The sequence below is a fragment of the Thunnus thynnus genome, chromosome 23, assembly GCF_963924715.1.
Source record: "Thunnus thynnus chromosome 23, fThuThy2.1, whole genome shotgun sequence".
In the NCBI taxonomy this organism is placed as follows: domain Eukaryota; kingdom Metazoa; phylum Chordata; class Actinopteri; order Scombriformes; family Scombridae; genus Thunnus; species Thunnus thynnus.
Genome location: NC_089539.1, coordinates 17,587,730 through 17,709,625, shown reverse-complemented (window position 1 = coordinate 17,709,625; position 121,896 = coordinate 17,587,730). Strand labels below are relative to the sequence as shown.

At 39.9% G+C, this 121,896-nt stretch overlaps 10 protein-coding genes across 19 annotated transcripts; 8 read left to right on the top strand and 2 right to left on the bottom strand.

Annotated features, from left to right (window-relative positions):
* Positions 1–1,855: 1,855 nt before the first annotated feature.
* Positions 1,856–4,194, top strand: spic (Spi-C transcription factor (Spi-1/PU.1 related)). The gene is made up of 5 exons (XM_067581783.1): positions 1,856–1,900; positions 2,110–2,197; positions 2,415–2,536; positions 2,649–2,751; positions 2,836–4,194. The coding sequence occupies exons 1-5, from the start codon at positions 1,862–1,864 to the stop codon at positions 3,318–3,320; spliced, it is 837 nt and encodes a 278-aa protein (XP_067437884.1). The 5' UTR covers positions 1,856–1,861; the 3' UTR covers positions 3,321–4,194.
* Positions 4,195–4,953: 759 nt separating this feature from the next.
* spi2 (Spi-2 proto-oncogene) lies at positions 4,954–6,557 on the top strand (the record flags this gene model as incomplete). Its single annotated transcript, XM_067582502.1, has 3 exons — positions 4,954–5,077; positions 5,136–5,218; positions 5,875–6,557. Coding segments are annotated over 3 exons (534 nt in total), but the record flags the coding sequence as incomplete, so codon positions are not given.
* A 3,131-nt stretch (positions 6,558–9,688) lies between these two features.
* Positions 9,689–43,775, top strand: mybpc1 (myosin binding protein C1). Of its 7 annotated transcripts, XM_067581656.1 has the most exons (33): positions 9,689–9,965; positions 15,167–15,193; positions 17,193–17,264; positions 18,388–18,606; positions 19,759–19,806; positions 22,947–22,988; positions 23,496–23,531; positions 24,339–24,449; positions 25,564–25,712; positions 25,820–25,937; positions 26,040–26,088; positions 26,817–26,873; positions 29,167–29,333; positions 29,484–29,616; positions 31,707–31,715; positions 31,999–32,123; positions 32,226–32,331; positions 32,800–32,966; positions 33,082–33,247; positions 33,327–33,433; positions 33,536–33,672; positions 34,272–34,431; positions 34,525–34,629; positions 34,723–34,911; positions 35,503–35,637; positions 36,484–36,651; positions 36,768–36,856; positions 36,943–37,138; positions 37,270–37,409; positions 37,524–37,683; positions 38,215–38,351; positions 38,969–39,155; positions 42,908–43,775. In XM_067581656.1, the coding sequence occupies exons 1-33, from the start codon at positions 9,944–9,946 to the stop codon at positions 43,003–43,005; spliced, it is 3,831 nt and encodes a 1,276-aa protein (XP_067437757.1). In that variant the 5' UTR covers positions 9,689–9,943; the 3' UTR covers positions 43,006–43,775. The 7 variants fall into 7 exon arrangements, with proteins under 7 accessions (XP_067437757.1, XP_067437758.1, XP_067437760.1 ...); XM_067581657.1 differs by lacking the exon at positions 31,707–31,715; XM_067581659.1 differs by lacking the exon at positions 18,388–18,606 and having other exon boundaries at positions 9,690–9,965; positions 22,950–22,988.
* Positions 43,776–46,174: 2,399 nt separating this feature from the next.
* On the top strand, positions 46,175–57,006 carry chpt1 (choline phosphotransferase 1). Its single transcript, XM_067581667.1, has 8 exons — positions 46,175–46,625; positions 49,723–49,870; positions 49,971–50,112; positions 50,203–50,287; positions 50,751–50,882; positions 50,964–51,122; positions 51,270–51,395; positions 55,281–57,006. The coding sequence occupies exons 1-8, from the start codon at positions 46,386–46,388 to the stop codon at positions 55,395–55,397; spliced, it is 1,149 nt and encodes a 382-aa protein (XP_067437768.1). The 5' UTR covers positions 46,175–46,385; the 3' UTR covers positions 55,398–57,006.
* Positions 57,007–57,776: 770 nt separating this feature from the next.
* gnptab (N-acetylglucosamine-1-phosphate transferase subunits alpha and beta) lies at positions 57,777–86,191 on the bottom strand. Of its 4 annotated transcripts, none has more exons than XM_067582121.1 (21): positions 86,173–86,191; positions 79,698–79,783; positions 79,141–79,260; positions 78,684–78,734; positions 77,491–77,693; positions 75,456–75,520; positions 75,189–75,323; positions 66,196–66,357; positions 65,907–66,086; positions 65,434–65,604; positions 65,130–65,253; positions 64,822–65,037; positions 63,630–64,702; positions 63,343–63,542; positions 63,041–63,260; positions 62,791–62,904; positions 62,571–62,656; positions 62,376–62,474; positions 62,079–62,246; positions 60,474–60,564; positions 57,777–59,415 (listed from the first exon to the last, which is right to left on the bottom strand). In XM_067582121.1, the coding sequence occupies exons 3-21, from the start codon at positions 79,245–79,247 to the stop codon at positions 59,344–59,346; spliced, it is 3,537 nt and encodes a 1,178-aa protein (XP_067438222.1). In that variant the 5' UTR covers positions 79,248–79,260; positions 79,698–79,783; positions 86,173–86,191; the 3' UTR covers positions 57,777–59,343. The 4 variants fall into 4 exon arrangements, with proteins under 4 accessions (XP_067438222.1, XP_067438221.1, XP_067438224.1 ...); XM_067582120.1 differs by lacking the exon at positions 86,173–86,191 and adding an exon at positions 80,341–80,718; XM_067582123.1 differs by lacking the exons at positions 77,491–77,693; positions 79,698–79,783; positions 86,173–86,191 and having other exon boundaries at positions 79,141–79,264.
* Positions 85,384–90,865, top strand: dram1 (DNA-damage regulated autophagy modulator 1). The gene is made up of 7 exons (XM_067582127.1): positions 85,384–85,862; positions 86,237–86,304; positions 86,529–86,671; positions 86,762–86,951; positions 87,151–87,209; positions 88,000–88,092; positions 88,177–90,865. The coding sequence occupies exons 1-7, from the start codon at positions 85,732–85,734 to the stop codon at positions 88,219–88,221; spliced, it is 729 nt and encodes a 242-aa protein (XP_067438228.1). The 5' UTR covers positions 85,384–85,731; the 3' UTR covers positions 88,222–90,865.
* Positions 90,866–91,114: 249 nt separating this feature from the next.
* washc3 (WASH complex subunit 3) lies at positions 91,115–96,271 on the bottom strand. Its single transcript, XM_067582128.1, has 7 exons — positions 96,060–96,271; positions 93,592–93,690; positions 93,434–93,499; positions 93,184–93,321; positions 92,671–92,787; positions 92,514–92,578; positions 91,115–92,425 (listed from the first exon to the last, which is right to left on the bottom strand). The coding sequence occupies exons 1-7, from the start codon at positions 96,108–96,110 to the stop codon at positions 92,326–92,328; spliced, it is 636 nt and encodes a 211-aa protein (XP_067438229.1). The 5' UTR covers positions 96,111–96,271; the 3' UTR covers positions 91,115–92,325.
* A 192-nt stretch (positions 96,272–96,463) lies between these two features.
* On the top strand, positions 96,464–102,476 carry si:zfos-932h1.3 (zinc finger protein 184). Its single transcript, XM_067582124.1, has 9 exons — positions 96,464–96,621; positions 97,149–97,351; positions 97,459–97,560; positions 97,647–97,742; positions 97,835–97,945; positions 98,050–98,167; positions 98,689–99,496; positions 100,341–100,399; positions 100,488–102,476. Exons 1-9 carry the CDS (start codon positions 96,588–96,590, stop codon positions 102,056–102,058), a joined length of 3,102 nt encoding a protein of 1,033 aa, XP_067438225.1. The 5' UTR covers positions 96,464–96,587; the 3' UTR covers positions 102,059–102,476.
* Positions 102,477–104,289: 1,813 nt separating this feature from the next.
* Positions 104,290–107,029, top strand: LOC137176071 (tetraspanin-7-like). The gene has a single exon (XM_067582126.1). It carries the CDS (start codon positions 105,849–105,851, stop codon positions 106,935–106,937), a length of 1,089 nt encoding a protein of 362 aa, XP_067438227.1. The 5' UTR covers positions 104,290–105,848; the 3' UTR covers positions 106,938–107,029.
* Positions 107,030–111,078: 4,049 nt separating this feature from the next.
* Positions 111,079–120,904, top strand: def6c (DEF6 guanine nucleotide exchange factor c). The gene is made up of 12 exons (XM_067581784.1): positions 111,079–111,588; positions 112,361–112,501; positions 113,811–113,993; positions 115,357–115,587; positions 115,677–115,823; positions 116,298–116,406; positions 117,501–117,721; positions 118,028–118,135; positions 118,383–118,549; positions 118,639–118,840; positions 118,936–119,026; positions 120,469–120,904. Exons 1-12 carry the CDS (start codon positions 111,493–111,495, stop codon positions 120,678–120,680), a joined length of 1,908 nt encoding a protein of 635 aa, XP_067437885.1. The 5' UTR covers positions 111,079–111,492; the 3' UTR covers positions 120,681–120,904.
* The last annotated feature ends 992 nt before the right edge of the window (positions 120,905–121,896 follow it).

Genomic DNA, 121,896 nt, shown 5'->3' with positions numbered 1-121,896 from the left:
TAAAAGACCAACATAATGGAGCATGAGAGACAAAAACTCTGCATCCCACACAGCACCAAACACCAGCACACAGCTGTCAGGCTTCAGCTGCGGCCCAACAGGTTGCGGTCTTTAATTTATGAAGTTGATTTGACAGAAATTTCACCCTGAATGGGAAGAGGGAAAGACGGAGTGGGAGAAAGGACGAGGTTTGTGGTTCTTTGTTTTTATCAGCGTGCTGCACAGGCAGGAAACACACACAAACACTCTTATGCGCCTCACACACTCACAAACATTTGCATGCTTGCACACACACACACACACACACACACACAGAGAAACTCCTTCCTCCCCTCCTACACGCACAGACACACATGTGCACACAACATGTTAATTTACTGTGAGAAAGTGTTTTTCTTAACCGATGGAAAAACAATAAAATGAGTCAAATCAGACACAAATCAGATCACATCACATCAAGATGCATTAAACTGACTGAACCAGTTACCTAATCATATCTATCTTTGGCTTAGATATAACCTGTGCATCTCCATTTCTTTGTTTCCATGATGTTTCCAGCTCAGCGTTCAGGCCTGACTGCCACCACACTTAACTGGGCTGAAAGGGGAACTTCAGGACCAAGTCAGTTGATATTTAAAACTGCACGCCTGAGATAAATGAACTTCTCAAAAAGCTGGTGTTTATTTGAAGAGGGGGTTGGCTTTGTGGAATAAAAGCGCCGGCTGAGTTTAACAGTGATCACCACATTATTAACCATTAACCTTTACAATCACATTTATCTGAAACTGTGTTTATGGTATTCTGGTTAATTGGAAATTCAAATAGCCACAACAACTTATTTTAATTTATCTTCAGTTCCACAATAAGCCCACATACACCTGTGGCTTACAGTATATTGAGGTTGTTTTAAGTGATATGAGGATTTAATGAAACACTCTCATTAAAAGAATTTAAGTGTAGGTGCAAAAAAACAACAGCTTTTAAAACTGTAACAGAAGCTCATTTGATTTCTGCAGCAAATTTTAATGACTGCACAATTAACTTTTCTTAAAATTTAAGCAAAATTAAAGAAGCGTCAACGCCAACAAATGTCCTTGTGTCTCTTTAATGATCATGAGCGACATAAATGTGCTGCAACAAATAAAAAATGTGAGAAGAAGAGGAACCAAGTTTGTTATTTTGTTGTTGACCAGATCAGAGCGTTTGTGTTGTTTTTATCAGTTATTAGATTTCAGGAGGCAAATATGCAATTATAACTTTTTAATATTCCAAATAAAATAAAATAAAAATAATGCTGAATTTGAAAACAATGATTTTATGAGATAATTTTGCTATTTTAGTTTTTAAATTGAAGTTAAAGAAATATTTATAATAATTGAATCCTTTTGATTTGTTGTGGCTCATATTTGTATGCAAATGTTCATCACTTTACTATGTTGACAGAAAACAAAGTAGCACAGAGGAAAATTTCCCGTAACTCTACAGAAAAGTGCATTACTGAAGAGCACCGATAAAAGACATGTATTTGAGATAGATATCTCTCCTGTATGCAAATTCTCAGGTCACTGGGAATTGGTGCTTTCCTGGGTTGAGCGTGCAATAAAAGAGTTTTTTTTTGTTGTTCGTAGATTACGATCTCCACTATGAGAGAGTGTGATGCTTAGATCTGATCTATGCTTCCAAAAAAGAGAAGTGTGCGGCTGCAGTCCATCATGACGTTAACACATTTAAATTGACCGGCCTCTACCTATTCATGTGGCTGAACAGTGAACAGGTATTGGAGGTCTGCAAGATATATATATACCTGTCCAAATAGTGTACACCTGCACAAGTGCAGCGGCGTTCACCTATTAGGACGGAAATGGCCTCAACTGAGGGCAGCACTCAGTCATACAAGATGGTGAGTTGTGAGGATGCTGCCTTTGATTTTCATTTTAATTACAGAAATATGGAAGATTAAAATTAACTTTTGAGTCTCCTATAATTTAATAGTGTCTTGCTCCTAATTTTCATATTTATTTAAGGGAAACTTTACCTGTAAAATGTAATTATGTTATAGATTATTAAGTGTGAAATTAAGGATTCTGTTCCTGCATCTTCCTATTCTAGGGTTCCTTTGACAACGACATCAATCAACATTTCCAGGATGCAATTGATGTGATTCAACAGCATTCAAATCATTCATATTATGAATCAGGTACAGCAAACATCTTTTAGACAACCTGCTCTGCACTTTACTGCACAAAATTATTAATGTAAACATAACATTTCTGTTGCATTTCTTTCTTTTTGTCATTAAAATCCACAGTTTTCTTCCTTTTTTTATCAAAGTCAAAGACATTTTGAGTGATTATGTGATTGTATTTTGACATTTGATGTATTAATATCTTAATTTAACACTTTTTTCTTTTCAGAGTATACATACTATGAGACTCTGGGTCCCCAGCAGCCATCTCTGCAGTGTCAGATCTCCTGCTGCCTCGTCACACACCCTTCTGATGTCCCAACTTCCACATATGACTGGAATGACACAGCTGTAAGTAGCACAAAATAAAATCTGCATTTGTGTGTCTAATAAACAGATACATTTTTTAGATTAGATTTAGAAACATGGGAAGCCTTGCTGACTTTAAATATCTGTTTTACAGCAGCAGGCCTGGCCTCAGGTTATCCCTGATGTCTCCTTGAATCACTCACAAACTGAATCTCCTCATTTCTACTCCATCTTGCCACCACAGAGGAATAGTAAAGGTAATTATGTTTAGATTTTCAGTACATTTTACATGTTGCTTCAGAGCTTTCACCACTAACATGAGGATAAATTAATCTCCTCAGGTCGCAAGAAGCTCAGACTTTATGAATACCTCCATGAAGCTCTGAATGACCCCAACATGGGCGACTCAATCCAGTGGACAGACAGCGGAAGCGGCACCTTCCACTTCATCTCCAAGAACAAAGAGAAGCTGGCTGAGTGCTGGGGCCAACGCAAGGGCAACCGCAAGACCATGACCTATCAGAAGATGGCACGAGCCCTGAGAAACTACAGCCGCACCGGTGAGATCATCAAGGTGCGCCGCAAACTCACCTACCAGTTCAACCCAGACATCCTGCACAGGCTCGGCTCTGCACAGGTGCCCATGCACCTGCCCTGCCACCCCGCACAGGAGGAAGTCCACATCCAGCAGCAGCAAAACCTGGCTGAACAGAGCTACTGTGGCTCTGCAGCGCCGGACTGGCACAGCTGGTACGGACACTACCAGCTGCAGGAAGATTATGACCTGGCTGCCAGCTTCACTTCACACAACGCAGCCAAGCTCTGAGATGAAAGACTGTTTGAGAAATCTCTTAAACCCTTAAAGTTTGAAAAGGTTTCCAGAGACTTAACTTTTTTTTTTACTGTCAAACTTCCTGGGTTCATTTTCATTCACTGCATGTTTTTATACGTCAAAGTGGGACTGTTACTGTCACAAAGAGTAACACTCAAGGGATTTTTACACAGCCAGTCAAAAGTGTTTAAATACCTATATAGTTTTGCATTTTTGGTTACTTTAAATTCATTGTAAATACTTTGAAACTACAAAACTGCATGTAAAAAGAATATATCAAAACAAAAACAGTGATCTGCATTCAATAAAGCACTAATTAAGAGCCACATTAAGATCTGAGAGCCAGTTAAATGCGATCTTAAATACAAAGATTTAGTTCTTTGGTAGCAGTGCTCATGAGAGAGGAAACGTCAGGTCAGACTAAAGAGAGGACAAGCTATTATTATCTGAGGGTGAAATATAATCTGACAGAGAACCTGTAAAAATTTAAGTATCTCAGAATGGTGGCTTAAACTGTGATATTATATCTAAAAGACATCTGGTAAGGCTGTTCATCACGTGTTTTTTCTGCTACAAGTGTCTATTTTGAACAGTACAAAAAAATCACAAATATTTTCCAGTTCACTTGTAACTATCTCTTTTATATATTTAGAGCATTTGCTTATGGTTTGACTCAAAATGTTAAAATATAGGATGTTCAGACACGTTTCATTTGCAGTGTACGTAGCCTTTCTTGGCTCTTTGGTTTTATGAGGCTGTATAAGAGATAATTGTGATTATATTGTACAATAATAATAACAATTAATATTTTCTTTAGCTCCTGTTGTAACAGCAAACAACCAGTAATAAGCATGTTCTATGTAATGAAATGTAAGTGTTTGTATATTTTATTTATTGTGTATCAATAAATGTTGGTTTTTCACAACATAACAATTCATTTTTATTCGAATTTTAATTTTTGCATAATTTGTTGGACTCTTTTGAATACGACCAATAAATAAATCTGGGTACTCTATTACTTGTTTTTACTGACTTCATAGAAACAAACTGCAGCCTCTCAACTCTCATTGTTTGTCCCAAAAAGAAAACACATACACTGTTGGACAAGAATATAAAGACTGCGTTCAAATCAAACATTTTGGCACCATCTCCACTGTAGTGAAATATTACAACAGGCACACTAAAAAATATGAAATTAAGACACATCCTGTGAGGAAAAATGTGGCAGCAAGTGTGTTTTTCCTGAAAAGAGAGCATTGTGTAGAGCCTGCCTCCAGGCCAGGTCTTATCTTGTTCAGCGGGGAGGATGTGGTCAGTGCTGGGAGGCTTTGTTGATGGGTTGACTGGTGCTGGTGTTGGGCTTTGTGGGATGGTGGTCATTGTTCCTGTGAGCCCGGGGTAGAAGACGTCTGGTGTTATGCAGAAAAGCCCGCTCCTGCGGGGGGTATAATAAGAGTCCGGGTACCTCAACGTCTCTGTGCATTTTGTCTCAAACTCAGTTTTGTGAAATTCAAACTGCAGGGACTTTGCTGCATTAGAAACAACCACATCAGTGATGGTAAAGAGCAGACACTTACTGCAAGGATGACATTAGAATTACATAAATAATTAAACACTGAATGCTAATTTTGAATGCTTTAACCTCCAGGAGACCCAATCAGATTTGGAGGTGATCTTGGAATTCCTAGAGGAGTACTACAGACAAAACACTGGAGAAAATGGTAAGGAGAAAGGCTGGAAAATGAAATTATAATGCTTCATATGATTTAATTTAAGTGCAATCTTTGAGCAACTTTTTTTCCCCCCCAGCAGACAAGGTGTACTGGGCTGCAGGTGTGCCAGGTGTGGATGATTCATCATGTGAGCAGCGTGGGATGTCCTATGAGTCACCTGTAAGCATCAAAATGTTTGTTTTAGTCATTTTTTCCCCACATGACACACACATAGAAAAATATCCACATGTAACAAAACCTTTAAAGCTGTCCAGTGCTCTGCAATCTAATGCTCTGCTATTGTTGTTATTTCGGTTTCTCCAAAAACAACATCAAACCTGTACTTCAGCCCTTGCTGGCACACGATGCCCCACCGGCTCTTGGCCAAAACACGTCAACATTGTCTGATGGTGGGTCACTGCCAAACTTTGTATCAACAAGACAATCAACCACACACCAGGCCACAGCAGCGGGGAGTGGTGAGTTCTCCTTTTTTTGGTCACTAGATACTGTTATTGCCCTGGTTGCTAGTAGCCTGAGGGAAACAATACCAAGAGAGCAAATAAGAGATGTTCCCTTTACTGTAGAAAAACAATGGAGCTGTGCATGGCTTAGCTCAATAGCTGTTTTTACATATCTATCAGATAACCTCAGTGTTTACAGCTTTATCCTCACTACTTAAACCCATCATTGAAGAAATTTTCTGGGAATATCTTTATGTGAGGAAATGATTAACCGTAACCAGCACTAACTGTTTTAGTGTGGCACAGCTGTTGGCGATATTCCCTAAATCCTCTTTCCTGTAAAGTCAGTGCTAACTGTACATGCCACTTACTGTTTCCTCACTGGTTGCAGGTAGAAAGGTGCGCCTGTTTCACTTCCTGTTTGAAATGTTGGAGGATCCAACCATGGCCCACTGTGTGTCCTGGGTCCCAGCAGCCACTGGCGTTTTCCGCTTTTCCTCCAGAAACAAGGACCAGTTAGCGGCCCTCTGGGGGCAGAGAAAGGGCAACAAGAGGCCGATGACTTACCAAAAGATGTCCCGGGCCCTCAGGAACTACGCCCGGTCCGGAGAGATTTTCAAGGTGAAGAAGAAGCTCACCTACCAGTTCAGCCCAAACACCCTGATGTCACTGCAGAAGTGTCATCGAGGAGATTTGTAATGTAAACTAGATTTTTGTGTAGCTCATTATCACCTCATATAAGACTAAATTATGCTCTTCTTTCCTGTTTTTAATGTGTAGAACCCTTATAACCTTTCATTTGTCATGTTATATCTTTACATTTGCATAAACTGAGTTTGTTGTATAAATAATAAAAGACTTTTTCTTACTGTTGCAGTTTGTGCTGTCATTAGAGTTAGTTAAAAAAAAAAAAATACAAATATGAAAAATAAATCTGCTATGTTGTCACATAATCTCAGGATATCAAGACTAAAGCTTTTCTGACACTAGTTGCACCTTTCATTAAACCTCTTCAGCCCCTTAAAAGATGAGAAGGCCATAATTAGCACATAATTCAGTCAGTAAGTACTGTATATGGAAACTGACTGATTAACCATTGTTTGGCTCAACTTCAGTACATCAATTTTGATATGAAACAATGATTAACAAGTTGAAGAACCTGCTTTCAGCTTTAAAGGTGTGTGTTTTCATCCATATCGAGAGATAACTGTAGAAATCATCGCCCTTTATAAACAACCCCAACCCTCACCCTCCCCCACAGCCCAACAGTGCAGTATACTGTGGAACAACAAATTGGCTGCAGTACAATTCCCAAGACCTACAATAACAGATGGAAATTAGCACTTAAACCTCATTGTTTTTAGTGTGAACACCTTTACAGAGGGGCCACACACGCACGCATAATAAAAACAAACAAAAAAACGTGACTACTATAGTGATTTAAGTGTGTTACAAGCAGAAGTAGGGAATATAGTTTATGCATCTATCTGGCTGATATCTGATATGTTCATGTATGTGTTGATATGTGATTTGTGGGTAAGTGCATGGATGTTAAAAACAATAAGTTAGTATATAACTAAAATAAAAAGAGTCATGATTGGTTCGTTTGGTGCCCTGAGGCCTAGACCACATGGCACAGATGAGGAAGCACACACTGAGTACATTTACATGTGCACAAGTATCCTGGATCGGGTTTTTTGAGTATTCCAGTTATGTTTTGCCTATGTAAACAACATCATATCATGGTTTAGAGAATGCCTATGCTCTCTGGAGATATAGTATAAACTGGGATAATGTGGCATATGAATAACCCAGTTTAACCATCTCCTGAATATGACCAAAACCAGAAAGGATACTAATGCCCATGTACACATACAGAGAGGCAGGGACAGGTAGGGCTGCCTGTCTCCAAATCTTGTTGTTTCCTCTTTACATTGTTTAATTTCAGACCCAATTAATGTGCTTTAGTTCAAAACTAAAACAATAGAAAATTTTCCACTGAGTAGATTTCCAGAGCAATGTCAAGCAGCCCTAAAAGTTTCTGCTGTAATATCAAAAATACTACCCCCCCCCCCCCCCCCCCCCCCCCGAGAGAAAAGAATCACACAGCAGCGTAATCTGCCTCTCGACCTGTTGACAGGTGTGCATGTGCATGTGTCTTCCTCTTAGTAGCACTTTTTATGGCCCTTATGAACCAGTGGGTGTCAGTGTAGTCCATCTCAATGCCCGCAGCATCTTCTCTTTTTTCTCCCAGTCTGGTGTGACCTCATGGCTAAATCGCCTCTGTGATGTGAACTTTCGCCCGTCTCAGGCAATACCAAATGGTTTTGTGCTCTTTGTAGCAGACCCACATGATACTTCCCTAAGCCTAGTATTTACTGCTGGAGCCCACTCCAAGTTATAAATGGGCTAACCGAGCTATGAGAGTCTGTTAACCGAGAAAGGCCACATACTTAAAACTGAATTATTAAAAAAACAGTTGTCTTGAAGGCAGGAGAGGGTTCTTGATTAAAAACATCCAGATGCAGTATTGCTCCTGTTTTGTAGCATTGGTGACTCATTTGAGGATCTTCCCGTAATCAGTGATGACAAATTTCTGACAGCAGGATATAAGCTGCATTCCTGTGCACAAACAAATCTCCATGTGGCCCAGAAATAGAGCTGTGCCTTGCCTCGACTGTCCTGTCTGAAGAATGAATTGTGCATGTTTTAAGTAAACTTCCACGTTGAGGTCATTAACATGCTCAAGCGGTTATGATATTGTTAGATCCTTCAATGTGTTGGTTTAAAAAGCTCCTGCCTTGTTGCTGCTCGTAAATCCAGCAGCTTTAAGCCTCGTTTTTTAATCTTCAAGGCCTTATCAGAGACCTCACCTGATTTATCACTTGCGGTTGACATGCTAAAAAGATTAATTAGGACCAAAGCAGCCACATCAGTGACATAATTCACCATCAAACCCTCTTTTCATGTCAGATACACATGTCAAATGTCAAGGTTCATGACAGCTTTCTAAGTATAGGCCATATAACCACCGCCCAGGCATCTCCCCAGTATTTATTTGCCAGGTCAGAAAGCCTGCTGTTCTTGGACAGCATTCCCCCTGGATTAAACTGATATCTGGCATCTGACATCAAATCCCTGCATGTCATTTCAAACTTTTCTTTTATAATAAATCCACGGATTCTCTGAATATGATGTGTATCATGTGAGCACAGGACTGGATTGTCAGCGGAGTGTTACATCAGCCTCAGACCTGTGACAATGACGACACCTCTCCCTTTTATATCGCACCTCCTGATTTGTTAGTCTCCTCCGTTTTCACCTTTTTTTCTCTAGCACTTAAAGGATACTCACATCTGACACCCCATCTGACAGCCTTCACCCTGCTACTGAGGAGGAAATCTTAAAGTAATGAAGACATGTCCTGTCAAGATCAAACAGGCCTCTCTAACTGAATTCACAAAGGTTAACCAGCTATAGTGATGTTGACATTTTGTGGATCTGCAGAACCTGAAGTAGTATTGCTCCAAACGTGACACTAATATGCCTTATTTTGCACTGGGTGATACGTTTATTTAATTATGATGAACATGGGTGCTGTAGTTTATTCTGAGTTGATCCCACATACATCTCGCAGCTATAAATAATCGCTAGCTCACCAAATCCACAGCTGAAAATAGTCCCCGACAAATCACTATTTGAGTAACATTTGATAAAACAGTTGATAAAAAGCTACAGTTCCAAGGTTTTTAAGGAGATTAGTTAGTCTTTATTAAAAATTAAATTGTGTGTTTGTGACCTGTTTTTAAAGATTTAAATCTTCAGTAGATGCTAAAGATCTTCAGGCTGAGGACCACAGACAGGCTGAGGAAGCTGGACTCCTATACCTAGTTTGATCTTTTCATGGGATTTATTGACAATAACAAAAATACAGAATATCTTTTGACTGATCCTAAAAACATCAAAGTCTAGTAAATGTCACTTCTGTGCAGCAGCGTAGCATGAAACTTCACATTTACTTGCTGCTGCCTTTTATCCAACGACCTGGCACAGCAGCCAGTGAGTTGGGGACAGTGATGCTCCAGTGTAGGACAGACAGACCTGCACTGTCCACTACAGAGAGGAGGAGCATGTCCCCTCTCTATATAAGGCCTGAAAGCCTGTCCCTCCTTGATCTGTTACTGTTCCTCCTCCTTGCCCCAACCACCCCCCCACCCCCACTGAGATTTCCAAACCGTATCCTTGTGCCCTCCTCGTCTCCCATCACTCTGGTCCGAGGGGTCCCAGAGGTTTTTTCTGCCACTGCCACTATCATCATCATCTCTCTCCCTGCTGGACTCAGGGCTCCCAAGCCTCACCTGACCTCCCGTGCAGTCACACTGTTCTGAAAACCGGCACCTTTTTTTGACTCCTTGACGCTTTTCTTGGGACGCGGCGCAAGATGCCAGAGCCCACAAAGAAAGGTAGGAGTGTTGTCAGTGAGGGTGAGATTAGCATGTTGCCTCAGAAAATGACATCCACACATGTTTTAACACATTTTAAGGCAGAAATGCTGAGTTTTAATGCTTGTGAAGCCACTTAACTGTGTTGTACTTCTATCAACGCTGCTTTTTTTTCATGTTTGCCTGTGTATTGTTTTTGATTGAGGGGAGCAGAGTCAGTTTTTACTCGCTGCAGGGAACTCCATCACTTTATGGCAAGTCTGCCAGCTTGTTCATAGGAATCTTCAAAGTGACTTTGACAGTGGTATTGTATTACTGATGCATGCGTGCTTCTACTATCCCGGGGGCAAGAGAAGATTTGAGGTTTATGAACAGATACTATTGTTGAAGGGGGTTGGCATACTGGAGTCTTCTGAGTGAAAGATATGATGATGAAGCACAGTGAAGGAATGTTGATGAGCACTGAGCTGGACACAAGCAAAGACCCTTGATGGATGATGCAATGTGGATGAACTTGCCTTAGGATAAATAATACAGCTTATCCTGATTGTGGTTGTCTTCCTGATGATTGATGGAAGCCAAATAGGACCCCTCAGACCTGCCCTCTGCCCATAATCCAAGTCCATATTCAACCACGCACAACATCTTAACCCATCCCCTGTACTGCTCTCACTTTGGATCTTCCCTCCACACCATAACGTCAGTCATCTGTACCACCATGTCCATCAACATTCCCTTTTAATCCGCTCTTGTCTGTCATTACGATATGGTATTACTCCCACCCTCCCCGCCCCCCATTAGCTCAGCTCTTTGGGTGTCTGCTGTCAACCCAGACATGCCCATGTAGAGGAAATGGAACATTTTGTTGGGATCTTGGAAGCCTTCCTGATGAGAGCTGATACACGTTTTTAATAAACCCGTGATCCTCCAGAGGTTGATCTGTCTGTAGCAGTTCTTGACACGTCAGGCATGATTTGCACATCGACACTAACACGTGTCTTTGTACACATGATATCTGTTGCATGTCTGTCCATCCTGGAAGAAGGATTTTTTCCTATTATGTTCTTCCCGATGCCTCTTACTTTTTTCCACATTGAAGTTTTTTACGGAGAACTTGGGGTGTTGACTTTGAGGCCAATTTGTGTGGGTGAATGAATGGTATGAATAAAATTGACTTGATTTGACTAGATGGAGATTTTTTATACAGGGTTCGTGGAGGCTCTTTCATGGGCACTGACATATTCACGGACATGATGAATTCCCAAAATGTTTTCTGATCTGACACTTTTTCAAAATCCAAAATCCCATTCCTCAGCATCCAGATTTCAGTCTAGTCTCTTGTTGGATTATTAAGTGGGATTAATAAAGTAGGAGTTTGCAACAGCCAGAGGAAGCCAAAGGTATTGAAGTGATGTAAAGCTCAATGCCAGCTTGTCCTCAGTCATTATGTACCTTTGTACAATAGATTGCGTACAGCTTGGTTGCCCTCGCAGTGTCCATCCACTGCCATAAACATCCCTGATCCCCTCGGAGACAAAGCTGTGGGGAAATAGAGGCAGCAGATTCCAGTCTGCCACAAACACTATCCATAAATAGCAGCATCGCCCTGAGGAGCAGATAAATGAGGGTAGAAAAGTATTGTTCTTTAAATGAGTCTGAACAGCTGAAGTGGAGGAGGCCGGTGCTGTTGTTTTAAACACCCCACTCTCAAGCCTTTAAAAAGTCGGAACGAGATGACGGACTGGCTGAGTCGCCCTCAGATCTCTTGGGGCTGGGATTCTTGTCCCTGGAATAGTTCAGAATGAGTGCACTTTTAATCCCCATCCCTTGTTCCCTGCCATCTCCCTCCGCTGCCACCCGACCCCCCCTCCTCCTCCTCCTCCTCCTCTCCTGTGCCACACACCAAAACAGACATCTCCCTGCCACTCTCCGTCTAGGATGGATCACTCAGAGATTGGCCACCTACCGTCAACCCTTTGACCTGGTGCCCAGAAGCCTTCCAGCACAGTCCTCGCTGCGGTTTCCTTTGCACTAGGTTTTGGGTGTCAGCTGTGGTGAAGCCCATGTCTCCACCTCATGATATTTATTGTCACTAAGTTCCATCACTCTCCCCGAGCTCGGTCCCCTGACACTGTTGCTTTGTGTTACACAACAACACCTCATAAATCAAACCCATGGTTGAATGCAGGAGGAAAGCCTGTCAGCAGCTAATTGCCGCCCAAATACACCTTTCAACTACTTTCAGACATTTAAAGTCTTAAAAAAAAAAGATCCTTGCTGGAGAGCTTGTCAAACCAGATTTAATAGAAATAAAAAGTAAAATAAAGTGAAATAAAGCACTACAGCAGGGGCAATTAGTAGTTCATTTAAGCTCATCGTTATTAATGCAATAAAGGTCTATATTAGGAAAAAATAAAGCTGCCGGCAGTTTGGCTCATGTCGGAGCCTGTATGAGCCCTTCTGTCTGCACGCCAGCAGGGGCAACAGCTGAAAATACCTGCAGCCTTGTCAGCTGCACTGGGAGTCCTCAGAGGTAAAACAAAACCTTTCTCCACTCTCATTATCTCAGGGGTGATGAGACAGAGAGCGAGCGAGTCTCATTCTCGGGTGCATGATGTGACCCTGCAGGATTGTGGCCCAGTGGCCAGCGACACATTGTTTTGAAGTGAGGTGGCAGTGAGGGCTAATTTTGAGCTGGAATGTTCAGAGGGAATGATTACAAATGGAGGGATATCAGAGGCTAAGACGCGATAGGGGAAAATGGTTGTTGAAAACGGTGCATTGTCGGTGGACATAGATGGAATTATGGTTGCGGTATTCATAGACAACAGCTGGCTGTGAGAAAGCCTCTTTGAGGGCAAGAAAGGTTTCTCTGAAAGAGACGCTGAAAGAGGAGCCTCACGTCTCACAACATTAGATGTGTTATGTGAAAGGAACAAACATCGGATTATTGGCCATTTATATTCAGCATTTTGGGGAGAGAGTCAGACGTTTAATGTCAAGGATACTGGGTTTGAGTATTTAAATTTATGCTCTTCAACTACTGAAAGACAAGTTTGAAAAATACTGGATTAAATTTGACTTTTATTGTTAGGAAACAAACACTGTTTAATGGTCTTTTTTTTTTAGCATTTTCCTTATTTCTTCCTTCTGTTTCTGCAACTGCTCTTAATCCCTGTTGTGACAATCTCATTCTCTCCTTTAAATTAAAAAAAAAAGCTAAATTAGCTAATAATAAAATGTAATAAAAAAATAAAAGTTGAGGAAAGATTGTTTCCAAGAGAATCAACAATGAGTCATACACAGGAAACCTTTAAGAATTCACAGATTGGTGTTGACGGTGCTCCTCATGGAGGGCTTTGTGAAACTGACAGGTTCGAACACGTGATGGCAACAGAGCTGTCAACTGTCATCACTGCAAATATGTACCGCTAATCCCTCTGCCCACTTCTTTCTGCCCATTCCCCTTCTTCTCACACATGCAGACCCCCAAATGAATGGTTGACTGAAGTATTGACACCGGATGACAAGCTATTTCACGCTAATGGTTATCAAAATTGGTCTCAAAAATCCATCCTGCATGCACATGAGACATTTGATTTATTTCAGTGATTTAATGTGAGCAATGTAACTTTGATCACCATGATAGATACTTTATTTATCATTTAAAGCTGGATTTATTCTTGACACGAGTGGTTAACAGTTGTCCCAGCATAGATACCTGTGGCATGAGTTTTGATTTATAGTTCAGCCTTTCACCACCACAACACCAGATGCAAGTGTCATACATGATCTGGCCGGAGACTGTCCCCCCAAGACAAATGACAGCATGCAATTGTTTCAGCACATGACCCTAAACAGCATACGTTTGCCATAACAATGGACTCTAACACAGGAAGCCACTGCTCGCTTTCTGTTTCCTACAAATAGTCAATGTGGGTTTTCTTTTAACCATGACCACATTGGTTTCCTACACACTCACACAGGTGATTTCACTTATTCTGTATGATTAGACGTCTTCTCAGATGTCTGTGTGTGTGTACAGACTGTTTGATCGACATCTTTCTAACTTTAGTTCAATTAATCTGGTGACCCCAAGTACCTCCCAGCATATGTTTTAGCTGAAAAGACTTCTGCTCATGTTGAAAGTGAGCAAAATTCACCTTCATCTTGTGCAGAGGTCTATTCAGCCAAAATAACAGCAAACACTTGTGGGGTCGTGTAGGGCATTTAACCAAGAAGTTACTTTAACCAAAAACATGATCTTTCCCAAACCAAGTCGTTTTTGTGCCTGACCATGGACCAAACCTTATCCATAACAGTGTCAGATCAGAAGACAGTTTTAATTTTGCAATTTTCCTGACAGCATCAGCATCAGAAAACGCCATGAGGGCAAATGCAAAAAAGTATATTGCTGTTTAGATGACTTGTTGTCGGAATGGGATTTGGACTTTGATTAAATGCCCCACAGTAACTGTTTGCAGTCTTTCATTCACAGTGGAGAACAATGGCTCTGCTAGACGTGAGTTACCGAAAAGCAGCAGATTACTTTTTCCAACTTCACTATCAACAATCTCCACCAGCATTGGAAACTTGTAGCAGAAAAAAACAAGCAGCAAAATCTGACCAATTACAGTTCTTGTGGTCCCCTTGACTACAGCAGCTTCATGTGTCCCCCTTAAGACTTCGTTGTGCACTTTTGAAAGCTGTTACAAACAATCTGAGCAAGGATAATAAAAGAAAATTTGCTCCAGATGTTGCAAAACTCCCATGACTACTAGGCAACCTCCCATGGCTCTCTGCTCCACTAACCCATTAATAACAAAAGAGGTTAATTTTCTAATCCATTGCATGCCAAAGGCTGCATGGATGCTTTGATCAGCTGGAGCCCTGCATTGAGTCCTGTTACTCCAAATATGTTTCTGTTGCTGCCCCCACAACATTAGTTTCATAAGTCTAGACAAGGCAGAGGGCAAACAAATGGTGTGTCATGAGGGCCTCCTTCATAATCAGTTAAGACTACATGGTGTCTAAGCATGAGGAGCCAGTCATCTAACACAAAGATGATATGGCTTAGTGGTGAATGTATATCAATAAATTAGGTCAATGTGTACAAACAGAAAGACAATTTTAGGTGATTATGCTGATTGCCTTTAAAGACATACAACAAGATATCTCGATGTCCTGTTTGACACTGATATCTTTTGTTTTTCTTTCTTTAGATCAGACGCCAAATGGCCAGCCAGAAGGTGAGTGATAGACATCTAATCTCCCCCTGTCACCTCACAGTCTAGGAGATTATGACAGAAGAATGTATGCACAAGACCAGACATACAATCATCAATACTTTGCTTAAAAATTAGGGGAAGTTGTGAAGGAAGGACAACAGGAGTTTAGGAAGACAATAAGTCTGTCAAAGTGTATACATCAAACACCAACCCTTGTTTGCCTTAAGGGATAAACTGAGCACATCTACACATGTAATATGACGATCACAACCCTGAACTTGGCGTGAATGTGCAAACACAGCCACATAGGAGTGTAAATGTGGAGCCAATAGTCGGCAGTATGGACGTGCTGCTGTGCTCCAGAGTGATCTGTAGAGACGACCAAGCTGTCAGCATCTCTGAAATTCCTCTTGCCAGCCAGCTGATCCCTCTCTGTTGATTCAGCTGACGCCCCGACCGTCCCATGTGAGCAAGGTGCTGGCATGCAACTGGCTTGTTGCCGGCGCTGAGATTTGACCTTGGTGCTGCAGCATCTTGAGGCTCCGACATGGTCAGAGGGAGAGCTCGGTACTCCTAAAGTCTACCTAAAAATGTCCCCGATTTGTCAGATAAATAATTTCTTTAGACTTATTCAAGTATGCCAGTCAGATCTTAGTTGTAGCTTAGAACAGTGGTGCACTGGTTCGTGATTTCCAGTATCATCACCAGTGTTGGGCAAGTAAATTGAGCAATGTAATCAACTACTCATTGACAAAGTAATTACATTACTGCACCTCCAAAGCCTTCATACCCACATGTTATATATCTACTTTATTTACAGTATTAACCATCCACAGCTAGCTTAATGTTATTCTCAGTGACAACATGCAGCTGCACTTCATGATTCCCGTCCTCACAGTGAAGCTTCAGGCTTCACAAAAACTACAACTCTGAACTAAACCAGGTGAATCCTGAATGTGGGTTAATGTTAGCTAGGAAGAGACAATGTGAGACAGCAACTGGAAGGCACATTTCTCCTCTTTTAGTGGAGGCTAACTGCTTCCCAAAATGTCAAAGCAGGAGTACCCCCATAGTTTAAAGCACTGAACATGACCCCGGTTCGAGTCCGGCTGGATATCAACACTCCACTGTCAGTAATAAAGGCTTAAAATTCCCTCCAAAATAAGTAGAAGTAGTGAAGATTGTGACGGGGATTAGTAACTGTAGTGTAATTGCTGAATTTTAAATTGTAATCCTTTATTCTACACATTACTGAAAAACTATTCACGTTGCCGTAACATGTTAATAAGTGATGCATTACTGCCCAACACAGATCATAACATGTGGAACAACACATGGATAAACAGTTCAGGGGTAACTTGCATTTCATGATCCAGTAAAGCCATTTTCAGTGGAATCTTTCTCGTCGCCAACACTAACACACCTTAGTACAAAGTGAGAGAGTCTAACATGATTACTTTAGATATATGATGAATGCACAACACTGCCTGACAATGCACGACATTTCCACCGAGTGTTGCAGTGGTGCTATATACATATAAAAAAAACAAAAACAGAACTGGTAAATCTTAGCAGCAAAACCACTGCAACACCTTGACGGAAGTATAAAGTATGATTCAGCCTCTTGGTAGAATTTTAACTTAGTGTTTATTGATGTGAATTTCAACTGTGAACCTAAATGACATTTTCAAAATCCTAATCTTGACACATTAACAGCACATTTTGTACATTTTTAAGCAGGGTACAGTACGTTATTCCTGTGAATGTCTGTATGTTATTTCAAATGTGAGAATGGTCTGCAAAAATATGACTTATTGTGATAAAGTGTGTATGCCTACGTGGAGGCAGGTGGGTGGGTGTAGAAGTGTGTGTTTTGTACAAGTTTGTCTGTTTGAGTGTGATTGTGTCTGTTTGGTGCGTACATGTGAGTGTGAGACTGAGAGAGGCATTGCAGATGCTGAAGCTTTGTGCTTATTAAAAGCAGCTGTTCCATCCACCACTATATTTGTCACATGCTCAGAAAGTGTTGCCCCAGACAGTAACGGTGCCCCGCCCCTACCTGAGATTTCCCTGGAGGTCTCTCCACCCCCAGGTGGGTAACGCTGATGCCCCTCTCCTGCCCTGCCAACCCCTTCACTTTTCTTTTGCACATCACACTCACATCACGTGTTTGTTTTGGTGTGTGCCATCACATTTTTTTTTTTTAATTCACTTTGAGAGGCCTGCAACTGCACTTTTCTTGTGGAGGTATGATTGCTCAACACACACAAATAGTTAATGAGGTTAGCTATAGGTAAGCCACCCCACTTACTGCGCACATATCCACATGCCCGCACTGCTCTATCTGCACTTGTCTTGAGGCTTAGCGCTTGCACTAACTCAAGCTGTGGCTGTCTTTCTATTTGTGCAACTGTATTGAGTGATCACACAGGAGGTACTGTATAGAGGGATTGGGGAAGTTGGTTTTTTTTGCTGACTCTATTAACCTCAGTCAACCATCTTTATAATATGAAGTCCCGAAACAAAAAAAAGGCACTAAAATGTTATCATACAGGTCATAAATATGATTTAATACATCATAAATAATACAGTTTGTTATTTAGTTAGTTCATTAAAATGGGGCCTAAAAAATATGAAGCTTTATATTTTTCCTTTAACCTCCAAATCACTTGGTTAAAAAATTATTTTACTGATTGGAATATTGAACCTATATGACTGGAGGTTAAAGGAAACGTATCAAGATTTATATATTGTTTTATGTTCCATTTTCATGATCTAACCAACTGTTCTATTTATTGATGCATTCAGTTGTATTTTTGACTTATCTGGCAACCTTTTACTGACTTTAGTCTGTGTTGGGGCTCCATATTCTAAATTTAATGGCACATGCAATCAGGTTATTTTATTTAAACTGTGCGAGTCAGTAAAAACCCTGCCTCCTTGATCACTCGACAGTATACAGTATATATGCTATGACCAGATAGATGTTTCAGTGGTGTTCCTGATCACAAAACAAAATACGATGTGGCATACTACTTTTTTGCTTTAATAATAAATTAACATTATTTTGGATGAGTCATTTTTACATTTTGTGGTCATTATCTGGTCATTAGCTATTTATAAACACCTCTTTTGAGCAAGCATCGTCTTGCAAGGCTGCCGGTGTTTGTGCTCGATGCTTGCTGCTCCAGCCTGGCGCTTTGTCTGCTGTACAGAGGCGGTAGCTGAGGGGAAAGAGCCAGTAGAGACTGATGGGAAGAAACCAGAGCCCCCAGAGCCTGAGCCATTACAGGCTGTGGTGGCCAAGGAGCCGCCAAGCCCCACTGAGAACGGCTCAAACCAGCCACAGCCTGGTGGGGTTGGGGTGAAAGAGCAAGCAGAGTCCGCTAACTCTACTGTAAAGGAAGAGGGACCTTGCTCTCCCCCACCACCTGGTAAGTATACCTGTTCAATATGAATCAGTCTCTCTTAGCCGAATGCATGTTTTTACCCCTCCAGCTCTTCTACTCAAATGCTGCTGAAACAAGCCCTGAAAGTCTTACTAGTTGTGCACCTCTGTTGCACACTACATAGCTCAGCAGCATTGCAAAAACTTTTTATCTAAAACTTGGATTTACTCTTTTGGAAGCTAATACTGTAGATTAGTTTTACTTCCCTTCTAACAAAGCTGTAGACTTCACTCACTTCTACTGATTGGAGATATGCATTAATTTATAATTAGCTTTTCAAGCAGTTGTCTCATTCCAATATGACTTTAATGGCATGCAAACGTCAAAGACATGATAAAATTATACTTGCACCTGAAAACTTCATTATGCAGTGTTACAGTAACACTTGGTGCAGTGTTGTAAGTTTTCAGATGTCTAAGAAAAGACTAATATAGACTAATTAATTAAAAAACCAATAGAAGAAGTACTCAATAAATCCTGAAATGGCAAACTGAAGGAGATGCAATTTATATGCAAGGTGAGTCACCAAATTAAATTCTTTGTGAGCTTTATTCTGTAATCCAGAAACATTAATGAAAATGCAGAATGACATCTAGATGTAGTGTTGAAGAGCTGGATTCTTTGCCTCAGTTTTATTTACATAGTATCCTCAGTTGAGCTGGAAGGAATTGATTTCGATAATTGGAAACAGAAAGGAGATACAACTCAGATAAAAAGCAGAGATTCATTGCAGTTAAACAGAATTTCGAGCTTTCTTTGGCTTGGTCATGAGCATTTTTGCAAACTTGTGTTGCAGCTGCTGCTTAAACGCTGATTTTTTTTATTTGGTGCAAAAGAGCATTCGCTTGTGCTACGGCAGCTTGAGAAGCTTGCAGCAATGAGCACAGAGCCCTGATCTTACCCACATTTATGATCTCACATTATTTCATCTCTCAGACATAGTGAGGGTCTCACAGGGCACAAGTCAATCAACTTGGCGGATATTTTGGTCTCAATCATCCTGTCCAAGAGCTGCATGTCATATTCCATTCAAAGTCTTGTCTCGCATGTCTGATCGATGGCTTTGTTGGCCTGCCAATGATGGACTTGGAGCTTTTTGATAGGTGGGTCTATTTGTCAATGACACCTTTATTACAGATGATGATGCTGCTGCCACCACATGCCCATCGCCAACACCCCCAACAGGTTGGTACCTACAACAAACCTTATACGACTTCCTAATTTTTTCTTCCAAACTTGTGAGGACGGCTGCCATGAAGCACTTATATTGAATCGAGCTCAGATCACCTTTCAGATCACTAAAGTACTCTGAAGTTACAATCTGCGAGTATACGCTAGCAGCGTGGTGCAAAGAATGGCAATGTCAGTCATTTGGTTATATTTTGGGTTCATATTTTTTTGCTCCACTAATGACAGGAATGTAAGGATCTTTTTTTGTTTTTTTTTTGTTTAGTGATTTTAGTCTTGGTAAGTTTAAGAAAAGACAAGTTCAAATGGGATATGTTTTGGTATAAATGTTCATGTCAGGTATGTAAATATTCTTATGTATGTCTGTGCACTGACATACATGTAGAAAAATGTGTGATTTCTACATGCGTAATACTACAGCATAATTCCTACAAGCACACCAACCTTTATTTAATGATCTCAAATAAAGGTATGGATGTGACAATGATATTTTACATGTATATATTATGCATAAAAAATAAATACATGGATGCTTATGATGTATATGTAAATGAATTTTAATATACACATGCACATTACTGTTGTTAAAACCTTTTTAACTGTATCTATTAAAAGGGAATGCAGCTAAATTTAAGCTTTTGAATATTCTATTTTGATATTATATTGCATGAGTTCCCTCAGGCAAATAAGCTCCAGCCTTCAGAAATAAACAGAGAGCCGAAGTCGTGACGCTACATCCATGATAACCTCTGTTCCACTAGCCTCCATAACTCAATGCAAGTCCTCATTCAGTATTTTCTTTCATCAGTGTTTCTGAAAAATAAAGCATGTTCTTGGTGTCTACTTTCCGTATTCTGAGCTAATTTGGCTTTCACTATAGCACTTACTTAGATACGTGATTTTAACAAAGTTAAACAACAATATTGTGAGCATATAAAGAACTACAGCAGCCAAGAAAAGCACAGCAATGCTGGTACTTATGTTATTGTAACTTGTCTATATCAATAAAATTCAGCACCACTCTCTTCTAATGTAATTTTAACATTCATTCATTTTAGCGGTTATCTCTGCTGTGTAAAAACATCCACACAGCTGTTATTACTGTTGAGGTTATGTTCCAAGCCTGGATTTTTAATTATTTCCATTATTACAAAAGTCAGTGCGATTTTGCAAACACTATAATTAATGCAACTAAATCTACAGATCACTTGTGATTTGGACCAATTGTCACATTTTACGTAATGGTTACTTACATCATGAAAACATGCATTCAGCAAGGATCTAGACGCGCATTCAGGTGGAAGATGAACAAATCTCACCTGCCGACAAAAATTACTGCCATTGACCGTGCAAAACAATTCCCATATGTTCCCAAAGGAGGTTTGCATTCAGTCAGTCAGAAGAACATAAGTTGATGTGTAGTTCAGACAGCAAAGATGGACATAATCCACCTCAAACATAAAAATGAGGAAATATTTTTATGTTAATTAATTTATTCTAATAGCATTTTTGACTGATTTTATTTGGTGCTAATGTTAAGATAAAAGTTTATTTAATAAAGGCTCATAAATGGAACTTAAGTACATAATTATATAACTTTGAGCCCATGGTTCTCATATTCACAGAAAAAAAAAAATTAAAATTAGCACTGAAATATAGTTGTCCCTGTGCTATGTAGTATGCTTTTTATCAAAGGAAGTGATTACGGCACATATAACTCTTCATTGGTAGTAGTTTTTAAAAAATCACGTTTTTTTCCTCTGCTTGCAATTTTTCCAAATTTCGCAATTTTACTGTGATAAGATCACATAGAAGCATTTTTGGCCACAATAACCGCAAAAAAACTCAGCAAAATCCTTGAAGGACTGACTCTGGAACAAAACTCAGAAGTTCCTGTTTCACTTCGGCTCTCTATTAATCTTACATCAGTGAATTTTGTTCTGATTTCTGGCTATAGTAAGAGAACAGATCATGCTAACGAATAGCTAGTTAAACATCTCTTCTGTGCCATGAGATAAGCATAGTATTGATTCCCTTTTATGTTGGTACACTTAATCTATTTATTTTTTGTGAAATACTGTGACATTTTGTAAATTCACTTAATTGTTTTCAAAGTATCAACATCAGTTTCCTCTCTTTGTGTCCAAACCTACCTCTGTGATATATTTAGCCTAGCTTACCCCGACTAGCTTAACTTCCAACGACTCCAAAATGGTCTTAGTTAGTGTTACGTTTTATCTTGTTAGCTAGCAAGCTAGTTGCCAATGTATCCAAGTGTCAGATAGGTTTTGTTCAGAGCTGATAAAAAGGTTTAAGGTCAGCAACTTCACTAAAATTTTTGGGCCTAATAGTTGTTGGTCAGAAATATCTCCCTATATGTGAGGTAACTAGCTAAACTGCGATGCCTCATTTTCTATTTCTACACATTATATACATGCAAAGAATATGTAAATAACAGTTTTGGTTGTTGGAAGGTGCCTTTGACAGAACTAAGCTAACTTCCCTGCAATATTCTTCATGCTATGTACTGAGCATACGTAATTTGATGTTGTTCTTCTCATCTTACTAGCAAGGTAGCAAATAAGTGAATTTACCAAAATGTCAGACCATTCAAAATTATCTTGCTTACATGTTCATTTCACTTTGTTAGAGATATGTCACCATTTGGGACTGCATGAGGGACAATCCTGGATGCTTCTCATTAAAAAGCTTAATAAAGCAGCTGTCTGCGGGGGTTAACCAGATTTTCTTCTTGAGGCGTTTTGCCTTGTAAAACCAAAACATACTCGAAAAACGTCTGATAAAGCATAAATTTCTCTTGTGTGTAGCTTGTCCGCATATGTTTTTGAAAATGTGCTATACGAGCCACACAGTGGTGATATTTATTTTTAATTGTAGGTGGTTTCAAGCATTTTGGTTTTACAAGAAAAAAGGCTTCATGGAAGTCATGGTTAACATGGTTTTCCAGTAAAGAGCAGCTCACAGTCGCTTGCCTAAACATTTTAATGGTAGGCAACAGGGTCAAATCCATGCTCACCCAATTATCACACTGGTGTAGACACAATATTCATCAAACAATCCCAAGTAGTTGAGTTTATCCTGATTAATTTCAATGATAACTGTGCTTTTTTTCACAGAAGATGCCAATTCACTCAAGAAACTCTCAATTGAGCTGCCTAGTAAGATCCCTCTGTTAAATCCTACCACCATTTCAATACCTCTGACCAAACTGGTAGCTCTAAATGACAATGACCAACTGTCTGAATGTAGGAAACATGTTGGAGACATGTTTACTCTAGATGCTTTGGCGTGTTTGGAAGTATTAACATACACCTGTTAATGCACTTTTTATTCTTAATTAGACTTTTAGGATGTAACTATGATCTTTTTTCGTTTTCTGAGCAAATAAATTGCCATTTATGTGAATACGTTTGGAATTCTGATCATGACGCAGCTGTATATTACATAAAACATTCAATCAGCAGCCCCTATTCAATCAGTATTCAAAATATAGGTTTTTTTTTGTCAGTTTGGAGTTAAAAGACTGTTCAGAATTCCTAAAGTCAATGCTTGCAAGTCATTAATTGCTTGTTGGTTTTAATTTCCATGAGTGTGTGCTTGCCTCAGTGGACTTTACAGTACTATTCCTTACAATATGCTGTAAATTTCTCTTTGTTTTTGTTTAGATGATAGCGTGCCAGCCATGGGGAGAAAAGACTCAGGTAATTAAGTGGTAGTAAAAAAAAAGACTTTTATGGTTAGTACAGTGTACCAATGATGTTTTAATTCACTTCAAGAGGAAACCAATACTGAGAAGATCAGAATGTGGCTCAACCAGTTTGATTCTTTTCCTAAATAGTTGCTCAGTTGGAGCCATTCCAGTAGCTTTGCATAATCCAGGATCATTTGGTCAAAGGCTACGTGCAATATGAGAAATGCTCATTTTGTCATCCTTGCAGCTTGTTGGACATTATGGGGCTATTGGTAAATTTGATCTTTTTCGTTTGCGCTCGGAGAAAGTCAATAAAAAGTCAATTTTGTTAATAGTGAACTTGCATCAAGTGTCGAGAAAGATCTCCGTCCAGGAACCAACACAGACCATAACAACTTTTACAACATCTGGATAACAACTATGTGATTTATCAATGTTCAGACCTGCATCAGGAAAATAAAGAATTTAGAAAGCCAATTAATGTGCATTTCATAATGCTTATCATTTGCTGAAATGTTTTTACCTGTGGCTTTTAAAGGAAATTAGATGCCTTTTGCTCTGTTTTTCATATTGTCTGTTCCATGCTTTCCATGTTGCAAAGAGCTTAATTACTGCTGCTGTATGAGATATGATGGTTGAAAGTGAGGAAATGTGAGAACTGTATGTCTGTCTGTCTGTGTAACTCCTCTGGTAAGCCTAAAATGTTCAGATGAAAAATGGAAGGTGGGTGCTTGAATTCCCGTAACTGTATTGATTTATTATTCCTTCCAAAATGGCATTCGGAGCTCTGTGTTATGTGTCTCTCCTAAATGACCAGTGTGGTCTCTGGGAGAGGGCCAGGCCCCAGAGGAACTGGAAAAGCCTGTTGACAACCCACCACTGTCCATCCTGCTGATAGAGAAACCCCAAAGTGGCACTGTTCAACTGGGTGAGTGACAGCTTAATAAAAAAGAAGTTAAAGAGGAGTTGAACATGGAAATTTTAGATATTGGTAACAGTATTTACATGAGGATGGTGGACAGCCAAACCATCCGTATTTGTACTTCTTCTGATAAGCCTTAAAACGAAAATACTGTGATTAACTTTTGCTGAACAGCGACCACTGTAGGCCTTAAGATCAGCAACTTACTCAGCAATATTTATATAAAGTTTGCTAACTATAGCCACCATAAGCTACTGGTCATACCAGACCAAGTAAGGCCGAAGCAGTGAAACCCTGAGTGTATTGAATTGAGCAAAGGTTTTATTTCTTATGAATTTAACTCTTCATTTGTAAGAGGAAGATTATGTCATTCTTCTTTCAAACGTTAAATAATGATACTTTTTGTGAGTTTCTCTTATTTTTATACTGTTATGATGTCGGATTTCTATCTTAAACATGGTCAAGGTTCCAAAACTTGTTTTGTCAAACATATGTAGAAATGTTCCCTGCAAGTCGAAAGTCAGGGCTTCAGCCTACTATGAACGCTCCGTTTGCAATGTTACCCCTACTTCCTCCTTGTGGTGACATCAGATTGTTCGCACATGCCCACAAATGGCCATCCGTCGGAAGCCTTTGTTGTTCACGTTGTCCACTCATATTTTGAAAGGGATTTGGGCTCGAACATGTACAGATGTATTTGAGAAGATTCCATTTTGAGTAAGGAGTGAGAAAAAGAAGTGAAGTCCCACTACTATTGTGTGTTAACGTGGCATCTGGAGCCGCTGGAAGTTTGCTAAGGGGCAGCTCAGGAAGCTGGCCAATCAGAGCAGAGTGGGCTCATTGGGAAGGGGGTCTTAAAGAGGCAGGGGCTAAAACTGCCTGTTTCAGACAGAGGCTGAACTGAGGGGCTGCATAAAGAGCCAGTAGAAGATAAATAAGGAACTTGAGCTGTAAATACAGACCTGCATTTTATGTCCTCTTTAAAGAGGCATTTTGAGAGTATAGTACTTCTATAATATGTAGTATCATTTATTAATTCAGCGTTCATTGTGAGTTTAATGGCTTATAGATTGGGTGCACAGCTCTCTGTGGTCATATTGCATTTTCTGCATATCCAAAGGTGGAGACATCACCTTTGTTGCCAAAGTGGAGGCCAAAGATCTTCTCCGCAAACCCACTGTCAAGTGGTTTAAAGGAAAATGGATGGATCTGGCCAGCAAGACAGGGAAGCACTTACAGCTGAAAGAGACCTTTGACCGTGTAACCAAGGTACACCAAAGCAACTACCCACCGCCCACTGCCACCAATGTGAGCACCACCGTACATGCTAATGGTGCTGCTATACCAATTCTTGCTGTGTGTATCACCTTTGGCAGATCCACACATTTGAGATGCACATCATTAAGGCCAAAGAGAATTATGCTGGAAATTACAGGTGCGAGGTCAACTACAAGGACAAGTTTGACAGCTGCTCCTTTGACTTGGAAGTTAAAGGTTTGTCGAAGCGCATGCTGTTCATTTTTGTATGTCCATTAGAAGGATCACAAAATGCAGACAAGCATAAAAATATAATTTTGTGTCATTACTGTCTTACAGCTGAACAGAGCTCACAGACTCTTGATATTCGATCAGCTTTCAAAAGAAGGTAATGAAAGTAGAGTGATGCAACTACAAGACATGTTGATATTGTGAAGGAGTCAACAGCAACCATAATAAATTGCAAAAATATTTCCTTTTTTTCTTTTCACATGAACAAACCAAAGTATTTATTTCAGGGAACAGGATCTCTGGAAAATTATTAATACTCATAAATGCTCCTGAAATGTGAAGAAAAGAAGAAGCACCGTTACATGAGATACAATTATGAACATTTCACCTTTAAGTAATATTATTGTATTACATGTAAGTGTGACTAGATGGTTGTAATAATGTCATTAACCTTTCTCAAAGGTAATTACAAATCAACCAGCCGTCTCGATGTGTTTACGTAGTTAAAGGCCAACTCTTGCATTTTAAGTCTCCCTCCAAACAATGTGCCTGGAAAGCAATACAAAGCATCCCAGTTTGATTGCATTATCACAATGTTACTGCTCAGTAATGTTGCTTCAACATTGCAGCAACACTGTGGCAATATTACCTGGGACAGGTCTTGATGTGTCTTACACAAACCACCTTATTTCAAGCCTTTATCTGAAAAAGACCCCAAAAAAAGGGGGGTTTTGTGTAAGCACCAATCGTGTGTTAGCTCAGATCTAATACATCGATTGAAGTCAGAGCATTTGCTTTGTGTTGCTCTTTTAGCATTGTTTTCTAGTGCCTGTAACTGTTTCATCTCTAATTAAATCTTTATTAATCTCTCCTTGTTAACAACAGCAGTGAAGGACAAGAAGATGCAGGGGAGCTTGACTTTAGTGGTCTCCTTAAACGTAGGTGAGAATCACATCCCGACCCTGAGTGGATTCTGTCCCTTTTCAGTATTTTTAAGCCCTTTTTTTTTTGGATGTGCTTCTTTTCTCTTTCTTTTAAATCTGTCATAAATTTGTATTAGGCTGCTGTATGAGTGGCTACAGATGATATATTATGCTATACCAAAACTACTGTGGTGGCTCAAAATAAACACCATGATGGCAGTGACACAGTTCACCGGCGAAATTATACATTTATTTTGGGCTTGTCTCTTCTTCTCCCCTACATATTCAGAGATCAAAGGTTAGTAGAGAGAAAACCATAGGTATTAAAACGATTAGACCTTACTGCGGGTGAGTACTGTAATCCTGTAGAGTCCCCAGCATGACATGTAGCTCTAGGAATTGGACAAGCAAGAGTGTTGGCCTACTGTAGTACGGTAACACTTCATTTGAAGGCAGCATTCCTAACTGCTCTGTCAGCAATCTGTAATGATGGAAATGGGCCTTGCATCATAAACACTCTGGGTGACTGCTCTTCATCAAGTCATGAAGTCAAAGTCCACCTATATGAGGCAAAGAGCACCATTTTGGATCATTAATGATGTGCTAGTGGGCCATGGAGAAATGATGCTGTAAAATAGTGTTATCGCTACATTGTCATTTTATTTCAATTTAGAAATTGCCTGAAAATAAACTGCGCCTGAAAATAAACAGATGAGAAACTCAAGCAAAGAATGGAATAATATTTTCTGCTATTCACCTCCAACCTTTCGGACATTTGGGAAAATGTCAAAGAAAGAAAGGGCTGATTGAATGTTCTTTATTCAAACTAATGTATACACTCATGGCCAGGGAGAAGTGTTTATTAACTTGGATCTCACAAATTTAACCATCTCCGATACATATGTCTATCGTCTAACAATGTCGGAGCATCTCTGAAGTGATCACTCAAAGAAACACCAAACAAAGGGATGGGCCAGTTCATGAGAGCAAAATGAAAGATGTGCTCATTAAGAAAAATCTTTTTTGCAGGTTTTCCCTAAATCCTTGCTGCATGCTGCATATAAACATTACCACACAAAAAAAGCATTAGTGTGTTGAATGACACAGCTTTTAGTCCCACAAAAACGAAAATATATTGATCTGTTTCTGCTCCTGTGTACTACTTTAATCCTATAACATTCTTGTTGCATCTCCCGCACTTACTCTCAATTCTTGTACAGTAACAGTGTCCAGACTAAAAGAACCAAACCCAAACTTCCTCATTAATTGAATTCCCCTTTAATATTTCCTCATTCATCTCCAGATGCACGCTACTAACCTTAAAGAGCCGTTTTACCCATATTCTTATGGATTCCATGGCAACCATGCATGTTCAAGAAATAAAACAGTAAAGTAAATTATTCGTACTCATTGTACTCAAAATTTCTCACATTTATAGTAATTTTCAAAACAATAGCTCAAACCTTTACCTTCACTTTTAATTAACAAAGCATTTGAGCCTTGTTAATTAATTGGTTTTTGTGTTGTTTGTAGTTCTTCTTCTTGTCAGTTTTTTGACATACTTCATGTACCAAGCATGTATGTCAATGCATCAAGTGAGAGGTATAAATTGTGAAAAATATTGTTAATTTGTAAATCAATGCAAACAATATAATTTGTCATCAAAACTTAGAAAACCACTAGAAAACCACAAGCTATCTGTTTTTGGATATTGGATAGATAAATCTATTTTGTACTATGGCAGACTAGATGTGGAGGAATTATCTGTATAACTATAACGATCCCATTTTATGACATTTCCTTGATCAGTCTTTCTTATTCTTGTTCAATGGATCTGTCTTGAACATTTCAGTTAAATCCTGATAAACACATAAAACATGCAGGTACAATTAACCCATCTCAACGTCTGAGCAAATTAGAGAACATCTCTGTGTTTTGTGTTAATAGTTCTGCCTCCAAATCACACTTAACATTTGACTCCAGGGCCGATGTCAACAGAGATGTAGACAGCTCACTATGCCCATCCCTTTGTGTGACATGTCCTGAGGAATACTCTGTGAGGCAATAGATTACGCAAACCAAAAAAGCCAGAGCAGGAAAGAAAACTTTAATCCAAGTAAAATAAACTGTCATTGTACAGTATATGTTTGACTTTCTGAGACCCAAAGGGAGATCTCCTACTCATGCCATTGCCTCTAGGCTCCCTATCCTATCCTTTCCTTGAGGTTAATGAGTAGTTCCTCAGGACACGTTGCGAACACTAGCCTATGACTTCTACCCTCACACCCTCCCCTCGTATCTGGCACCACTAGGGAGCCTAAACAGCAGGAAGAGACCCCAGAGGTGGATGTGTGGGAGATCCTGAAGAATGCCCGACCTGACGAATACGAGACGATTGCCTTTAAATATGGCATCACAGATCTGAGGGGCCTGCTGAGGAGGATGAAGAAGATTCCTAAGGAGATAAAGAAGAGCGAAGGTAAGTCGCTGTTTTCCAAATGTTAGATGTGCACCTTTGGTATAGGTGCATTGTAACAATACTCAATAGGTGATGTCAATCTTTATGTCTGGCCACAAGGGAAACTTGATCAGTGACCTCTGACGTAACCTTTTTCTTGTCTTTTCAAAGCTTTTGCAAAGAAGCTGGAACCTGCATATCAGGTTGATAAGGGTGGAAAGATCCGCTTGGTGGTGGATCTGGCCGACCCCACAGTTGAACTGAAGTGGTACAAGAACGGACAGGAAATCAGGCCCAGTCCCAAGTATGTAATGACATTTTTCTTTGGTGTATCTTCTACGACTGTCCCCCCTTCAACTCTGCACAAATGAAAATGCATTTTATAAAAGAAAATGTACTTCATTTGTTTGCTTTACCAGTCGTCTGGTATTACATGTTTTCATTTTGTCACTTCTCTAAAGCACAATGGTTCACATAGTTTAAAGCACACACAGATAAATTTGGTTTTTGTAGTCTTTTCACTAATTTACTTTAAGCTCAAAAGCACATCATATACCACATCAACCTAGAATAGAAATATACTAAAACATAATATTGGCTTTACAAGAAACACTGTTCTCTATATCATGTACAACCAGCCCTTACCATTGTACTGTGAACCATTGCAAGCTGATGTCCAGTGAACAAATAACGTACTCCCGACTTGAATGTGGCTCATATTATTTTCCACAGATCACACACACATATTAGGAATATTATGAATTTGTAGGGGTATATATGTAAATGGCCCCAGAGCTACATTTGGGTGTAAATGATGAATGAATTGTTGTGTTTAATTGCCATGAACTACTGTACATGTCCTTCTTTGTACAAGAAAAAGGTGGTACCTCCTTCACAGGTCTTTAACCAAGTCTGGCTTTGAATTAGACAAATAGCATCAAAAAGATCTTTAGCAAGAGAGAGAGTGCAACCTCCCCATAAAACAAAACAATTATTATATAGGCTTCATGATTATGTTTAACAGCACTAAAATGTCTAACATGACGGTAAAAAATGTCCCATTTAATGGCACTAAAATGCCTGACGTGATGGTAAAAATTGTCCGGTTAGTGGTCTACAAGAGGTCCGGCAATAAATTCCAGAAACCCATTCGGTACCGATAGAACAAACTATTATTGGCACGGAAAAACAGTCTGGACCAGCAGCCTGTGGACCACTGGCACAGAATCCTGTTCCGTATCAGTAGTCGGTAAATTATTGCACCAGTTCCGTAGCCGGTGCTTTTTTCTTAATGCTAAAACTGTAAAGCTGTCATAATTCATATTTTTATATCAACAATGGATGAAGTGGCTCATATAAAATATGTTGCTCTAAGTGACAAACCCAACTCGCATTTTAGTGTCTTTCAGCTTTTTTGGTTCACTCTCACCGTCATTTCCAGAAGCAGGAAGTTGTTTTTGGCAAAAAAAACCAAACTCTGATAAACCCACTGTAAACTACCTGCTCAGCACCAAACAGCAGAGAGACAAAGTTAGCGACTAGCTGGTGAACATAGTGAGAGATTTAGCTAATAAGGAGACAGCTATTTCTCCCAGCAGTTGGTGGAGAGCAAAAAAAAAAAAAGAAACATGACTCCAAATAAATGCTTACGTTGCTCTGTATCAGCTGGGTGTGTAAATAAGCACCTGTTAGCTTATAAGTTTGCCTATTAACTAGAAAGATTATGTCACTGTTTGAGGCTCGTTTCCACTCCTGTAAGTGGCCAAGAAATGAATTAAGGCAATTTTAACTGAACGACTCAAGGTAAATAAAACATTTCCCTCATCTTATATGTCTAAAAATTGATAAAACTTTTTATATCTCGTGATAGGGTACCTTATTGGTCTTTGCTTATAAGGCTAATAATAGCAGCTCTCTGCAATAGCATCGTCAGCATTCTGCACTGTATACACTATAGTAATACCAGATTGAGAGTCAATGATTCAGCAATAAAACAGGTTTGTTTATACAATCCTAAAATAGACATTAGCATGATTCCAGACTTGCAGTGTTGTAAACTAGATATGCTTGATCTTAAATTAGCTGAAGATCCTGTTCAAAGCCATGCAAAGTTAAAGCCATCTGGGAGGTTATTGCTGTTTTCTGGTTTGGTCTCCTGTGGCTTTTTTTCTCCAGGGCCCCCCGTTTCGAAGACACTGTCGCTCTCTTTTGATCGTCTGCTTTGTTGTAACACTATTGCCGGCCACATACTGTACCCCTTCAGGCATGACGTCTCTCTGTCTATGTCTGTTTGTCTGTTTGTTTATCTGTCTGTCATATCATGATGCTCCTTCCTGTCTGCCTTAATTACTTCCTGTGCTCCGGCCCCATTCTGGCTCAACTGCTGACCTTAAGTCAAAGGAAGTAAGTCCATCCGTCCAGTCGGTTTTCCCTTCTCCATGTCACTGTTGGTGTGAAACCATCACTTTGTCTAGTACAGTATGACCTCTGGGTTTGAACTTAATGTGTGTTGAGTTTGGCTTTTGAATGATGAATAATCCGTCTCTTTCTTTCATTTAACATCTTGGAATAATATTGTTTTCTATTAGAATACTATATTTGCTATTATTGATATAGTCTAAGTGATCATTCATAGCTGCAATTTCTTTTGCTAACCAGTGATGTAACTACTGGACTTCCTGTTTAGGTATATTTTTGAGCATAAGGGCACACAAAGGATTATGGTCATCAACAACTGTTCCATGAATGATGATGCAGCCTACTCTGTAGCTGCAGGAGACGAGAAGTGCAGCACGGAGTTGTTTGTCAAAGGTATCTCTATAAACTGTTAACTTTGATACAACTTCTAAGGACATAAGATGTCCATTCAGTCCCTCTTCAGCTTCTGTTACCTTCTTGTCTTCTTGTCTGCAGAGTTGCCAGTTAAGATAGTTAAAGGTATTGAGCCTGTGAAGACCACAGTGAATGAGAGGATTGAGCTGGAGTGCGAGGTGTCAGAGGAGGGTGCTCAAGTCAAATGGTAAGATTATAAAAAGATCCATTTATAGGTGCCATGAATATAAGTAGTATTAAGTATTACATATAATCTGTCAGCACATGAGGCTACACTGAAACAAATTTAGAGCCTCTATCAATCTTCACAGTTCATTTTATGTTGTGTGTCACCAAGTCATATTTGACAGATGATTTATGCTGCAATAAAAGAAGAAGCTACTGGTTTACCAACACAAAACAGATAGGATGCCCTGGGGATTGTGGGAAATGTAGTCCTAGTTTTAAGGAATACTGGCACTAACTATGACACCAAGCTTAAGTAAAAGCTACAAATTATCTTGACAGTAGTCTCATTTGTTCCCTATACCGTACTATGCTGATGCAACAATGATACATTTATGTTTGTGAACATGATGTTTAGCACTTTTAAGTTGTTTGCTGCTCATTTACCAAAGAGGAGTGTGAGTGTTTTAAATGCTTCTTAATCCTTTAGGATGAAGAACGGTGTTGAGGTTCCAACAGGAGTGCGTTCCCGATACCGAGTGAAGTGTGAGGGAACCAAACACTTCTTGGTGATTGATGACGCCTCACGGGAGGACACTGGGACATACTCCATCATGGCTACTGGTGGAACATCTGAGGCTCACGTACAGGTTGACTGTATGTAGCATCTCAGCCTTTTTCATGATTTTTGCATTAATCACATGCTTTTCAAAGTGATTAGTAATGATAATTTGCTCTATTCGATTCTACACCATTTTCAACTTTTAATTAGTGAAACCACTGAAGATCTACCAGGACCTTCAGGATATGACGGTGTTGCTGGGTCAACCCCTCAAGCTGCACTGTGAGATCTACCCAGGCAATGTCCCAGGCCGTTGGTACAGGAATGGACAGCTGATCCAGCCCAATGACCGCATCAATATCATACACAGAAATAAGTATGTCTTCTCTTGATTGAAACTCTTCAGTCAAAACCAATTCACACAACTGCTAACTAGCACCATTTTGGTTTTTCAGGGTTCACCGACTTGAAATTGAGGCCTGCTCCCTTCATGATTCAGGAGATTACACTTTTGTACCAGAGGGATATTCACAGACCCTGTGTGCCAAAGTTCATGTCATTGGTATGCAAACTATATTTCACTGGAATGGAGCTTTTTCTTAACATCATGCTGAGAAAACAACATAATTTAATATTTTTCATGATGTAATTTAATTTTCTGCAGATCCTCCAAGGCTGCACTTGGACAGCTTGAACTTCCCAGACAACACCGTGACAATTGTAGCAGGAAATAAACTTCGCTTGGAAATCCCCATCACTGGAGAACCAACACCCAGGGTGGTGTGGATGAAGGGGGAAAGGGTGAGCTTCTATTTTATTTCCTGCAATTTGTGTAAATGTCACTGATTGGTCAGCAAACCTCACACTACGACACACTAGCTCATCTAGAGATGGAATGAAACCACTTTGGTCTAGACTGAAAAATCTCAATAATAATTGGATGGATTGCCGCTGATTTTTTATACATTCATGGTTCCTAGATGATGTATCCTGACTTGGCTTTGGTGATCCCCTAACTTTTCTTTTGACACCACCTGTCCTAAACTTTAGTTTATGATAAAATATCTGAGAAACTAATGACATTCATATCATCCCCTGTACTTTGTTTTTAATGCTAATTAGAAAATCTTAGCATGCTAACATGGTAAACTATAATGATAGACATACCTACTAAACATCAGCATGTTAGCAGTGTCCCCAGGAAGCATGTTAGCATGCTGATGCAAGCATTTAGCGCAACACACCCTTGCACCTAAGTACAGCCTCACAGAGCTGCTAGCGTGGCTGTAAACTCTTAGTCTTTATCATTTGTTATTCACAAAGCATCTTATTTTTATTTTCTCTTGACATTACTCTTGAATATACCACATATGTAAAATTCTCTCTATTTTTTGGCTCAGGTCATTCTTGACTCAGGTAATCGTGTCCGAGCTGAAACGTATGGTGACCAGACCAGTCTGACGATTGACGTAACAGAGCGGGAGGACACAGGGAACTATAAGATTGTCCTGCAAAATGAGGCTGGTGAGGCCACAGCCAGCGTCAAAATAAAGGTTGTAGGTAAGAGATCCCAAAACTCTTCAATCAAAACACCACATGGGGAATTGCATATTTGTTTCTTTAATCCTTAACATGCCCTTGTTTTATCTGCAGACATCCCTGATCCTCCAGAAGCTCCCTTGGTCCCATCAGTGGGTGGTGATTGGTGCACTATGACATGGGATCCCCCAAAATATGATGGAGGTTCAGCAATATTAGGTAAACATCTCATCTTACCTTGAACAATGATCAGTGATCACAGATTATTTGTGTGCAATGATGATTAACAGGTTTTCTGAACATCCTCTGAAGGCTACTTTGTCGAGAGAAAAAAGAAACAGAGCTCTAGATGGATGAGACTCAACTTTGACCTGATAAAAGAAACATCATTCGAACCCAAGAAGATGATTGAAGGTGTGCCTTATGAAGTGCGGATCTTTGCAGTCAATGCCATTGGTGTATCCAAGCCCAGTGAACCATCCAAAGCTTTTACTCCCCTCGGTGAGTAGTCCAAATGGCTTCTTGAACATCCACTTAGTAGTCTAAGCACTGGCCTTTGAGCTGTTATTGTCAATAATCCGTCCAGGAAAGTATTACATATAAGGAAAGCTTAATCTAACAACCATTTCATAATAATGAACGAAATTTCAAAGAGTGAGGCTGCGATAGTGCAAGTATGTGATCTGCCCTTGGTTCCCCGGCGACGCAGCTGTTCCTCCTCATACCCCACTATCCCAAGCATTCTGACTGTGACCTCCACTGGACACGCAGGAGCTTTAGAGGATATTAAATATGTCTTTATAATGGTTGCCAAACCATCTGTGGATTAGAGGTTTAGGAGATCAGGTCTGTCAGAGGGTTCAATAGGAGTTAAATATGATTCAGAATACAAGAATAGACGGCAAGAGCAGGGACTAATGAGATCTGGCAGGAAGATTGGTAGCATACCAGCCAGAGAGAAAGGCGCCTTGCTCATGTGGTCATGGCTTGCCAAAATGGCTTTTGCTATCTCGTTAATATCCATTGTTGGAAGACAAATGAGGAATGGTAGCTATGACCTGTTTGATCGTTCAAACGTTCTTCTCCTCTTAGCTGTGACCAGTGAGCCCACCATGCTGGTTGTGGATGATGTGACCGACACCACGGTGACCGTGAAGTGGCGTCCTCCTGAAACCATCGGAGCTGCTGGTCTGGACGGATACTTAGTGGAGTACTGCATCGAAGGAAGTGAGAGAGCCTTAATTCTTATAAACGCCCCTACAGACTGTGTGAATTTGAGCAGATGAATGTTGACAGTTGTGAGAGAAACAAGGTGAAATCTTTTGGTCGTCAATCCAAAATGTATGGTGGTCCTGTATTACACTGTAAGACATGTCCGCCAACAGCCAATTAAGAGTTTTTGCAACAAAACATAGCCTGTATTGAAATTCTGTCAGATGACATTCAGAAATTTAAGACGGGGGTATGCTTGAAATGAACTGGTAGTTGGTACAAGGTGTTGTCTGATCACGTCTGAAGGCAAAAGTATTTTTAGCTGTTAGTTGCTTCACACTCAAAGCCAAGTTGAAAAGCATACCATCATAGAGAGAGTGTGAGACACAATAATATTTCAAAAAGGGATAACAGCACACACTAGAAGTACAGAAGTAAATTTGTAAAGAAGAAAAAAGACAGCTTGAAAGAGAAGTTCAAACTCTTATCTGCTTTCTTACCCCCACACACCTTGCCTATCACTGTGTGAAGTGGGCATGCGTCTGATTATCTGTAGCGTAAAGTTACAGAAACGCCAGATGCAAACCTCCTCCAATTCCGATGTCTGGTTTCAGATCCTGTTCCACCATCCGTCAAGCATTTTGGTTTGAGTATAGTGGCGCCTTACATGCCTGTTTGCCTCAAAATTTATATTGTTCACTGATATAAACTGCTACCAAGATTTTAGTAGACTCATCTCACCAGTTTATTGAGGCCTCAACTTGTTTGTAGAGTTTTTAGAGCGGAGGTTGACATGAAACAGAAATTTGAATGCATTTAACAAATTCATCTTTTCCAAACTGGACTGTTCTTTTCCTACAGGTGATGATTGGGTAGTATCTAACAAGGAGCTGACAGAGAAGACCAGGTACACAATCACGGGGCTGCCTCCAGGGGCTAAAATCTTAGTTCGTGTGAAGGCCATCAATGCTGCTGGAGCCAGCGCTCCAAGGACTCTTCAGCACTCCATCCTTGTCAAAGAGGTTATTGGTGAGCTCTGAAAACTGCTCTTGAAAACTTGAAAGTTGTGCATTTTACAGGAAACAAACATAAAGATGTGAGAATCATTCCTAAATCTCATATCCTGTGGTCTATCTCCTCTTCAGAACCACCTAAGATCCGCGTACCCCGACACTTGAAGCAGACATATACTCGCAGAGTTGGAGAAGCAGTCAACCTTGTGGTGCCATTTATGGTAAGGCAATCTCCCAGCTCAGTCGATGTTCGCTGCATCTATGAGCAGAATACTAAGCTCATGTCACCCTGTGATGATGTCTTTAGGGCAAACCCAGGCCGAAGGTCAACTGGCTGAAGGAGGGTAAGCCTATAGACCCTGCCCATGTCAGCATCCGCAACACAGACTGCGACAGCATCATCTTCATCCGTAAAGCAGAACGCAGCCACTCTGGGAATTACGTAATGTCAGTACAGGTTGAAAACCATGACGACACAGCCGTAATTGACATACAAATTGTAGGTAAGCGTTATACTACCATTATCGACACTACCACTTCTACATCATAACATTGTCTTAAAGGTATTTTTCTGGAATTTTGTCATTTTTCAAGACCAAACTGCCTGCTCATTAATCTTTTTACTAATTGTTAGACCTACCTGGGCCTCCCCAGTGTGTGACAATTGAAGATGTATGGGGAGGAAATGTGGCTCTGGCCTGGACCCCCCCAAAAGACAACGGCAATGCCCCAATAACAGGCTACACCATTCAAAAGGCAGACAAGAAGACAATGGTAGAAGACTGATTTTACAAAATACACTAAACTGAAATTGCACATAATAAACATGCTAAATAAACAGTACTTCAAAGCAGTATTTATATTTGCATGTTTTGATCTGCTGTATAGGAATGGTACACATGCATTGAGCACTACCATCGCAACTGCATCGCCATCACAGAGCTGGTGGTTGGGAACGAGTACTTCTTCAGGGTCTTCTCGGAGAACATGTGTGGTCTGAGCGAAGCCGCCACCCAAACCAAAAAGAGTGCCCTCATCGTCAAAGAAGGTACAACTGACTGTGATATTAGCAAGTGAACGTGTACGTAAGTGTGTGTGGAGGGGTGCGATTTGAGGAAGCAGTGTTCTTGTCTGTTACTGTGAATTGATGGATGTTTTTACCCTTCAGGAGCCAAAACCCAAAACTTGATAAAACTAATAAAAATCTGATGAGGGAAAACACTTCCATGGTCATAACTCTGGGACAAGTCACAGTGATGTTACATGGAAGTTTTTTATTTAATCATTTTTCCTCATATTCAATAATATGGAAAAGCTGTTGATTTATTTGCTTTTTTTCCACAGCTGTTATCTGAAAGGTACTGTCAGTGATATTTTCCACCCTTTTACATATAACAGGGGTCATGGGTATGACTGACAGGCCCTTAAACAGTGGTGTTACAGTCTCAGCTGATGATAAATAAAGAAACATTGTCTTCCCCTTATCACAAAGGGAATTCCCCATTCCCGTACCACACACATGATACCGCTCAGCGACAGTATCATGCACAACCCCGTTCCTTTACCCTTACCCCCACAGGCATGCAAGTGAAACAGCCCGAGTACAACGATCATGACTTCAAAGAGGCGCCGAAGTTCACGCAGCCATTGATCAACACTTTTGCCATTGCCGGCTACAATGCTACTCTCAACTGTAGTGTCCGTGCCAACCCAAGGGTAGGTGGTACAACTGCAGGTAATCATGCTGTATGTAGACTGCGCATTATACTCAGGTAAATATACAAGTTGATCATGTTGTATTATGGAACTGATTCTCCATCTTGTGCGTAAAAACAATTTAAAGACAGAACTGCATCAACCTTTAAAGGGAAACTCTGGTTTATTACAATGTGGATCCTATTTTTGTACTTCTTGCAATCATTCCTCATGGTAATATTAACAATGTACATGCCAAATTAGGCAGTGTTCAGACTGACAAAACAAAGCCCCCTCATGCATTTGAATGAGGCCAGTCCGTCGTCATAGTGGCAATTGATACCAGCAAAGAAATGCAGTGAAAAAAGCTGAACCAGGCTCAACTTTTGCCGCAACATCATCTGACAAGACATACGAACGTACATTCCAGGTGGATTACTTTGTGACGTGAACGCTGTATTTCTACTGTTTACCTCACAATAACTGATGGCCAAAAGTTGTAATAAACCAGAATTATATGGAGCAAACTCGAAATCCGATTCCAATATAAAATCTAAGGGGTCAAGTCAGGACACCTGAGCCAATCTGCCTGTTGAATTAACATCATCATGCTGCTGACATTTCTGTATCTGCCACAGCCCAAAGTGATCTGGATGAAGAATAAGATAGCCATCATCGATGACCCACGCTACCGCATGTTTAGCAGCCAAGGGGTCTGTACTCTTGAGATCAGGAAGCCCAGTCCTTATGATGGCGGCTTATACAGCTGCAAGGCCATCAACGACTTGGGAGAGGCCCAAGTGGAATGCAAGCTGGAGGTCAAAGGTCAGTATTGACCAGGACATGACAGCTGAGTACATGTATGTATCTGGGTCTGGTTTCCCAAAGTTTTTATTTCTTAATTTATTTCTTAATGAGGAAATTTTAAGTATCTCATCTTTGCTTCTTCACGGAAAAATTAGAAATCATCAATCCGTTAAGAGTGTAAAGGGGCAAAGGTGACTTTGGGAAACCAACTCCATTGGAGTACAGCAATGTTTGAACTGTCTCAAAGTATACCAAAGGGCTGACCATGTAGGTGGTGGACATGTAAGTATCTCAATTGGGTTGCAGCAGCTATTTGTAAATTCAGTACTAAGTTTGTGAGTAAAGGTAGCTAGTTTCAAAATAGTGAGTTACTAAATTGGGTTGCCACTTAAAAACTTAAGAAAGCTAGTGGAATTATTAGTTATATTAAAATAATGACGATAAAAAAATGTAAAACAGTTAGAAGGAAACATTAGTAACTCACTGTAGCATTTCGAGCTGTAAAATAACTTCCACAAGCAACAGTTTTAGGCGGTCCAACAATATATATTAAGCTATCGTATTAAGCTAACGTAACTGACGTCATTTGGTCATTCAGTCTAACGTTACTAGCGTAACGTTTTATCATTTGAGGTATGTTTTTTTGTTTTTGTGAAATGTAATTTAAAATCTCCTCATTTTACTTCATTATTAAACAGCATTTAAATCAAGTGTCAGGTCAAATGTGTTGACCATGTTGCCTATTTTACTCTTTCATTGATTCACTGGATGTGAATATTTAATATCAACTTATCTCAAGGTAAGAACTAGTTTGTGTGGTGCAACCTTTTTTAAATGAATGTTTAAATCTCCACTTAGTAAACACTTATTGTTGTTATAACTTTGCTAAGTTTGAATTTATGAACAGCTGGTGCAACTGGCTCCTGAACACCATTTTTAAAACAGACACAAATAATGACACAATAATAATCTTTTCATGTGTGTGCAGTTCACATAATATCTGGTCACACTTTTCCATCACCACAACATGTAGAGGTTTATCCCCCCCTCTGTGTTCTCACACAACTCTATCCAGTCCGGTCCATCCAGTCATCATGTTCATCTTCACAACACACCACCTCTACACACAGGCTTTCACCAGTCACACCTCACTAAGCATAACATATAGAGCTGTGATGCTTTTGTGTTGTGGGTGAATTATTTAATGTCTCCATCTCCAACTATTCTCCACAGATTCCAGCGTCTGCTTTATACCTCTCGGTTAACTCCTCATATAAAAAGAGTTCAGTAATAACTAAACGGTATTCCCTGGTGCACACATATAACTCCATGTAAACATTTTGTTAACCCCTATTCTCTTCTCTCTCCCCCAGTCCAAACTCAAGAATTGTGAATGTATGTTCTCATATAAGGTAAGCTTTCATATGGTTTTGGCATATGAAGCTTATATCATTCATTATGCATCTTCAAGCCAGCTTGTTACCTCGCTTTTCTCAGTTGGTAGGACTTTTACTTCCCCTCCGAAAGCAGGACCCAGAGAAAGAACTTGTGAAATCAGCCATTAATAAAACAGGATTTGCATGAGCGCCCCAGATCCCCTTAGCTGGCTGACTTTAACAATATTTTGAATATTTTAATCGGTTGCCATAGTTGGTGTGAAATTGTGTGAATTCCACGACTACCTCTCATGTATTTTGTGCCATGTAAAAGGTGAGTAAACTGTTGCAAACTTTCTAACCTTTGCTTAGAAATCAACTGCTGCAGCATCAGTGGAGACTGAGGCTGAGTTTTATGCCATGTAGACTTGACATCTGCGTATCCTTTTTTTTTCTCGGCTGCTGTTGAATGAAGTCATAAAGGATCGGAATAAAGCTACTAACACTGAAATTTTTACCATGATGTGTTTGACCCTGACTGATTAGTGTTGTATGCATAATAGAGGACAGCACATTTCGTTTTGTAGCCCTTTGCTTGTTGCAAATGAGTAGAAACTGTATTAATTAATATGAGTTTTTTGCAAAGCTCTTGGAAATGCATTGTATTTCAGTGGAATCAACCTTGTCTTTGCTCCTAGTTCTGCAAGCCTGAGCAGATGTAAGCTGTGTCCCAGTTCCATACTACGTACAAAAAAATACAGTAAAAAAGTAGGCTATATTCTAAAAATTAAAAAAAAAACACTTAATTCTGTGTGCCACACTGCATTTAACTGGAAATCTTAAACCAAATAGGCCTTTTTGACAGAATTCATTTTGACTTGTCATAGTAAGAAAAGCACAGGTGTTACTAATCCCATTAACGATGGCTCTGTTCCATTAAAGCGTCCCAGTAAGCCATGATAGTGTGACAGTGAACAAGCATGCACAATACCAGGACCCTGAAACTGAAGCAGCTACATGGAATTAAGCCATGATTAATCTAATTGTATTATTTACAGCTGTTCTTTTCCTTCTGTGACGTGTGAAAAAAGGCCAATTGTTGAAAATATATATATTAAATCTTAGACAAAATAATTAGCTTTCAATTTGTGAAATTTAATTGACTTTCTGAGGTTGCAGTTTAAATAACAAGCACTGGCACACGTATTGTATTATCAAGTATGCTGAAGTATCTCAAAAACTATTGGCTAGATTGCTATGAAATGTTGTACAAACATCCATGGTCTCTAGAGGTTGAAGTCTACTGACTTTAGTGATCCATTCCTTTGTAAGCCACCTGCAGATCAAATTTTTCTCTTCCAGTGAAATATCTCAACTTCTAGTAGATGGATTTGGACAAAATTTTGTACAGACATTCATGGTTCCCGGACGATAAATCCTATTGACTTTGGAGATCCCCTGTGTTTTTCAGAAAAAAAAATTAAATTCTCTGATCCCAGCTTCTCAAATATGAATATTTTCTTGTTTATTTAGTCTTCTATGATAGTAAATTAAATATCTTTGGGTTGTGGTTGCACTTTGGGAAACAGTGATTAACATTTTCACCGTTTTCATAGACCAAACGACTAATTGATTAATCGAGAAAATAGTCAACAAACAGACTCAGGGCCGGCCCTGACCATGTTGGTGCCCCAGGCAAGATTTAAATTGGAGCCCTGAAAAGTGCAACTATAGTTCCTCCAGTCCAATAACTCACACTGAAATGAAATGTAACAATGATACCTCCAGCCCAGACAAATCCTCCCTGTTCTCCGGACAAAAGGCAAGTGGGGGTCAAGGTGCCATTCAATGAGTGTTTGGTAGCTGACCAACCAGTGAGGCTTTGAAAATCAAACCAGATAAAACCCATGTGACTGCGTATTTCCCAAAGCTGTATAAAGGCAAGCATACCTGTCAGTAACTCATTTGGTAACCCCTCCCTTATTTGATGCCCTGGGCGACTGCCTATGTGGCCTATGCCACAGGCTGGCCCTGAACAGAATAATTGAAAAAGAGAATAATCATTAGTTGCTGCCCTACAGCTAAGCAAGTTTCGAGTACAGACTTACTATTTAGCACATAATTAGTATGTAGTATTGAACTGGGACACACTGTTTGATTTACAAACTGAATGTACATTGCATACATGAGCTATTTCTGACCACCTCTCTTCTCTTCTCTTTTCTCACTCCTCATCCAGTGTTGTGAGCTCCTGGCCTCTTCGTTGCATTCTGTTTGTTTTGCTCAATCAGCCTGTTCCTCTTCCTCTTCTTTACCTTTCTGTTCCTCACTCTCCACATTTACATCTGTCCCTCCCGACATCATCATGAGAGTGTCTCTCCTCTTTTCTCCCAGGAGGGTTCACCTTCTACGAACTCCTGCAACGCGGAGTGCCCCTACACCTGATTGACAAGTACATGAACGAGACGAAGATTGTCGAGCAAGAGAAGTAAAATCGGACAGAGTGCAAAGAGGCACTTTAGCTTTGCAGACATCTGCTGCCACTAGTGATCCTCTTCTCTCACCTACTGAGGTCAGCAGCCTGAAGGCGGATGGAGGGATGATGGAGGGATGGAGGGCGAGACGGATGGAAGGGTGTGGGGGAAGGTCTACTGGTCTGTGGTGTGGCATGCTGTGTGCAAGTTTGGAGCTAGTTGCCATAGAGAAAAAAAAAAAAAGCCAGTTCATCTTCTTTGTCACCCTCTTGTGTTTGAAAGACTGTGTCAGCTCAGATGCATGTCGGCAGTGTTTTGGTTCTAGCTTTGATAAGTAGTGTGTAAAAAAAAAGCAAACAAAAAAAAAGCAAAGTACACGTAGCACAAGCAGTGACACACACCTACAGTTTTAACATGTTGATTTTTGTTGGGAGTGCTTGTTGAAGGAGATAATTTATCACAGGGGTCTGACAGAAGGGAAAAGGGAATGTATAAATAGTTTGGTGTTTGTATGGAGTCATATGGCAAGAAAAATGAAAAATACACCGGAGTAATGTTGGATAAATGAATGTGTTGACCCTTCTATGATAATTCACATTAATATTTGTTCATTTCATGTTTTCCCTCTGGATAAGTGAGAAAATGTAGAGGTTTGTTTACACATTGCATGACACATTATGCTTTTTTGGATTCAAATCCGACTTGAGGCTTGATTGAGGCTCAGTCATGTGCGCATGCCTTTACCTTTGTAATTATGACCCATGGATTACAATAAAAAATAAATAAAATTCTGCTGTTTCTTGTTATGAATGCTCTTTTAGTGTTTGCCTATTTATTTAAAAAAGAGTTTATGCTTACACTTGCCAAAGACTCATTCTTGGGGGATCTGACAGATTAACTAAATCTAAATTAATAATAATAATAAATAACTTAAATTTAAAATGTATGCTTAATTGGTGTAATTTTGTGCACTGGTTCCCAAATAGCTTTTTGTAATTTCAAGAGTTCCTCTCTACATGTCCTTCATAATGGACTGACACAAGTGTGGGAGATGTTGGCATGAAAAATGTTCATCTTTGGACTAAACTCACTGTGCCCACCAATAATTGGCAATAGTGGCGATATTTAAATGTCTGTAATATTGCATTCAACTCCACTTGATTTATCATGCATGCAGGGGCGTAGTTACAAATGTTGAAAAAAAAATCCTACTGGCATTTTAACTGCAGGCCCATATTCATCTCCATCTTTTACTGATAAGTATGCATGGAGGGACTAACTGACTGCTAAAACCTCAAGACAACTGCTCTCATTGATAGGACATAACTAATGATTAAACAAATGTTATTGTATTTATACAGCATATTTACATTTACATTTAAAGTATGTCCAGTATAAATATATAGTGAGGACACTGAAGTATATATTTCTTGTGGGAGCTGAAAGGAGTTTACATTTCGCAATTAAATATTTACACATTCTGGGTATTTTATTGGCTGGTTCCTGTACTTTTAGACCCAGTATATTTAAATTTGACTACTTCTAGGCTAATAAATAGGCTAATTTTAAAAAAGGGTTCAATCAGGTTCCAGGCAGAGTGGAGAGTTTTTCAGCAGCATTTACACTTTTATGAAAATTTACAGAAAATATACTAGTTAACTTAATGGAATGAACTAAGATAAATAAAATTTGCAAAATGAAATAACACATGAAAAATCTAAATTTAGACCAATGACCTTTTTCTTAAAACTCCCGCTGCAGGCCCGGACATAAACTGTCAAACTACATTTTGTGAGTTAAATTACTTCTTCTATCTAGATTGAAAGCACTTCTGTATATTAAGATTCAACCTAATATAACACTACAAACCAGGATGGAGTGACATTCAAACATGTATAATGTATAATGTATATTACTCAAGTACTGAAGTACAATTTTGAGGTTCTTGTACTTTACTTGAATATTTCCAATTGATGCTAGTTTTTACTTCCACGCCGCTAAAAATTGAGAGGGAAATATTATACTTTCTAATCCACTACATTTATTTGACAGCTGTAGTTACTTTTCAGATTAAGAATTACATTAAATAATATATGATGAGCTTATAAATTACAAAAATAAGTTAAAGATTAAACATGTAGTTTAATAGTTCCCAAACATTTTTTGGCTCATAACTCCTGTGTGTATTTGTGGCTCCTTGTCGTGTTAGCAGTTCCACCAAATAATAATTGTTTGTGGTCCAAAGAGGTAAAACTTTCAAAAATGCAAAGTTTAGAGGAAACTGAAAAATCAGTCAAACTTTGTGTGGCAGACCTTTTTTTTTCTTTCCTACACCAGCCTGGTTTAATAGATCAGTCACAGGGGCTAATTTTCTGCAAATGATTCTTTTACTTGTGATACATTGAATTTAGCTGATAATACTTGTGTACTTTTACTTACGTAGTATTTTAAATGCAGGAATTTTACTTGTATTTTTATAGTGTGGTATTTCTACTTTCACTCAAAGGACCAGTGTGTAGAATTTAGTGGCATCTAACAGAATAGACTTGGCAGAAATGGAATATAATATTCATAAGTATGTTTTAATTGGTGTATAATCACCTTAAAATAAGAATTGTTGTGTTTTCGTTACCTTAGAATGAGTCCTTTATATCTACAGAGGGAGCAGGTCCTCTTCCATGGAGGCTGCCATGTTGTGCTGCCATGTTCCTACAGTAGCCCAGAACGGACAAACCAAACACTGGCTCTAGAGAGGGCCTTGCGTGGCCACCGAAGGTTCTCCTGCACACTCTCTATGTAGATATAAAGGGCTCATTCTATGGTAACAAAAAACACAATCATTCTTATTTTCAGGTGATTATACACTAATTAAAACATACTTATGAATATTATATTCCATTTCTGCCAATTTGGTTCAGCTAGATGACACTAAATTCTGCACACTGCACCTTTAAATTGTTTAATTACTAGTTATGTTAATTTGAGAAGGACCTATTTTTTCTTTTTTTTTTTTTAATCATTATTTATGTATTTATATTTCAGTTTTATTACTTTCTGTCATTTTTGTATATGTTTTTTAATGTTTGTTTGTGTGTGTTTTCTCTTTACTTTAAAAAGGAAAAAAAAACACATTATAATTTAAACTTCCCGGTAGACACAGGCATATTATTCCCTTCCGGATCCTCGCTTCCTGCCGAGACGCAACTCAATCAGAAACGTACAGACGTCTCATGGTTCCGCTGTGGAAATGGCCTAGTCTGGTCCGGTACGGTCACCTCGCTATAAATGCCAAATGAGCTGCTATTTGTCGGAGTCGGCCGAGAGAAGATAGCCCTGTCTGAGCCGCTACCTAGGACTTTGAGTAGGTAATTTGAGGAGTGACGAGGCAGAAAAAAACAATGCCACATTTCCTGTGGCCGGAGCCGCTGTCACCGGCACAACTCAAGCGGCTGGAGGAGCATAAATACAACGCGTCCGGTCGATCCCTGTTCGAGCCTCCGTGCCAAATCTACTGGAACTGGCTCGTCCAGAAAATACCGACATGGATCGCACCAAACACCCTGACTATTGTCGGATTGGTGGTCAATATCCTCACCACCGTGGTCCTTGTGTATTATTGTCCCACAGCAACAGAGGAGGTGAGTAAAGCGACCTTGGCCAAAGTTTTTGTCTCCCAAATTACGCATTGGAAAAAAAAAACGCGAAACCTCCTTTCAAACATTGCGCAATTTAGCCACAAAGTGTCCAATGACAAACTTAAAATGTACTAAAAGTCATTATTGAAGATAATGTTTGAATCAGAAGAGCCTAAATGTTAATACGACATACATTTGAGCCTCAAGGCAGCTCTTATTTACATTTATTTACACTTCAACTTAGTGTTGGGCAACATATCGATATGATATCAATATGAGACTAAATTAGGGCCCGACTGATACTGGACTTTTGGGGCTGATATTAAAGAGTAAAAAAAATCCAATATCAATATATCAGACAATAAACTTAGAGCCTATATTCAGAATATATACATAAACACACATTTTTTTGCAATGATCCCTCAAATGTGGTTATAAAACACTTGTGACAAACATATGTAATGGAGGGCAGGATATTTTACACTTTCAGAATAAACTTTCTTGTAGAAAATGTCATCAGTGTACTGAAGCAGTAAACGTCACTGGGAATTTAATAATTATAACTAATTATAAATTTAAAAAAACATAGAAAACACGTATATATTAAACTTGAATTGAGAAAAAGGATCAAATATACATATAATGCTGCCTGTACAACTTTAAAAATATCGGGGCGTATCAGACAACATATACACTGATACAAATGGCTAATAATATCAGCTGACCAATATATCAGTCGAGCTCTAGACTGGATGTCGTTGTATGTCATTGGTGTTGTCTTTTCCTGGTTTTAAGGGCTGCGTTACATTTAAGTTATGCAATTTTCTGAACTTATCAGACTGTCGTAGCTGTTGTATTATTTGCCTTTAACCACTTAGTCATTATATCCGCATTACTAATGATTGATTATCAAATTGTGTAAATATTTTGTGAAAGCACCAATGGTCATCCCAACAGTACGGACGTGATATCTATATCGAGGTATTGGCTAAAAACATTGCGATATTTGATTTTGTCCATATCGCCCAGCCCTACTACAACTATATCAATAGGGTCACAGTGCGTAATGTATGGCAGTGTAAGTGAAGCCGAATCTAAAACTGTCAGTTGATTCAGGAAACATCTTATACCTCAAGCTGTTTCCTTTATAACACCTCATACAAGCTTGCACGCAAGATTTTTAATCTAATATCTCTGATAATGCTTTCCCCAGCAGGAGATCTGTATCTGGAATAAAGACAACCATCACGTGGTGTGTCTCTGTCTTCTACGGTCTTGGAAAGTTGACAGCTTTGACGTGTTGTTGTCCGCTCATGCTCATGTGACGCTCAGTGTTTGTTGACGGCAATTTGGAGGAAAATGCTGCTGTTGTTGTTTGTTGTTGTTCAGACCAACATTATAGAGGAGGTTAACTGTTTAGCCACACTGTTGGGCTAATAGAATAAGCAAAATCTAATGGACAAGTGCAGATGTACCACTAAAAACAAATTGCTATTCAGATTATGCCCCATCACATTTACTCTAAGTATAATAATAGGTCTTGCGACAGACAGCTGAACTGACAGTTAACCTTTGCTCCACTTAACTTAGGTCCTTCAGTTCACTGTAGAGCAGTGGCCCTGATAGAAAATACATAGGTGTGTGTGTGTGTGTGTGTTTTATCAGATTTCCAACTTTGTCCTGTTCAGCCATGAGAAGCTTGCAACTGACTCAAAGTCTACAGTTGATGCAACATGCTGCGTACTGTCAAATTCCACAAGTGCAAAGGCATTTGAGTTTTTCCCCTATTATGATTCAGTACTGACCAAGAAAAACCTGGCCCACGTCCACTCTTCTTCATGGACTGAAATGGATAAAAGCCTTAATGCCTGTGCAAACAAGGACATATTAGAGGAATTCATATTAACCCTTGACACAGTTCAGAGTCCCCCCCCTATAGTGATATGTGTGATAACCTTTTTTAGGGAGCAACCAAAACAAGTGGACTCTGTCCTCACCAGTCCGTGAGGCGTTTAAGACGCGGACTTTGAAGCAAACAGCAAAGTCTCTGAATATTCAGGACAGCATGGGATTCTTGATCTCTCCAGAAACACAGACTATCTTTGTCCCTTCTCTCTCTTTTCTCTCACACATTCACAAACATATGCACACACACACACACACATTGTAGTGGTGAACACTCAGTTTTTGGCTGGCTGCGGTGTCCAGATGGTCCATAACCTCCAGCCTAGTAAGAGGAACGGACCCGCTCAAGTCGGCAGGAGGCTTTTCTTCACTGTATTTACAATACATACAAACAAAGATACAGCATATGCAGCACTGGATGCATATGGTGCTGTGTTTATGTGGTTCAATGGTAAAATATACATCCCGAACACAACATCTGTTACAGATCACCCAATTATCTGTGAATAAAAAGCTGCATTATAACTCACAAGTTGCTGTTTTTTTGGAGGTACTGGTTTAAGATCAGCCACAATCATTAAATTTATGACAAGTCCTATTTGGAATTGCACGTTCTTCCTTTCCCTTGAGGGTTAATGCTTTATTTTATGTGTATAATTTTTTGATGTTAGTAGAGAGTCAGTCTTTGTTTCAGGTGAGGAAGCCTACGTCAACTATCGAACACTGCATGTCATATACTATATGTAAAGAGAGACTTTCTTTCTTTTTTTTTCAAGATATCAATTCAGACACATCTGAAATATCTGCATATGGTAGAATGTAGGGCTGCAACTAACGATTCTTTTCATTATCGATTAATCTAGAAAATGTCAAAACTTGTGACTTAAACTCTGTTATAATTCCCCTGAGTCAAAGGAGACTTCTTCAAATGTCCCAACCAACTGTCCAAAACCCAAAGATACCCAGTTTACTATCATGTATAACAAAGTAAAGTATTAAATCATCATATTTGAGAAGATGAAACCAGCAAATGTTTGGTATTATTCCTTTTAAAAATGACTAAAACGATTATTAGATTATCAAAATACATGTAAAAGTGTAACTGGCTTCACCAGAACACAAGGGTGAGGCATTTATTGTGAGCAGGGACCTTTAAATAAAAATCCCTCTCTTTCTCTCCCTTCCTCCCCTCCAGGGTCCGGCATGGGCCTTCATCCTGAGCGCTTTGGGCCTGTTTGTCTACCAGTCTCTGGACGCTATCGATGGGAAACAGGCCCGGAGGACCAACAGCAGCTCAGCCCTGGGGGAGCTCTTCGACCACGGCTGTGACGCTGTCTCCACAGGTGCCGTACTGCTCAGAGGACAATTAAAAATAACGACTCTGGGAGGAACTCTGTCATTTTTTTTTAAACTAGATATTCATTATTTCTTGTCTTTCTGCAGTGTTTGTTGCGGTGGGAACATGCGTTTCATGTGGAATAGGAAGATACCCGAACTGGATGTTCTTCTGCGGTTTCATCGGGATGTTTATGTTCTTCTGCGCCCACTGGCAGACCTACGTGTCTGGGACGCTCCGCTTCGGCCTGTGAGTCACATTCAGTAGCGTTCTGCTCTTTTTTTTCCCGCTCAATTGTCTCTTTAATTAACTCTCTGTTTCCTGTTACTTACTGTGCAGGGTTGATGTCACAGAAGTGCAGGTTGCCATCATGGTCATGTATTTGATGTCAGCTTTCGGAGGTGTGAGCCTCTGGCAAACCACGGTAACTGAGAATCTATTTTGTACAGTCACATGTACACATGCGTAAATACTGTACACACACAGGGACACTTACATTTCACCTTTAATATATAGTGAAACATTTTTGCACCTTTTGTTAGTTGTACACCAAATAAATCATCAAAATCAATTCCTAGTTTTTAGTCTTCCTTCTAGTCTTTTAAATAGAATTTGTGTTTTACTTTTACTCTGTGCTGCCTTTGGAGGCTTGACTTAACATCACATGAGAGAAGTGAGAAGGTAAATATGGGTAGCTAACGCCATGGCAACAGGTCATCTACCGGACATGATCTAGCTCAAAAAGCTGATGATGTCTCCCGCATTGTTTTTTTTTTTGTTTTTTTTGCTTCGCCCTTCCATCACGCTCGGCATGCCTGCAGCTTTCACATAAGCACCTTTCTTCTTTCTATAAGGAGAGCACTTTTGACCCTCACGTGTTTCCGTAGTTGCCCATAATTGGACTGAAGATGTACTTCTTCCCCATCGTGGGCATCATCGGGGGCGCCCTCTACTCCTGCCAAAACTACTTTCATGTCATTTTGAATGGAGGTGTTGGCAAAAACGGCTCCACCGTGGCGGTAAGACCTTTTTAATGTCACTTGTATAAAGCAGATAAATGTGCTGTGATTGTGCGTCTAATAAACAGTCCTGCTTTTTAGGACACCAGTGTGCTGAGTCCTGGTTTGCACATCGGCCTCATCCTCACCTTGGCCTTCATCATTTTCAAGAAGTCGTCCAGTCAGCTGTTTGAGAATCACCCCTGTCTGTACCTGCTCGCGTTCGGCATGGTCATCGCCAAGATCTCCAACAAACTGGTGGTATGTTTGACTTCTCTTGCATTCATATTTAACGTTGTATTACATTTTACTGTTGCCTTTATTTGAACCCAGTTTCAGGCTCGACATGTTGACACAGAATATATTAAATCTGTGTTTTCTTGACCTCATGTGTATCCCTTTTGTTAGATTGCGCACATGACCAAGAGTGAGTTACACCTCCCAGACACAGCCTTTATAGGCCCCGGCCTCCTCTTCCTCAACCAGTACTTCAACAGCTTCATTGACGAGCACATAGTTCTCTGGATCGCCATGGTGAGTTTTGGACACGCGCACACTTCCTTGTTTTTTAATCATATTTGTCACACATTTGCTTCTGAACTGGCTATTATTGATTTAAGCTACAGTAACACCTTTGACCGCTAATCACCACTCAACATACTAAGTGTAACCATCTAATTCAGCTACTGTTGAACCCTGCTATTAATTCTACTTTTACGAAGTTTGTACATTTTCAGTGTGTGTTGACATTGTCAGAAAGGTGATAATTCTACTTTATGTTTATTATTGAGGTCATAGTGGGTGGTGGTGGTGGCGTATTGGAGTGCATTATATTGAAAGGTGTGCCTAATATTTTGCCCATTGCATGTATCTTAATGAGGTGGACTAAATATTAGAAACACTTACACAAATTTTGCCATTTTTTGCCTAAAAAAAATGACTAAAACATGCTGATGAATTTTCTGTTGTTTGACATTCATCATTGTAGCTCTAAATACAAGTGATTGATATTTAACCACCACATTATATACAGCTTTTTTAGAGATTATACTGTTCAGTTTAGCTGTTAAGTGATGGAAATATAGACCAGATTTGCATTCAGTGCTGCCCAAAAATATAAAAAAGGTGATGTCCTTCAGTAGTAAAATGTTCAATCAGGCACTTAAACACTGAAAGTAAACATTTAAATACATATATGATGGTGGAAAAATCTCTTCATGGTGGCTGTAGTATTATAACCTGTACATCACTGCTTTCTAACTGGTTGCACCCATGACACATGATACACAAACAGAAGCCAACGTGTCTTTAAGGCTGGCACAAGTTTTGCACAGAAAATCGTCGTTCAACCAGAAAAACCGACCGAACAATTCTCACAATTAATGTGTTTCCATGAAGAGCCATAAATAACAACTTAATTAATCAGGTGTGACATAGAGCACCAGCACCAACCTGCAGGGCATGTGGGCCTTGATGACTAACAAGAAAAACACAGTAACTCTTCTCTTCAATCTCTTCTGTTATGTTAACACATGAGCAGAGTTGTTTTCAGCCCAGTCCGCGAGACTCTGAGCCCTGCTGGTTTTCACTTCAGCCGTCTAATCAGACTCATTACAGCTGCAGTTCAAGGTGCACTCGGTTTCTTTTAGACCGTTGAAATTACCGAGATAACCCTTCCTTTGCCGTCTGTGACACGTGTTATCTCTCCTGGCTAAGCCAGGGTTGCTAATGCTGGTCTGATACTGCTCTCTTTTTTGATATGAGAGGATGAATATGGGTTTCCATATAAAAAGTAGTACTATCTTCTTGGTTGTACTGGAAACCAACAGTAAGACTGAGAACTACGAATATGTTGAGTCAGAAAAGACAACTAGCATTTATTTTAACCCTCTGGAACCAAGTGTAGCATCAGCACTATGCTAGACCATGTTCTACAAACCATTAGATAACTTCTATCAACAAGCCTTTTTTTGTCTGAACTGTGAGATTCTCAGCTTTTATAGGCACCTTGAACGGTACCTTTACGACCATCAGGGCCAATTTACAGTGCGTGCAATCACGTGATACGGGAACAGAAACTTCACAGGCTTCACTCTAGTCACCGTGTGCTCTCACTACACAAAAAGTATCAACAGATAAGAATGTCTATTTTCCAATGATATGATAACACTTTGATATATACTCTCAGATGTGATATTAGTCAAAATATAAAGACAGCACCAAAATGTACATATTCTCACATTGTCTGCTAAAAAAACACCCAAGACAATATGCAAATAAATGGCTGTAACTCACTGAAGAAAAGGTGGATTTGCACCAAATTTCACATGGAGCCCCAAAACACCTTCACATTTTTTGTCAAATATGGTACACTCACGCAAAGGTAATGCATGATGGTGACTTTACACTGCACCAGAGAGAAAGGGCAGGTTCCCTTGAATCATATGATGTTTAACACTTGATACTCAATGAAAGAATAAGCTCAGAATTGGCAAAAATATAAAACCTTGTCCAGGCGCTTCTTTGTCTGTGTAGGTTTTACAGAGTGAAACTGAGAGCATAAGAATTTATAGCTGCTCTAAAACGCTGTGCACACCCCACGGTGTTCAGTTATTGATGCCGATTAGACTTCTGCTCAGGCGGCGCTTTGTTGGGTATGACACTTTATTTAATCCGTATTTAGTCATACAGTCTCAGTGAGATTAAGATCTCTTTTCTGATAGAGTTCTGAGAACAGGAAACATTCATAAGACAAAAACACAGTCAGCAAAGAGAAACAATGCAACCACACAGTAAACAAGGAAATAATAAAAGTTTGAGGGCACTTTGCAGTTCATTCCAGTTAAATGGTGCATAGTACCTGAAACCAGTTCTGCCAACATTAGAGCGAACATGAGGGATATCTAAGGTTAAGTAATTACTGTCACAGCTCTCTTAACATGAGTTGTTAAGTCAGTCAAGCGTGATTTGTGCACACCCACGCAGTCTAATCAGGTACATGACTGGAACCACCTGTGTGGGTGAGCCAAAGGGCCTAAATGATATCCACCTACAGCTTAAAGGGACCTTGTAGGGTTTTATTGTAAACAAACAAAAGTTATGTTTACATTAAGTGTTACTCACCAAAACTCATTATGTGTATCCTTGAAGTCTTGAAGTGTAAAATGAATTTCCTTCCTCATAAAACATTTGTAAACCCAGTTTTTTTAAGTATTTTAAATCCTCCATTTTTAAAATCCATGTTCAACAGCTTGCAGTCTTCTTCTTCATGGCCTTTGTTGGCGCATTGCTGCGTTTCCTGGCACATTACTGTCACCTGTAAATCAGTGGAATAGTGCGAAACCATTGTGCCCCCAAGTACCCACTCATAAAAAACTGCTCCATATTAATACGATACTGGAGGTCAGAAAGTCCACAGCATACCTTTTAAACTCAGAGATATGGCATTAAATAGCTTTAGTCATATTAAAATTACTGCCATTATCTATTTAGTGCTTTCACTGCTTTCCCTTTATATGTAGGAAACGCAGGTGGCGGATACTGAGAGATTAACTACAGTTGAAATGAATTAGTGGATTCATTAATGAAACCTGAAACATTCAACTATTGCAGGTTAATTAGTTATGTTGGTCACCAGGTTATTTTCATGGAGGACATTTTGATACGTTATAACACCAAGAGTCCAGCTATTGTGCATGCTGGCTCACTGTTGCACTGGGATGCATGAATTAAAGGTATAATATGTAACTTTTCCATATTGAAATGTCTAAAAACAACTAGACCAATGTTATATATTTTGTTGAGTTTTATCCCAAATGTTTCCAACAATTTTCAAACCAAGAGAAATCCGTAATTTAAATAAGGGTAACAGTCCTTTTCATTTGGTCGCCTGTCAATGGTGTCATACCCCCTTTGCATGTGTTTAAGCGTTGTGGTTGTCGCTGTTAGAAACTGTCATAAATGGACTTTAAAGCCAGTTTGAAGCCACGTTTTTAGATCTCGGTCGTTTTTAACTATATCTTTTAACCAGATGAAGGAACAGTAAAGAAATGCTACTTCAGGATGTCATCAAACTCCGTCTTTTGTTATTGTTTTGACTGAGGGACCCCTAGTGGCAGAAAACTACATATTGTGTGTTTAAACTGAGCCATCCTTAATGTTATTAGTAACACTTGTGCTTTTCCTATTATGAAATAGAAAAATCTATTGAAAATAATGAGAATTTCATAAAAGTCTAATGCTTCTTGTATGGTGCTCTACATGGATTTATAGTGTTAATATTTATTTATACCAACAGTTTTACTTTTGCTGCTCTCAACTGACTGTTATGTATAGCTACTCCTTCCTTATTGGTTAATTAAATATCACCATTAATGCACCTACATTATTTTTTAAATCCACCCTCTGATTCTTCTTCAGGTCCTCTCTCTTCTGGATCTGACACGCTACTGTACGGGCGTGTGCCTCCAGATTGCCTCCCACCTGCGCATCCAAGTCTTCAGCATCACGCCGCCGAGCAACGCCCACCGCGACTGACGGCTTGCCCGGCGGGAGGAGGGGGCGGAGGGAGAGTCAGACCTCTCCCCGCTCCTGAAAGCAGACAACGATGAACATGAGGAAAGACCCTCGACCCCGAGCCACTGCAGCCTTGACAAAGTGACCACTTCTGATTAAAACTGCCTCTACCACCGTATGGAGGTCACGAGACGGAAAAACAACTCAACACTACAAACCAAAAAGTAGCAATAGTGGAAACTTACACAAAAACCAGAGTTTCCCCTGAATTCCTCATTGGCTGTTGAAGCCAATCAAATTAAAAACAGCATGTTGTCAGAATATAAAATTTTAGATTTTTACATCACTTCCTGCTTATTCATCTCAAATACCAAAATGTTTTTTTCAGTAGGTATTTTGTAGTTTGTGTAAATATCAAAGCATTTTATCTGCTATATATGAACAGATATGTGTCAAAGGTACGATTGTCATGTATTAAACACACATAAATATACAATAATAATAACTGCTCGATAAATAGTTGATAGTTGCTTCTTCAATGAGATAAATCTCTTTGATATATGCCCAAACTAAACAGAGTACCTATTGAAATTCCTCCTAATCATCTGCTTTTTTATTTATTCAATGAATGTGACTGAATGTGACTGAATCTGACGTGAATCAGGGCTGGAAAATACAGAATCAAAACGACAAAAATAACCTTTAAAACCTCAAATAATTTCCAATGAACTTTGTAATGTGGACCGGCAGGTTGTCAGCGAGCTACGTGAAGGGTTGACGGTCTGTGTTAATGCTGAAAATAGCGACGGCTCTTTTTGGTAGGCTTCATAAAACGCCACTCCAGTTTTCTAAACATTTTTATTCCATACTACTCATCTCGTTCCATAGTCCTGAAAACTAAGACCAGCTCACCTGTGGCCTTCAGAGCGCCGTCGACTGATGAAGCATTAACACACGACTTGTTCTGCTTTCTCTGTTCTTCTCCCTGAAGGGCTAATTTTTTTTGTGATTGTACAGATTTCAACTGAAGACGCCTTAAATATTTTTGTTGTAATTACTGTTAAACTTGTGAATATTTAAAGCAGCTTTGTACGTTTTTTTTTCCACTAAAGTATCACACTAGATAAAAACAATAGTTATAAAACAGTGCAACTGGAATTTTTTTTTTTTTTTTTTTTTTAACTGTTCACTCATGAAGTTTCTTCACTTATACAAATATACACTCTGTACATGTTAATGATTCATTTGGATCTTAAAATTTTGTTGGATTATCAGTAATTTTGTAATGACTGAATGATATTACGGAACATTTCTGATCCGACTGACTCATTATTCAGGTTCGCTGGGATCAAAAGGGATATTTCTGTGGTGCCGTTGGACTATTTAAGGGTGAATATGTGGTACTCCTTGATTTTATTTGAAAAAATAAGGATTATGGACATTATAAAGCAGAATGTCCTAAGAAAAAAGATGATTTTTGCATAACCCGACGATGGACTTTGAAACTATGCATTGAAATGTACGACCTTGATTTCAAACGCCATGTTGCACTGTTCAATAATACAGTAAAACACCTTTCTACTAACTGATGAGTGGAAAAGATTGTAATAAAGAAAATATTTTTCATGGATTGTGTTGTCATTGTCAGTGGTTGGATTACTGAAATCCTGTGTTCAAAATCTTTCATAAGAACATAAGTATTAATGTAAAAATAACTAAAAGTCACTAGTTAAAGAAGTTATACTATATTGTCAGATTGTAGCTGGTCGAGGTTTGACTAGTTTCAACTACAGTTTGGTAGTTTAGTGCAGTGGTTGCCAACCTGGGGGTCCGGCCCCCTTAAAAGGGTCACAGTACAAATCTGAAGGGTGATGAAATAAATAATGAGGTTAAGTAAGAAGGAAAAAACAACTTCTGCATAACATTTGTATTCAGTTTTTGGACTTTTCTCTTATTTTTGTATTTTTTTGTGAAATGTAGGACAATTTCACCTCTTTGGTTATTAAAATGAAACTCTTAGAAGATTTTTTCTTTGGTGGATCTGGACTTAAGGAACATGACCTTACTTTTTTGTAAGGCTTCAAAAGCAAACCAAAATGTTTGGCTTAATTAAAAAAAAAATGTATTTTATAAGCTTATATGCGATTTATTTATTTATTTATTTATTTATTTATATGTGCAACCTTCATATGAAAAGTAACTATAGCTGTCAGATAAACACAATGGAGTAAAATGTACAATATTTCCCTCTGAAATGCACCGTAGTGGATTAGAAAGAAGCAGAAAATGGAAACACTCAAAGACCGAATACCTCAAAACTCTTAAAACACAGTACTTGAGTAAATGTATTTAGTTAAATTCCACAACTGGTCACCATAAAGACAAAAACACCAAGATGACTGAAGCAAATCACATTTTATTTCAGTCGGAGGAACCACTTAAACTGATGCAATCTGAGAAAATCCAATTTCCAGATTAGTCACTCATCGTCTTCCCTACTTCGCCCACGGACGTCACACATCATATGACTTGGAGGGTAGCAGCAAAACGCTGACGGTATCTACTGTAGTAGTCACTTCCATGTTAGTTTGACATATTAAAAAGAAGTTTGAAAAAACAGACATTCAGAGGAAAAAAATTGGAGCGGTTAACAAGCATTTTGTGAGGCTGCGTTTACTCTCTGTGACATTCAGATCAGATGCATCAGTTGCTTGGCTCACTGTCACAATAATACAATCAAAATAAGTTACAGAACATGCGGAGGGGTCTGAATTTCAGACAGTAGCGAGCCTGTTGAGTCCCACAGGGACATGCATACAGGCGGCTATGAAAGCTGCAGTATCATTACTTAACTCCAACAATCAATTACATTTGTACCACATTAAGAATGATAATTATATAATCTTAAGTCCCATTCATTCTCATTGCAAAACACTAGATGAGGGTGTGATATGTTTGAGTCGACACTTACACGAGGACGTTTAAAAAACAACAACAAGGGAGTCAAAGAGAAACAAAAAAATGTTCAAACGAGCAGGAATGAACAACGAAGGCACTTCAAGTTTTCATGTTTTTAAAGACGACAGCAAACAATTACTTCAATTAATTATTCCTATTCATCCCATTTTGTACTTTTTTACCCCCCTTTTCTTTAAAATGAACCCCCGAGGAGTAAAAGCCAAACAACTAGGGATGCAGATAACGATTTTCTCAATTAATTGATCAATCGTTTCGTCCACAAAATTGTAAAAAAAAAAAAATTCCCATTACAATTTCCCTGCTCCCAAGGTCCCATCTTCAAATGTCTTTTTTTGTATGAACAACAGTCCAAAACCTAAAGATATTCCAATTTACTAACAGAAAAAAAAAACATAAAATGCTCACATTTAAGAAGCTATTACCAGAAAACGATTAATCGCTTATCAGAATAGTTGCAGATTGTGTTCTGTTGATCGACTAATCGTTTTTCCAGCTCTTAACACACAACAGTTGGTGAGTTTTGCAGTAAAACTTGCTTGCTCCTCTGGACATAGAGCTATCAAGTGTCTCACACTTTAACAGCTCGTCAATCAAATCACACGGCGAGGGGCAGGACATGAGAGGGATAGTAACAGTGTGGAGGGAGTGTTTTGTGTTTGTGTTGTGTTAAAAGTCTCGGACGCCCCCAGCGGAAGAGAGGAACACTGGCAGGCTTCTTTCTGGCTGCCGTTCCCTTCTCTGGCGAGGCCCCCCCATCCATCATCCTCCCCCTCCCCTGACAAATGTTTCCTCGCCGTCTCCCATGAGTTTCTATCCTCCCATCTGTGCTGATGCAACACGAACACCGGAGGACTTCAGATTCCTGTTTCCACCCAGTCTGTATCCTCGTCTGTCCTCTCGACCGAGCAGGAGAGAGTGAGGGCGGAGGTTGAAGTGCGAGGAAGGAGAGGACAAGGAGGTCTTGCTCCTCCTCCTCCTCCTCCTCCTTTCACACCCGCTCAGGGTTGTTGTCCCTGTTCACTCTGCGTCTAGGGAACAGCTTTCGCTTTAACAGAATCAGCTGCAGAGAAAGAAAAAAAAAAAAAAAAAGAGAGGAAATGGCATAATTAGAAACTTCACACGGCAAGAAAAAAAAAGAGCTCTGTGCTGCATGTCAGCGAGAGGACGACTGTGATACAGAAGAAGTTTACACTTTGGGTTATCAAGACTTGGTTACCCCAAAAAGACTCCGACACCTAATTCCCCTCAGACCTTCTGTAATCCAAGAAAGCAAAGCAGAGCAGCAGAGTGAAATAACTTCCCTCTGGGGGAGCGAGGACACTTTTGATATGTCAAATCTAAACTGTACAAAGCTGACTCAGATTTCTCTGTCTTAATAACTTGGACAGTAGAGCAGCCAGGCCCAGCTGGTGCCAAAAAAGACATCAAAAGTCGGTTTGTGCACGGCGACGGGGGCACGGGATAAGTCAAACACATTCCACACTGGGAGTACTGGTCCCACCGGGTTGCTGTGGGGGAAATTCTCCTAAGGTCACTGTAACTATTAACCTTTCTTTAGGTTCGCTGAGGAGAAACTGGAAACCTTCGGATTAGACTGCTGCCTCATAAGACCTCAATGTCAAACTTGGGTCATGTAGTGTTTCTTTAACAATTCCTGGCATTTGTTTTAATCCTCCTGCAGAACCAGATCAGTCAGGAAAAGTTTCTTTTACAAATAAGAGCACTATTCTGATTTTTTTTTAATTTTTGGTTTTTGGGCACTCTTCCAACTAGAAATTACAATTTCCTGGCAACAAAGAAGGTTCAAGTAAATCCAAGAACCGTATGATCCAGCTCAACAAAGACAGTCGGGTCTCGCGTTTCACTTTGGATTTCTGGGGGTCTTTCATTTCAGTAAAGTCAGGTCTTGGCTCAGCTGGTCATACTAGCGCGACACATGAGACGGACGCACCTCCGAGTGGAATTTCGGTAGCAAGGGCCCAAATCATAGCTCAAGTGTGAATCATGGAAACGGGAAGTGTATGTCTGAAGTGGGAGTGTATAACCGGTGTGTCTTCATTGAAATGTGTGAAAATAATCTGCGTGTGTGTGTGTGTGTTGTCTGAGGTGGACACTGACCTGTTCGGCGAAGAAGGACATGACGGTGAAGACGACGAGCGTCACGAGGACACAGTGCGTCCAGAACTTCAGCTTGTCCCGGTACACTCGCCTGTGAAAGAAGACATTTCAGTTAGTTATCACTTTTAAATAAAGAAGCAGAACTTATCCTTCGTTACCACGTCCAGCACCGGCAGATATAAATGAAGATGTGAAGAATTTCTTTCCTGATCAGGTGACAGATGATAAAAAAGGGGCGACATGTCGGAGGCGGTATGTCGCCTTGGAGGGACAGGAAGTTTACTGTGACGTAACAAGGAAGCACATAGTATGCAGAGGGCAGCAGGTCAATAGAGTGACAGGGTGACATCACCCGACGCCATCTGCTAGTTACTTTACCAACTTAGAGGCATAAGGAGAGGCGGAGAAGCAGGCGAGGAGACGAGAGGATCAACTGCGTGATGATCTTGTAAGTCTATTAGAGCTAGCGACTGATCTGAAGCCGCTGAGCTAATTTTAAAGTCTCTATGTGAGGCCGGCATTCTCCAGCTGAAAGCCCCCTGAATACTGGAGCAGGATCCCTGACAAAAGGCCTCTAAAGCCGCCCCCCCCCCCCCCGAGGGATTCCCACTTCTCCAACCTGGCAACGCTCGGTCTCATGTGGTGACAGCCACAAATTCTTAATGAGGGCTGATTGGGGGAAAAAAACACAGCTTGAGAAATTACCGGCGCACATTCAACAAAGGCTCAAGGACTCAAGGAGGTTTATTTGTCACATGCACAGAGATACAAAGTAAAACATGCAGTGAAATGAAGGGGATGCTGTTACTGTGCAAGAATATCCAAGAGATCATCAATAAAATCAGTACATAGATAAAATAAGATAAAATAGAATACGTTTTTTGTTAAAGTGAAGTGTGTGTGTGAGTGTGTGTTGAGGGTCCTGATGGCCTCTTCGACTCCTCTTCAGTCTTTCGGTTTTGGCCATGTGACTACAGAGGCGACCGCCTGACCTCAGCAGTCTAAACAGTCCATTATTGGGGTGTCAAGTGTCTCTTGTGATATTTTGGGCTCTCATCCCAGCTCAGGTACAGAGCTGGTACGTGTACTTTTGTGTTACTAGTGTGGCAACTAGTCCTAGACAACTAGACAAAATGAGAAATTTAAAGATGTCACCTTGAACTCTGGCAAATCATGATGGTATATTTTTACTATCTAATAATAAAAACAACACAATGCTAACATTAGCATTCTAGCACGCTCACAATGACAATGCTAACATACTGATGTTTAGGAGGTATGTTTACTATGTTCATCATCTTAGTTAAGCATTTTAGTATGTTAACATTTGCTAATTATCTCCAAGTACAGCTGAGGATGATGGAAATGACAGTTTTTCAGGTGTTTGGTCATATATCGAAAGTACTGGATATATCAAAACTTTGACCTGATGATGGCATTAGATGGAAAGTCATGAAATCACCCAAGTCATTAGGATTTATCCTCTGGAGACCGTGAATGTCTAAAACCACTAAACTAAAAACTAAACTTAGCTAAAAATATTCATATGACCTCTACAACCAATCAACATTGTCTGTACATGCACAGCTGGCCTTCATATCCTACCATTCCTGGAGCTCTTCCATGTGTAAGAACCTGTTGCGATACTCTCTGGGCAGTTCAAACTGGGACGGCAGCGGAAACATGGACTCATAGAAGTCTCTCAGCACAGCTTTGACTGTGGCAGCATCCTTATGGCTGTGGTCAATGTTATCATTCAGACAGATGAACTTCCTGTTGGGGATCGGTGAAAATACAGGTGTTAGTTTACTTCAACAAGGAAAAGATATTACAGATTGGCAAAAAAAAAGAGAAAAACAGTAGAAAAGAGTCTACTGTTATGGTACACAGAGTTCTCCTCACCTGGGATTCTTCCTGATGTCATCTAACTGGCCGACCACATGGGACACATTGGTTCGCACCATCTTGAAAGCTATCTCATCCTCACCCATGATCTCAAACCTGTCCGACAGAAGACATGTAAGCAGTGACAGCAGCAGGGAGGATATCTGAATGTTAATACTTTGTCAGACTGGCTTATAGTACTTGAGGTCTCACTTGTACTTGTTCTGGTCTCTGAAGGCTTTGTGAATGCGTTCAGTGATCGGCTTGCAGTGGAGGACGAGGCCTTTTGTGACGGGAGGCTGTAGATGAAGAAAATACAGTTCAGCTTATGAAACAAAACTCCTTCCATGAGGTTTTATGTGAACTTTTTGAATGCCTTGAATTATAGCGGTTTAGCTGTTTTTACAATTCCATTTATTTATTTATGTCTCACCATGCTGGGGTCATAGTAGGCCTCCTGAGTGGGGTTCACAAGGTGGAGCTGGGTCAGGTTAGTCGGGAGTGTCTTCGAGCAGTTTATCAACATCTGCTCCAGACTTGTCAGGTCCTAGAAGATACCACAAAGGACAAGATGGACCTTAAAATGGACAATATTTAACCAGGTGGTAGTGTGCAAACTATCATCCGACATGTCTAAAAGCCTAATGTTAAGGTAGAGAAGATATTTCACAGCTTGGACTTACCTGGAGGCTGAGGGGCAGCTCGTGGATCCTCGTGGCCAGAGTTCGAATCTCACGATCAGACAAAACGCCTGAGTGGTCGGTGTCGATCTCGTCAAACACCTCAGAGACGTTTAGTTGCTCCTGAGCGCTCATCAGGAAGTAAAAGTACGAAAAGGCAAACTGCATGTCCTCAGAGTGACGCACGCGGTGGCCCGATGTCTTGTCAAACTCCTCTGGGAATCTGAAGAAAAGAGAGCAGAGCGGTTTAAGCATCTGGATTATCTAAAAATCTAGACAAAGACTTAAAAACCAAATAAACTCACGTGTCCTGCAGCTCCTGCATGATGAGTCTGTCGATCATGTGGGGCATGTGTGCAGGGACTTTGCGGGATGTGAAGCCAAACTGGCCGTTGAGCAGTTTGTTGACGTAGCGCAGCGAGTCAGCAAAAGTGTCCTGCAGCCTTCGGGCAGTGGCAGCACCATCGGCCTCATACATCAGCTCTCTCTGCAGACGCTCCTCTTCCTACGCAGCCAACACAAAAAAAAGATATTTATAGAAACCAAAATGAACAATAAGAGGTTAAAAGTGAAAGCTGTAGGCCTTATTTACCTCGAGAAGTTCTTGGAAGTACTTCCTCCTCTCCCACGGCAGGAAGCCTCGGTCAGAGGAGATGAAGTGATGGAGTCTCCTGCCCACTGGAGCTCCTCCTGCGGCGTTGGCCTGCTCTGCCTGTTTCTCTGCGCTCTTGATTTTGGAAATACTGCTTAGCAGCTTGGAGGTCAAAGGCCTCTCGATCACAGCCTTCAGAGGATACGGTTTGGGAGTTACAAACTCTTTGGGATCCTTATCGTCAATATGGACTTTAATGAGAGGAGTAACGGGTTTATCTTGCACAGCCGCATCTTTTCTGGGCATTTCTTCATTGGAATGTAGATTTTTCTGTACATTTCCGGCTTTCTCCTTCTTGGTGTGTTTTCCCTCTAACTGCTCTCCCTCCAAGTCTTTATATGGCTTCCTGTTGACTCTGGCTGCACCCTCATTGGCTGGTTGTGAATCTTTGTCCTTCTTTATGGTCATTTTCTTGAAAGGTCTCAGCAGTTCAGCCTTGGTGAGATTATAACCCTTCATAGTAATGTCACCGATGAGAAGTTTCTCGTCCAGCTTCTGAAGCTCATCGCGCACAACAGCAGGTAAAAGTGACTCATTCACTGCTGGAACTTCTACGACAACCTCAGGTTCACCAGGCCGCCTCCTCTGGATCTTAGGACTCCTTTTGTCCTCAGGAACGTCTGAGAAAGGGAACGGTGGCTCTGGCGTCGGGGTCGGCTTTGGCTCTTTGCTGGCGTCTTTGCTCACAGTCTGGGACACGTTAGCCTGAGGGACCTCACGTGTGTCGACAACTACGCTTAAGCTCATTGTAAACTCTGTGTCGTCCTCTCTTTGGAAGGTGAGGTTGTATTGGATTTGGGTGGCGTTGAAGCCAGAATGGAGCAGCAGGTGAATGGTCTTCCACTTGTTGGCGACTGAGGTGTGGCGCACCACCGCGTTGTCGCTGACGTGGGCCTCGGAGATTCTTCGAGCCACTCGTTCAAAGCTGAAATACGGCCTGATCTCCCCCACTGGGAGGGTGTACAGGCTCTGATTCCTCAGCAGGGTCACACGGTGCAGCTCGCCAAAGTGATCTACATCAGACACAAATTAATGTTAACCTGACATTACTCAAAATAGCCAATTATGTTACTGTTGTTAAGGAACTCTGGCTAGAAATCACCATTATTATATGAATTTGGTTTAAACTCACCTTGGCCACAGTCGCCTACATCATAACCACATGCGAGTACATTGCAGGCTTGGTCACAGAACTTGTCTGCTAGCCAGGAGTTGGCACAGCCTTGATTACAGTAGGACGTCCCCCCCAGACCACCCAGACCACCTCCAAACTGCCACACCTGTGCACCAGCTCCACCGGGCCCACCGACACCGACCCCAGCTGCGAACCGACTGCTCCCCGCTGCACCTGTCAGACAAAAAGGAAGGGAAAAGCTTATTAGAGATGTCACAAATGGTCTGATTTATACAGGAGATCTGACAGGTGCTGATCTCTTTTACCTGAGCAGTCTCCTCCATCCCAGTCACAGGCAGAGTTGTTGCACGCCTTGTCGCAGTACCCATCTTTGATCCAGGATCCTGGGCAGCCCTCAGCACAGTTGGGAACAGGCCAGGTGAGATACACCTGCAGGGAAGCGAAGAGAAGAGACTCATGCCAAATTCAAAAAGCCTTTTGTGTTGATTTTGTATTGAGGAGAATACTGAAGAACTGTAACATACTGTATATCGTATTTACCCAGAAAACTGCTGCACAAAATTTCAGACTAAACTCCTTTTTAAGAGGGTTTGGAAGTAGTGTGCGCACCTTCTGTCCCTTCGAGTGGCTGTAAAAGTCGTCCGGCCAGACGTCTTTGCCAAACATCACGTCGTCGTTGAGGTATATAAACTTCTGGGAGAGCCCCGGGATGCGATGGATGTGGGTCTCTATAGCAGGGGAGCTGAAGGTGGGAAGGTGGCTGTTGTTCAGGAAGATATCCTGCAAGTCAGAGAAAGACATTTGTGCATTAATATAAGAAGTTATGCATATAATTTTCAGTATGTTACCTTATAGGATACTCAAGAAAATCAAATCAGCTTACTAATTTGACTGTGTACAACTTGTGCTCAAATAAATTCAGAATTTTAAGTACTAAATTTACATTTTTAAAGCTTATTAATATAAATATAACACACATTTTTAGCCAATATGACAAAATACACTTGGAAGAAGTTCTGTAATTGTTTTGTTATCTTTCTCTTTATGTATGAGTATGAGAGAAGTCAAAGCTTGAATTTTACCTGATGTGTGACAACCGTAACTCGTGGGTTATCCAGGTTGAGCCAGGAGGGAATCTGCCCGTTAGTGACGATGAAGATGTGTCTCACCCAGGGGGCGTGTCTCTCCACAGAGCGCAGCGAGTAGCGGAGCTCCTCGTTGTCCTCGAATCGGCTGGCTGAGACGTCTTCATCCTGTTTAGACTGAAGAGAAGAGGAAATAATTGATTATATTTAAAGGTCTAAGTGTTGGTTTGAGTCACTCAGACTCAATCGCTTGCTGCACATGAGAGACGGGAGGCACCAGTCGTACCTGTGAGATGGCAGTGAGGTCCCAGAACAAGTAGCCAGGACTGATGGTTAACTCATTCCCATCCAGCGTCAGGTTCTTTTTAGCCTGCTGGGTCAGATCGGTGAAGTCCTGCGGGCTGTTAAGGTGGAGCAGGGCGATGCTGGCCTCCGAGTACAACTCAAACTGAGGGACAAATAGACAAACATACAGTTGGGTGTGAATTGCTTAAAAAGAAAGTTGGGGGACTTGTTAAAGACAAATTTGAGAAAACAATGGTCAAAATCAATGCAACAAAGCCTGAGATATGCTGACTCTTAGACCCTCCCTACCTGGAAGCTGCAAACTCTCAACACAGTAAACCATTAATACATTTACCCTTCTTTAACTGGTTTAAAAAAAAATCTATGTTCAATTAGAGGCAAACTGGTCAGCACTGAATGTTCCCAGAAAACTCCAGAAACAATTGATAGCACAGGAGCAGGGTGTAGTTATCAGATTTGCCGCTGGGTAGCGTATGTTTACAGCTTGGTGACACTAAAATTGGGACTGAAAGGGAGAAGATTCACCACCGTGGAAGAAATCCAGGGGAAAAATAAAAAAGAATCACAGGAGGCTCTGGTGACACAGATGACCACAGGAAACGTTTCCAGGAATGGGAGACGGAGAGTACTTTGAGGGGGATTAAAAAAGTGCTACTGAAAGATTTATAATGTCTGAGTTTTTGGATCATCTTTCATATATTTATTTACAATGTGTCGGCTAATGTTTTTCTTAAGCAAATGATAAACGACTGACTTGGAGTTGAACTTGAGGTGAGATTGGTTTTGTCAGCTGCTGTTTCCAAGGTCGACAACAAACTTTAAAGTCCTTAAAAAGGGACATTTGTACTACAACTACATGACAGCTAACCATCCGCTTAGGGAAGATTGTTTGCTCCAGAAGAGCTAGTATTAGACCTTGCGGTGAGATTGTTTCATCAACAGTTTGCTTCTAGTTGATTTTGCTGGTTTAGACGGATCAACTTGTGCAGTGATCCTTGACTGTATTAATATTTGTTGTCTCCAAACTCAGTCCAAGTGAATCGAACGATAGAATATCTATATTGCGTAATTTTCTCAGACATGACAAAGCTCCTCCAGAGTGAAAGAAGACATCACTCTAATGTTTTTATTTGCTGTTTAGTCCTCCCAAAGCCATATAAACGAACTTTGCAGTGCCCCCTTTAAGTCACCGCAACATGCACTGTGGGAAAATCCTTCGCAGCAGTTTCTCAGATGTTTTCTCAGCTACACGAATTAGAGACTTTAATGCCGTTGGGCAGGAATATTTATAAAGGATAGAGATGACAGGATGAATGTTATTTGGGTTCGACAGTGACCTCCAGCCACAGGGGTCAAACTCAAAGCAGATATGATGTTTGCGTGGAGGCATCGGCCCTGGCTGCTGTAGCCTGGAATCCGAATAGCAAGGAAACGCGCGCACGTGTGTGTGTGTGTGTGTGTGTGTGTGTGTGTGTTTAGATAGGCCAGAGTTCGGAAAATTCTGTGATGTCATCTTCTCCACGGGGGGTCACATGGAGGTGGGCTCTCTGTCTGATCTCGGTGGGGCTATGTGAGGCATTGAGGAGCTCTGTGTGTGTGTATGTGTGTTAACGTGATGCATGTGAGAGAGAGAGAGAGAGAGAGAGAGATATCCCTGGCCTTGCGCCGTTTCAAACCATCTGTCCCTCCTCTCTCATCTCTTAAACTCTAAGCTTCCCTGGAAAAGATTCACCCCCCCCACCCCCACCCCCACCCCCATCCCCCCTCCATCATCATCATCATCCACCACAGACCCCTAAACGTCTCCCATGAGCTCGTGTTCTGCCTTGACTCGTCCGATTTTCTCAGCTACTGTTTTTAGGTGAGGATTAGCCGGGACTTATGAACCCGGCAAGGTCTAGCCAGGAGAAAAGCAAGTCCTGGATCACATTGCCATCTTTATTATAGCTCTGTTTATAGTCCTGATAATGCTCTGACACACGCACACAAAGCAGAGGTGCATGTGGTGGCTTCACACAGCCAGCGGACTGACGCAAACTATTTTATGCACACGGGCTCACACTCGAACCTGTTCATTTACTAGGTCACAATGTCACAAAATCGTTTTACATGCACTGAAACTATCATTTCTATTTATCTATCAGTTGGTAACAATTTTCATTATAGATAGATACAGATTTATTATAGGGTCATAGTTTATTTTTTTTAATTAAGTGAAGATGCCAAATGTTCTCTGGTTGCAGCTTCTCTGTTTTAGATCATTGTAAATTTAATATTTTGGGGTTTGGGCTCTGTGTTTTTACAGTTTTGTGACATTTTATCTAATTCTAATTCAGGGGTCAAGACATTAAACCTGCAGAACTTTTACATATAAAGGAACGTCCGTTATGTTCAAGCCCTTGCCAAATGAGTTCACACAATGCTGATTGAGCCCATCACCGCCAGATAAATCTGTCTGTATTTCACAGTATAAAGAGTTTTTAAGTGTCATGTCTGGCGTGACATTCCCGCGCTGGCCGTTAATCGCGCGGCTCTTCTATACTTTCCAAATGATATCGGACCGAACGGCTCGAATTCTGATAGTGAAACGAGTCATTTTGTGGGGGTTGCGTGGCGCACAAAACAAGTTATCCACCGTTTTACAGCCGCAACAGAAGGTTAAGGCCAGTGGTGTACTGGCCATCATCGGGCATAATGGGACAAATCCGTCTTTACTGGCTCTCTCGGTGTGCCTGTCATTCCAAGTGTACATAAGAGCGCCGCCCTTTACTCTCACTGCCACAAGGGGGAGACAAAAGTTCCACGTAGCAGCTTTAAACATGATTAGATTTTATTGTTTACATCCAACTCACAGATTTTTTTTTGCCCAGTCTTTTATTTGTTGTAATATCAATCATTCATAGTAATGATTCAATTTTTCATATGCAATTTCAAGCACAGTTCCTCAATTCAGTACATTGAGGGGTTTTGTTGCTGCAGCCTCACTTAATCTGATATGACCAGTAGTTTATGGTCGCTGTGTTATGACTATTAGACTTTATGGCTCCTGACCACTTGGGATACTGTTACAGTAGGTTTTTATATTCAGCATAATCCCATAATTATCACTTGTGGTTGTTTTTGTGGTCTCATGTTAACATTTAGCTAGCAACGAACTGCGCAGCATGTCAATATGAACACTTCAGCTGTGATTAACAGCTCTCTGATTTACCGACAGGAAAATGTTGTCCTGGAAGACAGACAGTCTCAAAAAGAGGTGGACGATTAATTAAATGTTAGTGTTTATTTTAATGGGACCCTTTCATGTCTCATCTGCAAAGAGAAAGCTGCTGCAGAAAAACAAAGCAGAACAGAGCAGTATGTCAGGAATGAGGTAGAGTCGAGGGAAAGATGATCTGCACTTTTTCATAATGTATACAGCTGTTTTAATTTATTGTTGAATAAGAACACACTAAGTTAACTGTCCTCCAGGCAGCACCTCAAGTTATTAATCACCGCAGGATTAAAACGTCCCGTGTGAGTTTTACTCTCGACATATTTTAAACCACGATCGCCGTGGACTGTGTGTCACTGCAGAGGCGAAAGAAAATGTAATTACTATAGCGAAATTGAGTTGACACTGTGTGTAAACCAATTAACCGCGTGGTGAGTGATCTCTGTAAGCAGATGGATGGAGATGTTGTAGCAGCGTGACGCAGCGCAGAGGGCGGAGATGAAGCCAGCTTTCATCATCCCGCGTCGCCTGTCGGGTCGAGAGGTGAGGACTAGTGGAGCAGATGTACCGAATTTTAATAATGTGACAGCATGACAGAGTCTTTTAAAAAAAAAATGCAGTGTTGTTTTTCTCTTTGCATAGTTTTAAACTGGTCTGAATCTTGAAATAATGCTGTAAGCCATCTAGTATTCTCTTAATAGACATCTGGGATGTAAATGGGCTGCATTTATATAACGCCTTTCTAACTCAAAGCACTTTACAATACATGTCAACATTCACCAATTCACACACACACATTCATACACTGATGGCAGAACCTGCTCATCAGGATCTAATCTAACGCACACACACACACACCACTGGTGCCGTCATCAGGAGCAACGTGGGGTTCAGTATCTTGCTTAAGAACACTTTGAGATGCAGACTGGAGGAGCCGGGGATCGAACAGCCGATCCTCCGATTAGCGGACGACCCGCTCCACCTCCTGAGCCACATACACCCCGGATGTGAGTGTGACAACCGATCAATCCACATATTAGACTGGCCGAAAAAATATATTGAATTCATCTGATTCCAGACATAACGCAAATGTGATTATTTATCTGTGAATTTCTACAAATTTAACTCCTTTCTCTTCTCTACTCGAGTGAACGTTATCATCCAGAGCTGAAATAATCCATTAGTCAAATCAACAGGGCAACAATTATAAAACAAGAACGATTTTTCAGGCAAAAAATGCAAAAAAATGTGAAGGTTTGCTGCTTCTCTTTGTTTTACACAACAGTAGATTGAATGTCTTTGCTATTTGAAGATCATCTCGGGCTCTGAGAAAGTCTGATGACATTTTTCACTATTTTTTATGACATTTTGTAAAATAAACAATGAATCTAGTAATCAAGAATATAATCGGCAGCTCAGATGATAATCTTGAATGCACTACAGCTCATTTTATTATGTCAACACAACGAGGCAGCCAGCGCCCTGCATATTTGCATATTTGCAATCAGGCGTGTAGAAAAGGTTTATTGTACGGTTTGCCTCACAACTGTGACATTATTGACATTATCCTTTTTCTAATTCTTATTTTTACTCTTAATCTGTTGCTCACAAGCTTTTATTAACACAGTCTTAAGAGTCTTATGACACCCTGCACATGTTGCATAAGTGATATGTGTGCGATACATGACGAAACTTCGGGATCTTGCTTCATGGCGGAGACGAGACATCGCACGGAAACTCACGGGCCTCTCGAACACATAAAAATATATGCTATAATATAAACACATCAGCAGGCTTGTACACAAACACATGAGTGGGGGGCCAGGACTGGACGGGCGACAGCACGGGGCAGATGATAGGGGTTGTGGGGCAGCTTTCATCACCATAGCGCTCGGTCTAACACCAGCTATAAATACCGACCGCCTCTCACTGCTGAACCTCTCCCTCCGCGCTATGCACATCATCCCTCTTTCACAGAATCGGCCCGGCCGCACCGGGAAACACCTTGAAATCCAACCTGTGCGCCGTTTTTTGGCCCACGTACCGAGAATATGCGCGGCCCCCCTAAACGCCAAACACACACACTTTCCATCCTGGTTCGTTGGCTCTCAGCTGGAGCTTCATATGTCCGTGTATCATCTCTACTCCCGACACTTCTTCCAGCCTGCTCCCCTTATAAAATATCAAAACTTATGACTCCATCGCCTGAGGACGCGGAACAGGTAAGACCGGGTGTAAATAACCATGTGAGATGACAGGGTGTGTCCGAGAGTGCAGGGAAGGTCAGTAAAAGCCTGATGACCTTTTTCAGCGTGCTGGCTGGCGCCGCGCCACTCCAAACAGTTGTTCTAATGTTAACCCCCGCAATGCCAGCTTAGGTTACAGCCCCGAATACCGCCGGTTATTATCACATGACCGACTATGCTACACCGCGGCGAAACCTGGGCGCAAATGCAGGGAATGATGGGACAACTGGGCTCGATGATGACATGTAGGTCAAGCATTGTTAACCTACATATCATCACATACGGTGATTTGGACTCTACTGAGGTTCATAGTAGCTGCTTCTTCACCCGCTTCTGCTCACAAACAGTTAAATTTGTAACTATTATATACAGTATGTGCAGTCTAGTGTCAATAATGAAGGTAAATACAAGAGAAAAAGGAAAAGATGACAGATCTTCAAGGCAGAGGGGAGAAGTTAAAAGAGTAATTAGCATGTCAATCATGCCTGAGGTCATCTTCATGTCTTGGTAGAAAGTGTAACAGGTACCGAAGCTTTTTGGAAGAAGGTGATATGTCGTATTTCACGTGTTGTTGGTTATGATTTTGCTGGGTATGTTTCTTTGTGTATGAAAGAAAAGTGCTGTATTTTTTTTTTTCTGCTTGCAAAACAGAAAAAAAGCTTGCTGTGTTCTGGGAAAACCCACAAAACTGACTCTAATAAGACAGCAGTTATATGGATAAATGTATGTATTTATTTATTTATCTCCTTGCTTAACCTAAGGATGGTTTATTTATAAATCCAGGAAAAATAACACCACTGAGGATTTGCCAAACATGGACTGTATCCATTTAAAATACAAAGACTACAGTGACTAATATAGTCCTGAACTGACAAACATCATATATGGACAAACTGTTAACCAATAAAAATGTGCTTATTTATTCAGTTATTTTTAACTAATTTTGCCGTTTCCTCTGAATTTTCTATTTTTTGCTTTTTCTGATTTTTTTTACTGTCATTTATTCTCATATATTTACTTTTTTTCACACCCCCTGAGTCATAAATTAGTTGCATTTATATCAACTGCTTTTTTTTTTTTACTTGGGAAACAAATAACAACAATATAACGAATATCAAAATATCAAAAACACAAAGTGCATGTTTCTTTTCATAAACCTCTCTCACTAGTTTCTGGTTTGCAGAAGAAAAAAGAAAATAAACTTGTTGGATTTGACCGACATGTTCACTTCATGAGCGTCATCGGCTTCTTTTTCCTTCCTCGTCATAACATCATCTCGTATTTTACAGGCTGTTTTGCTAATTGACATCTTAATAACTTTTTCTAGCATCAGATCACTCTCACTTCTTTATAGTTCTCATATAAATCAGGGTCATGGACCTTTTTTTTTTTTTTTTTTTTTTTACAGCAGACAGACAGCTCGACTTATAAAAGCAGTAAAAGCACAGGTGTTACTAATGACATTAACGATGGCTCAGTCTCAGCAATCACTGCAATTCAGTGCAACAGCCAATGATGTTATTAGTTACAACTGTATCTGACAAGTTAAAATGTCTGCTATGAATCACTGCATTTATATTTATATAAAAAAAAAATCATTGTTATATTATGTTATAAAAACATTGGCTGCAGTTTTTTTTAAAGGGGTTTTTAAGGCCCCTTAAGGAGCCACAGATACTGTAAACCTTTTGTGCAACACCTCTGTTTTGCAGGCTGTTACAAAAGCCCTAAAGATCTAAATCATCTCCCCTTTCTTCTAATCGGCCATGTGAGTGTATTATCAGACGGGACAGACGGTTGACTCATGCCCGGCCCTTCCTGTGTGTCTGGTGGTGTGACGGGGTGACGCAGCTCCAGGCTGCACAGCTTTGTTTTCTTTGATTATTTCATAGTAATCCGCACTCGTTAGTGGCATTCCTCCCTCTCAAAATATAAAGAGTTCTGATTAGAGAAAATTATTAGATAGGCCGACCGTCAGCCGCCGAGCTAAACAAGGGCCCCTTTATCCACATCACAACATAACTGTTTAAAATAGAAAAAGCCCTTATTTAGCAGGACGGAGCAACCTCCGCTCCAAGGAGGAGCTGACTTGTGTGACTTTCTTAGATTACAATCCTATGATATATAAAAAGATCAAAACCTTAATTTGTGAACACACAAATATATCCAGTATACAGTAGGGACCACTTTCCTATTCCAGTGAATGGGAAAGTGGTCTCAGACTTTTGGACCCTGCTGTATGTCCTGTAGTAATAATGATGTAGCCACATCCATCAGCACTGCGTGTTAGGACGCTCTGAGGGTGACATCTTGTGGCCAAGTCAGTTATGTGAAAGCTGCCGTTTATGTCGTTGCTGTGATGTGTGATGACACCGTTTCCAAAAAACATTGAAGAAATAATAATACTCATTGTCTGCATCAAGTAAGTAACAATTCATAAAACAAAGCTAAAAGAGTTGAGTGTTTATATTTATTATGTGTGCAACTCTGCCACCTGCTGTTTTAAAAACAACTTAAAAACACAGCCCTTATCAGACACTTGATAAAAACTAATTTTTAACATTTTCCCAGATTAACTTTAGGAAGAAAAATGCATCAAAAGATATCTTTCACTGATATTATTCATCAATTAATCAATGACTTTTTTTATACATTTTAGTGTGTTCCTAAGTTGCATTTGATGTAAAATATAAGAGCCAAAAACGGCTTTTAAGTAAAAGTTTGACACAACGGATGAACCTCTGCGATTTTAACGAACCCACAAGATTCAGTGCAAGAACCGACACATCGTAGTGTCTCCACCTCATATAAAGGGCAGAAGATGTTGTTTGGCACTGGAAATCTTTAAAAGGGATGTTGCAGAGGCAGGAGTAAGTGCAAAAAATGTGATGTTTGTTATCAAAGAGCTACACTGATACGAAGCTTTCAAAGCATATAGAGCAACACTGATGTAGAATTTCTGTTCCTGCGGACAATCACAGTTTTCTATGCACAGCCATGAATGCACCAAACTACGCAGAACAGTTTTATCCTTCCTATCTCAACTTAACAGAGCTTTCTGACTCACTGCTTAGAGCCCCTAATGATGCACACCTGCTGTCACTATCGCTGATAAGATCTGCCTACCACCACAAAAAAAATGAAAAAAAAAACAAAACAAAAAACCACATCACAAAAATAACAAACTAGTCAACTGAAACCTGTATTCTGTTATCTGTGTAATGTGGCTGATAAATTAACATATTAACAGAAACGTTAAGACGCAAAAAAAACATACCAGTATTGTTGGGAAATAGATCTATGTGAAAAGGAAGAGGTGCAACCTTTTCACACATACTTAATGCTAAAATTTACAATGAATGAAAAATAGTTCCTCTAATTAACAACGAATCTCTTCACCATCACAGCGGTTAAAGGTTTATTCTCACCAGTGACAATTTAAGCAAAAATACAAGCTTTGAACTTGATTCTTATTGCTGAAAAAAGAATAATAATAATAAAAAAAATGTTTACCTGTTTGATCTTATTGGTTATGACAGAAGGCAGTTTGACTCTCAGCTGCTCCGTCTCCTTGAAGGATGCTGGGAAGCCGCTCAGATAGGCCAACGCCTGCATGCGGATCAGACCTGGAGCCTCTTTATCTGTCGTCTGGAAAGCACACAAACAAAGAAGTACAATTAACACCTGATGTTTAAACACCACGGTCTCTTTCTTTCATGATTCATTTATTGATTGAGTATAATGTGCACTGAAGGGTTAACGTGACAGTTATAAACTCACCAAGTAACATCTGGACACTGTGAATTTCTGGTCTTCTCTGGACACATCTGTATAGGCTTTTTCAGCTGTAAAAATCAATTCATAAAGCATTTTTTTATGCATGTAGATGTTTCATTTTTGACCTGTTCCAACATGTGCATAAAGCAGCAGTATAGAGTGAACCTTAAAGGTTTAACACTTGTGAATGCAGACTTTCTGATGTCATTAAACAGGCTGAATGGAAAATGTGAGTGGACTACAATGAATGAATGATACTTTGTCAACAGCTAACATCACACTGTTCCTGGGCAAGATGCTGAACAAGTAAGTGTTGCAGCAGACAAGCAACTCCCAGTTGTGAACAACTACAGATGTGAATACTTTTCTAATTCCCCCAACATCCCCTCTGCAAATAAAAATGTGCTCTTGGTCAACTTGCCTGCTTACAGATCCCCTCTAGAAAATGTTTTAGGACGTATAAAGATCCTCTACTTGGAAAAATAAATTGTGTTCGACACGTTTTTTCCCCACCAAAAAAAAAGTTCAGTTACTGTAAATGTTAAAAATCCTTAAAATGACATCTAATCCTTCTCCCACATTAAAAAAAATCCAGAATCTATGAATATGAAGTATTTTTCATGTCAGAAGTTTAACTGCCGGGTACAAGATGTCTCCTACTTCCCTGAGAAGTCCATTCTCAGTGTTTGTGTACTACAGGCTGCAAGTTTCCACATTACATTCTTGTGTAAGTTGCATACCGGACCACCATGTGCTCCAAACTGGGTGTGATGTCACAAATCATGCTTGTAGGTACACGTCTTAAGACAGAGAGAAACGTTCCACTTTCAGCAGATAAATGTGAAAACAGCCTTCTGATGTGAAACACTAACCTGACCCGCCAGATGGTTTTGTTACACAGAACCATCTGAGAAAGCGTCCTTGGAAACTGTTTGGAAAACACTTTCAAATAAATACTTGGCAGGTGATTGGTTGAACCGTCTGTCTATCATGTACTAACTTCTTGATGTCGCCACCGTTGGTTCGACTACAGGCGCATAACTAGAAGCCTGACGAGACAGTTTCTTGCGTGACCTTGCGAATCCAGCTGCCTCGCACGGAAAGTGAAACTCAACACATACATCATTCTGCACGGTGAAGCTCAAACATCAAACTGGAGGAACAAGAAGTAAAACATCTGACTGGAGGGTGACTTTAAATATAGTTCAACGCCACAGGATTGGGAATATTTTAAGATAATGAGCCTCAGAGGAGACAGAAAAGAACCATCAAATTAGTTCACTTGCAATACTGAAGTCATGCAAACCATCAACACCAGATGGCTTAAGATAATAATAGTAAAAAATAATATGCAAACAAGTCAACAACGAGGCTGTTATTATGTTCTGACAGCTCGCATACGTGGGTTATTTTCCTACTCTGCTGATATTGCAGTACACCGCTGGTTTGTACAGGAACATAAACCCAAGTGACGTTTCTTGAAAAACCACAGTGTTGCACTGCGGCTGTGCTGTCAGTCCACTTTGCTGGTTCCTTGAAAACAACTGAAGGTGTTTTGAATGGTTAATTATTTTTGTCACGTTCGACACTTTGCACACTGATGAAGCAGAAATATTAAGCCGCTTTAGGGATTTAAAGTGGCTGTTTTAATTGTGTTTGGTCGTCCAACCCGCACTCACGTTTTCACTCTACTAATCATTAATGCTGCTACTGTTACTGGTGATGCAGATTTCTCCCCCACCGCTGCCACACCCTCCTATTCTGGTTACTTATTCATCATAGTTCAAATACCATCTTTTGCACTGTAAATAATGTTTCATGTCTCGGTGATAATCTGCCTGCTGGGTTCAGATCACACTCCTCATGATTTTTATTGCTTTCCAAGCAGAATCTCTTCCATCTCTCTGCTTGGAATCGTTGTTTGTTTTTTTGGAGCATCCTTTTCCTGCCAAATTATATCTCTGATTGTTGCCGGAAACGCTTTGATCCAGTCTGATGATTTAACACAAACTCTCTGCGTTCTTTTGTGCGGCTTTACCGTCGGCCTGCGAATGGAAGACGACCACGGACACGGTGGTGGACGGGTGGAAGGGTCTGTTCATCAGCAGCAGCTCCTTGGCCGCGGAGAATGAGGGAGAGAGCGACGGCAGCTCTTTGATTGTAACGTTGGCCGGCAGAGCGGGATCCAGGGCCAGCATGGGCGCTATGATGCAGTGGGACAGCAGGCATTCTGGCTTCACACTGACAACGACAACAAAAAAAAAAACAAAAAAACACTCAAACGGCCATGTCCTCTAACTTTGTGGTTTTGCACTAAATACTTAAACATAGGAATGATATTAGTCAAGTTCACACATTCAGCAAACAGTTTCCTTTTGCGGAAAATGTTGCACCAAGCACCTCTGCTCAGATGGGTTTTTAATCTTAACAAAAAGGAGGAGGGAGACGATAAGTAAGGGGCCCCTTTGTCAACATTTTGGTGGTTAACACACAGGAAATATCACCCCTGAAGTCTAATCTCCACTGTGGTTAAACATGCTGCCTGAGCTCTACTGTCAGCAATTTTTTATCAGTAAAGGGAAATGTAAGATTTCTTTTCAGGCCACAACATGCATTTCTTTTACAATTGTATTAGATTCAGATTGTATCATGTCTTAATATCCTAGTGCCTTTACTTTCTGGAAAACAAATCCACGACTGATGTCCTACACTTCTGAATGATGCCTTCGTGTCATATAACCCACCCCAACATCCGGTTTCAACATCAAAATCAGTAACCAACGTCCTCTCACGATGCTGCTTCATTGTGACTTTAACAGTTAGTTCTCTGGGTTTCAACAGTTTGAGGACGTACTTGCAGTTAGAGGCTACACTCAAGTACAAGGGTTGGGCAATATGATAATGACAGTCCACTGTGAAACCCTATAAATTAGTCAACGTGTTGAAATTTTTATTGCAGTTTATACATCCCTTTGTAATCTCTGGTTGAGTTAATGGGTAAAAATGCAAATCACTCAGCAGGAAATATTTATTTCAGTGTTAGATTTGCATGCGCTTTTTTGATTCGTTGGGTATTTTATTTGCTGGATTTGTAAAAAAACAGACATTCAATGTGTTTATTTTATTCTTAATATTAACTGCTTCACTAAATATATATACTGTATAACTATTACAATATAAAATTAGGATTAGAGGGTTTTATCCATCTAATTTAGTGACCATCACACTCACCTGTCTTTTGGCACTTCAGTTGTCTCACTCGCATTTTTCCCCAGGCGCTCCCTGTGTGCAACAAACCAGTGAATTTCTATTATTTTTTAATCATATATTAAAAAACAGAATATCTGCACTTTTTTTTCTTTATTTTTGGCCATGCTAACAGCTGAGAGAGTTCAGAGATTATAACAACACAACTTTCTACTCATAATAAGTGTTACTGTTATGCAATGATTCCTTCTTCCTCTGTCTAAACAAACCAATCACTGTGAGAGTGATAATGCTTCAGCTAAAGCCTGTATGCTAATTCTAGCTGCAGTCACTTGAGTGTGTTTGCACTCTGTGGCCAGTTTTCTGCAGCAAAATAAAAGGCTTATTTTTAGGTGCGTGTTACAGCCTACACTAATTCTACCTAACCATAGAGCGCCACTGCACCCCGACAATAACACGCAGACTGTAGAGCCACAGCTACCTCAGAGCTTTTTGTTCCTCCTCCAGTTGCTCTTTGACTGCCTTCAGCTCCTTCAGCAGAGCCATGTCTGTGCCGTTCACCCATGTGTACACCACATCAATAGGCATGGGCAGACAGAGCCTGCAAGAGAGAGAGAAAACACTCATATCACTCAGACAGTCATCAAACTGCAACGCCTGTGACCCCGTTTCGGCTACCCACCCTAACACCCCCCCACCCCCCCGGCGCACACTTTCCTTCTCTGGTGAATGTGAATAGAAAAGACTGGCGAGTCTGAATTAGTTTTTGTTCATGCATGGTTACACCTTGTCCAGCTCTTTCAGATTTCTCTCAAGGGAAGGGTACACGCAGTCTTGTGTGGAATGAAGGAGGTTTTTTGCAGGGTGGGATAGGAGTTTGCATACCTTTTTCACATTAATATCTGTGAATATGATGACATTTTTTCCCTTCTGAACACCAACCAAGAAAATTTTGCATGCTACTGTAGGTGAAGCGATAAAAATATAGTTGGTGGAGGTCCAAGACACCATCCTTTAGGACATTTGTCTTCTTCTCACCTGCTTTGGAATGATTTCCCACCAACGTTGTCTCTGTAGGAGTCAAACAGCACATGATACTGGTCCCGACTCCACTCCACCACCACCTGTATGGAGAGAAGATATGATACAATCACCTGGGACACATGGCCCAAATATCACTCACAACCTACAGGCCAGACTACATTCAAAACATGGCAGTTCCCTTGTCCATCTTCACATGTGCATACTGTACCTTGATTTTAAGACTTATGGTTAGTCTTTAGGAGCTACTCTTCAATTGAACAAATATCCAAATAGAATATAACAAATAATAATAAATCTTCCTCCAGAAAAAGGATTAACTTACAACGTGGAGGGCTGCAAGTAAGCAAGCCACGAGAATTAAGTATATTAACATGAATTCGAAGATTTTAATTTAAATAAAATGCACTTAAGTGATTCATGACTGTGCCGAATTTGCCAGAAGACGCTATAGATTAGTAATCTGTGCCAATCAGAGATTTACAACGGACACAGAGGTATTGATAAGCGAAGTTGTTTTAAAAAGTCGATTTTTTTGAGTGCAATCTGGTGAGTCTCGATGCAAGAAAAAACGTGGCTTAACCCGGAGCAAGTTGCGTGTGACTGTTAAGTTGAGAGGAAAAAAACAGAAGTGTCTCACCTCTCCAAACTGGAAAGCAGAAACTATCATGAGGACGAGCCCTCCAAAGCAGAGGTAGAGTCCATATCTGTGGGACAGACAGGTGTACGTCTGCCTCTGTAACAGCTTCAGCACCGAGTTGACGACTACCATGGCTCTCCTCGGCGAAGCATAGCGCTGCATTCATTCAAAAAAAAACAAAACGCGAAAAAACAACGCAGGTTAACGCACTAAAACAAAGAAAGTAAACATCACAGGCGACCAGGATCTGTCAGCTGACCCGCCAGCGACACTGCATGACACATGACAACCATCGACCATACATTTCACGCTTCCTCGGCCGCGGTGACGTCGACTCGGTGACGTGAGCTCGTTGTCGCCCTCTGGCGGCGAGGAGGCTGTGATGCGTTCACGCCCCCCGCCATGGATGGTGCAACACTTGGATCACTCTGACCCTTTTATCAACTCTGTGAGACCTGTAATTTAATTTTTATATTATTTTATGATATGTATGTATTATTATTATTCATTACACTTATTACAATATTTCTTTTTCACGGCTCTATGGACGGCAGTAACCACTGAATCTAAATTTCATCTATGGTCTTTTCATTAAGGCAAATAATCTTTCTTTTAATTTGACAAGTTTGCATTATTAATTTCTAGTTGACATTGTGGGTGTATGTGATGTGCTATTGTGTATAGCTTTGTATTTTGTATAATGTGTTCTGTGTGTTTTTTGCTTTGTACTGTTTGTTGTTGTGCTGATATATGTTTTAATTGTAAGGGACTGCAGATGAAAATCAGTTTGAAGCTAATTCTGGTACAGTGCATCATTTATGTTAAAAACTGTACACTGCCCCGATAAATAAATACAATCTTCTCATAATGTTGGTCCACCACTTTGGTCATTTAATTTCATTCATTCATGCAAACATTTTTTTTATACAGGTAGGCCATTGACAGCAAGCTCTCTTTTACAAGGACGCCCTCATTACAATACAAATATAAAATATAAGAAACAATAATCATAATCTGAAAATAAAAACGCAAATATGAACAGGTAAGCAATAAGCAGTATAATACATAAGAAACAATAAAAGCAATAAAACACATGATATGAAACCATATTAAGGCAATAAAAAGCAATATATGCCCATAAAAGTTAAAGCTCAGTTAAAACACATGCATTTGAACTGCCCTGTGTCAGCTAAAAGTGATTTAAAATGATTAAAAGGAATTAGCTCGTCTAATTTTACTATCTTCTGCAAGTTGTTCCACTTGTGTGGAGCGTAACATTTAAAAGCCAGTTTCCCAGTCTCGGAGCAAACATGTTGATTTTCTAGGAGCAAATAGTCTTGGGACCTAGTGCAGTGTGAAATTGAACTATTAGCATAGACATGTAAGGTACCCAGGATGTTTGCCAAGGAGAGCTTCGTATAAAAATAGAGCGCAGTGCTGTTCTCTTCTCACTGCCAACGAACGCCACCCAACTTTCTGATACAGAATACAGACTGGAAGATCCTAGAAACTATAAAGTGGATTGACGTGACATTTTGTAAACACGTTCATGTTCTCCAGTGGAAGCATCCTACTGACTATAGTGATCCCCTGACTCTACCTCTAGCACCACCATGAGGTTCACTTTTTTTTTTAAAGTACTTTATTGATCCACAAGGGGAAACTGATCCTCTGCATTTGACCCATTCACACAAACACGCACTAGGTGACCAACTCCAGTTCTTTTAGCAGAGACTTGGACAGGGGCGCTGACGGGAGTATTAACCCTTTGTTTATATGTATATATATATTTAAAATTTTATCAGTTTATAGTGCAACACAAGTGAAAAACATGAAAACAACAAAAAAAAAAACCCATATGACACAGCACAAGACAAGAGGGGAACTAGACTCAAACAAATGGAAACAAACGAAAAGACAGAAAGAAAAAAAGGCATGACGTTTGGCTCAGATTTTCTTATTGTAGTACGCATGTGTTTATGTAGGTGTGTGTGTGTGTGTGTGTGTGTGTGTGTGTCGGTGGGTTTTCTGTGTGACAGGTATAGAGGGTAGAGCTACAATGCTCTTGGAGGGCGTCTCTGGTTGGACTCTGAGGACAAAAAGCCGCTGGGGTGGATCAGGTCAGGACAGCTGGGTCAGGGCAGAATTTTATGTATATATAATATAGTGCCACCATCATGTTTATTTATTTAATTATTTAATTGGCAGATGTTACAGTGTTATTTGAGCTCAATCTTTGAGTAAGAGATTAAGGCCCTTTAAAGTGTCTTCACCCAAGGACCCGTCATCTTATAATTCATCAATGTGTCCTTGTATGTATGTCTGTATGTAAGTCCTATCAACACCTGAAATATTAAACAACTTTTTGACAACAAAACCAAATGTGTTCTTTACCAAAAGTATTTTTGTGGCAGCAAAAAAGCAGAAATATTGGCCTTTAACTTTGTGCGTGATCAACAGAAAGGGAAAGAAACTACTTACATTAGCTTTGTTTGAAAACATGCTCAGCATCATCATGTGACCTACATACCGGACTTCGGTCATAAAACTACTTACATTAGCTTTGTTTGAAAACATGCTCAGCATCATCATGTGACCTACATACAGGACTTCGGTCATGGGACATCAGGTGGTTGCATATAAATGTGAGTCTCTGCTTAAGGATGGCGTCTTGGCTTTATTAGAATTGAGAAAAAAGGGTACAAATAGGCTTGTAAGAGTATCAAAGAGGAGACTGACAGCCACATTTGACCTCTTTTTGCTCCTTAAGGTTTACAATAAGTGTCTCCATTCTGGGTTGTCTGACAGTTTGCCAGAATTTCTCCATTTCCTCTTCTGATACCAGGGAGGCCGCTGTATTTTTTTTTTTTTTTACTATGCCAGTAGTTCTCTGCTGATTCAAGAGTCCACCAGGCATACCGAGCCTAAGAAAAGACCTTTTCAACCAACAGTTTCTTAAAGTTGCCGCCAAGTAAGGCACTGGCAAGCTTCGAATAGTCACATTGAAATGGCTCTACTTGAGGACTCAGCCTCCCTCAGAATGCAGAAAAGCTTCTTCAAAAGCTGAAAGACTTCTGGACATAAGCCTCCACCAGATGTTCCAGGTTCATCCTCAACATCATGTGGCCTTTTGATGCACCCCAGCTCCAGAAATGCACGTTTACCCAAGTATTCAAAACATGCTGCAAGAGATCCAAGTCTGGATTATAAACTGGGTAAAGTGAAAATTTGTTTGGAGATGTGTACCACTAAAGCATGATAGGTCTGCTTCTTTACCTAATCCTGAGTCTCTGTCATTGTTTCGGTCATTATGATGACATGGTGCATAATCCATAATTCCACAAACTAGTGTTTTGGTTGGTTTCTGGGTCTTTGGGCAAAATATAATGGGAGGAAAGAAGGGGGCCCACATCTTATTTTTGCCCTTAGCAAGTTAATCCTGCACAGATCATCGATATTTAGACTAAACTGCTTTGGTACCAAACACTGATGAGCTGCCTCATGTCTAAACACGGTGTCACCAGGTGAACCCATCTTCAATACCCCCAGTCAGAGGCCACATATTCTCAATCTGGGATGATACCCAACAAAGTTCAAGAGCTGAAACTGTTTGCAGAAGCCTGACTACATAGTTTAGTTATATGAAGTTGGTAACACTCGACCTCCTTCACATGCTTCAGCTCCTTCACCACCAGAGAGCAGTGATGGAAGACGTATTGAGTATATCAGCAATACCACAATGTAAAGCCTTTTACTTCAGTAAAAGTAAAAGGCATGCATTCAAAAGCTTATTTATGTACAGAAAAGTGTATCAGAAGTGCTTAGTATGCAGAAAATTAGCCAACATGACTGTTATATTGGTATATATAAAATATTTGGATTATTAATAGATGCATTAATTAATCAAAGATGGAGATAATTTAACTTTATAAGCTTCTGGGTAGTTTAATCTATAACAATGTATTGTTTTATAAGAATGTAGTTATCTGAAATGAATGTATGTAAAGACACTATAAGTATAGAAACATTATATAAACCATGAGGAGGAAAAGTAAAGTAAGTTTTTACACTGGTGAGAAGTATTTTTTACTCAACTGCTGTACTTAAAGAATTAGAGGAACATGTATTTTACTTGAGTATTACAGTTTTATGCCACTTACTGGAAGGAAATATTGTACTTTTTACTCTACTATGTTAATGTGAAAACAATGAATGTATCTTTTGCAAATAACACATGATTATTTTATAAAATATGATGTATTACTACTGATTGAATAACCCAGCAGTAAATAAAGTTCAGTAAACTACAAAATGCTGTATATTATACATTTAACAATCAGTAATAGTCTAATAATTCAATAACATGACACTACAACACACAGAAATGGACAATTCTTCTTCTAAGACACTTTAAAAATATAATCTTTGATGCTGCAGGACTTTTACTTGTAAGTAGAGGTGGAAGAAGTACTCAGATTGTTTACTTAAGTAAAAGTACCAATACGACAATGTAAATATACACCATTACAAGTAAAAGTCCTGCATTAAAAGTCCTACTTAAGTAAAAGTACTGAAGTATTACCAGCTTGATGTAGTAGATTATTAATACTGAGGCATTAATGTGTAAGCAGCATGTTATTGTTGTAGCTGCTGGAGGTGGAGATAGTTTCAACTACTTTATATACAGTTAGCTAGTTTAGTCCAGTGGTCCCCAACTTAGGGTCACCAGATAAATCTGGGGGGTCGTGAGATGATTAATGGGAGAGGAAAGAAGAAAAAACAAAGTTTTGATACACAAATCTGTTTTCAGTTTTTGGACTTTTCTCTAATCTTTGATTTTTGGTGAAATATTAGATCATTTGAACATTTATTGAAATGAAACCTGTTAACAACTCAACTCAACTGGAAATATTCAAGTACAAGTACCTCAAAATTGTACCTAAGTACAGTACTTGAATACTTAATTACTTTCCAGTGCTGCTTACGGTGCCGCTACTTCCCCCTGTATGAAAAGATTACTGGCAGCAGTGTGTTCGGGGAAGAGAAAGAAAACTTTAAAGGGAAGAAGAAAGACCGCCGGATGATCATCACGGGTGGTTTGATTTGCATGGGCCGGCCCACAGGGAGTCCTTTTGGGGAAGGGGTCACAGTATCTACCGTACATCTGCTTGTGAACAGAGGCCAAGTTCACTCTTGTTCACAAACCATGTGACTGTCGGTTTTAACAGGCTTGATCTCTCACCTCAGAGCAGCGGCAGCAGCAGCAGCAGCAGCAGAAACAGCAGATCTGTTCCTGGACCAACCTTTACACCTTAGCTTATATCTGATCTCTGTGTTATTTACACGCCTGAGAGCGTTTTCTGGACGTTTCGCGTAAAAACTTCTCAAGAGATGTTTTGGTTCATGCAAGGACTATGCTTCTTACCAGTGTTTTTGGTCATCTGGTCCTCCAGCACTTTCATTATTTCCTACCTCATTGCGCTTTTCAGAAAAGATGTCGATATAATCTTCCCCTACATAAGGTAAGTTTTAATACATGTTCTTCAGAAAAGGGGGAGAGAAGTCAGCTATTGTGTGATCTTTAATGAGTTCAATTTGAGGTTTGAGATTTACTTTGATGAAGTCATTACTGTAAACTTTAGTTTCGTTTTCCTTCGTGTTGACTTGGCTGGTACCCAAACTCAATCTGTTATTTTCGGAAACTCAGAATATAGCTTTTCTTCTCACTTCTCTCTTTTAAATTGGACTTATTTTAAGAAGAGGCGACTAAAGCTTGAAATAACGCAAAATTCAAACCTGCATAGACCCGAATAACGGGAAGTCATGACTTACCGTCAACAAATGTCTGCGGTGTGCAGGCTAACATGTCTTTTCCTTTTTTTTTTTTTTGTTGCAGTGATACAGGTGCAAACCCTCCAGAGAGCTGCATTTTTGGCCTGATGACATTCATTTCTGCATATGCAGGTATTTTCACCCCAACATCTACATCCTCAGCTGTTACCTCAGCTGTTACTCTTTTAGGCAACTCTGGGCTCTCCCAAGGGAGGAACCAAATTTCCTAGAGTCACACTTCCCTTTTTCAAGAAAATGAAAGGAGAGTTTACCGGATGCAAGAGGAATTTTCCTTTAAAAAGAGTCAAAAGTTTCAAAAAACTTTGTGGTAAATGTACAATCTGAATTTCTCACAGGAACAGCCACCATCTATGCCAGGTACAAGTATGTGGAGAAGCTGAGTGAGGACACAAGAGCTGTGAGTCCATATCTGAATAAAGCCTCTCTTGTATTGGGATTGTTGTCCTGTTTGGGCATGTGCATTGTGGCTACTTTCCAGGTATGTCTTCACAGATCTTGATCACATTTATATTATAAAAAAAATATTTAGTTTAATGTTTGTTTGCTTTTTTTTACTTTCTGATTGCAGGAAACACAAATGGAAACAACAATGGAAAAGGTTCATCTTACAGGAGCTCTGCTGTTCTTCATCACTGGTGTCACATACATCGTCCTCCAGTCTGTTATATCTTATCATGCCTATCCATACGGGTCGTCCCTGGGTATATGTCGTGCACGTGTGGGTATCGCCACCATTGCTGCTGTGGCGTTTTTCCCCAGTATCCTTTCACACGAGTGAAATCTGTCAAAACACTTGGATTCCTGATGTTTTATGTACTAAAATAACATGCATTATTTTACCAGGAACTTCATGATTTCTCTTGTCAGTATTATCATTAGTGTCATTGACAGTAAGTGCATGTGATGCTGGCTTCCTTAAACGCTGTTAAATACCATTTTCCTTAATGGATGATTCAGCTGTGATCTGTTCATTTTTTGTGACACAAGGCAAAATGCACAGAGACATAGAAGACAAGGTAGGCTGCAGTCTGTCAGTGCTATGTGTTCGTTTAGAGCTGAATCAATTAGTTGATTAATTAGTTAGTTCTATTAACAGAAGAATGATCAGCAACAATTTCAATAACAAGTTTGATTTTTTGTAATTTTTCAAGCAAAAATGCCAAACATCCCTCTCTGTTTTTGCTGTCTTATATGATAGTAAACTGAATATTTTGGGGCGGGGGCGGGGTCGAACCATTGGATGGACAAAACAAGCAATTTGAAGATGTTACCTTGATTTTTTTTTACTGTTTTCGTACAATAACGGGTTCACAGATTTTCAAGTGTGTCTTAAAACAACAGTCAGGTGCCCACATGAACATTGACACAGGTTTTGCTTGATGTAATTGTTCCTCCTGTTCATACTGGCCATTGGAAGATCCCCTCCAAGTGCACTTGCAATATAAGTGGACAGTGTTTTCCTGTTCAGCTGCAGTGGAAGGATCGTAACAGAAAGGGGGAATTTGGCACTAAAAAGAATTTGATATTGACATCATTTGACTAATTTGGACGGCTGAAGTTTCACATTAGCTTCAAATAAACTTTAAAATACATTTTAAGGAGGGCTGTGGATTTTGGCCCCCATCATTTACATTGAAAGTGCATTAAGAAGAATCTCTTAATGTCCAGTATGAACAGGAAGTATGATTGCAGCAAGAAAAATATGTATCAGTTCATTAGGGACAATTGTTGCTGGGCAGATTTGAAAAATTGCGAACCTATCCTTAAAAGATCTCATATCTCACTGCATCTGTGTCCCTCTTGCAGGACTATCCCTTCCATGTAGCCAGTGCCGTATGTGAGTGGATCGTTGCCTTCAGCTTTGTCTGCTTCTTCCTCACATACATCGACGATTTCAAAGTGAGTATCACACCACACAGAGTGATGACTCATCTTTTTTAGCTGGAAGTCTTTCTCATTTTTTCCCCTTCGTATTTCCTACAGCTGTTTACTTTACGAGTGAAAACGGAGTGTGAGGCGTTGTCCTGATCAGTCTGCAACTTGCCAGCAAAACTTGGTACAAAAATTAATATTTTCAGGTTTAAAAATGTGCCATGTTTGTTTTTGGGGAAACTTTTGCACTATTATACTGCACAGCTTTTCTAAGATTATGTGTTTTGTATTACCTGACTGAATTTTTTTAATAGAATAGGTACCTTTTATGTTATTTATACATTTTGTACAGCTGGCTGTCTGTCAGGTGGGTTATTATGGAAAAAGACAACTGACCACAGCCTGTATCTTTATACTTTTTTATACAATCATAAACCATTTTATAAGTCCACATATTGCTGCCTGTGTTCAGTCAAACGTCATTTTGCACTTTGCCCGTGGTTGTTGACACATCAGCGTGACACATCGTGTTAGACCTGTGACCACCAATAAGAGAAGTTTATCACACAGTTGACACATGATTGCTGTGGTTAAAAAAGAAAACCACCCAACTACTGATGACTTTGTCTGTGGTTACATATCAGTCTGATCTGTACGGATGTTTTCTGAGAAGTCAAACTGATACTATGTGAAGGTGCTAATTAATGAAAACCGGAAATGTCTTAAATGTTAATTCAGATGGGATCATTGTTCAAATGCTACCAGTTTCTTACCAGAGGTATTACTTTTTTTTAGCATTTTCCAACTGTGCCCTCTTTGGAGTATTATGTGACAACATATTTGGGAGAAAAACATCTTAAACACTCCAGTCAAGTGTTCTGGTTCTGAATACTGATCCCAGTACAGTCTCTTGGTTCCACAGTGCAGCTAATACAATCTGTTTACAGCCTTTAGACATCTTTTTCAATGGGAATATGGCCATTTAGTTGAACAAATTAGGCTATAAAGGTTTGCTCAGTAAAACTGCCAAATTTAATATTTTTATTTAATAAAATAAACAGGGCTGTTTAGAGTAAAGCAGTTTTTTATGTATTTTTTCAGACAGATAAATTAAGCCTTTTCTCTGAGCCTTAGAGCAATGGCTCCTAACTTTTTTCAACTTGTAACTCCTTAAAGTCCAACTGAAATCCCGTTTAATCATCCCTCTTTGGAGTCAGAAATAATTTCAACATGTGTTTTTTAAATGTATTGTTAATATTTTTGGACTATTATATGAAGAAAGGAAGTGTCTGATGCTTGTTTGATTGACATTAGCTGGCAGGCTACCAGTGCTACACGGTACAGAACGGAGACAAAGTAAACAAACTGCTGTAGCTACAAGTCATGTACAGACAGTGTGTCGCTAACAGGCATTATGAAGAACAATGACCAAACCAGCATTTAAAGGGTCTGAAGTGACATTTTCATGTATGTTTACAGATGAGCTGCAGCTGAGCAGCTTATTAGCTACTTAGCCTGCTAACTGAAGTTAGCGGTGCACTTTTCCCCGGTGAATGTTTACTTGGTGGCTCGTTCAACAAGTTAAGGTGCAGGACAAGATGTGTATTCATATTTGTAATTTAGATAAGAAGGAGAATTTAGCAGAAAAGCTAGTGTGGGTTGTTGTTCAGAGTCTGAGGCTCTCGTGTTGTGTAGCATGATGCGATCAGGCTCAGTGTGACCGCCTGCTCTGCTTGTGACAGAAAGCCACGTTTATTCAAGATTTGATTTGCTGTACTGAATTACGGTCTCCAGCTATGTACTGTAAGTTGATGGCCGAACAGTATTCAATCAAAATAATATAAAAGGGACACAATCATGAAATCAAAGAATTTAAAATATAAATTTCTCCCTTTTGGTTTCTGATTTTTTCTCAAAGGAGAGCACAGGACAAGTGACTTACAGAGCCAATATATGTGCTGTAGTAGACAAAAAAGGCAATTTAATTTCAGACTTTAGACAAATCATTGCCTACTTCCTCATCACAGGTTATAGCTTTAGTGTGGACTTGAGTTTTAAGCAGTTCAACCAAATTACTTTCCCTTCTCAAATTGTGTGATTTATAGGATTTTCAGAGACAAAAGTATGCACTATTTACAAGAAAAAGGAAATTATTTGAGAAATATAGAAAATTTTTGTAACAGAAATATTTTTTATTTTGTTTATTATCTCTTTATTAAGCATGTGACCCCCTATTTAGGGTCATGACCCCCAGGTAGGGAACCACTGCGTCAAAGCATTCTGCTAATTCTGAATACAAAATTAAATTTAATGCTGTACAGACTGTAGAAACCTTCAAATTTGTGATTTTGGGATTAATTAGTAACATTGACATGAGAAAAACTGTGAAATACTGCCTGGCTGGTTCAGGGATTTTAGTTAATTCAAATGTGTTCCTCTCAGCCGTTAAGAAAACTGCATCGTGATGTCTGTTGGTCCATCAGTGGCCAGTACGTTTGGAGCATCACTGTTTATATTTAGTCAAGAATTGGTGATTGAACTCTGCAGAAATTACACAGTATTCTCTGAAAAGAGAAAATCATTTGCTGTAATGTATGCAGTAATGTGGACAGAATGGGAGTCACATGACCAGAGATTAACTTTTTCACTACAGATAATGTATTAACAAGGGAAAAATATTTTTTTAAATCATTTATTTTGTATTGTCTCTGTTTTGCTTGATATTATGTACTGTAGAGATAATGTACACTGCTGAGCTGAATAATAAACATACTCTTTTTTTAAAGCAAATGTTTGAGTGTTTATTACAGGCAAAATCACAGATCCAAAACTCCTCGCTTTTGTAAACAAAGTGCTTTCCAGTACTCTCATCACTTTTTCACAGTCAGTATAGTGTAATATCCATTCATAGAAATCTTATCAAAGATTTTTTTTTGTGCTTAAGCATTCTTGGCACTGTTTCTCTACTTCAGTATTATACATTTGCAGACATGTAGACCAACATAAGAAAATCACCAAAACCTGCAATTTACCTTTTTCTGACGAGTGGTGATTATCATTGATTTATCCCATTAGTGCAAGTGTGCAACACACTGATATTCCTTGCATGAAAACTCAGACAATGAAAAATGTTGTTGGAATAACATTAGCTGTGGAAGGACCTAAAGCAGGACAAGGCAATATATCAAAATGTATTTTTCATCATCTATCATTGCTGGCTGCATCATATAGTTTTCTTATCTGTATGATAAACCTTGACTCATAATTTTGCCGTCTCAGTTACAAATATCAAGTAATAGAGTCCTTGGGCTGAATGTACCTATTTGAGATCACTTTTATGAGAAACTTCTAACTTTCTACACCGCTGAAAACAAGCTAAAACACTGGAAAAGCATGATGCTCCTCCACTGTGACTTGTACTTGTACTAAGACACCAATTTATTACTTTTGTTTGAATATTTCTCATAAGTTAACATAAAAATCATTTCTTTTTGCACATAGTCGCTGTTTCAAAATGGGAAGAAACGGGTATTTCAAGCATTTTGTGAAAGGTCAAAATATGCCAGAATAACGGCAGGTAAAAAAAAAAAAAGCCAATTTAACTTCCAGTTACTTTGCAGTTCAATGTAACATCTTCCTTCCTATCAAAGAACTACTATGATATACTGTATATTGATATTTCTGGGAGATTACTGTGATATTTTTCTCCCTGGCGTTAACACACACACACACAATTACAATGTACATATTCAACATTTAAAATATCCAACATACATTTATTTTCTATTTGGACCCTGTAACAAAAAAAGAGACTTCCAACTGATGAGTGCATCTGTTAAAGGCATTAGACTGTGATAGTAGCGGTGACTAAAGAAAAATAACAACTGAATGATAAGTTTAACAGAATATCTACTTGCTACTGTCACAATCTGCTTGTCATAGAACTAAGAGGATTATTCCCCCCCCTTTTTGAAAAAATACTCCTTTCTCAAAATGCTAATGATGTATCAAAATCGAGGAGGTCACAATTGACCAATAGGTGAAACATTTCAGCTCTTTCACACTGAAATTACAATCACACACGGTAGATTTTCCTGTTTCAGGCGCCTATAATACATCTGCAATGAGTTGCATCCACCAGTCTCGCTGATACTCCTTTATAGGCAGACTGCAGCCTACTTCACCTTGTGAGTACAGGTCTAAAGAAGCTTGGATGGCCTGTACAGGAAGCTTTATGGTGATGAGAACAGAATGGAGATCTCAGTCACTGAAAGAAGATTCACTGTCAGAACTGTTGGCATCGGCATCTTCGTCCTCTGCGCTCCTCATTCCTCCATCAGGCACGGGGGCATCTGGTGTGCTGTAATCAGCAATGAGGAAATTATGATGATTATCACAAACGCAGAATTATTTGGATAAAACAGTAAAGTAACAGTTATAAAACTCACTCAAGCAAGTTGGGATCCAAGTTCTCTTGGGTCATTTTATTCCTTATGGCCTGAACTGGAACACCCTGTAACAGATGAAACATGTTTTAAGATACAGAAAATGCTAAGATGTTCCCTTCCCACCATACTGTATAGGCAGTTGTTACTGATTACGCACCACTTGAACCATTTTCAAGTATCGGGCGTAACGTGGGTCCTTGGCCACTGTCATAACATTCACTGCAGCAGCTTCTGCTTTCTGTGTCGTTGCAGCTTCTGGTGCACTCTGAGTGGGCTGCAACACATGAAACATGCAAATTAATAAGGCAGTGTAGAATAATAAGTTGTTCAGATGGAACTAGATATCACATGCGGTAGCTTATTTTGCCTCTCTGGTGGGTGCTACACTTGTATAGGTGTTACTTATAGAGTGTCTGAGAATTTCAAGTTATTTTCTTGATTTTCTGTCAGGTGTTTATCTGTTGTTGGAGTGTATGTGAACCAGTTACTTGCATTGTGTGTTTGTACATTTTTATACATTTGAAAGTCTTTGCCTCGTTTTATATTACATTTAATACAAATTACAAATCGTTTCTACAAAAAATGAATTAAAAACCCATCCTAGCTTCTGGCTGTTTTGTGGTACAGTGTGGCTGAACAATACTTTATGTTTGTTTGTCTGTGTATCTACCTCTGGGGGCGGCAGGGTCCCCGCTGGTGGACCATCTGCCTGGCTCTGACTGGCAGCGGCTGGCCCTTGCGTCTGAGCAGTCTGCTGCTGACCGACTCCATCTACCGTGACGTCCTCCAGTCCAGGGATGGAGGACAGCTGCTCAGAGCATGACAATATTCCACATATGATATGTTTATGAACACAAAACAACATACAGTATCATAAACTGGAGAAAAAATGATTAGAGAAGAGGCTGAAAAAAACGCACCTTCGCCTCCAAAATGCACAGTGTGGTTTCAATCTGCTGTATGCGAAGGGATATGTTTGCAAGTTTCTGCAAGAAACAAATTCAGGGCATGAAGTAACTGGCAGTGTTTAAGAGAGCAGGAGGATACATACATAAAAGTAAAGAGCAGAAGAACAAACCTCTTCACAAACTGTTGAAAAGCGATTAAGGAACCGAACCGTGTGAACAACAAACTGATTGAGATAAGCAACAATTCTTCTCTGCTGAATAGCAGGAACCTGAAGGAGAAACAGATAAAGATGTTTTAGTCACATTGGTAAGAGAGGAGGAAGAGCCTCGGGTGTCATGTAATGACGAAACTGAGTAATTCACACCATCCAAATAGAGAAGTTTCACCACTGTTTCCTACAACATTAAAAGGCTACCGCAAGCAATAAAGTATCAAGTAGCTGGGTGTTCACCTGAATAATAAACTGGACTGGACGGAAAACACAAATGCACTAGAAAGGACGGAGTTGACTATATCTGCTGAGGAGACTCAGGTCTTTTGGAGTGGAGGGGACATTTTTTTGACTCTGTGGCAGCATCAGACATCTTCTATGGAGTGGTCTGATGGGGCAACAGCATCTCAACTGTGCAGCTCTCTCCTGGGATGCTCCCTTGATCCAGTGGAGGTGGTGGTGGGAGAAAGGAGAATGATGGCTGCGCTATAATACCTGATGGAGAACATCTCTCACCCCATGCAGGACACTCTGAGAGAACTGAGCAGCTCCTTCAGTGACAAACTGCTTCACCAGCGGGGTGTGAGGGAGAGATACCGCAGGTCCTTCCTTCCTGCTGCTGTCAGACTTTACAATCAACTCTGCTCCCAGCAGACCGCACACACCAGAACTGACAATTCACTTATGAGCAATATCAATGTATACTAAACTGTGCAATATCAATATTTTTATGTGAATGCAATAATGTGAATTAAGCCATTAAGTCTGTCTACTTATATTTTTTTTTACTGATTACTTCCTTGTTATATCTTCTTCTTTTTTTTTTACTGATTCTTCTTGTTAGTGCTCTGTAACACTGCAAATTTATCCGCTGTGGGAAGGATCATCTTATCTTAATGAGAAATCAGTTAGAGAAATCAGAATAAGTTGCTGAAATGGAGCTATTACATACAAAATTATACTAAATGCTAAATATTTCAACCACAGATGAACCACCTACAAAATGCGTTGCAAAGTTTTTTTTAACGGCTCTAGGAAGCAATTATTGCTACAAGTAACTGAACAGAACAAATACTGGTACAATGGATGTTAAAGGCAGTGCTTTTACTATTGGACATTCACAGTTTATCTGTGTAATTTAAATTTAAATTCTCTATTTTGTTACAATGGTCGGGCTTGTTTGGTTCAGAGTGTCTTGCATCTAAAAGAGACAACAGGATTCTAACATATGACCATCTTATGAATATGTACTCATACACTGCACATGTGTCTGAAATGCACATATTCATTTGACAGATACAGTACTTTATTCTAATTAATGCAGTTTACATGTAACCCCAACACGAAGACGAAATTAGTTAATTTACTCTATTAAGTATAGTTGAGTTCAGGTTCTTCTTCTGGAGTAGAAGGTAAATCTTTGACCCGTCAGATTTTGTGACGCTGGAGGTTTAGGATCAACTGTGGGCAAAAGACTGATAAGTTGTCCAAATATTGAAAGCTCCACAGACAGAGTAGTAGAGCAGAGTTTCTGCTGTCACAGCTGTCAACATGTGTGACTCTATGTGTTTTCACAGTTTGGATTAACAGCTATCAAAATCTGTGAACTAACTTATACTATAGGCTCACTATTTGATATGTCTGAGCGCTATACTGGTTTTTATTGCTTTGTTTACTGTTTTTATGTACTGCACTATGACCCAGGGGGCGCTGTATTTCATTCCTGCTTTTGCATAACCTGTAAGGAGAAGAATGACAATGAACTTGAACTTGAAGACAGACTGCTCACCTGGACTTTTATTCTATTATTTATTGCATTGTCCAGCACATCTGTTGTATTTCGGTTTTATATTTTGATCATCTTTGCGTACTGTCTGACAACTGCTGTTGTCATATGTATATACTTTATGTATATTACTTAGATAACTTTATTTAGTGTAGATTATTCAGGTATCAATATTTAGTACACAATCTATCATCCATCAGTCTATCTATCTATGTATCTATATTAAAGCTGATATTTGTATTCAGGCCAGACTATTCAATGGGTCACAGACTTTTGTACACCCCAGATGTAAGAAAACACTGTAGGATGTAGTGAAAACAACTCTGTTGCTTAAGAATGGCAACCTTAATATTTTCATCGTGTGTAAAAGTGTTCGCTGTGACACAAAAGAAAGAAAATCATTTGGAAATTAGAGAAATTTAATGGGGACATTGAACTTTTACGCCCCTGGTTGGGAGGCACTGTTGACAGTGATGTTTGCTAAAAAAAAATAATCACATTTTCAGCTGCTTTGGTTAGAGCTACACAGCTTTATTGACTTGTCATTTATATTTGACCTTCTGACTTGCAGAAATACTGTCAACAACTGCCTGTTTCTTCTCATTTCCTCCATAAGCTAATATGCTAGCTGGACACCCACCTTGGTAAGATCAACTCCAGACCCCACAATCGGCAGCCCGTCCTCGTCCATGTTGAATATTCAAGACTAACTGCAGATTATAGTGCAGATTAAAATTTTACAACAAGACTTTTCTGCGCAAAAAAGGCAGAAATTACAGGAGAAGCAGTGAAACGATTCATGTGACTCTGTAGCGTATGATCGCGTCGTGACGTCACCAACGGCTTCCCACGGCGTTAATTTTTTTCCCACCCGCTTTCTGTGAAGACCCGCCCATACTCTGCCTCTGATTGGCTCTATTTCTGACATTAACACGCCTCATGCCTAAATCTAACCAATCAAACCAACAAAGGCAACGAGTAGTAGCTAATCAGAGGCAGAGTAAGGCGGGTCTTCGCGGAATGCGGGTGGGAAAAAAAATAAGGCAGGAAATGCTGGAGGAGAGTTGAGGAAACGGGCGCTTGCGTACCGACAGCGCATGTTAGCCACTAAATCAAACAACAGCATCTTAAATGTATTTTTCAACGCCATAGGAGACATATCGCAGAAATGGAGGTTCTTGAACCAACAGAGAAAATGAACGGTGTGTATTTAAATAATCTGCTCCTGCTGTAATTCAAAACAGTTTGTGTTTGTGTTAGTCAGACTGTTAGCGGGGTCCATCTATTTAAAGGTATCATGAAATGTAAATCTAATCTGTAATAGCTAATCAGACTGGCGACTTTAATTAGATGAATTCAGATTTTAAAGATTAATGTCATGTATTGCAGTTCATTGCTTCTCGAGATCTTTAGCCCAGCTGTAACTGTTAGATACTTTACTAGATCGCAAATTTAAAATGCACATTAAACAGGTTTATCCAGCAAGTACACAGGTTCATAGACTAATAGTTTGTATTTAACACATAGGGCATGACATATAGATTCTTCAGTAATTGTGTCAAAGCTCAGATTTAGCAAATGATGCACTTCATGTTATATCTCCACTGAATGAGATCATTTAAAGAAGACAGAAAATAGTTCATGTGAAATTTGTGTTGTGGAGTTTTAATTAAAAGCTCATTGCTGCCCTCCAAAGATCATCTCTCACATCACACATTTTCTGTTTCAGACCCAAGCTTGCCTCTGTCATCTCTTCGCCTCCTGGTGCCTCCACTGCAGCTGCTGTCTGCCGCCATGTGGCAGCTGGCGAAGCAAAAAGATGTGATGAATTACAATAAGCTTCAGGAGTTTGTGTTCATGGTGACAGAGGCAGTGCCCGGACTTATAAACCACAGACAGAGAGCTCAGCTGATTCTGGGCCTGAGAGCAAGAGTAGGTACAACGTGTGATTTGAAACTCAAGAAAGTGACTGTTTCACACTCAAAGATGTTCATTTTGCTGTTATAATATTGAATTAATTCAATTCTTTCATCTTTCAGTTGATTCTGGAGCTATGCAAAGGCTCCACTCGAGGTTCGGTTGATTCCCAAGTTATCCAAACCCATTTAGAGAAACTCCCCGTAACCTCTGCAAACACAGATGTAAGTACAGGAAAGGAGCACCTGTTAGAAACCAAATAATGATGTGATAAGTCTTCCTTTAATAACATGAATCCTGTGTGTGGTAGTACAGGGATGCAGAGGTGAAAACAACAGAGTCCACTTTCATTGCTCTTGTTCAGAGCCTGCTGAAAGATCCAGTTGAGAGAGCATACTTCTTCCAGGTCAGAAAAATGTGAAGAATTTATCTCTAAGCCTGAGAATACTCTTTAAGCATTAGTCCTGTAGTAAACTGCCACTTTATTCTCTCTTACAGGAGGTATTCCCTGTAGAATATGGCCCACAATACGATGCTGCCCTGCATGTGTTATTATGGGAGCTGCTCTCAAAACTGGAAAAGCTGCTTCCAGTACCAGACCTTAAACAGGTATTCAGTCCGTCCACCCAGATGTTTCAGGTTATTTATTTTACCTGTGCATCAACACGCACCATTTAACCAGGAACTTAATAACAACTGTACTGTGATTACAGACTGCAGCCTGGCTGGGCTCTGCTCCCTCTGCTTTGGAGGAATGTGTTCAATCCACAACTGTAGAGCTGAACTTAATCTTCGAGCACTACAAGAGTTCAGGACTATTGAAAATGCCCTGTAAGTAGAGCTGAAACAATTAGTTGATCGATTAGTTTTCAGTTCAGTTATTCAATATTGGTTCATAAAATTCCAAGACCAATCTTTGCATCTGTGCCTTTTCTCAGCGAATATGTGTACATTTGCACAAAATGCTGTGTGTACACTGTGGTTACTTGTTATAAATGTTATAGTTTTATATACTTGGTTGCCTACGTTTGCCTAATTTAGCTTTTAAGTTGCACAAATTTTTTTAAAAAAAGGTTTAGAAGCTATTTTTCTTCACAAATTACACTATAAAAAACTGAAAAGGAATAGAAAATGACAAAGGTAAATAGGAGGAAAACTATTAATCATAAATCTTATAGTTTTCTCAAAATAGGGCATTACAGCAACATCCATATGACTCTAAAGATCATATAACTAGAGAATGTCAAAGGTAGATAAGACAAAAGTGCCGCTATTAATCATTAATCTTATCAATCTAACCCTAAACTTGTATGATATATGATGGCAATGTGTGTGTTTTATCTTTTTTACAGATGGCCCTTCGTCCACCATAGGTAGCTGCATCATGTCTGCTTTATCAATTCCTCCCTCGCAGAAAACAAACATCTCAGTTGGACTGGAATCGATCCACAACTATGCTAACGTGCTAAACCCTGTCACTTTAGTCAGAGCAGATCAGTACAGCGTCGTGGCCGTCTACACCGAAGTTGAAGTCGGAGCGTCGGAGGTGGATGAAGAAATGATTGAATCAGCTGAAGTGCAAGTCCAGACAGATTTCTATGAAGAAGAGATAGTGGCTGTAAGCGCAGAAATCGCTGGCGGTGAGGAGTCTACCAGCTTGAAGGCAGATGAGACAAGTGAAACTGTGGATGTTGCCAAAGCTCTGGAGACTCTGACAAAAACGTTTGCGTTAAGGAAGGAGAGCCTCGGTCCAGATGTACTGACAGGAAAGACTAATGACTCAAATAATGAATCAACTGTTAATGAGGAGACTGGCTTCGGAAATACAACAAATGAAGAAAAAACACTTGAAGGACTTGAAACAAGCGACCAGACTGATGAGCAAAGAAAAAACATTGTTGAAGAGGTGCAGGAGGATTTCCAACCTGAATGCACAGAGAGTAACATGAACTCTTGCACAGAATTAAAGGATAATAACGAATCCTTCTCTGTCCATGAAGAAATGACGGATGTCTCCAATGAACTCTCTGAAACACAACAGTCTTCCTCCTCAGCTAATGTACGCAGATCCTCTCGTCTGCAAATGAAGACTTCGCCGAGTTGGCAGGAGACGAGTAAATTCAAGAGATGGTCGAAAGAAAACAGCGAAGAACCAAAAATGTACAAAAACTATTTATACTCTAATCCTATCATTGCTACTATTTTAAAAAGTAAATCAACTCATAATGAATTGAACAATGTTGTTATTTCTTTTTGCCACTTTTTTATTGGCAAGAGAGCCAATAAAAAATATTTCCTTATATTTCCTTAACAAAAACTGTTTAGGAAATATATTTACAGTGATATTCCCGGTATTCATGAAGTTCTGCTGGTCGATTCATTTGTAGTTCCATTTCCAGTGTCGCTGTTTTGAGTCTTGAATGTCAATTTTTCAGCATTTTCTTCTTGTTATGCCTCTTGTAGTCTCAAAATATGTGTCAGTTTTTCCATTAAAGGAATAGTTTGATATTTGGGGGGAAAAATAATGGGAGATTAATCCCACCCTGATGTCTGTATGAAATATGAAACTACAGCCAGTAGCTGGTTATCTTAGCTTAGCACAAAGACTGGAAACAGGAGGGAAACAGCTAGACTGGCTCTATCCAAAGCTAACAAAATCTGCCTACCAGAAACGCTAACGCAAAATTATCTAATTATCTCATTTGTTTAATGTCGCAGTAACTTTATGGAGTCACCATGTGGCCAAGAAATAGTCCAGCACATAACCCCCATAAATTGTGGAATAAGTTTAGTTCCCAAAATGTCAAAACAGTTTCTTAAACAGTTTTTGTTACTGTGTCGGCTGAGCTACGTATCTCCAATTCCTCATAAGAGCTTTTTTATTTGCTAACCAATTATCTATGTTTGTTGTAAGACTTTATATATCATTTACCAAAACACATTTTCTGACATCTGCAAAAATGTCAAAAATATATGTGAGTGATCTATGTTTTTATGCCACCAGGAGCAGAGCTGATGTATCAGTTGCCCCCTCTGTGATAGCAATCAAAGGAACTGACAAAGGTATGATGATGTAAAAAACACATAAAAATGTATATTTTATCATTAAACTAAAGAGACGCTCATATTTTATTCACTCCCCTATTTTCAGGTGATTCGGATGAGATGACCTCCATCATCTTCACCTGCTCAAAGTGTCCCTTCCACAACTCCGAGGAAAACAGCCCTCCTCACTTCCACATGCAGAGTGTTCGCACTGAACTATACAGGACTCTTTCGGGAGCTAAATTTACACCGTCTCCTTCCAGCACAGATGAAATTTTTACATCAATTAAACTTTTTCCCAAAGGAAACACAGAACAGAGCAAAGCAGAACAGCCTGATAATCAGAACATCAAGGACAGCAAAGTAAATGTCTCTCAGTCCCACAGCAGACAGAAGGCCCTCACGTGTGAAACATGCGGTAAGACGTTCACCCGTACGTCAGACGTCCGGAGACACCAGCTCACTCACACGGGGGAGAGACCGTTCCACTGCTCACGGTGTGACCGCACCTTCCAGCACTCGTGGGATCTGGCGAAGCACGAGAGCAAACATCACAACGTGGCCATCTCCTTTTCCTGCCAGCTGTGCGGGAGCTCCTTCGCCAACTTGCGCGCGTTAACCGTCCACCATAAGAAGTCTCACTCGCAGGAGAGCCAGCTGCCTCAGATCTGCTCCATCTGCAGCCAGAGCTTCCCCACTCCCTCTGAGCTGCTGGAGCACAGGAAATCCCACGTCACCAGTAAACGCTACATCTGCCAAAAGTGCGGCGAGGGCTTCGATTCCTTGCTGGCGCGCTCCCAGCACCGGCAGATGCATCAAGTGAAGCGTCAGTTCAAGTGCCCGCATTGCGAGAAGACATACACTCGCAGGTCTGATGTGAAGAGACACCTGTCAACCCACACAGGAGAGCGACCTTACCAGTGTAACCAGTGCAGCAAACGGTTTTCGCTCCGCTTCATGCTCATGAAGCACCTCCGCGTTCACACAGGCGAACGGCCTTTCCAGTGCTCCCACTGCCCCAAGAGGTTCACCCTGGTGTCTGTGCTGGCCAGACACGAGAGGATGCACACCGGGGAGAAGCCGTTCCTCTGCTCCCAGTGCGGGAAGGGCTTTTTGTCGCAGGGAGAGCTCTCCAAACACCACAGGTCACACGTGGACGACAGGCCCTACTCCTGCCCTCAGTGCGACAAACGTTTCAAGAGCAAGAAAACCCAGCAAGAGCACATCGTCTCCCACACCGGCGCCCGCCCGTACCCCTGCACCTACTGCGGGAAGGGCTTCACCAAACCGTACGCTCTGACCAGACACAATCTCATCCACACGGGAGAAAGGCCGTTCCCCTGCGGCCACTGTGAGAAGTCGTTCCTCACCCTCAGCGAGGCTCAGCTGCACCAGCGTATTCACACGGGGGAAAGGCCGTATCCCTGCAACATGTGCGAGCTCAAGTTCAAGAGCTCGTCGGAGCTGGCGCGACACAAGCGCAGCCATTCGGGGTTGAAGCCGCTGAAGCCACACTGTGAGCGGTGTATGAAAACATTCACATCCAAAGCAAAACTGAAGAAACACATGGAGACACACAGGGAGGAGGAGGGAGAAGCAGAACAGTCTTTGGACTCTATAGAGCCTGAAGAATCCAGTAATAGAACAAATAACTCAATGGTTAAATTAGTAAAATAGTGGCAAGGAGTATTGTTTCAGGATGCTTGAATTTAGATGTTTAGCTTCATCACATGTATCAAGTTCCAATTATAAGAAAATATGGATAGAAAGGTCATTAAGCAGATCAGGATTCCACAACTACCTGACTTGACATGAAGGTGTCACATGACTTTACATGTTGCCCTTTGGAATAGGAAGGTTTGTCACTGTTACAACAGTTACAGTAAGTTACTCAGCTTTAAACACAAATCATTTTTGACATATGTGTATATATATACATATATATATATATATATACTGTACATACAATTCTCCACTTTGCCTTGAACTTTGCAGCAGAAAATTATAACCATGTTTCAGTAATCAGTTTGTTTTAAATGAAAACCATGGTTGAAAAAAATTAGAAATTAAAATAGTTTTTTTTTTTCACTCTCAAGTACTGTCTGTTCTTTCTCAGTGTTGTCACTATATGCACAGACACTTTCAGGGTTCAAGGGCACTTCAGTGGTCTTCAGAAGCAGAGGTAACAAATCCAAAGTAATCCTGATGATTTCCTGAATTAATGACTATCATCTAGAACATGGATATAGTGTTTGTTTTAAGGTCTAATTTAGACAGGACACTAAGAAATAGTGTGGAATAAGTTCAAAGGGTGGACCATAAAATTCAAGAGTTAATATAATGCTACCTCTGTTTTTGCTGAGGTCATGATTTTAGTGCTTTGGTATTGAATTGTATTATTCTTCAAGGTCGTGGTTTTGAACCAGGGGGTCACAGCCCTCAAGGGGTTACCAGGTTAAATCACCAAGAGTCAAGAGGAAAAATACATTTACGTGAAATGAGTCTCTGGTCATATTCCAAAGAATGAACCTAAATTCCAAGAATAAGTAATTATTATCTGTCATGGAGACTTCCAATCAAGCCCCCTTCCCCTTTCCAAGCATGTAGGAGAATCTATGGTGGCTGCAAAAAACATGAAAGGCCCTCCATAGAGCCAATGTTTATTTTGTCTGTTCTGGGCTACTGTAGAAACATGGCAGTGCAACATGGTAGGCTCTGTGGAAGAGGACCCGCTCCCTATGTGGATATAAGGTAATGGAAACACAATGATTCTTATTTTCAGGTGATTACACACTAATTAAAACATACTTATGAATATTATATTCCATTTCTGCCAATTGATCCCCCTAAATCTTACACACTGGTCCTTTAAATTTAAGAGCTTGTCAAGTTGGGAAACACTGCTAAGCATGTTCCTGTTATTTTGTCCACTCTGCTTTACCATTTTGAAGGTTTTTCTTTCAAAAGGATGCTTCTGCAACCAAAACCAACAGCAAATAGGTTCCTATACAATTCTGCAGTGTAGGTGCCTCTGAAATCTACAACTGTGTGTGTGTCAGTTAATGTATTTTCTTCATTCCTGTCCAGAGTGCACATAAAACTGAATGGCTCACAGAGCTGATGTTTATATAGCAAGAGATTGATTATAAACATCATAAACACAACCTCATTTCCTCTACAGGCCTCCAGCTGGTAAAATCTGTCTGTCTACATCCTGCTCACTGTTGAATTTCTCATACACTAGAGAACAAGGTGCTAAAATATGTGTTACACGCAAAACATGAGCCATTGTGGCAAATTATATTTCATTTTACCTCTTTTTTTTTTAATCCAGGAAAAAAATTCCTTTGTTGTAAAGTAATTTTCTGTAACCCAAACAGAATTTCACACGGTGTATTTCTGTAGTATGATAGCACACTGCAGATCTGCACACCCTTCCTCTTGCCCAGCCAATCTATTTGGGTATTCCCCTTTCTGTCATCATGTCACTATTATGGTTGTCCTCATAAAGAGAGGCATTTGAAAGTGCTTAATTAACTGAGAAGCTTTAATTAGCCATTATCGGGCAGAGGGTTGATGGAGAGGGAATTGCCGATGCCAAGCAGGAATCACCAGGATAAAGATGGCTGCATCATATTACTGGGGACCAACAGTCTGAACGGACAGGTTTTACTGGTTTGACAATGATAATCTATTTTTAGCTGAGTGTATATGTTTCTTAATGTATTTCTAATAATTAGTGAAAAACGAATTTTGCTAGATGAGAGAATACAAAATACAGAAAGTAGTTCAGCATAATGTGGAATGAAATGGTGAATATACATTGAATATGATAAACCATTACATTACTGAGGCTGTGAGAAGAATTTCATACTGTCCTCAGTGGCTTTTGAAGGAGCCTCTAAAGTCAGAAAATAACCCTGATGGCGTCACAGTGATGTCATCAGGGTTATCTGGGCTTGCACACTACAATTTTCAGTGAAAAAGCCAGCCTTACAATCCCAGGAACACAAAGTTTGAAGTTAAACTCAACTCACCCTAAACGTCGTCATATCTGAGCCTCTGTTGCATCAATTTTGACCAAAAAATCTGAACTTCATGAATGTGTAATAAGTTGCTGGAGTCCCGCTTTAAGTCGTAGCACTGTAACTAAAATTCTTTTTCAACGGAGTTGTGGCCAAAATTCATGCTACGTTAAAAATAAACTTCACAGGCATGCTAACAAAAGCACACGTTAAGTTAAGTATGAGGCGCCCTGGTGGCCTAATGGTTAAGGGGCGTACCATATAACCGCAATGTCCATAGCTTGATCCCCAACTGGGGGACCCCTGTTGCAAGCCCCAAATAACAGCAAAAAGCCAAAAAAATAATATTGAAAAACAAAAAAAGGAAAATGTTAGGTACAGCATATTGATGAAAAACTTTATTAGTAATTTAAATGAGACAATTGACATCATCTAAATCCATTAATTAATGTTTTCTTGACTGACTTTGTTTCCTTGCACTGCCTCACTGCAATCAAGACTTTACTAATTGCTAAACGTGTTAAACTCTTTTTTTCATGCTTTAACTTTGGTTGCAGCTCATGTCATGATTATTTAATGTAACAGAAAAAATACTTTAGGTTTGAAACCAAGTTTTCAGGGACTTTAACATTTGTAGTAAGTAAGCAGTGCTTTTAGTGTACATTATGATGACCTGAGGAGGCGACTTTATGTACTAAAAGTGTTTGATTATCCTTCTGTCGCAATGAAATAAGTTGCTTCAAGACTTTAAAGTTTTATTTATTTGACGTTTAAATATGCAACACACATAAAAATCTCTTGACATCTGACTTGCCATAAATCGTTTTTCCAATCTGTCATGTTCTTGTCAGACATTGATCCACACAATGATTTCTACTACTTGTTATTTGTCAATAATCATAAAAATGAAAGAGGAAAGTTTAGATTTAACAAACATAACATTTTGTTTAGACATTGGGATTTTTTGCCGCCACATTTATTTTACAAATGGACCATAGTCAAACTCAAGCAGATGTCTCCTCCAGACCGAGAGAGGGTGTGCATGGGTGAATTCCTGGTCCATCCCACTGCAGTCACCTCTCGCCGTGACCAGAGCGAGGGGCAGCGTCGAGCGAGCAGATGTCGGGATGTGGATGTCAGCCGAGGAATTCACAGTAATGGTGACCATGCAGGTGGAAAGAAGACCCGAAATAAAGAGATAAATCGGCTGGAAACAAGGGGGCTGTGGATGCAGATAACAGCACAACGCGACACCCATCAGTGTGATTTACAGTCCAGCCGGTGTTGGTTGGTGTTGGTGGCGGATTAATAACCAGTCATAAAGAAGAGGGAGGGGGATTGTGTATTGCAGGACAGTGAAGGCTCTGATAGAGGAAAGACGAGAAAGGGGGGAGTGTGTAAAATAGAGAGAGAGGGGACTAGATAAAGCCGGAGCCAGGATCATGAGCTTGGCATTGCCTTACGACTCCCTGTCAGCTCGGCCGAGTCCCAGCAGACGAGCTCAGGATTGGGAACGCGAGCAGCTAACTGTGCGAAGACTGTCCTCTCCGAGGGGTCTCGACCTCCTCACTCCTCCTCCTCTTCCTCGTCGGCCATCAGCAATCCCGGGCTACCTGCTGTCCCCCAGTCAAGAGCAAGAGGAGCATCTTCACCAGCAGCAGCAACGACTATCTTTGTCCGTTTGCTCAGAGGCCTCCCTGGCGCCCCCTGCACCTCCACCTGTGGGCGCTGCCCCACCTTGCTGCCGCCCAGTGGGAATCATGCACCTCCTGCGCCTGGGTCTCTTGGCCTTTAGCTGCCTCTTCTGGGCAGCTGGCTTGGCCCTCTTCACCCTGGGAGTGTGGGCTCAAATTTCTCTGGCGGACTACATGATGCTGTCCGCCAATCGCTACCCCAACGCCCCACTCATCCTGCTGTCCACAGGCGCCGCCGTCACCGCCTGGGGCTTCCTGGGTTGTCTGGGGGTGGCTGCAAACCTACCTTGTGTGCTAAGGGCTTACGGGTTCTTTCAGTTTGCTGCACTTGTAGCAGGTTTGGCAGCTGGACTCTCCGGCCTCTTCTACCGTGAAGACATTGCTGGAGGATTTCGCAGCGGCTTACAGCGAGCGGTGGCCGGCTACACAGAGGATGAAGGCCGTGCCGATGCCCTAGATAGCCTGCAGAGGGCTCTGGAGTGTTGTGGAGCTGAAGGTTGGCGCGATTGGCTCACTTCGGACTGGGCTATCCAACATATGACCTTCCCACCCACCGAGAACGGCACCTCAGTGTCCCTGCCGGACAGCTGTTGCGTGAGGCGTAAGGGCTGCAGGAACCGACCTCTGCCGTCAGACGATAGCGAAGGAGTGGTCGCTGCAGGAATCCATCCACGTGGCTGCTTCCGCAAAGTTTTCAGCTTGGTCAACGACAACGTCTTCCACATTGCTGCCACTGTGTTGGGATTGGCCTTCACCCAGATCGGAGGCATTGCCCTGGCGTGTCTGCTGGCCAACAGGCTGGCACCTAGACAACGTCGACGTGTAGTGGCACATTAATGATTAGTTTAAAAAATGAGGCAAGATACACCAAGGATCGACTTTTGGATTGAGCAATGCCCTTTGAGTGTAATAGAGTTGCAGAGTGGGAGGCGGAGGGGTTTGGGCGTTCATTTTTACATAGACAGTGTCAGATGACAGGCATTTGGAGCACTGCCACGACTTAGATGTGCATGAAATACATCTGTACATATAATTTAAGGGGAAAAACTCCAAGGAGCATGTTGGTAAGAAACATTGAATCATAGAGCTTTCAATTCTGTTGCGTGCAATACTAATGGTGAGACTAAACCTGAAAATACCTCCAGCAGTTTGAATCAATCCACTTTTGGTTTCTGGGTCAACTGTTGATGAAATATGGCACAGTGTTTTCTGATTTTTTCTGAATTTGCTACAGCTGTGATTTGCACCTCTGAGCAGCCTCTTCTGCATAGAAACGTCAGCTGAGGCTCATGGGTATCATAGCGTTTAGAGCCATCTGCCATCAAACAGACAAAAAAATACATGATTCCTCAGAAACAAAGATGAAACCATTAAAACTGATAGTCACGACATAAACCTATAGTATTGTTAAATTGTACTGGAGACATATGTCTTTTCTATATTAAGCAACATTGAGGATATCGTCAAAAGAAAATGTTCAAATGGGCATTTACAGCTGTACAAAAAATGCTTCTGTAATCAGCGTCTCCTCTCACTTAACAGCTCTGTTACACTCAATGTTTGCCTGCTGCACAGATTTGAAAAAAATGCCTCTTTTATTCAGTGATAATAGGAGGAATGGGCGGGGTGGTGGAGGGGGAGTGTGCTGTGTGTGAAATGGGGGAGAGGTCAGACTTGGCAACAGAATTAAAATGAAAACATTAGATAACAGTACTGTGAGGCTTTCCTTCCTGATTTCCTGGCATTTGATTTCTGAAATGTTAAAAAAAGGCATGAATTCATATGCTTCATGTATGGAATGTATATATATGATGATTATGCATAAAAAAAACTATGATTTAGAGTTGAAATACTCTTTAATCCCTTCTCTTTTCAACTTATTTACTACATTTCACCACTGAAAATGCACAAAAAATGTTCACCAGCAGTTTTTCTCATCAAACAATTCAATCTGGCTGTGTTTAACAGATGTTTGCATTATCCATTTTGGGTTTTTTTGCATTACAAGGACTACACTGGGCTATAATGGTGCTTTAGACAAGAGCTTAATAATCACTTATTACTGTCTGTGATATTTTGTGCCATTCATACATCTGACAAGCTCTAATAATGTTTACTGTGTGTTTTGGTGAGCGATGGTAAGATTGACTGCTTTTAAAATGGTTTATTTCAGGTGTCACTGTGTTGTTAGACTTTGTAGCACAAGCCTGAAGCACAAGTTTATCTTAAACCACAACATTTTACGAATGACTTAACTTCAAAAATGCTCACAAGCATTGGCATGACCCAAACATGAAACACTGAGGAGAAGTTTAGACTAGATCAGCATTTTTTTTTTGGCTCTTCTTCGACATCAGATTTTAGAAATTCAAAGCAGAGCAGATTTACTTTCTTGCTAAGAGTTACATAAGAATATTGATACCAATCACATATTTTTTCACTTTTGTTCAATCCATATAAAAAACAAAACAAACATGTGTTAAAGATGTGTGTGTTGACTTAATGTGTTAATTATTGAGCTTTAGATGTGCTGGTAGGCGGATATATTACTTTTGGATCGAGCCACACGCTAGTTTTTCTCCCGTTTCCAGTTTCCCGTTTCTAAGCTAAGCTAAGCTAACTGGTTGTTGGTTTTAGCTTCAGTTAGCATTCAGACATGAGAGTGACATCTTTTTTTTTTTTTTTAAATCCAGCTCTCAGCAAGAAAACAAACAAAAGTGTATTTCCAAGATGTCACAACACTACTTAAACTCTTACATAATGTTCAGGTCCAATTTGACCCATTTTTACAGAAAAAAACACACTAAACACCATTATTATAGACTGAAATTATACGATTTTATGACCCAGAATACTTTTTTTGAGCATTTCAACTTTTTTGTGCAGCTGCACATTTTTACACTTTGTATTTGCACATACTGTAAACATAATTCATACATCATTTATAAATCACCAAAAAAAAATGTTTCTTGACATTCATTGAAATCATTTGCCATGGTCTACTGTTTTATAACATATGACCATAATATACTGTGATTGTGAATATTTTTTCTCCATAAACAAAGTGTAAAACATAAAGAATACGCTTTCTCTGCTCTCTGAAAGCTTAATTTAGGATTAATCACCAGTTTGTTTATGACTGTTGAGGTTTAGATTTGTGATTCAGACATTTGGTATAAAGACTAATTATATCTAATAATGTATTAAGTATGTAAGGGTTCATTTTTCTTCTCATATTGTTGTTATGTGTGTTATGAGATTACCGTATGCACTGACATCATACAAATAGACAAAGACACCTTCCTCCCCGCTACATTATAACACATTTCACCTTTCCATAGGACATTTTTTATTGCTCTTGTAATTGTAATGTATAATATTTATCCCACATACTGTACAGTAATGTTTCATCTATTCTAATAATCATGTACTGTGGAAACAAGCATGACTGAAACTGTATATCTGTCAACAATGAACATCAATAAAAATCTTTCCCTCATTACAGATTATGATATTGATTTGATGCCGGAATATCAAGGTCTGCTGCCCTTGAATATATTAAAAATGGCAACAGCCTTTATGTAATGTAATGTAGTATGTAAGCAATCAAATAACATACAGTACAGCGATGGTAAAGGCACATAATGTCTAATAAACATCTTGTGACTTGCCAGAATCTTGTACAGTTTGAGTTTTAATGAGAGTTTTTCCTCTTTAAACTGAAAATAAGTGAATCATTTATCCCTCAACTTTATAGGTGGCAGATTTGAAGCTGCTGTCTGCATTTTAAAGACCTCAGAAACAAGTCTGGAGCTTTATTTTACGAGAAAGGCCATGCTGGAAGTGTGCCAAAGTACTAAATTCTCTGCAGTAGATGGTGGCGGATCGATCTTTATACTGAGACCTCTGGCCGGGTAAATCTGAAATTATGGCTAACTGAATGACATCTCATTTCTACCACCTGAGACAAAGGTGATTAGATCTGCCCTTGAAGGGAGACAACAGATACAGACGCACTGCTGAGCACGATGACACACAACAGTCTGACCCAGCATTGATTAGTTTATGGAGCAGAAAATCATGAACTATATCCTGTGGTCGAAGTGGGTAATCATATGATATGAGGCAGATTTTCACACATTTGCAGCACAGTTTATCTTAAAACTCACATATATCAATGTTCAGAGACAGAAAAGCGTTGAACCATGGCCTCTAAACAATTTTCATGACCTAATCATGGTATTGATTAACCTACATTATGCTCTGTGCTTGTGGATGATTCCTGTCTGATTACACTGTCCTTGTTTAACCTATTTTTTTCTCGAGCTTGCCACATCCCCACCATCTGTTTCATCACACAAAAGATGAGCTACAAAACACATTCGAGCTACACCTTAAGTCAGGGAAACCACAAAGGGCATTTTGCTCACAATACCTCTGAAAACTATTTTGGGTTGGGCACTTGGGCTGCTTTACTGTGCACTATTTGTTACTGGCACTGTACTAAAACATCTGGTCACCAGAAGGAACACAAAATGACTGCAGAATAGTGCAGAGGAAGTCTCTATCAGATCTGTATGGCCTCAAAAGCTCTCCCCAAAGATAAAGAGAAGAGAACCTGCAATAACATACTAACCTACATTACATAATATATTTAGGTTACAACCTTTGAAACCCCAACCAATTCTTAAAATATCATAGAATCAATTCTCACATTTCTATCTTGAATATATGAAACCTTTAATAACACGTCAAGTGGTTTTGTATATTTAAAACACTGTGGTGTCCCTGAACTTTTCAGGATTCGAAGCTGCTAAAATAAATGTGACTGTGGGCTCTCTGCACAAATGGGTGTGTCATTAAAGCCTATGCAAGCCTCCTGAATCTGATAACAACACGGATACCTCTTATATGGTCACGGTCTTTGGCTGGCAGCTACTTGAGGAATTCATAAACCCACCCTGTGATGATAAATGTCTCAAACCCTGGGAATCTAACAGCTTGGATATGTCTAATTTTGCCCTGTGAGTTTGTCCATTTTTGTTGTTAAGTTAAGAGTGTGCGGCAAGAAAACTAAAGTGTAATTCTGGGGAATTTCATCCACATTGTGTCAGTAGTTGTTTTTACAATATTTAAATGCTTCTAAAATTATGAGACATGGATTTACTGTGGAGGAACGTGTGGGACTCCGCGCTTTATCTCTACTCTCCGCCTCTTTAAGTCTGCCCTTCAGCTGACAACCTTCGGTCCTTTGCAGTTTGCACAGCAGTCTGTGCTCTGCCCCACATTTTTATTTGGCAATTCTCACAACCGCCGCTCGCCCGTCGCTGCGTAAAAGCCGCTGCGCTGCGCTTGGAAATGTAGTTGTTTTGCGCACGCCGGGGTCTCCAAAATGGACCTAAAATCCGAGCTCCTCAAGTCTATCTGGTACGCTTTCACATCGCTGGACGTCGAGAAGTGCGGGAAAGTGTCCAAATCGCAGTTAAAGGTAAGCAGGAATGTATGTAGGCGTTTGAAGATCAGGAAACTGAGACCGAGGGGCGTCCACTGGACAACACAGGAGCAGCTTGTACCTGTGTATTTGACCCATTTTTCCTTTACTTTTAACTTTGCGTTGGTTGAAGTCCAACCAGACTCCATCAGGTTCTATAGCGTCTTTATATTTTGTGAAATACAAGGTTTATGAGCGAATTAGTGTTGCAATTTGAAGAGCAGTTATCACCAAATGTTTGTCAAAGTCAAATATTTGAAAAAGCTTGAAAAATAGTTCTTCCAACAGACACGTAACCTGCTCAGATTGGAGGTGAGGTGGCCAGTTTTAGCTTCAAACTGAAAGCCCAACCTCTCCCTGTGGCTCAGAAGTTTAAATATTGACACAACACCACCACTGTCAGTGTTTTTAGTAAAAGACAAGACAGACATCAGCAAGAAGAGATCTTATTTTGACATCTTTCCCTTCAGTAAATGTTATATTTGTCTCTCTTGTTGCTTTCCGTCCAGTTCCTACACGCCTGACTGAGCCCCCATAGGTGAGAAGAATCCAAGGAAATAGCAGAAAGCTGTCCTGACACGCTTAGTCTCTGAGGAATAGCTGTCTGTGCTTGTATCTGTGTGTGTTTGTGTGTTTGTGGATATTTGAAGAAACATGCGCAGCCTGAAAGTGCAAAGGCCATATTGGAGACTCTCTGCTGACCTTGACATATACACAGAGACATCACACCTTCTATATATCTATAAATATATCTGTGTTTGTACTTCAGGTGCTTTCCCACAACCTATACACAGTGCTCAACATCCCACATGACCCCGTGGCCCTGGAGGAGCACTTCCAGGACGATGATGACGGGCCGGTGTCTAATCATGGCTACATGCCCTACCTCAACAAATATATACTGGATAAGGTACTGTGACTTTCATAAATCACCTCTGCAGCTGTGTCCTTTGTCCCAGTCATCTTGACGCACTTTCCAGGTTTAGATTATGTAAATGAGTGGCAGGAAATGCCAGTAAACAATACATTTATGACCACCGACAAACATATACATGATCTTTAAAGCAGATACTGTTATTAATAATGGATAATGGATAGTACAAATAAAAAATTGATGATTATGACACTTTTTTCTGTCAATGATTCCCCAAACGTGGTTATTTAAGTGTTTGTGACCAAATTGACAAAAATATACATACTGAACCAGGATATTTTACTTTTACTGTAAATTTTCTTACCAAATGTGACAGTCAGTATAAGACAACGTTAACTTTTGAACTGTAAACTGTTCATAACATGTAAGTTGTTTATCTTTATTTATCTTTAACTCAATTGTCCATCCGTCCTTTTTAGAGGTATTTAAGAACCTCTACTGGGCTGTTTTAAGGAGTCTTAAGTTGTCTTAAGGATGTAATATTTTATGTGACTATATGAGAAATTTCATGAATGATTTACACTGCAGTTTTTTTCACTCTGATAGTGTCATGTATTTTTTAGACATATATTTTTGTGATGTCTGCTTTATGTTGTTTGTCTGTTATCATCATTGTTGCTGCCCATCTTGGCCAGGACACTCTTGAAAAGGTTTTCCTGATTTTAATAAAGGTTAAATAAAATAAACAAATATTACATTGATAATAATAATAATAGTAAAAATAACACAAGTTATAAAATACACAGGTATATGCTATGAAAAATAAGGGTCAATAAAAAATGTGGGACCAATATATCTGCAATAATCCAAAATAAAATGATAATACTAATATTATTTAGCCTTTTTAAAACATGAATTTATATGTTTTCGACTTGTTTTTAAAGATTTACATCTTTAGGACTAACATAGAGTTGTTTTTGGTCTTTTCATGGGATTTGTTGGCAATGAGAAAAATAAAGAATATCATCATCCTTACCCTTTGAGTTCCTCTTGTTTCCCGTAACATTCCCCACCTTTATATTACTTAAAACAGTTTTGAAATATTTGTAACATCTACGCACTTAATATCTATCATTCACTGGCTCATGAGCTTTATTGGGAAATATTTCTCAGAAGCAGAGTGTTTTTAGTTAAACCTCACTGGGTGGAGCGTTCCATGAATTGGGGTGAGGGTTAGGAGAAATAAATAATCTCATTGGTTGAGAGATTTATTCATTTGAAGTCACGAGTTTTAATCCAGAGTCATAGAAGTTTCAGTCGTGACAAACGTTTTTGTGCTTGCCAGGTCAAAGAGGGGATGTTCGACAAGGAGAAGTTTGATGACCTGTGCTGGACGATGACCATGAAGAAGAACTACAAGGGGGTACCAAAGGAGGCTCTGCTTTCAGAGAGAGACTGTTTCAAACTCTTCTGTTTATTCAACCTCCTGTCCGAGGACCGCTACCCACTGGTGATGATACCAGAGGAGGTAAAAGACACAGATGTGGACAGATGTGTCTCATTAAGTTGTTTTGAGATTGCAATTTTCTTTTGTGGTTTGATGTTTAAAACAGGATTTTATGGCAGGATGTTGGGAGCGACTAGAAAAAGGATTTAATTGAGACCTGATTGACTAGAGGTCGACTGAGGAGACTCAAAATCCATGATACCTTTTATGTGATGGATTGTTTTCTCCTCTGAGTGAAAAATACAAACAGTTTGACACTATGGAAATACAAAAGGGACATATTTTGAGATAAATAATGTAAATAAGTGCAAAAATTAAGTTCTTCATATTCAATAGGCAGATAAAGATAGATGGGGTTATAAATATCTCAGGAACAGAAGGCAACAGTTCAGTTATCAGTTATATGAGGCACTTTCGTTGTGATTAGATCATTTCCTGAATGAAACATTATCCTTTGTATCAGCGTTTACCAACTTTTTTTGGCTTATGACCATTTAAAATTAAGCTATGTGTGCTCCTGAACCCTATATCAAAGACTCTGGCCTTAGTATGCACAGGAGATGTGAGTAGTTCAGACATAAAGCGGAAGAATCGCGTATTTCACAGGAAGAAAGGAACAATTATCGATAAGTAGTCAGAAAAAAATGACAGAATTATGTGGAAACTCGATTTTTCTTATCACTTAAAATATCTGGTGACATTTAGAGTTTTCTTTGTGACCCCGTGAGAGGACCCGACCCTCAGGTTAGGAACCACTCCTCTTTATAAACCAAGCTGCAACGATTAGGCAATTGACAGAAAATGAATCTGCAACTATTGTGATAATTGATTAATCAGTGCAGTCATTTTTTATGCAAAAATGATGAGAGTCATACATGAGAGCACACTGAAGATCTCTGGACTGTTGCTCAAATGAAACAAGACATTTGAAGGCATCGTCATGGGTTGTGGTAAATTATATCGGACATTTTATACACAAAGCTATTATCGATAAATGCAGAAAATAATCTGCATATTAATCATTAATGACAATAATCATTAGTTGCAGCTCTTCTTGTATCTCAGCAAAGTCTGACTGCTTGACATTTTTTCACAGAAAAAAAAAGCAAGTGCAAGTAAGTAAGTTAATGAGGCTCTTCCTTCCTGCGCTTCCTCCATAATGCTTTTGGTTTCCTGTAGACACAGTCAAAAATAAATCGCTTTTGTCCTGTCAGCACAGTAGCCTACCCCTGATAAGCTATATGTTAGAGAGATACACTGACACAACATGTCAGCATACTGTCAGTATCAGAAAATAACGGTTAATCTCCACACTTATATTTACTGCTGATATTTGTTTAATTGTGGAAGTAAATGTAAAAGTTATAATGTTTTCTTCACTCAGGTGGAGTATCTACTCAAGAAAATCTCCACAGCGATGAGCCAGGAGTGGGATGGGAAGCCCTTGGAGGACTTAATATCCCAAGATGCTGTAGTTCGGGAAGAGGGCATGTCTGTTTGGACCTTCCTGGAGCACATGGGTGCAGGCCGGCTGTTGAGGGTCACCAGCGCTGAGGCCTTCAGTCTGGCGCTGGACGAGGTCTATCTGGAGATGTATCACAATGTCCTGAAGAGGGTGAGACTTTAGTTTGTATCTCCCTGCCTTTTGTAGCCACTCTGTCTGCTTTCTTGTCTTTGTTCTTAAACCCCGTCTCCTGTTCGCAGGGCTACATGTGGAAAAAGGGGCATGTACGCAGGAACTGGACTGAGCGCTGGTTCGTGCTGAGGCCCTCCTCCATGGCTTATTATGTCAGCGAGGACTTGAAAGACAAGAAAGGAGAGATCCAGCTGGATAAGAGCTGTGTCATAGAGGTCAGTGAGGAAATGTAGAGTAAACTTTGCACGTTAATTACTGTATATAGAAGGACGAACGTTATCAGGAATCAGAGACAGGTTTATTGCCAAGTAGGTTTGCACATGCATTGAATTTGTCTTGTTGTTGTGGTGCATAACAATAAAAAAATAGAGGGTGAGAGAAAATACAACTACCACAAAAGACAGGTGATATAAACATATAAATACAATTTTACAATTAAAGAAGTAAACATAGTAAAAATACAGTATATTCTCAGTGAAAAGAGCTGTTGAGTTTAGAAAATATTGTGCAAGATATTGCACAATATTGACAGGATGCTTTGAACATGTTCAATCAAAGTCCTTTGCAGTGTCAGAAATCCCCTAATTCTTGCATTTATGATAAATTATGTAAACAGCAAACTAAACTATGTAAGATGTGCTAAATCTTCTAAATTTTCTAAATCTGCCTGCCTCTTCTTTATGTTTCAGCCTATTGCAGACAGAGAGGGGAAACGCTGTTTGTTTTGTGTGAAAACCCACAACAAAACCTACGAGATGAGTGCTTCTGACCAGAGACAGAAGGTCGAATGGACTCAAGGTGTGTTGGTGTGTATAAGTAGACAAAACACACATTTTAACTGCATTGATACATTATGTGTGTGATCACTTGTGTGTTGTGCTTGTAGGCATTTTAAGATTCCTGTTTATGATGACTGTGGTGATTTATTTATGGATTACAGGCATAAAAACAAAAATCCAAGGGACAATATGTTAAAGTGAAAACATTTATTATTAGTCTTTGGTGCTAAGCGCTCATTGTCAGCTAGTCAGTGTGTTTAGTCCCGTCTGTTCTTTTATCTTGGTTTCAGCACTAGATCAAAGCAAAAGTCTCTTTAAGAAAGGGGATATATCATGCACATTACCAAGTCTATATTTTTATTCTGGGGCTCTACTGGAATATCTTTGCATGGTTTACAATTCAAAAAATCCTTATTTATCTCATACTAGTCCTTTATGCAGACCCTCAGTTCAGCCTCTGTCTGAAACAGGCTGTTTTAGCTCCTGTCTCTTTAAGACCGCCCTCCCGATGAGCCTGCTCTGTTCTGATTGGTCAGCTTCCAGAAGCTGCCTCTAGGATTTCACTTCTTTTTCTCAATATTTACTCAAAATGTCAACTTCTCAAATACACACTTAGATGTTCGAGCCCAAATCCAATCCGAAATATGCGAGTGGCCAACGTAAACAACCAATAGAGCAACCTTAGCAACGACCTTAGCAACAAAGGCAACGTAATGGATGGCCATTTGTGGGCATGCGTGAACAATCTGATGTTAGTTTGATGGGGAAATAGAAGTAACTTTGCAGACAAAGCATTAAACATACACATCCGACATTATAACAGTATAAAAGTGACAGAAAAACATAAGAAGCATGTTATGTCTACTTTAAAGATGATTTTAAAGATGAGATGCCTCCCAAAAGTAACAAAGTTTTACATTCAGTTCACTGTTGAACACTAGTACTCACTCGGCATCTTACACCTGAATAAATCACTAGCAGAACCGCCTTTGTTGGCAATTTCCTTTATTTTTTGGTGGAAACTATGGGGCCACCAGGAAATAACTCTCTTTTATCCATCATAAAAATAAAAATCTGTGTGTGTGTGTGTGTGTGTGCGTGTTATATTTCCAGCCATTCAGACAGCCCTCCGTCTCCAGAGTGAGGGCAAGTCTTCCTTTCACCAGGAACTGAAACTGAAGAGACGGGTCCAGCGGGAACACAGCCAACGGGAGCGCAGCCGGAGCAGTTGCAGCAGCCGGAGCAGCCAATCGGACGACTCGAACATCCAAGACATGGAGAAGTTGGAGAAAGAGAAAGACAGACAGGATCTAGAGATAGAAAACATCATCCAGGTAAGAGAGGAAGAGGCTCACTAAGATATCTGTTTATCTTGGAGGTAATTTTTCTGATTTAAAAATGTCAGTCAACCATACAATTCATTTTTTAATATATCATTACATTTTCAAGTAAAATGTCATCATATCAACTAATTTATGTGTCAGATAAAAATAAAATCATCTTCCAGTATGACCATATTTCTGTAATGTGGTGTTGCTGTGCTGTTAAAGATGTAGTTACCTCTCCTGCCATGTCTCAGTAATGCACATTGAGTAGATATATGTATACAAAATGTACTAAATATCTGTATCTTCTTGCAGCATGCACGTGAATTGGAAACCCGGCGAAGGGAGGCAGAGGAGAGAGAGAGGAGGAAGCAGAGGGAGGTGCAGATGGAGCTGGAGAGACAGCTGAGAGAGGCGGAGATGGTACGATAAAGTTTGCCAGACGACAACATTTATTTACAGTTTTCAGAAATGGGATTTAGAGTCCATCCCATTGGCTTTGATCTCAGCGGCAAAATGTCGGCATTATAAAATTCAGACATAACCTTCAATGATTTTTAGTGTTTTTAGTGGAAATGGTACTTACATTCCTGGAAAAGGTGATTCGGGAATAGGCCAGTTCTTTCCATTCAGTTGGTGTGTGTGTGTGTGTGCATGTGCGTTCTCCCAGTTGAGAGACAGCATGAAAGCAGAGATGCAGCAGAGGGCAAGGGAGGCTGAGCAACAGAAGAAAAGGATCCAAGAGTTGGAGCTGACGCAAAGGAAACTGGAGGCTGCTCTCAACATGGAGATCCAGGCTCGACTGGAGGAGGAGAGGGCTAGGCAGGAGCTGGAAAGGTAACACACACACACACACACACTCACACACTATCACCCTATAATCAAACCAAACCGTAAAGAGATTCATAGTTTATTCTCCTCCCAAGGTTGCTGCAGGCTGAAGACGAGAAGAAGAAGCAGTTCCAGCTCCTCCAGGAGCAGCAGATGGCCTTGCAGAGCCTCAGCTCCATACAACAGGTAGCCTCAGGTGGCGGTATGAAGGATGATGCCCCCTCGGCCCTCCATTCGGCCTCTCAGGAGCTCCAGGATCTGCGTGCATCTCGCCAGAGGAGCCACCAACACCTGGAGGTGAGAAAGAAAGAGGCAGTGAATCAAAGCCAGCAGCATAGGATTTAATACTATTTGTATTATATGTTAAATACTGTTTGATCCTCTGACTTCAGGAGATACAGGAGAAGCTGAGGAATGCGAGTCAACACGTCCGGCACTGGAACGTCCAGCTGAACCGCCTGATGACACCAATCACTCCTGGAGGTGCATTACACTCTTTGTCTTATTTATTTGGGTCTGATCTAAAGGGCAACATGGTGACTTAACATTTATTCATTAACAATGGATCAAATAACTATGTGTAATTTGAAGGGGATCACTTTAAGTGACAAATCCACAGAGGACTTTCACCTTACTCTGCAGTTTCCCTCAGCTAACTGGATCATTTTAGCGTCTCTCGGCTCATTGTTTTAGTATTATGGTCTGACACTTTACTGTTTTGATTCACCCTCACTGCTTTTATCAGCCCCCTTTCCAGCCACAGCGGGCAGCTGATTTCAGCAGAAAAGCTTTGATTAATCCACTGTACACTACCTGCCCTGCATGAAACAGCAGGCAGACAAAGCTAGCAACTAGCTTGATATTTCCCTCAGGATTAAGTAGAGACGAAAACAGAGCTACAAGGAGTGCAAATATTGGGCTTGCATTTGTCCGGTGGCCAAAAACACAAGTTCAAATGACTGGTTAATGTTGCTCAATGTCTGCTGGATGTGTAAACAGGCAGCTGTTTGCTAACCGGTTCACCACAACAACTTTATATGGTGATAATGCTCTAAGTTTGTGTTTAGAACTTGTTCTGCTGCCCACAAGCTTTAAAAATAGACCATACTTAAGCTGAAAGGGCGGTGTTTACACTCAGAAAAGATGACCTGTCAAAGAGTAAAACTGAATTTCTACCAGCTCCAAGGACACTCTTCTATAACTGAGCCTGATTTCTTATCTTTCATAAGGTCAAATAAACATAATTTTGTTTTTATTGATGTTGTTTACGCAAATAAAAAGACGGTTAAAGTATGAAATCCAGTTTATGGTCACTAGAGGTTTTGGAATCACAATTTTAAATTTAAATATTTTAATATTTTAAAATGAATCATTTTTAATTTTCTCAAAATTAAACAGCACAGTTAAGTAGTAGTTGAGTATGTGCGTCACTACATCTCTGTCTATGTTGACTCACTGTACACATAATGAAAGTAGCATTCAGAGAACACATATCGCTGACAAAGATACATTATCCCATAACTTGTTTTTAATATAATAATATGAAATATTTTTCAATGTGCATCTGGATCCAGATCTGCATTAAAATACAGTCATGGTTTACATATGCTAGTTTTTTCCATTCAAATAAGTGCATCAGTTCATGAGAAGATACTGAACACATTAAAAATGTCCAATCTTGCAATGTTAACAAATATTTTTTAAAAACTGTATCTAACTATGCACCAAATGTAATTAAACTATTTCATTCAAAACATTTTTGAGATATCCAGCCAACAAACCAACAAACAATCTGAACCAGAACATAATCTCTTTATGGAGGTAATTATACTGTTATTATACTGTACAATCAGTCTTTGAAGTAGCTGTGCTCATATATCAGTGAACATAACAAAGTTCAAATGTTTGTTTTGGGTTTTTTTTAGAACGTTTGGATCATCGCCTATCATCAAAAAATACATGTCCCAAAAAGGAAGGCGCTCTGGCCAGTAACGAGTTTATCTCTAAATTCAAGATAAGAGCCGATCAGGACATCCAGATATCCGGAGACAACGAGACACTCGAGGAGCAGATGGAGGCCGTAAACCTGTCAGACGGGTCAGAGGAATCGCTTGAGAAATCCAACGGACAAATATGATGATCACCGGGTTGAAGGTTAAGGGAAACCAGTTTTCAAATCGACAAGTTGAAAAATGAGTTATGTAAGACGAGCGTTGTATTTATATTTTGAGATGCACACTAAGATGGAGGCCTACAGTATGATGACAAGCACACTGTAATGCAGGATTTGATGAAAACACATTTGAATAAGATCAAGTGAGATTTACAGTTTTGTACAATAAAGTTTATGCGTTAATAATGTGTTGTGATGTTTGTGCTTTTCTTTCTCTACACTTGTCTCCGTTAACATGAGACATCCTGAAAGATGTCTTTAATGTGACTCTATATTAACTTACTTGTCGCCTATCGCTCCTTTTTCATGGAGCAAAGGCTGTTGACCACAGTCCACCACAGTCGGGTTTTCCTCTCCAACTGTTTCCATGTCAGCCTGCTCTATTTGATGTCCGTCTCAAGGTCCCTACGCCAGGTGTTCTTGGGCCGGCCTATCTCTCTTGTGCCTTCAGGGTTCCTACCTGGTGGTGCTGGTATTGGGTTTCTTCTGTTGATCTCCTCTTCCATTGGTTGTTGGTCCATTCTCTGTCAAAGATCATTGCTGCTGATGGTATCTGACCAGTGGATGTTCAAGATCCGCCTCAGGAAGCTGTTGATGAATGTTTGTACTTTCATCATTGTGGTCTTGGTTGATCCGTAGAGGTTATATATACTTTATATTGACTTGCATTAAAATCATTCAGGAGATAGAATATATTTTAAATTGATGAGCAGTTTTCTTCTCTCCAAAGGTGTAAACTGATAACTTACAAGAAGCTATATAAATAATAAATGTGTAAAAAACATTTAAAAAGTGCAGATATAAAAAACATTGCACCCTACTGAAGGCTTTACTTTTCTGTCCACTTTGCCTGTCTTTAAACAAATCTTTATTTTCAGTAGGTTTGATGTTTGGTATTCAAAATTAGATTTTTAGAACAAGATACTGAATGGTAGCACCGGACTGATGAATCGATGGGCTGATATTATCTTATCACAGATAAAGTATGTCGGCTGATAACAGACAACAAATTGTAGTACGGAAATGTCAGACGTGTGACGTAATTTAAATACCATCGCCTTTATCCTCTAGAGAGCACTTACAAGTTTACTTTTCAACTGTAAAATGTCCAACTTAGTACATATCCTGGTTATAATTCTTTAATAGCCAAATTTAAGGGCTTCCTATAAAAAAATGTTTG

Bases quoted from the DNA above. Each gene is read 5' to 3' on its own strand.
- spic (XM_067581783.1), top strand. From the start codon at position 1,862: ATGGCCTCAACTGAGGGCAGCACTCAGTCATACAAGATG. The intron at 2,198-2,414 runs GTACAGCAAACA...TTTTCTTTTCAG, and splicing joins TCATTCATATTATGAATCAG to AGTATACATACTATGAGACT. The intron at 2,752-2,835 runs GTAATTATGTTT...TAATCTCCTCAG, and splicing joins ACCACAGAGGAATAGTAAAG to GTCGCAAGAAGCTCAGACTT.
- mybpc1 (XM_067581656.1), top strand. From the start codon at position 9,944: ATGCCAGAGCCCACAAAGAAAG. The intron at 9,966-15,166 runs GTAGGAGTGTTG...TTCTTTCTTTAG, and splicing joins GCCAGAGCCCACAAAGAAAG to ATCAGACGCCAAATGGCCAG. The intron at 26,874-29,166 runs GTGAGAATCACA...TGGCACCACTAG, and splicing joins AGTGGTCTCCTTAAACGTAG to GGAGCCTAAACAGCAGGAAG.
- chpt1 (XM_067581667.1), top strand. From the start codon at position 46,386: ATGCCACATTTCCTGTGGCCGGAGCCGCTGTCACCGGCACAACTCAAG. The intron at 51,123-51,269 runs GTATGTTTGACT...CCCTTTTGTTAG, and splicing joins AGATCTCCAACAAACTGGTG to ATTGCGCACATGACCAAGAG. The intron at 51,396-55,280 runs GTGAGTTTTGGA...ATTCTTCTTCAG, and splicing joins TAGTTCTCTGGATCGCCATG to GTCCTCTCTCTTCTGGATCT.
- gnptab (XM_067582120.1), bottom strand. From the start codon at position 80,502: ATGCAGCGCTATGCTTCGCCGAGGAGAGCCATGGTAGTCGTCAACTCG. The intron at 77,694-78,683 runs GTGAGTGTGATG...TGTCGTTGTCAG, and splicing joins ACTGAAGTGCCAAAAGACAG to TGTGAAGCCAGAATGCCTGC. The intron at 63,261-63,342 runs GTGAGTTTATTT...TCTTTTCTTCAG, and splicing joins ATGCAGGAGCTGCAGGACAC to ATTCCCAGAGGAGTTTGACA.
- dram1 (XM_067582127.1), top strand. From the start codon at position 85,732: ATGTTTTGGTTCATGCAAGGACTATGCTTCTTACCAGTGTTTTTGGTC. The intron at 86,305-86,528 runs GTATTTTCACCC...AATTTCTCACAG, and splicing joins ATTCATTTCTGCATATGCAG to GAACAGCCACCATCTATGCC. The intron at 87,210-87,999 runs GTAGGCTGCAGT...TCCCTCTTGCAG, and splicing joins ACAGAGACATAGAAGACAAG to GACTATCCCTTCCATGTAGC.
- washc3 (XM_067582128.1), bottom strand. From the start codon at position 96,110: ATGGACGAGGACGGGCTGCCGATTGTGGGGTCTGGAGTTGATCTTACC. The intron at 93,691-96,059 runs GTGGGTGTCCAG...TTTCTCCTTCAG, and splicing joins CTGGAGTTGATCTTACCAAG to GTTCCTGCTATTCAGCAGAG. The intron at 92,426-92,513 runs GTGAGTTTTATA...TGCTGATTACAG, and splicing joins TTGGATCCCAACTTGCTTGA to CACACCAGATGCCCCCGTGC.
- si:zfos-932h1.3 (XM_067582124.1), top strand. From the start codon at position 96,588: ATGGAGGTTCTTGAACCAACAGAGAAAATGAACG. The intron at 97,743-97,834 runs GTCAGAAAAATG...TCTCTCTTACAG, and splicing joins AGAGAGCATACTTCTTCCAG to GAGGTATTCCCTGTAGAATA. The intron at 99,497-100,340 runs GTACAAAAACTA...TTATGCCACCAG, and splicing joins AACAGCGAAGAACCAAAAAT to GAGCAGAGCTGATGTATCAG.
- LOC137176071 (XM_067582126.1), top strand. From the start codon at position 105,849: ATGAGCTTGGCATTGCCTTACGACTCCCTGTCAGCTCGGCCGAGTCCC.
- def6c (XM_067581784.1), top strand. From the start codon at position 111,493: ATGGACCTAAAATCCGAGCTCCTCAAGTCTATCTGGTACGCTTTCACA. The intron at 118,136-118,382 runs GTACGATAAAGT...GCGTTCTCCCAG, and splicing joins AGCTGAGAGAGGCGGAGATG to TTGAGAGACAGCATGAAAGC. The intron at 118,550-118,638 runs GTAACACACACA...TCTCCTCCCAAG, and splicing joins GCTAGGCAGGAGCTGGAAAG to GTTGCTGCAGGCTGAAGACG.